The following is a 144,179-nucleotide window of genomic DNA, read 5'->3' on the forward strand; positions in this document are numbered from 1 at the left end:
TTTTTTGCCACTCGGCTCCTTTTTTGTATCCCTCTGCTACTTTGCTTGTATCGCTAGACTAGACGCCGCTTTTCTTTCTGGTATGAGCCATTGCAACGAGCCACTTCAGGCTTTCGCTTTAATAAACCAAATATGGTGTGTCAATGTAGCCGTGCTGTTTGTGGCTGCATCCACCGCGGACATTAGGTCGGAGCTGCTATTTCACTTCACTGTATACGTATAACAGCATTAATTTTCGCAACCACATGGTATTTTCTTTTTTTTGTGTTAACAATACAGAGCCACAATATATGCCGCAAAGCACTCATCCCAGTGCTTCTGTACTTTTCGTTCTAACGCAGATGTCGGATCCGCTCCATGTGTTACAATGCATTAAAATAAATATCAAATGCTTTTTTTCCAGGCAGCTGTCACAATTGCTGATAACGCCGGGGCAACGATCCTGATGCCACGAACGCTCAAACATCTAGACGGGAGCGCGCACTATGGTCTCGCACAACTTGTGTGATGTACTGTAGCGCTGAGATGCTTCTTCTATAATGTAGAATAGTCCATCGCAAAGGCAGAAGTGCATGGTCGGCCACATGTGCCTAAATGTTTGAACTTGAAATGCGCCAAGAAAATCCATCCAAACATTCGTACCTGCTTTATCAGAAGCGCACTGCGCCATGAAGATCCCTCCAGTTGTTTTTAACGGCGGCAAATTTTAAGAAATACCTCAATCTTGCTGATATTATTCCTATCATTCGAGTGTTAAAATTGGTGACATCTAGATTCCGAGTAAGTTGAGCAGCTGTTTGCGGAATAACCAATTCTATAAAATGATTGACTTTTCAATAATTGATCTTAGGCGGCTAACGTAAATGAGTAGCTTGAAGCCAGTCCTCGTGATTAGATAGCTGAACGAATACATATTGAATAACTATGCTTCTGTAAGATCCACGCGAAGAAATGTTTAACTCTGAAAGCATAACTTATGCAGAATAAGAACGTCTGCAAGGGCAACCTGACTGCGCCGAGCCTATTGTGATATTTCTAATAATAGCATATTGCTCCGTGAGCATGTTCCTGCTCCGTGATCATGTTGCTCCATGAGCATGTCACGTTGTTTTTTCGAACGCAAGCAGCTCAAAGGTTAACGTAAATACAGCAGGTAACGTGTACCGCCGAAAGCTTGCTTGGTTGCAGAAAAGATACACCATAGAGGTTATAAAAATATACCCTAGAGGGAAATGTGACGGTAGTGTCTGCGGGGTTCTCCTGAGCGTTGCCTCAACCTACATGGGAATGATGGGAAGCACCGGCTTCGGATTGACTTCGGTTCTTAAGATAGCGCTGTTTGCTTGCAGCGAAACTATACTCAAAAATAATCGCGTAAAATCTAATTTTATTTCGGCAGTGTCTTATATAATGCACAACACGTTACATAAACCTTGTATGGCTTTCAGATTGAAGCACGCTTTACTATGGTTTACACTAGGACCGACCAGGCTATGCATTCTCGCGCAATTCTGTTTCCGATTCACCACAAGAGAATAATTATTTATTTATCTTTCCAACAACAACAACAACCGTGCGTGTACTTATATAATATTACACATCAAGTATTTATGGAAATAAACATTTTGTATTGCGAGAAAGTGTTACGTCCTTGAGAGGAATGCTACAAGTGTCGTCTACTACGACGCGTGCTCGCTGCGAACGCGACATTTTCCTCGCAGATCACAGGCACTTGCGAACTCTCTCGCTCTTTAGAAAGGCTGCGTCAGCTGTCCCGATTGATGAACGTCAAGTACTTTTAAGGACATCTGCTTCACTGCTGGCAGAGATGCTTGAAGCCTCGTACGAGTATGCTTCATTATACATTACTGACGTACCACTTCCGAAGGGTTACGGCGTGGATTTGCACTTACCCATTTCGCGACACTAAACTACAGCCAGGAAGGAGCAATCTTTCTTACGACAAGTAAATTTGTGGTCTCAAAGTCCTAAAACACGAATTTCAATGAGCACATAAATGACCAATGCATAATGAAGCCCTGAACAAAATATGACGGTAAAGCCACTAGAAGTACAACAGTCTTTGTCTTGTATCAGTCATCATTATCACTATCATCATTAGCAGCAGCAGCAGCCTGGTTACGTCCACTGCAGAGCAAAGGCCTCTCCCATACTTCTCCAACTACCCCAATGATGTACGAATTGTGTCCATGTCGTACCAGCAAACTCCTTAGTCTCATCCGCCCACCTAACTTTCTGCCGCCCCCTGCTACGCTTCCCTTCCCTTGGAATCCAGTCCGTAACTCTGAATGACCATCGGTTATCTTCTGTCCTCACTACATGTCCTGCCCATGCGCATTTCTTTTTCTTGATTTCAGCTAAGATGTCATTAACTAGCGTTTCTTCCATCGCCCCATCTGCTCTTTCCTTATACCTTAGCCTTACGCCCATCATTCTTCTTTCCATAGCTTGTTGCGTCATCCTCAATTTAGGTAAAACCCTTTCGCAAGCCTCCAGGTTTCTGCCCCGTACATGAGAACTGGTAAGACACAGCTGTTATGCACTTTTCTGTTGCGGGATAATGGCAACCTGCTGCTCATGATCTGAGAATGCCTTCCAAACGTACCCGAGCCCATTCTTATTCTTCTGATTATTTCGGTCTCATGATCCGGATCCGCGGTCACTACCTGCCCTAAGTAGATGCCCACTACCTGCCCTAAGTAGATGTATAGATGTATTCCCTTACCACTTCCAGTGCCTCGCTACCTATTGTAAACTGCTGTTCTCTTCCGAGACAGTTACACATTACTTTAGTTTTCCGCAGATTAATTTTTAGACCCACACAACTGCTTTGCCTCTCCAGGTCAGTGATCATACATTGCAATTGTTCTCCTGAGTTACTAAGCAAGGCAATATCATCAGCGAATAGCAAGTTACTAAGGTATTCTCCGTAAACTCTTATCCCCAATTATTCCCAGTCCAGTTCTCCGAATACCTCCAGTAAAAATGCTGTGAATAGCATTGGAGAGATCGAATCTCCCTGCCTGACGCCTTTCTTCATTGGGATTTTGTTGCTTTCTTTATGGAGGACTATGGCGGCTGTGGAGCCGCTATAGATATGTTTCAATATTTTTACATACGGTTTATCCACACCCTGAGTCCGTAATGCCTCCATGATTGCTGAGGTTGCGTCTGAATCAAACGCTTTCTCGTAATCAATGAAAGCTATATATAAGGGTTGGTCATATTCCGCACATTTCTGTATCACCTGATTGATAGTGTGAATATTTTATATTGTTGATTAGCCTTTACGGAATCCTGCCTGGTCTTTTGGTTGACAGAAGTCTAAGGTGTTCCTGATTCTATTTACGATTACCTTAGTAAATATTTTGTAGGCAACGGACAGTAAGCTGATCGGTCTATAATTTTTCAAGTCTTTGGCGTCCCCTTTCTTATGGATTAGCATTATGTTAGCGTTCTTCCAAGACTGCGGTACGCTCGAGGTCATGAGGCATTGCGTATGCAGGTTGGCCACTTTTTCTAGAACAATCTGCCCACCATCCTTCAACAAATCTGCTATTACCTGATCCTCCCCAGCTGCCTTGCCCCTTTGAATAGCTTCGAAGGCTTTCTTTACTTCTTCCGGCGTTAGTTGTATCAGTAGTGCCTCCTTTTTTCGATTCTCAAGTTTCATAAAGCACGTAATGCTACAGCGCCAATCTAACACACTTAACAAACCAAGGTCTAAACGATCAAAACATATCTTTTTTTTTCAACGTTTACCATGCCGTCGCTTTTTCGTCAGGGCTTCGACACCACACCGCGACTCAAACATCATCCCAGCCGCCGGCCCAGCGCACTATCGCCACTTCGAGCAGCAGAACAAAGGCAGAGAGCTTTCCGTTGCACTGTCCCACTGCAGGTTGTAGCTATTGCGCTTGGAGCGAAACCAAAACTACCCAAAACTAATTGTAGATTAGTTTGCCAGGCAACAGAGTGCTAATCCGCAGCCTGTACTTCCCATCATTCCCATGATGGTTGAACGATCGCATCGCTAGATTACCCTCTAGCTATACCAATATGAAACTCTATGGGATACGTGATGCAATGATGATGCAGATAGGAGAATTGGCTGCCGCCGATGCAAGGAAAATAACCAAGGCGAACCGCTTAGCAGCTCCTCGCGGGATCATGCTGATGGTGATGGTGCCAACCTAAAAAAAAAAATACAGGGTGGCAATATTGACTGCGAAAGCGCTTTTACAGTGAACCCGTATACCTCTGCCCCGCCATTAATTTTTCATCTCAGTAGGCAAAAATGTGGGCCGATCTCGGAAGTTGTGGAATATGGGAACGCCACGCTTCGGAGGTAGAGCAGGCTTCAAGTGCACTGCCGCTAATAATAATAATAATAATAATAATAATAATAATAATAATAATAATAATAATAATAATAATAATAATAATAATAATAATAATAATAATAATAAATGAACCAAGATGCATTGTTTCAAGTCAATGGGTATGCTGGAATCGTTTGTGAACATTGAATGGACTTACGAGCCGAAGGCCTTGCCTCGTACGAAGAGGGGGACATGTGTGCACAACCATAGAACTCTGACTCGCAAGAGGAAAGGGCCACCGACTGAGGGGATGTCTGTACCGTACAAACGAAAGACGGAAATAAAATCTCTATTGTATGTATATATACAGGCGCAGCCATGTGTGATATCGAGACGTTCATACCCACGCACTATGCACGGATTAGGCGCGATGGCACTACCCCTGTGACAACCATTGGAGACTTCAATGTGCGCACATCAAAACCAGAGAAGAAATGGTTCACTGAGTTTGTGGAGGAATAAGTTGGTCTGAAGTGTGTCGTCACACCAATACAAGTCACTCAACCATGCAACAATGGTCCTGTGCAGAATAAACTTTGACCAAGGTCCTGTCCAAGATTGTAACCCAACCAACCGTATATCGTCACTACCATTACCAAACGGTGGACCTAAATAGATGTGCCCTTGTCTAATCCTGTGCGATGTGCTACAGCTTAACTGGGCGTCCACCTTCAGAGTGTGGAATGACTCCTAAATTTACTTTTATTTTTGAGTTGGTTTTCCTTTGAGAAAGTGATATTGCGTTAATGTCAGTGCCATCGTTCTTGTCTCCCTGGATATATGTAATGGTTGAATAAACTCTCTAACCGCGCCGTGGTTGCTTAGTGGCTGTGATGTTGGGCTGCTAAGCAGAAGGCCGAGGTATGATGTCCCAGCCATGGCGGCCGCATATAGATTTGAGCGGGTTGCGAAAATACCCATGTACTTAGATTTAAGTACAACTTAATGAGCTCCAGGTTGTTTAAATTATTACGGAGTCCCCCAATACGGGGTGCCTAATAATCAGATTATGATTTTGACAGGTGAAACCCCCATAATTTTAAAATCTATATGCCATTTGCCTCTGAGAGTAGGCGCAAGCAAGGAAATGCTCGCTCGCTCATACACACACCCACACATACACAAAAAGAGATATGCACCACTCGCTATCTCTCTCTGACGCATAGAGAAGCACAGATATACACACGCGTTTGCCTCCATGCACATTTACAAGCGCCCACGCATATGCACACGCAGAAAAAATGTACGTACAGACGAGCACGGAAATGCACGCATAAACAAGGGCGCGCATGTTCGCAGACGCATAAACGCGCTCATGCGCATGCACATTAAATTACGGAGACGCAAGCACGGACGCACACACAAACTGAAGTACACAGGCACGCACTCTCATGACGTGCATACGCATATACACTCCCTTCCTCTCCCTGCTGCTTCTCAATACCGTGCGCGTGCAAACCGAGGGAATCACACTCGCTCTGCAATTATCATTTCAACGTTAGCTATGTTAATTCTCCTTAAGGTTTAGATTTGATGCTTCTTCCAGTCAATATGGCTATTATTTTTTTTTATCTACCCTGGCTACAGGAGTGTAGTTAGTGTAGGGAGGCGCCATTTTTTTACTTCGCGTAGAAGAGTTTACCTCCGCCTACCTACACGAAGCCATTTTTAAAGCTGTCATGTATCATGAAAGCTACTTTCTAATAAAAACATAGAGCGCAAAAAACAAAAAGCTGTAGAAAAGGAAGCTATGCGTCTTTATGCCGGGAGAGAGAGAGTGGTGTATATTTGTTGGTGTGTATGTGTGTGTGGGTGAGCGAGCAAGGCGTCTATGTTTTAAGCACTCTAGTTTTTATTATAGTGCATTATGAACTATCCAACCTATCTATCCTTCAACACTTTCTGCACTGCGGTTTCGATGAGTGCAGACAGCGGACGTCAAACAAGCAGGCTGCCACTGCAAACGTGTGGCGCCCTTTTGTCTGATGCTGTCAGCGCTAATACAGCGACGATAGTGAATATTCGCTGCAAAGACGGTAGGGAACTGCTTGCGTGACCATGCGTTACACAAGGAGGTGAGGTCATCTTCCGAGAAGGTGAAACTCCTTCAAAATTACCCAACGCATTGCTGGTACGCTGCAAAAATCATTATTTCAGCTGATGATTTCTAGGTCTTTCTCGTTACTCGCGCACTAACTGCCTGTCTGGCTCTTCTCTAGACGCAACAACATGCCGACAACGACACCCCGGAATGTTCCATAAACCTCTCGCTTCTCTAACACCCTCCCATGCCCTTCTTTTTTCTTTTCTTGTTCTTTTTCTCCCTCTTGATGTCTTTCTTTCTCTTTCGCTTCTTTTCTCCCCGCCTTCCCACTCTCCCGCTCTTGTCCCCTCGTATTAGGAACCACGCTTGCAGACGTCAGGCGACAGCGCTCATTCCCTTTGTTTCTCTCCCTTCACAAACAGCCACCACCGACAACAAGCGCAGGTCACGTCACTCTCTGGCCCTTGAAAACTAACACGCCGAGGATGACGAGGCCGCCTTTGACGAAGATAGGTCCTGCTATTGAAACGTTGGCCAGGCTTTCCGAGGGATCGTATCCGTGTTTATAACCTTTACACCGCTGTGTGTTATTCCATTTGTCAGCCCCTTCCTTGACTGTGTTCAAAATGATGTGTCACCTCCCTGTCATGTGCCAAACAACTTTTCTAGTCCACCACCTTTAGAGTGAAATGGCTGATGACCTTGTGAATTGCTGTGAAAGACCACAGAATGCGTCCAGAATTCCTGGGTATGTGAAGCAGCGTATAAGACATGTGTTTTGCCAGTTTTGTAGTATACTTGCCCTTTGTGGGATCCGTCTCGTGGTGTCCATAATATTTTCATTAGAAAAATCTAATCCGTCACGACAAGTTATTTCCTTGGGAGTTACGGTTGCTTTGTAAGTGTAACAGCAATGAAAAAAGAACTTAGTGTTATGCGTTTGTTTGAAAGACAAAGCTGGTTACGACCGAAGCTGGTTATTCTACCTTGCTTAATCATACAGATGTATACTCATCAGAAGGCCTCGCATTATGTTTCCTTTCATTAGGTCCAGTCACTTTAACTTAGACTCTACATTTCCAGGTCTCATCCCTTTGAATATTATTTCTCAAAATTATGGTTGCTTGGAATTCACTTCTTGCAGATGTAGCGTACGGCAACGATGTTCGTGTTTGCCGCAGCAATAATGCCTTAATGGCGCTGTGGTTCATGTATGAATAAAGAATAAGTTTTCTGTGAGACGTGCAAAAATTTACATTGGTTAGCGTTTATTCCCATGAGGAATCCGTTACATATATTATGTAAGGCGTCAAGATCAGGGAGGACTCTAATACTATATTGGCCATTCTTTGATTTCTCTATGGATAACTCAATCATCAGTGAACAGCTAAACGCTGAATAAATATTGCCTAATCACACTGTGCTTTCCTGCTTACAAAATGCAAGCCTACCTTGCCTGAGTCGTCGTTAAACAAATGAAAATCGAAGGATTCGTAAGAATTCAAAACGCGTCAGAATTAGCACTTACCACCATTCATATTTGCTATATTTATAGCCATGATCTCTTGTTCTTTAAACAAAAGATTGATAACAGTTACTTCAAATATTGAATAATTATACGTTTAAAAGAACGCACTCATTTGATGGTGGTACAAATGATACATTCTGATGACACCAGGATAACGAAAGAAATTGCAAGTTGCTTCACTGCAGCACCAACTCAGCAATCTCGGGCTTAATTATGAGCTCTGCAGGTAACTAGTGAATAATACTTTTCCCTATGTTCATACGTAATACAGCGCCCATTGAAGACATCTCAATCGTCCTTGGCCAGGTGAACTAGGAAACTGCATCATATCGTTCAGAAATGGTGCAGATTACATCTGATGTGCGTGCGAAGTTTAATTCGGTTTGGTTATTTATTGTTTTACGTGAGCGTTATATTGATAGTTTTGTGCGCCTTTGCGGAACGAGACGTCACACTGGCTTTTGTTGTGGAGGAAATGGGAGTCAAGCATGAATCACATGAGCGCCAAGGTTTAAATGTGTGTTATTATTACAGGCAATAAAATTCCTACTGCCAGGGCTCGATAGTCACTTTCACTGGAAATTTGGCTGGATTCTGTAATAACGCACAAAGGCAGTGTGTATTTGAAATTGTCAAGGTACATGTTGATAATATTTCGGCTTGATATCAGTACTAACTATAGAAGAACAGGACTTCTGTAAGACACCTTGTAGCGTACCCCTTTGAATGTTCCTGGTAACTATAAATTAACAAATATAATCATTACAAAATTGCAGAAGTAAGTATTTAGGGATTTTTAGCCAACGAGGCACCCTTCAGAGTATCATTCCTGCCTTCTTCCTTTCCTTACTCGCTTCCTTCTCAAGCTGTCTTACAAACATATGCTACCAACAAATATCTTGTTAAACTGTCCTGCACAGCGCTTAGGTAGCTGAGCACGAGCTTGCGGCTTAAGAAGACGCTTCAGTGATTACCCTGCTCTAGACTTGCCGTTGTCTGTTACTCACAACTCTATTGTACTGTACTCTACAGTTTACTGTACTGTACTCTTCAGTTTACTGTACTGTACTATACTGTATTACTGTACGTACTGCGAATAGAGTTCTCGTCTTGTTTCGTCCCACCGCAACACATTTTGTGGAAGTGCTGGGTATTGCTGTGCATGACGGAGCTCCAAAGCGAACGTAGGATGGCCACTTATAACACGAACAACCGTCCATCATGCACCAAAACCGAGGGGTGCAGCCCCGAGAGGTGACACTGCTAGAACGAGTAGGGCTGCAATTGCTCAACTGATCTTACCGACAGAAAGGAATTTACTGGATGGGATTTAGGTGCTTTTCCGGTCACCACGCTGCTTGATACAGCCGCGCACTTCTTTATGATGAGTGACCAGCTTCCTGGACGGCTCACAGAAGTCATGACACCTGTGACTTCTGGTCTTGCGCGATTTCGTAAGGGAAGAACACTGGCCACAGTAGGAATGCGTGCCGCTTGCCATGGGGTCGGTGGCCGCAAAACATTAGTTTTATTGACTGTTCTTTAAAAGTGTCTCCATGACGTTATTCTAGACCTCGATTTCCTTTCCGCTCACTCTGCCCTTATCGACCTCGGCCGGACGTGTTGCACCTGATTTAATTTGCCCTAACCCTTCTGAAGAAGTTACCAGTAGACTCTGCTTCACTGAGCACATTCGACTCACCCCACAAGCCAGGACCAGCGTCTTGAATTATCCAGCTACACCTGTGCCTGACGATGGCTGTGTTGTGTCTCATCTCGCGGACATCCTCCTTGTCCATCGCATTGCTCTTCGGGACACCATCGTCAGTATCACCAAGCACTCTACCAGCCTTCACTTGTCAACTTCGGAATTGGTGAGCACGTCCTACTGAAAGTTATAGCCTTGACAACGCTGTCGTCCTCCCAAACTTGCCATTTTCCCCCCTTGACTTCTTATATTCCATTTTCTCCCCTAGACTCTTCTTTGCCGCCTGTCCTTCCTCAGCTCACAAACGCAACTGCTCCCGAACTTCCGCCTCGCCATGCCGACCAGAATTCACTAAGGACCATACCGCCTGTCCCTGCACGAAAAAGGTATTTAAACGGAGGTCGAGAAGAATCTGTCTAAAGGTATCGTTGAGCCATCGTCCACTCCTTGGCAGTCTCCTGTCGTTCTAGCCAAAGAGGACGCCAGCTTGTACTTGGCAGCTGGTGCTGCATTGATTACCGGCTCCTCAACAAGATCATCAAAAAATACGCTTATCCTCTATGAAGCGTTCATGACGCCTTCGACTGCATCCACGGTGCGAATTACTTTTCTTCCATAGACTTTGTTTCCGGCTATTGGCAGATTGCCGTTATATCAGTTCACATTTATGCCTTTCAGCTGATGTGATTCTCCAATTACTTTTGAATTCATGATGGGCACACTCCTTCATAAGTCCAAGTGGTCCACCTGTATTTGTTAATTAGATGACGTCACAGTTTTTTGCTGATGAATTTGACACGTATCGGGAGCGCCCATCGCTCATTCTTTCTGCTTCGCAACGCTGGCCTTTATTTAATTCGTCTGAATGTCACTTCGAACCCCGAGAAATTACTGTCCTCAGTCTCACTTGACTCATATGGTGTGAAGCCAGGCCTGGACAAAGTTCTTACCGTACAGAAGTTCCTAAAGACCTCCAGAACTTCGTAGGCCTGTCGTACTTCCGCTTCTAAATGTACAATTTAGCGGAGGTTGCCCGCCCTATGCTTTTCTGAACGCAGATGTTTCACTTTCTTGGTGACCTGAACAAGCAACCGCCTTCTTGAAGCTTATCTCTTTCCTAACATATCCACCTATTCTGACGCACTTCGACCCGTCTGCTCCAACAGAAGTCTGCACTGATGCCAATGCTCATGAAATGGGCGCCCTTTTTCGCAACATCAGTGACACATGCAACATTACCATATTCACACCACTGTTCTGTTCAAGCTGCAAAATCTGCCTACATTAGATCACCTCGAGGAAACGGTATGTACGACCGTGTCCGGCTACGATCCTTTTGGCATGGTCTGCACGGATTGGTCAGCCGCTACGTGGCATATCGTGAGTTACGTCAGCACCGCAAGAAGCTTTCTGTGCTCGCTGCTGGTTGAGCGTTGCCTCTTGACGTTCCTACCGAACCTTTCTATCACGTTGGTGTAGACGTCCTCGCACATCGCTCCACATCTGACAGAGGCGACAAGTGTATTGCTGTCGCAACTGATTACAGAACTCGGTTCGCAATGACCACAGCCCTTCCAACAGTCGTCACCCACTTCCTGTTGCACTACATCATTGTTACACACGGCGCTCCTCGTCAACTTTTTACCGATCGGGGTCGCTCCTTCCTCTATAAAGTTGTAGGCGGCTTGCTCTGCTCCTGTTGTACCAAACACAAACTTAGTACTGTATGGCATGCAACGACTAATAATCTTACGATCTTAGTCGAACAATCACTGACAAGCTCTGCATGTGTGTTTCTGGCAAACCATCATGATTAGGATAATACCATCTCTTTTGTCACATTTGCGTGCAATTCATGACGCCACGACATTGCAGGTTACTCGCTATTTTATTACTTGTACGGCTGAGATTCAGTATTGCTTTTTGATACAACACTGCCTAGCGCTGCCTAGTCCATGTCTCAGTATACCCGTGATGTCATTGCTAGAGCCCAAGGAAAACGCCAAATTGCTCACCATCACCTTTGTGCTTCTCAGACAAGTGGAAAAGCATTTCTGACAGTCGTCACCCGGACGCAGATTATATTCCCGGGGACCTTTTCCCTGAGTGATCTCCCAACCGCCGCGTCGGCCTCTCCGAAAAACTAATGTCCCGCATTCCGGTCCCTACAAGGCCCTCCGTCAGGTGACCTGCGTAACCTAAGAGATCTCTGCGGTTGCACCTACTTCTCGCTCCATCCAGGCATTCCATTACATCATTCATGTACGCCGCGTAAAACGCTCGCAGTGCTTTTGTGCCTAAAACCAATGGGACGGCGCTTCCACGACGAGTGGAAATATGTTGCACAGCTCTGCACAACGCCGAGATGAGCCCGAGCTTGGGAATGAAAAAGACAATGCTTCAGTGACTAGCCTGCATGGACTAGTCTTACTGTACATTCTGTAATTAAAAAAATAAATTACATTATGGGTTTTACATGCCGAAACCGCGCTATGATTATGAGGGACGCCGTAGTGGGGGACTCCGAAAAAATTGGAGCACCTGGGGTTCTTTAACGTACACCTAAATCTAAGTATTCGGATGTTTTCACATTTAGCCCGAATCGAAAGGCAGCTGCCATACTGCAAATACGCTGCCCGTCTTACTTTTTCCTCAGCAATAATATTATTTTTAACTGAACCTCATAATAAGCTTTTGCTCCAACAAGGGAAATGAGCTATCCTTCCTTCTGTCAACCACTCCACCTCAATAATGAGTCATGTTGAAATTAAACAGGTAAATCCGATTACAGAAAGCGAATTTACCTTTAGCTTCCAATTTTCTTTACACAACTTTGGAAAAAATGCGAAAATATCAGCCAAGACTACTTGAAGTATACAACCCTGTACCTCAGTAACTAAAAACTATATCGCAATTCTGTAAGCTGCATATTTTTTATTAATTGCGGAAAAAATTATGTATCATATGCCACCCTGAAATTCACCACTACCTCCAGAGTATGGCATTGGCGAAATCTTAACAAGCATTGTAACAACTTAACATAAGCCGTAAATTCATATGTCAAATTGAGTGGGCTTGGCTGTAGCGGCACCGGCAACATTTTTAGTCGCTGCTTGTTCTTCATGCAGTTCTTTGGCTTCCTTGCTGTAACCCCCCCCCCCCCCCCTTTGCGGCATCACATGGCTTGGAACTGCTTCGTCTGACTTGGCTCCCTTTGGGGTCGAGCACATAGATTTCATTGAGTGCTTGCCCAGTAATTGCTCTATCGCTTCCATGTGCTATTGCCTCGGCGCGTCCCTCTTCAAGCTGCAGCATGCCAGTTACCCCGATGTCCTCTCCTCTGAACAGCCAATCATCGACAACTCTCGGTCTGTGACGTCAACAGCCGACGGTATAAATGCCCAGCGCGTGGATGGACTCTTCAGTGGGCTAGGCTGCAGCGGCACTGGCACCATGTTTTATCACTGCTTCTTCTTCATGCAGGCATGTTACTATTCTGACTTAAAGTGTATCCGATCTGATGATAGCTTTCTGCTGCTGCTCCCTTGCCCACAAAATCTTGTATCCTGCTGCTCGCATGCATTGTATTGCGCAAGTTGTCTCCTCTTGAGCGGAGATGGGGAAATCAACCCTGGCCCGGGCCCTCGGTCTAGGTCTAGGCGTGCATCCGTTTCCGCTCTCGATGAGAATGTTGATGCTCGCCCTTCCTTTGATAGCCATGACAACAACGGCGCTTCGGTATCCGAAATGTTCTCTAAATTATTGGAGGGGCAGACTCAGTTGGCACGAGATGTTGCGGAAATTAAGTCATTTCAACAGTCAGTTGCGCGTCGCTTTGATGTCTTAGAGTCACGTTTTCATGCTCTAGAATCCACTCCTATGTCCAAAGACTCTAGTTTACTGTATGATTTACGTGCTGAAATAAATGGACCAAGTCTTAAAAATGAGGCTTGAAAATAATTCTTGTAGAACACTCTGATAATAATACACGGTATTTCCGAAGTCCTGCATGAAAACGCTACCACCCTGATGACTGCACTTTCCTCTGTATTTACTGAGCACTTGAAGACTAGCTGCCCTCATATTGAGTGCTGCCACAGGCTCGGTAGAGCACGCACTGGTTACATTCGTCCCGTCATTCTAAAAGTTTCTAACTTGAACAACAGAACCCAGGTTCTTTGGAACATCTCAAAACTCAGGGGCTCAAATTTCCTCATAAAAGAAGATTTCTCTTCTAGGGTTCGGTTAATTCGGCGAAGAATCTGGGACCCATCAGCCTTTTTTCGGGACAGCGGTTCTGTTGTAAAGTTGAGATGTGATCATACTTTCATTGACAAGGTTCGTTATAACTGGAACGGCAGTTCAAACTCGTTAGTAATGGCACCTGCTGAACGTGTTTCTTCTGAGCTTAGCCATTTGACTTCCGTTCCATCCACTTCCTGAATTCATCCTGGCCGTTTCGAGAACCATGTTGTCTTGAATACAAACGCTCGTATTACTGGTAAATAGTTTCCCGATTTATTGTCCCTTACATCTGTTCACTCCCCCCATGTTGTCGGCATTATAGAGACTTGGCTGCACAATGGTATTGTGCAGACCCGGTTTTGTTGCCGTACGCTTAGACAGAAATTGTGGTACTGGTGGTGGCGTGGCACTGCTTATCCAGTCGGATCTACGATTCTCAGTCTTGCCTTCTCCTCCAGAAACAGAATCCGTGTGGTGTAAAATTTACGTACATAATCAGTGTATTGCGATTAGTGTCTTATATCGTGCCCCCCCCCCCTCGGCTCTACTCTCGGTGTCCTTTATGCTGTCGCAAATTCCATGAACGAGATTATCATGGTTTCGTCGAGTTTTATCTGTAAGTGTGACTTCAACACCCTGGCGTCCACTGGCGATCACTGTCTGCTGTCGGTCACGACACAGCTAATTGTAGGGAACTAACAAACATTTCCTTGCCCTTTGGTCTCACCCAGATTCTTCCTAGTGCAACCAGGTTAAATTCCGTCCTTGACATAATTTTTCTAACCGCTAACCTAGCTGAACGTGACTATTCTTTCGAGGAAATTGATAGTATTTCAGTCCATAAAGGCGTTTTACTGTAACACTCTTGTGCACTTTCTAAATCCCTCTACACCTTTACTAGTTTCCCTCATTTCACTCGTTCTGACGGCAACACAATTACTGATGTCTTATCTGATCATTTCGATACGTTTAGTGCACGTTCAGATACCCAGGACGTCAACTGCCTTGCTAATTACTTTGAGCGTCTTGTCAAGCCATGTATTGTAAGTTTGTGCCCATTAAAACTAAGAAAAGAAATTCTAACATTACATGGATCACTCGTGATATATTGCATTTGTCCCATCGCGTTCGAAGGTCAAGGCGTTCCAGAAGAGGCAGGGATCCCTTGGCGTTGGATAGATTTGTCAAGGCAAAGAAAGAACTCAATCTTAAGTTGCAAAAGGCCAAGGAATTCTTTTTTCACGTTCGCCTGCACAATTTGTTTAGAACTAACCCACGAAAATTTTGGTCTTCCATTTTGCCTGGCAATGCTTCATCCACTTCTTTCAGAATAGATAATGATGTCATCAACGACCCGGCGGTGATATCTGATGCTTTCAACTAGTACTTCCCGTTCGTGTTTGTTTCCGATAAGAACTTTATCCCGACATTTACCAATATAGTTTCTTCTGAAGCAATCAGCGACGTTGAGAAAAAGTGCGAAGGCATCCTCAACCTTATGTTGAAGCTGGATGTTAAGAAATGCACTGGTCCGGATAGGATACACAACGCGTTCCTTGTTCGTTATTCGTTGTGGTCATAGAAATATCTGTCAGTCATACTCAGAAAGTCGTTATCATCCGCTACTGTACCTTCTTACCTTCTTCATGGAAGTTATCCAAATCTGGAGATAAGCAGTGTTTGTCGAACTACATGCCAATTTCACTGACGTCACAGTCATGCAAAATGCTGGAACAAATCATTCATAAGCACATTACGCTCTTTATGGAATCAAATCATTTACTGTCTAACATGCAACATGGGTTTAGGCGCGGTTTTAGCACGTTAATGCAGCTAGGTGAGTTCACGCATGACATTTCATTTAACCTAGATGTAGGCAACCAGGTTGATGCCATTTTTGTAGATTTCTCGAAGGCATTAGACACCGCTTTACATTCTAAACTTATTGCTAAACTTAATGCTGTACTGAATAATTCTCATTTAGTTAAGTGGATTTTAAACTTTCTCTCATTTCGGTCCCAGTTCGTCTCTTACAGTTCGACTGACTCCGCTATTGTTGATGTGACATCAGGTGTGCCCCAAGGCTCCGTCCTTGGGCCGCTTCTTTTTTTATTATATATAAACGATTTGCAACTTCACTTCTCTTCTAACATCCGTCTTTATGCTGATGACTGCGTTCTATATGAAGTGATTAACTCTTCTAATAATCAATATCGACTTCAAGAGTCGTTTTCTAGGTTTTGAGATTGGTATAACTCTTGGCAAATGAACATCAATTTCAATAAAACCGCTCTGATGCCTTCCCCCTCCCTTTTTTGTTACTCGTTCAATGGCCGTGCTGTAGATAAGGTTTGTGAGTATAAGTATCTTGGCGTCATTTTTACGCATAACAGGTCGTGGTCTAAACACATTGATTACATATGCAGTAAAGCACTAAAAAATTAGGTTACTTGAGGCGAACGCTAACCCGATCTCCTAAAGACACAAAGTTACTAATGTATAAATCTCTAATCCGCCCTGTTCTTGATGATGCATCTGCAGTTTGGAGTCCGCATAAGCAGCTAGAGATTAATAAGCTAGAAGCAATACAGAAAAAAGGTGTGTGATTTATATCTCATCGTTACGATCGTGACTTTTCGCCCTCTTCAACACTTTCTTCCTTAAACCTAAACATGCTCCCTTCTCGACGCCGTGCCGAATCATTAAAATTCTTCTATTGCATTGTCAATTCAATAGTTATGCTCTCGAACGATAATTACATTAACTTCGTGCCAGCATCAGCAACGAGAAGGCATCATGACCTCAATTTGAGACCCTATTGTGCACGTACTAACATGTTCAAATTCAGCTTTTCTCCCAGCTCAGTTGAAGATTGGAATTCATTACCTGGGTCCATTCGCTCGTGCTCATCCTCAATTTTCGCAACCACCAACCTTGATGCATAATCGTGCTCACCCATGCCCGGCAGCATTTGTATAACTTCTTGTTTATTTTCCTTTCATCTGTGCTCTTTTGTAAAGGTGTTCACTAGTGTTTACAGCTGTATACTCCAATGCATTTTCTGTGCCTTTTCTCAACCCAGTCTTGCTGTAGCGCAAATTGCGCTGCAGTATGTATAAATAAATGAATAAATAAATAAATAAATAAATATATAAATACATAAATAAGTTTGTCCGATTAAGAAGATACAAGGGATGCAGTTTATAGAGATGCCACAATAGTTTTTGGTGCTAACATACAGATTTGTAAACTTCGTACTTCTACACATTTTTACAGATTTGCAGAATTCCGGCAATTCCTATCAATTATGCCATGGCTTAAGTAGAAATTGTAATTGCAGCAAACACGGTGATTTACCATTCTCTCTTAAATGTAAAATTCTCATTCAGATCAACTGAGCGGTTTTCTCGTAAAAATCATTTATGGGTTTTACATGTATTGGAGCCGCCGGCATCGAAGATAGGCCGCAGCTTAAGCTTCCTCCTAATGCGTCCCACCGGTTCTATAGCAAACCCACGATACATAACGCTGACGATACGTAAGCCGGAAGTCGGTGTGGTGCACAAATTTCAAGAAAAAAACAATAAAGAAAGGAAATACAACAGGAAGCTTTGAGGGAGCCGTTATCTCGGCCTGACATCTCATCCGTAATGCTGACGAGCTGTCTCGCAATGTGTCAAGCAAGATCGTCGATTCACTGCCAGTCGAGCAAGTAGCAGGACGTCTTCAAGATAAGGCTGGCACATAAGCGTGCTCGTTTCCAAGTGCGCAGATGACGCGGCAGTCTCAGGACGCACTTCTTCTTAATGATTTTTCTTTAGTTGTGTGTCATGGCATCCGTCCTGACATGAATTCCAAAACATTAAGGTCAATAGGTTACGTGGTGGCGAAAAAGAAAACTGAACGTGTGGCCATGATTCCTGGTTATGCTTCTTAGAAAGTTATTCATGGCATTCATTCGTTGATGCACAACAAGGCTTAAATGTGTGCTTGTGAGAGTATAAGGTTAACATATTCGGTGTACTCTAAACAAAGCACTTATTTTACCAAGAGAAAGTTGAGTTCTCTGATTTGCCTGTTTTATTTTCTGCAATTTCAGCTAAGCAAAAGTGCTCTGTCAATATTTGGCTCAAGTCTCACCTTTGTAACTGGTGAGTAGGATCGGTACGCATGCATAGGCTAGGTTTGGTAGATATAAGTGATTTACACATCTGCACTGCTACATTTTGAACCAGTGAATAACTGAGAGCCAACTTGAGAAACACATTTTTGCTGAAAAGTTCATGCCCCGCTTGACTTTGGAGACCAAATTTTGTATACCACTTGTGTTAACGTTATCATTACCGTAAAAATCTGCAATGTATCTGCCTGCCATGTAAGTTCGTATGAACAATCTGTGCCCTGCTTTTTGTGGATATTAACTATACTGCGTAGATTTCTCTGTTTGCGTCTGTGTTCGGCGCAAATTGTCGCATCTGGTCGACATGACATCGACTGACGCCATCCTCAGTCTCCACAGTCACGAGGCGGGCTCCACTCGTCGATTTAAGCTTGCCGGGGTCCATTTTTCTCCTACGCCGTAGTTGCGCACGTAGACCTGGCCATGGGCGAAGCACCAACTGACGGAATACGCCGCTGGGTTGGTCGGCATTTCCTGGCTCTTGGGAGGAAAACCCATATCCCGTCTAGTACCTAGCCGGTAGCCTAGAACAAGTTCGTATGGCGACAACACGAAAGTCTATGGTGAATTTGTGTAGTTACAAAGAATTCTGACCGCAGCAGTTTCTAGCTCTACTCGAGACTTTCTCTTCAATCCATCGTTGATAGATCTCAGGGCACGTTTTGCCAGCCCGTTCCTTTGATTGTGGTAAGGTGGTGTATGCACATGCTCAATTCCGTTTTTCTGTGCAAATTGAGAAACTACAGCCCCGTAAAGGGCAGCGCAATTTCCGTATCTATTATGGGGACTAATTAAAACCGGCTGAAGAAGGTTCGCAGAGATTCTGCAGTGACATTAGGTGTCGCACGAGATAATGGAATTGCTTCTATTCAGTTGCTGTGTGCATCAACAATTAATAACAGCAGCTTGTTTCCGATAGAGTCTCCTTAATCTGCAAGCAAGCGTGCCCATTTCTCACGCAAAATCGGGAAACTCACAGGGTTCCGTGAAGGAGGCTTGGGCAAAGCTTGCGATTAGTGTAGACGGTCTGAAGCGATTCCATGAATCTGAAGTCTTGATCTCAATCGAGCCACCAAAAACTAGCCCTCGCCTTCATTGTGGATGCCTCCTTGTGAGACCCGTGTAGCATCTTCACCACACCTCAGCATGTTCAGCACCTGACGCACCGCCCTTGTTATCAACACACGATGGCCCCAGAACAACAACCTCTTCTCCGCGGACAACTCATTTCGCCCTTTTCATTGTTCCACCAATCCTAGGCTGTCCTTTTAACGAGAGAGGACATTCTTCAGTCAGGTACCTGCATATCCCTTGCAAACTACCATCAGCTGCTGTGAGTGCTTGTAAGTCTTCGCAGGAAACCGCTGGCTGTTCCCATTGGTCCATGAGAAGCACCCTTTCTGACACATCTGTTTCTGATTCCTGCTGCTCCAACCAAGAAAGCAAGCGGCTTAAAGCATGCCAGATTAACAAGAGTACGGCAGGTAGGTTTACAGATAAGCTTGTATTTGTACGCCCCGAGCAAAAGCGCCCATCAATGAATTCGGGCAGCAACATGACCCAAACTTGACTGTCCGATCTGAGAAGACCCAACCGCGGACGTTGATCCGTCACGGACGTTTTTTCAGGTCCCAAGAGGTAGTCACCGAATCATGCCACTCCAAACACTAGGGCTAATGCGTCTCGCTGAAATGGGGAACACATTATTTCAGCTGAGGTGAACGTTCGCGACCTGAAACCAATGGGCCTGTCTTCACCGTTTATATTGTGAGAAACGGTGGGAACGGCGCCATAAGGCGAATCGTTGCATACCGACAGTAACTCTAGTTGAGGATCGAAGTGCACTAGCATGGTAGCCGAGCAGAAAATAGTTTCTTTTTACATTCTTTAATTCCGCGTCTTCTTTTGCTCGCCAAGTCCATTTCGCACCTTCTTCACGAAGTCTTTAAAAAGGTGGAAGCATATTGTATAGATTCGGCAAAAATGTATTGTAGCAAGTAACTTTTCCCAAAAAGGATTCCAGCATGGTAACATTTTTGGCAAAGAAGCCAGTCTTTTTGTGTAAACGTTACTTCTCTAGTGGGTGCAGTCCTTCGACATCAGTGCGATGGCCAAGATCCGTCACTCATGATTCACAAAACTTGTTTTTCTCAGAACAAAGATTGATGTCGTTTTCACGGAAACGCTGTTACACAGCTTGCAGATGTACATTTTGAGCGTTGCTTCTCTCAGCTATCCGTACATCAAAAAATGTCTGGGTTTCTTTGAGGTATTGCAGCATCGAATGAGTTTTCCGTTGGAGTATTCCCGGAGCTCACGCGATGCTAAATGGCAATCGGTTGTAGCAGAACAACCCTTTTTGCATTGTTATCACTGCTAATTTCTGCGAGTCTTAAGCCAATTTTACCTGATTGTAAGCTTCGCGAAGGTCTAAACTGATGAATTTCTTTCCTCCGCATAAGTTTGCGAAATATAGTCTATGACAGTCAAGGGGTACTGTTCGACATCATACACTGGCTTTAGTGTGACCTTGAAGTCACCACAACTGTGGACCATTCCGTTCTTTTTAAAAATTGCAACAATGGGCGTTGCCCATTCGGGATGAGACACCGGAGATATTATGCCTGCCAAGACTAATCTGTCAAGCTCCTTTGTCACTTTTTCGCGAAGTGCAAAATACATTTTTCTTGGCTTGAAGAACTTAACACTTGATCCGGCCTTGATGTGCAGTCGGCTGGCGGACCTTTGATGATTCTAGTACCCTGAATAAGGTCCGGCTTTTGTTAAAGTAGTTTCGGTACCTCCGTCATGGCTTGGCTTGCCACTTAACACTGCAGGTACACGTTCAGCACCTGAATACGTTCGTCTGCTAATTTTAGCAGCAGGTCTGGACCGCACAAACTAGGGTCACTGCAGGCCGACATGGTCTGACTACATTGTACTGTTGTACCATCGTATGAAACCGGCATTATCAGTACAGTGAGGACCAGAAAGCTTCCGAGATAGCATTAAAACTGCAACTACGACCTTTGTGGCTGCGGCCATTGACGGCAGCATGTCTCGTAAGTGCTATTAGGATTGACGCAAGCAGGGGACCCAGTATCGGCATCCACCATCACTTCGATGCCATCCCACGCGAATGATTTTCTGATAAGTGGCATGCGGGTGCGCTTGATTGCCAATGACTAGAGTTGGGATGCGCTGCTAACACTATCTTCGGTTTCTACTGCTTGTGCCGTTACTGTAAGCATTCTGCTTGTTTTATGTTTTTTTTCGTTTACTGCATACATCCTGGCCAAATGCCCTAGCAGTGCACATTTGAAGCACCTACTTATGATTAGTCGAAAAAGCTCTTTCGTGAGACCAGGTTTCCAACAACATTTGTATTGTGGCACGCTAGGCGACTTCGCGCGCTACTGATGTTGATATGTCAATTGAAGTAATCTCGACTGTTCCGTGTTCGCAGCGATTCCTAGCGAGTTGCGCTCAACGCTCTCGGCGGCAAGCACAAGAGCCTTGACTTCTTGTAAATTAAGATCTTTCTTTGCTAGCAGCTGCTTCGTCATATTGTTAGACCTGACACCGCACACAACACGGTCTCTACTCATTCTCTCCAGTATTGAAATTCTGCGCCATCTGCCGCATAGTCACAACAAATACAAGTACCGATTTTCCTTCTTGCTGGCAGAAATGAAAGAACTTGTAGCTTCCAGAAATATTATTTGGCATGGGGTCGTAGTAGCTGTTAAAAGTCTGCACAACTTCTTCGTAGGTCAGGACGTTACGCTTCTGCGGCATTACTTTACCGCTCCAAATTTCTATTTGTTCCGACCACAACTACCAACAGGGCTCCTTTTTACATCATCCTTTATAGCATTCACTTCAAGATAAGCCTCAATTTTGATCAAGAACGCCTGCCACAATTTAGTCTTCGAATTCCGGTAGCCTGTGGGCCATAGCGGCGGTGGGTTCAAGTTGTGCCGGGCAGTCCTGCGTGGACATTTTCTTGTGTTCAACAGCAGCATCTTCGCCGCCACTGTTACGTCCTACTGGACTAAGCTGGCAGCTACGAGATGAAGCTGAGACCGGTATCGCAGGCATCAAAAGAACGGCGTGTATTTCCAACTCGGAAATATATGTAAAAGAAAGGAGAGAAGAAAGCAAAGTGAGAGACAAAGGACGCATGCGTGAAGAGCGTACTGCGGCCCAGACTTGTTATTGGCAGCAAACACTGAGATGTCAGTATGAGAAAAGGTGGTCTTCTCTTGAGAGGGAATGCATGGGCATTACTTCGCTTCAGCCAGCGATGCGGCGGTACTTTTCAACCGTAGAGGCTGAAATCTTCACCATTCTATTTTTTTGGTCGCCAGTACGTTTAACAACTTGATGCAATTAGTATTTCACCAGCATGGTTGGTTGAGGGCGCGAATTAAATCAGCAAATTCTACAGAAAATACATGGCAAAAGGCAACAACCGATTATAACGTCGTAAATTTAATTTTCTAATTTACAAAACGAGACATCGTGCTGCCGTCTTTTGCAGAATTATCTTTGGCTTTATTTGTAACAGTTCACAACCAGCGAGAAAAACTATGCAATTATAAACATATACCGTAAAACAAATCAAGAGGTCTTTAATTACAGCTATTAGGGTGTTTCAGCCGAATTCCTAGTCGTAAGCAATCATTCGTGGAGGATGCTCTAGTGCCACGATGCAGGGAAGTTACATCACCAAAAATGAGACCTATGGGCAAGGTACTGTTATATGGTTGCTGGCAGTGCAAAGCCTGATGCACTGCTTACGCAAGTGTTTTTCCCACCTCCATGAGTACCGCTCGCTTTCGCCTGCCCACATGACCTGCGAAATAGACTGCAGGTGCCTGCAAATGTTGGGAAATAGACTTGTTTTCTTTCTTTTCATGCAATGAGATATATTTTCTGGTGTCTAACAGCTGTAATCGAAAACGCGCACTGTGAGTTGGACTAGATTCTTTATTTTCATGAACGCTAGCGGAAGCTTGAAAATATGGTTCACCACATGTTAATCTGCAGCATTTGTTTTGTTGAAAGAAGAGCTGCGCTAAAAACAGCCATATTCACTGGTTGGACAAATATCCCCCGACGTTCATTTTTGACGCAAAGCAGATTTCACGCAGCAGTTTAAGTTCTCTAAAGCTTACCTCTATTGCAACGTTCTCTTCTAAAGAACGTCATACTCAGTGCTAGCCATTCGCAGACTACGTGTGCCACATGATATAAAACTAATATTAGAGGCAACAAGGCAGCTTTTGCTTCATTTACCGTACAAAAGACAACCTCTGCGATGTTTCACTTTGAAAGAACCCTGTGCGATTGCGCACATTAGTCACAAAGGAAGCGAGGCATCGAGAGTGTAACAGCTACCTCTAGAAGTCATGGCACTTCTGGCCGAGTACATCGTTTTCGGAATATTAATGGCACTCAACCTTTATCTGGGTGCCTACATTTCACTGCGTGGCAAGACAAGTAGGGCGCAGACAACGGCGGAAGTTTTCCTCGGAAGCCGCTCCTTACGTGTTTTTCCGCTCGCTGCATCTGTCGCGGCAAGCCTGATATCTTCGACATCTTTAGTCGCTTTGACGGGTCATTTCTATGCCTACGGCTTTCACTTCATATGGTCTCGTCTGCTGACGATACCGGCTGCACCTGTGGCCTCGCATATGTTCCTGCCAGTGTTGTATGGACTACGCGTAACCTCTGTTTTTCAGGTAAGTCGACTCGCAACTTTTGCATAACTGATGTGTTCGATGCTCGTATCCAGCGCCTTGGTTATGCAGTCATCATGTGAGGTACAACTACCGTTTCTGTCAATTTTTCAGCTTACATTCACGTGGCTGATTATTCAGCGCTGTATTAAATTGCGACTCACTAGAGGAGCTCTCCTCATTACAAAATCAAGAGGACATTTTTTGAGGATTACATAAATCGCTATTTTTAGTGAATTGTGTGGAATCTTATGCCCGATAGTGGCACCTCAAACTACCATGGCTAATTTTACTTTATTCTACTAACATGAATGGATCATTAATTAGTTAATTTGTGGGTCCTTGCTAAATAAAAAAATTGCTTCAATCAAAGGACTCACACTGCGGAAGTGGTTTTATATGTCTTTTAAGTTCATATATTTGTTTCTATCGTTTTTTAAACAGCCAAAACATATTTCTCGCTGATTGCTTGTAACTTAGAAATTGCTTGTAATTCACTGCAATAACTTGCAATTAGAAATAAATACCAAATATTTAGGCACATCCGGGACGTTTCCGCGAGCAAGTGCTTGTCAGTCAACCAGTAAGGAGAGGTATCGTCTTGCAGTTCTATAGCTCGTGGGGAAATAAAAGAGCCAGGAAGCGTATTTAGAGATATCATCGCTAAATTTAAAACTTCATGGACCTTCCTCACTCGATAATATTGACATATGTGTGTTGACGTATGACATTGGCATACATAGACATATGGCAGTTTTAACTATGGGACCTCCTTCTGGGTAACTCTATCTGTATATTTTACATAACAATAAAAATTGATTGATTGATTGATTGATTGATTGATTGATTGATTGATTGATTGATTGATTGATTGATTGATTGATTGATAGGTGGTTGAGACTAATCACATAGGACATATATAGATCATCCTGTCTGTTGTCATGCTTTTGCTGTTCGGAGAAGCCAAAATTCATTTTTTGTGGCGTAGTATGGAGCAATAAATATATACACCCTTGTTGATAGAGAGGCAGTGCTTGTTCCTCTCAAGGCGAGGCACGATATATCCTTCAGCAGGTACTATGCTACAAAGGTTGTCTGTCTCCTAAACAGCAGAGGTCACTGAACTCAATGAACTGAAATCACAATATTCTGATATACATAAACGTTTCCTTCTACTCCTACTGATGCTAGTAAGTTAAAAACACGAGCACTGACTTAGTTTCTACATTTATTTACACCAGGTAATACTTGAGATAACTCACAGTTTTTACGCCAGTTCACGCGATATACAGGTATTCATTGTTCCTTTTGATCAACTTTCCCAAATCTAGTGCTTTAGAATACATGTACAATATTGCAAATATTGCTGAAAATATTGTTCTGTGTAAACAACCTAATTACACAACTGCACTGCACACGCGCTTTTTTATTAACTTCGGCATTATTTTATTATTTTTCAGTATATTCGGATGCGGTTTCATTTAGCCATTTCGCTTACCGCCTGCGTAGTGTACATTCTTGTCACGGTAAGTATTACCAGCTTTTTATTCAGAATCTTTGTTGGAATGCTGTTGGTTGTGACCACCTTCTTGGCAGAGTTAGCCTGCCGGACTTTTATAGCATTTGCTTTGCTCGAGTGGCATTATCTCTGTTATGAATAGCACATGTCGCTATAATAAAGCGGTAAATTTGTTATGTCGTAGAAAGGGAAATTTGATGTGTGGCACTTCCTTCCCCGCTATCCGAGGTGTTTCTTTGAAAAGAAAAATGGTCCTGCATTCTTACGAGAAAACTCACTTAGCCTCTTCCAATCCAGAAGCGCCTCACTTGCAAAAGAAACGTTCAAACATAAATCAGGATGCCCTACCGGGTTTTGCGCATAGCTTAAACGAACCTTTCACATATGGCACAGCTTAAAATGGCATATTGTTCAATCGTATGTTAAATTGCTGGTATAATTTTAAGCGCCATTAGGTAGGTAAATAAATATGACTCAGCATAAGTGTAATTGCAAATGCAATAGAGGGCGCACAAAAACAGCCAATGAAGTTATTTCCGATAGGTTCTCGTTTACGTGGTTCTCTTGTGGAGGCTTTGAAAAAGAAACCTAGGCAATAATATATATGGTGGTATAATAATACGAGTGCAAGAGTCCTTGCTATTCAATTCTAATTTATTTCCATAATTCAATTTTCCAAGTTGATAAATATACGCTTTATTCAAATGTACAATAGATAAAAACGCTTCTTTCAGTTTCTAGGGAGAGAGAATGACAGGTGTAAGGACTGTTCCCAATGATTCTTCCTTAGAATAGGTGCAGTTGTGGTTCGGGGACAGACTTTTCTGAAAGAATACAGGAATACTCTCCAAATCCTAAGGAAAGCTGGTCGACAGCACTTCGATAGTACCGCGATCGTGTGATTGCCCGCGCACGTTGCCACCCCCACCGACCAGGGCCCCCTAAGTTGAACGAGGTAGCACACCGCTCTACGCGACAACGGACCCGCCGCGCAAAATCGGAGACTGCTTCTTCGAGTCTGGAACTCCTGGTTCAAATCACGAGAGAACGCTTGGTCAGATACAATGGCATCACGAAACGCTACCAGCTAGGCAAATGGTTATTGCAACCCCCCCTTCCACCCCAAACTGAAACGTCCCCAGGCAGTCGTCTGGCGACAACTGCAGATAGTCCCCAACTTCCCGAGTCCGGTGCGATTGCGGCACATTTTCCCCGCACAATACCCGAATGCTCTTTGCAAATAATGTCTGGAAACTAGAGCGACGCTCTCACACATGTTGTTGGAGTGTCGTGTTATATCAACTACAATGGCAGTAGCTCCGGAGGCTCTTACATCGAAGTGGGCTATCGCTCTGCGCAGCTCCAACTTCGAGACGCAAGAGTGAGCTGTCCAGCAGGCCCGAGAGGCGGTGACGAGGCAAGGTCTCGAAGCCCCCTCAAGGGATACCTGGTCCCGTGTCGTTAAACATTGCCTGATTTAAAATAAAGTTGTTTTCATCCATCTATGTGGTAAGGTCTGTGCAATTATATATAGTCTTTCATTAGGGACGGCAAACTTTAGGCAACGTATATCTGAACTGGTTTCACTTATCTATTTCGCCAGCCTGACCTTGTTTGTATCTGTTTAATGCAATCTACGATGCTCGACTGTAACACTTCTATCCTTCTGCAAAAGCAACACTATGCGTGCATCTGGTGACAAGCTGTTCTGTTCCTTAGTTTCTGTTCCTTAGTTCATTTATTTATTGTTTAAATCTCCTCACTTCGCAGAACGTCTCATTATGAATAGGAATACATGCAAGTGTCAATAAACAGGATATAAAAATGCAAACTAGTTTTGAAAGAACATCGTTAAACTGGATGAGAAATGTTTTCTTCCACCGATTACAGTCAAGAAATGCATGTTGCTACATCGTTCTTGCAATACATTTATATTTCAAAAGCTATGACTTTGTTATTTAAAGACACTTTAACCTTTATTCTGCCTGAGTTCTTTGTGTTCAGAAATATTCATCAACAATTTAATACGCCTTTAACTAATTACGCATTCAGGATTGCCGATCTCCACACAATGCCAATCGGTAAAAGAACGTGAAAAGAATGGAAGAAAGAAAAAATCCAGTGGAAATTTAGCACTAATTGCCAGAGAAATGTGTTAACATTTCGTCGCACCTCAGCGAGCTGCTGAATTAGCCGGACAATTGATTTAAACTTTAAAAACGTTCATGGCAATGCAATATTGTCACGTGGTCGTGACGTCAAAGAATACAGCAGCAATACTGTGAAAGGCAAAACTAGATTTATTGGGCTAACCTGTGCCCACAAAACAGGCTACCCTTAAAGCACAACGAGAGCGGTGAACACAGTCGTTGATCGTCGAAAATCTGATCAACGGGTCATGCGTGTCGGCTTTTATACATCAATCGTCGAACTTTCCAGACTAATCGCTAAGACCCGTGTGTCTTCCACAAAGTTCTACATTATTCGCGTCGCGCACGCATGCAATCAGTTTTCACAAGTTTCGGTCAGAGACAGCGGATGGAACCATCGATAACATTCCAGAAACTTCCGATACATGCAGGCGCGTCCTGCATCATGCGACAACATTTGTTAGGCGGTGAAACGCGTCGCCCGGTAAAGACAAGTACACGTGTTCATATATTCTGTAGCTCACCGGAAACAGCATGCGTCTTCTATAAGTGAAGTACTACTAATGGCAGCAGCGGTAGTCCGTAGCAGACCGCCATCAATTGTTATACTTATTGATTTATTTATATAAAATTTTATTTATATAGAAGCCGGCAAGTAATTAGGCCAAGAATAGCATCGAGTAAACTAGCTGTAGTTGAGACTGAAATGCAGAACATAATAAAGAAAGGGAAATGAAAGTGAACAGCGGAACTCATAGCAATCCATGAAAGGCGAGTTCTAGTTTTGGTTTCAAGGAACATGAGCGCTCCAAGCGGTTGCTGGACATCCTAACTTATGTTTTTATTTCCTTTTTTGTAAACAGTAAATCGGTCGAAGCACGGGAAGTGATTGTCTTCGTGCGTCCGTCGAGCTTACCTCCGCTGACCCTTGCCACTCACTCGCCAATATCACAAGTCGAATCGCGGTTGGTCATCGGCTTCGGTTGTCGTCCCTAGTACGAAAATCACAAATGTAAGACAGGGAAACTTGATGAGCTTGTTTTGCCGGCAAAATGTATTTGATAATACCAATAACATAAGTATACAGAAGTTAATGATAATTAAAAAGAAATTGTAATCCCCCTTGCGATGAAGAGTGCTATTTAGTTTTTTTTTACAGCGAAGCTATTAACCTCTGGTTGGTAGAAATTTTCGTGTCCATCAGAAAAAAAATTTAACCGAAGAAAAGTCCCTATCTCCTTTGGAATCAGGCATACAACACACAGCTCAGTATTCATTTCTATAAAAAAGCACAAAACAAGCGTCGAAACCACATAATGGATTATAAGGCGCCTGTGGGCAAAGCGAGGCATGTTCCTTCTCTCCAGCGTGCGTGCCGGCAAAGATTATGGTTGCTGAAGCTTCTGCTATGGGAAAGGGGCAACAGCAGCATACAAATCAGTTAGTGACCTCACCTAACTTCATATATGAAAGAAAAGTGCTGAGCAACTCATTTAGTTCATTGCAAGACTGCTATTAGTAGACCACGCAAAATTTAGACTCCGGAAGAGAAGCATGATTACGATGAGCATTTGAAGAGTTCAAATCGTAATCTCAACAAAAGTGACGCGCTAAGACTACGCAGAAGAATAAAAGGTTTCATATCCCCATTGAGGTCATGTGAGCAGTTTTCGAACCGCTTCGCTGGCCACGCACTTTCTCACGATCGGGGTGGCGAGTCAATTTTTTTAAGAATGGTGGTTGCTTGCGTTTCAGCTGTATCAAAATATTCGCCGTGCTTTTCTCTCTATATATAGATATTACGGGAAGTATGACCACAGGCAGATTATATGCGCTTGAAAGCGCTATTGAAGTAACATGCTCCCTCATTCGGCAGGTAGTTCAAATATCAGAGCAAGTAAATTCTACTTCCTCTTCATGCAGATGCATGTAGCCAGTTTAAAATTCTGTGGATCCTTACTTCTCATACTGTCAATGAAATACATTTATTGCACTATTTCTTCTTTCTGTAAGCCACAAAATCTGTCACCGTCGTAACATGCGTGGTAGTAAAGCTGCTTGTAACCAGCCCCTGACGGTTAATTGTCGCTTTGCTTTGGATCTTCAGGAATGTATGCTCACTCATTATGTGCAAGTTTGACGGGTCAATAAAAATTTCTTCTGCAGATTGACAATTTCGCACTGCGTGGAGGTCTGTCTTTTTCAGTACGGAATATGTGAATAAAAACAAAAATGTTCGATTTTAATAGTGTTGAGTTTTGGCTGACTGAGAAATGGGCAGCTTTTGTTGATCCACTTCACAAGACACGAACAACATTAACGATTTATGGCCCCAGGAACTTATTTTCATTATACTACCCCCCACTATATCTGTGGGCTGGTTCAACTGCAGCCGCATACTTAACCACAAGTCAGGAATTTCAAAGTTACTACTTACATGAAATCAAGGAATGTATTATATTACCTGCGAACAATGGTAGTTAAAAACGATTTGCTATTTAAATACTTTTCATCATAACTGCTTGGCATTGATGTGCACAAGCGCTGCCCCAGCGCTTTAAAAAGAAATAAAAGCTTCCAACTCATACGCAGCTGAAAAAAAGCGCTTCGCAAACACCTGCAGAATTGAGCAGGTTCTACTCGGTGAGTTGGCCAATGTCAGCGTAAGGCCAACGGACCAACAAGAGAGCACGAACACAGCCCGCTTGCTTGCGGAGTGGAAAAGTTTCGCGGCAGGCCTCCTCCTCGCGCGGCGCGCCTCTCCCACTAGCCTCTGACCTCCCCATTGACTTCATGGGGGCGTTGTTTTGTATGTGAATTATTTTCAGTTTAATATCCGGCATCCTCCAGTGATGGAAGCGGCATTGCTGCCGCGTATCGGCGTGGGACCGAATGTCCCAAGGGAGGAATAGTGAGTTTCCACACCCTGCCAATAGCCGCCGGATTACGTGCGCGTTGCCCTACCAATTGCGCTACGTCGACGGCTGCCAAACCGTCCACCAAACGGGGTATCTATGTTTTCTAAATATAGCGCTATAAGTGCTATAGCATCCTTTCTTTTGCCCGATGGCGTGACGAAACGCTGGCTAGACTGGAAGGCATGTGAACTTGAAAATAATTGTGGTGATGACACTATTTACGAGAATGCTGACATAGCATGTGTAGGTGGGTGAGTCAAGTCGGGGCTGGTCAGCGGAGCGCCCTGCATATTATTTATCGTGATCTCGTTCGTTACACGGTGAATACGTGAGCCAGCTAGGGATATCAATGTGATACACTGAGCGCCAGTGCTTGAATATAGAAAGCGCGAAAATACAGAATTTTCCACAGAAATAATCGAATGGGTGTTTCAACGAATGCTTTAAAAAAAATTTAAAGGTTGCCTGTGGCAGATACCACCATTCTAGCTAATGTGCGGGTCTAGTCTAAGAGGGCGACATTACTTGCGCAAAAGAAACTTCAATGCGTAACAAATATCAATATTCACTAATTAGGTTTTTACTGCTTACCTTATATCCCACATGCAATTTGCAAACTCTCGCCCTGGAGTTTGCAAGGCAGATCTACTTCGAACAAATTCTCATTATGACAGCAATGCCGACATATTAACTCACCGAACTTTGCGGAGAAATGCATTGGCATTCCAGTTACTTTTTTAACAAAACGTTTTGTTATGGATTAAAGCATTGAACCATTTGTTTTCCAGTTAGTTTCGTTCTTCAATGAATAAAACAGTTGTTTCGTTAAAAAGTACCATCACTGCATTTCATTGGAGACTTTGAAAATTAATACCTCGCAACTGGTGCGGTGCAAAGAAATCTTTCCAAATGATACGTCGTGCGAAATCAGCGGCTATAATTCTCAGATTGAAATATGTGGCGTAAAGTAATAAATAAAGACGTTAATTAGACTAATTACGTTGAGTATTCAATTGAAGATGTTGATTTCTCGTAGAAGTAATGGCCGCCTCATAGGGTTACAATCATCATCATGGGTTAGAATCAAGGGTTTGACTTGTGCTACCTGCCCTAGGCAACCTTTAAAAATTTCGGTGCAGCACAAAAAAAAAGAACACCCTGTACATAAGAAAGTGCACTTGGCACAGCAAGTTGGCTTTCATGCGGTTATTGTTTGTTCTAACTCCTGTTGGACAAATACTGAGAGGGCGAAATTGTGTGGCGACGGCGGCTATCAACGTGGCCTGCGCTTCTGTGCTTATCGTGTTAAGTGCGTCGTAGGGTGCCTCCAATGGACATGACGTTATAACCGCAGCGGGTTACACCATCTGCCAGAGCCATATGCCACAGCGCGGCTGCCGTCGCAGTTGCGGCAGATGCATGCGATGTGCGGCCACTGCAGCGGCGCCTGTGTCGGCATAATGTGGTGCCGTATAAAAAATGGATGATTTCATAATGTGTGCAGCCCATGTATGTAGTCAAACATCTTCGCTAGTAATCCGTCCCATATGAAAGTTGGGGTGCCACGAATGTTTTTAAATGTGCAAGAGGCTTTTTTCATAGTCTAGATAAAACGAAACAAAATAAGTACAGCGTCACAAAACGCTATGTTAGGTATTATCAAGGCGCTCAATCTTTTACAACGCCAATTATTCCATAGGATGGATGGATGGGTAAAACTTTATTGGATCTATTTAAAGGTGGTTGGGCCCCTAGACATCAGGGAGCCCCCTGGCCGACATCTCTAGGCAAGGACGGTCCGCCAGCCAGAGCTGGTCATCCGAGCAAGTGGCCCGAAGAGCGGCCTCCCACGAGGAAAGGGAAGGGTTGGGAATAGGCTCTAGCGCCATGGCATGCCATAGAATATATATTCTATCGATCGCTAAAAGTAATGTAGCCTATTATGTAACTGATGCTATATACCGAAAGAATTAGGATTAAGAATCTACGAATACTATCTCAACCGCCTTCGGTTTGCATATGAGGTTGTCCTTTTCAACAACACTCGGCACGAATTGCAATAAATGATACGTGACCTTAACCGAGAAAGATTAAGAGTAGTTTTGAATGTGAATATTGTTGTGGAAGGATGATTGAAGAGAGGAAGAAGAAGATCGAGAGACACTGGCTGCTGCGTGCTGTTACTTATCAGCCATTTTAACCCCATTGACTCTGCTTGTGTATAAATTGTATATACAGTCTTATACTCTCAACGTCCCCGTACCATATTGGTGATAGGTACGGGGTACCACGGCTGGAAACGGAGCTCCGCAAATGACGTCGCATCACTGTCCGCACCATGACTGACGGTGAGCACGCGGGATCAACGTCGTTGCCACCTCCAACGTCACCGTGGCCAGCTACGTCACTGTCGCCTTCGGTTGTGGTTGTGCAACCTAAGGATCCCGGAACGTTTTGAGAAACCGATGGCGCCGACGTTGAAGAGTGGGTGGCTATGTATGAATGCGCGACTGGAATAAACAGATGGGACCCTACGCTTATGCTAGCTATCCTGTTGTTCTACCTACGAGGCACGGCAGAGGTGTGATACGAAAACCACGAAGAGTAGCGAACCAGTTGGGACCAATGAAAACAGAAGTTGACAGATTTGTTTGGCAAACCAGCCGGCCGTAAAATTGCCGCAAAGCAGTAGCTGGCCTCCCGCGCCCAATCCCCAACGGTGTCCTACGTCTCGTACATCCCAGAAGTGCTGGCACTTTGTCGTAAAGCCGATCGCGACTTGACATAAGCTGAAAAGGTCGGTCGCACGCTCGAGGGCATTGCTGACGACGCCTTTAATCTGCTCATGTGCAAAAGCTGTTGTAGAGTTGATGCCATCATAGGAGTGCCGACAATTCGAGCAGACTGACGCGTCTTGCAACCATTCGCCAGACTTCCCAATACTGCCGCAACGTCGATGTGCGAAGATGAACCCGCACAGCAGCATGCATCACCATCAGAGGACATGGCGCGAGTCGTTTGACCTGAACTGGATGCGATGGTGCCCACAGCTTTCTGTTTGCGTAGCCCTTATGCTACCACTTTTTCGGTTCCCCTCGTACAAGTCGTCGTTCGCCAGGAACTTGAAAACATTGGATTACATTCTCTCTGTGCTGTCGCCAATCCCATAGCTAACGAACGCCATTGTACTATTTTCGCTCCACCCTGACGTTTCTTTCCGCGCTATCGCCATCCGACTGAATGGAGGACTGCGGGCGACCAGCCGATATGCTTCACCTGCCGCACCGTTGGTCATGTCGCCCGATACTGTCGCAACTCGTGGCCATCAACACCTCGCACGTCGACCAACCTGAGCCGTTTTAATGGAAATACTCGCAGTGTTCCGCCCACCGCCTAGTCTCACAGTTCCGACATCTCTGCTAGGAAGACGTGGTACAGTCACTTGTCATCGTCGCGCGGACCCAAGTCTCGCTCACCGCAGCCACGTCGCCCACCTTCCTGTTAGCCGCAGCCACGTCGCCTTTCGCGTCCTTTACCCTACCGCGTCCTTTTGGCGTCCTTTTGGCCGCACCCTACCGGAAAACTAAGAAATGCAGCCCTCAGAGGTGGTGCTGCATTGCCTACAACTGCAGCAAATCCTGTGACCACAAGGAGAAGCGTAATTGATGTTAAAATAGACGGCGTACCTGTCCAAGCACACTTCGACAGTGGAGCCCGCGTTTCTGTGATTAGTGCTAGCTTACGTAGAAGCTTAAAGAAGGTCCTCACCCCAGCAACTACCCGAGTGCTTCGCGAGGCCGACGCCGGCGTGCTGGTTGTTCCTGGAATGTGTACTGCACATTAATGTACAGCCGGCCACCCTATTTCTGTTCTATTTGCTGTGATCGAAAACTGCCCTGACGGCGTTATCATTTGATTTGACTTTTTATCCACTCTTTCTGCTCTAGTCGAATGTGCGACCGGCGTCCTTCAGTTAGAGCTGCCTCAACTCGATGATGTTCAGAGCACCGCTCCACCGCACTTATGTTCGCTTCAAGATGTGCGTCTGTCACCCGAGGCGGTTACTTACGTCACTTTGACCGCTCAGCCACAGGTTTCCGACTGTGAATATGTGCTTCGCCCCATCATCGAAGTGCTTTTGAACTGCAACGTTGCTGTTCGGCATACGCCAGTGCCTATTACTAATAACAACGTCGTTCTCCCGCTTCTGAATTTCAGCCTGTGCCCTCGAGTGCTTGTAGTCGGCATGTTCTTGGCCTGCGTTTCTAATACTTCCGAAATTGACAATTAAAGTCTGAATGGCGAGAGCGGTTTCGTAGCCACAATTGCACCTCACAGCTCGGGTTCCCCAATGGATGAACTCGCGAAAATGATTGCACCTGACCTCACCTCAGCACAGGCCACGGACATACGTCTTCCACTTGAATTGTACAGTGACATCTTTGATTTCGGCGACGGGCCTTTAGGCTAAACATCTGTTGTTCACCACCGTATAAACACTGGAGATACGATTCCTAATCTTCAGCGTCCCTATCGTGTATCGCATGCTGAACGTCGAGTCATCCAATCAGAATTGAAGGAAATGCTCCTCAAAGGGGTCATCGCCCCATCAGGCAGCCCTGGGGCATCGCCTTTCGTGGTTGTGAAAAAGAAAGATGGTACCTGGCGTTTTTGCGCCGACTATTGCCACTTTATCAAACTCACACGAAAAGACGTCTACCCACTACGACGCATCCATGCCGCCTTAGACAGCTTCCACGGAGCCAACTACTTCTCGTCCAGCTATCTTCGATCCGGCTACTGGCAGATTTCAGTTGATGAAATTGACCGCGAGAAGACGGCCTTCATCACGCCGGATGGCCTATATCAGTTCAAAGTCATGCCCTTTGGCCAATGAAATGCTCCTGCGACATTTGAACGTATGATGGACTCTCTTCTGCATAGCTACAAATGGACCACCTTTTTTCGGTTATCTTGATGGCGTAATTGTTTTTCTTCCCGCGTTCGGCAACCACCTTACCCGAATCGGCGTCATTCTTGCTGTCTTCCGAAAATCTGGCCTCCAACTGCACCCCACGAAGTGTATATTCGGGTGCCATCAGATTACCGTGTTAGGACACCTCATTGATGCATCCTGTGTCCAGAAAAAGTTCGCGCCGTACGCAGTTTCCCTGTGCCACGTTCTGCTTCTGGCGTGCACTGCTTCGTCGGCCTGTGTTCTTATTTTCGCCGTTTCGACAAACACTTCACTGACCTTGCTCGCCTTTGACGGATCTTCTCATGAAGAACACGCCGTTCACATTGTGCCCGGAGCAGGCTCCCGCGTTCGCCGCTCTCTGTGGGTTTCTGACCACCCCTCCCATACTTGCCCACTTTGATCCAACTCCACCGACTCAAGTCCAGACTGACACCAGATCGGCCCTGTCCTCATCCAACAACAGAATTGTACCGAGTGCGCTATAGCTTACGCCAGCCGCCTGCTGTCACTTTCCGAGACAAATTACTTCATCACCGAGCGGGAGTGCTTTGCTCTAGTTTGGGCTGTTGCCAAGTTCCGGCCTTATTTGTACGGCCGCACATTTTCAGTCGTTACAGACCACCACGCACTCTGCTGGCTGTCTTCTCTCCGGGAGCCGGCAGGACGACTTGGTCGCTGTGCTTTGCAGACGCAGGAATTTTCATTTATTGTCAGTTACAAGACTGGACACCTCACAAGGACGCTGACAGCCTCCCGCGTCACCACGGGCATCCTCCCGATCATGTTGCGCAGGATCCGGTGACTTGCGTGATGGCTTTGACCGACATGACCGACATGCGCTCTGAAGAACACTATGACGCATCCTTAAAGTCCATCATCGCCGCAGTGCAATCTGGCAGCACCGACGGCACGAGCCGCATGTTCTTGCTGCACTACGGCATCCTCTACCACCGCAATATCAACCCTGACGACCCTGAGTTGCTGCTTGTCCTTCCTCGCCATCTGCGATCCGTCGTTCTGCAACAACTTCACGATTCACCGACGGTGGGACACCATGGAGTTTTGCGTACACACTACCGTGTACGACACCGGTTCTTCTGGCCAGGTTTCTACGGCTGCGTGCGTTGCTACGTCGCAACTTGCGAATTGTGTCAGCACCGGAAGAAACCTCCCCTGCTACCTGTCTGACGACTCCATCCAATTGAACTTCCCTATAAACGGTTCGTTCGCGTAGGCTGCTTGGCCCTTTTCCGACGAAGACCAGATGGAATGAGAGGATCACCGTCGCCACTGATTACGCGACACTCTACGCGATAACAAAGGCGTTGCCCACTAGTTGCGCAATTGACGTCGCCGATTTTATCCTTCACGACATCATTCTCTATCACGGTGCACTTCGACAGTTACTTACAGATCACGGCTGCTCGTTCTTGTCTCGAGTTGTGGACGACCTCCTCCGCTCTTGTTCCATTGAGCGCAAGCTGTCCAAAGCCCACTACCCACAAATCAACGGTCTTACGGAAAATCTCAACCGAACACTCACAGAGATGCTGTCGATATACGTTCCCAACGATCATCGCGACTGGGATGCCACACTTGCCTACGTGACATTCGCGTATAACTCGTCCCGACTTGACACCGCAGGATATTCACCCTTTTATCTTTTGTATGGTCGTGACCCCACTTTGCCCTTTGACACCATTCTACCTTCTGGGCCCCGCGTTCCCACTAAGTACGCTCGTGAAGTCATCGATCGCGCTCACATGGCGCGTCAAGTCGCCCGATCTCTCTTATTAGCCTCGCAGCATCTGGAAAAAGATTGTTACGACCGGTGCCATCGCGATGGTAAGTTCGGCCCTGGTGCTTGGGTGCTGCTTTGGTCACCATATCAAAAGGTCGCAACGGCTACCCCTTTCTTCCCAGAGGATGACGTTTGAAAGGGGCCGAGGAAGCTAATCTAACACAAAAGAACGGTTCTACAGGGACGGCGATTGGCTGGAGATGACTAGCTGGTGGCACCTGGGGTGTTTTCCTACACTGGCAGGAATCACAGGCACCAACATTGCGTCGGACGGAGCCAGTGAGACCAGGTCAATAGAAGTGGCGGCGGAAGCGCTCGTATGTCTGAGTAACCACAAGGTACCCTGCAGTGGGTGCGCCATGGAGCTCAAGCAGCACAGTCTGTCGTAGCTGTTTAAGCACGACAAGAAGGTGAGATCCACCAGGGAGAAAGTTCCTTCGGTACGGAATGCCGCCTTAGAGGACATATCATCGAACGGAGGTGTTGTGTTTTGTGTGCAGACGCTCAGTGAGTGCTCGCAGCGATAGGTCTCAGTAATGATCATCGACGATATTAGAGACGGCGCACGCAGAGAAAATGTCATTGACAGTAAACTGTCCGCGTGTTCAGGCTCCTCAAACGGGTCAATATGGTCCTTCGAAACGTACATGGACAGTATATCGGTGAGTGTGTGGTTTAACAGCTCCGTCAGTCCACTTGTTTGAGAATGGTATGAGGTGGTCAGCTTGTCTTGAGTGGAGCAGTAGCGCGTAATGTCAGCAATAACGTTCGTCAATATGTTACGACCATGGTAATAAGCAGCCCCCCCTCTTTCGGGCGCCATGAAACAATATAATATCATGCAAGAGAATGTCTGCGACGTTATAGGTGCAGTTGGTCGGGAGAGCCCGCGTAATGGCGTATCGCGAAGCGTAATCAGTCGCAACGGCTACCCATTTCTTCCCTAGGCATGACGTTTGAAAGGGACCGAGGTGGTCTAATCCAACACGAACGGAGGGTCGCACAGGGAAGACGATCTGCTGGATGGGACCAGCTGGTGGCCCCTGAGGCGTTTTCCGACGTTGGCAGGAATCGCAGTTAGCAAAATTGTGTCGGACGGAGGGAGCAAGGCCGCGCCAATAGAAGCGGGGGCGTTCACAATCGTACGCCTGAGTTACCCCAAGGTACCCTGTAAGCGGGCGCGTCATGGAGCTCAAAGAGCACAGTCCGCCGTAAGTGTTTGAGTACGATAGTAAGATCGGATCCGCCATGTAGAAGGTTCTTTCGGTACCGAATGCCGCCCTGGAGGTCATACCACCTAACGGAGGCGTCTGTAGGCTTCGAGTGCAATCAGCGTCTTTTTGGAGATGGCCGGATCTGTAGACAAGACGATACGAATATTGGTGGAGGTGTAACGGCCAGGAACCGTTTTCCTGTACGATCTTTCAGTGAGCACGAAGAGCAAAGCCTGTGATGGTCCGTGATGACTGAAAAGGGTCGGCTATATAAGTATGGGCGGAATGTCGCAACCACCCTAACTAGGGTCAGACACTGGCGCTCAGTGATTGAACAGCTGCGCTCACTGGCTCAAAGGAGTCTTCTGGCATAGGCGATAACACGGTTGCTGCTGCCCTCGAGTTGTGCTAGTAATGCGCCAATTCCGTGGACACTGGCATCAGCACGGACTTTGAAAGGCGTAGAATGATCTAAATGGGTCAGAACTGGTGGCGTTGTTAGAAGGTCGTTGTCGTTATCGCTCGTTATTGGCCCACTTGAAGTGGGCGTCTTTCTTCAAAATCTCAGTTAGCGGTCGTGCTATGGCCGCGCAGTTTTTCACCAAGTGGCGTAAGAGCAAAGGTCGATGAAGCTGTGCACATCCTTGACGTATTTCGGAACAGAGAAGTGCGTAACAGCACGGTGTTTTCCTGCGCGCGGCTGCACTCCATTCGCATCAATGAAATGTCCATGCAATTTTATCTGGCGATGTTTAAATTGCCACTTTGATGCGTGCAATTGTGGACCGGCTCGGCGAAAAACATCTAGGGCTGTTTAGAGGCGTCCGAGCTGTGTAGGTAATGTTGGGGACAATACTATAACGTCATCAAAGCAACACCGGAACGTCGACCATTTGAAACCGCGAAGAAGGGAGTACATCATGCGTTCAAATGTGCCAGGAGCCTTGCATAGACCGAACGGCATCATTTTGAATTGATAAAGACCGTTGGCTGCTACAAACGCTCTCTTCTGCTGGTGTAGCTCGTCCACGGCAATCTGCCAGTATCCGGAGCGAAGGTTAACAGACGGGAAATGTCGTGCACCGTAGAGACAGTCAAGGAATTCATCACTGCGACGTAGGGGATACACGTCCTTTTTTTAACTCTGTTAAGGTGGCGATAATCCACGCAAAATAGCCATGGGCCACGTTTCCTTTTCACCAGTACAACAGGTGACGCACATGGACTACAGGGCGGTTAAATAATGTTCTTTGCAAGCAATTTGCGAAGTCATGCGTGAATAGATCGGCTCTCAGCCGGCGACGCTCAATACGGGGGGTGAATATTAGAAGGAACATCGCCGGTATTTATGCCATGTTTAACAGCTGTAGTTTGAGCCAAAGGCCGATCAGTAAAGTAAAAAAATGTTGTGGTATGAAAACAGAACGCGGGAGAACTCATGAGCGTATTACCTCGGCAAGTCAAGCGCAATAATTTTCTGTAAATCGGCGATGGTACCAGTTGCCGACTGCGGCGGTATAAGAGGGTCGATTGAATTGTCGTCTACTGCAATAGATGCTACTTAGTGATCGTCGAATGATCAAAGCTGGGCTAGATACATCCCGCGTACAGCACTTGCATCGTCAAGTCAATATTGCCAGGCAGGCGCTATTCGCCGTAATAGATAAAATTGTATGAGCTACTGTGATACCCTTTGTTAGGAGAACGTCGTGCATGAGAGCCGCGATGTAGTTGTCGCCGGGCACTGGTGATGACGACACAAAGTCAACATAAGGGCCTAAGGTGGCAGGCGAACTAACGTTAAGGAACTGAGGCGACTGTGGGATAGTTCAGCAGGATCCAGAACAGGCCGCTCAAGGCGGAGAGTACTGGCTAAAAAGTCTATGAGAGCACAACGGGTGGAGACGAAGTCCCGGCCGAGGATAATGTCGTGGAAGCAGTTGCCGATTACTGTGAAGAGAACAAAAGTGGAGCGATTCACGACGGAGATGCTTGAAGGCACACATACCAATTGTGTAGAGCCTCAGTGGAGGATCTGGTGGTGTAGTGAGCAATGCAGCGTCAAGTTGAGGCGCAGTATTGTCTAGATTTCCAGCTGGGTTCGTCCGTAAGGAATCATCGAATGTGAGCGACGGGGCTTGGGCAAGCGAGATCGTCGGCGTTTTTGTGAAGGTGGCGGTGAATATGGGTGGTTCTGTGCAAGGGGGTTCAGTGGTGGCATTGTTGGACCGTGTGGTATAGGGACGAGAAGGGCTACTTGGGTTAGAGTAGCCACTATAAATGGTGTGGGTCGGGGAACTCCAGCGACTGCAGCGAGAAAAGTGCCCAATCCGACGGCGGTGAAAAGAAGTGGGCTTCTCGTCAGTAGTGGGCCCTTCAGATAGTTTCCGCAAACATGGTGAATAGTGTGATGCGGGACGGAATGGAATCGAAGAATCCGGGAGGCATAAGGGTGATCGGCTGAGCACATGGTGTGCAGAATTATGTTGGCGAACTCTTGGCGGACAACTGCCTGGGTCAAGGAAACCATGACTGCAGGTGAGTTGGAGGAGCTGGAGTCAAAGATAGCGGGGTAATTGGCCTCAATCTCTCTTCGGACGATCCTTGCAAAAGCGCCAGTGTTCTTGGGACGAGGAGTGTCGGCAAAGGACGATGACGCCGCGGTATTTGCTAAATGAGCGAACTGTTCGTGGGCACGTCCGCTTTTTGCGAGTTGCAGGTGGCGCCACTTTTTGATGACTGCGTTCACCATCACCACATTGTTGAAGACGAGCATGTTGAAGGCGTCATCGACAGTGCCTCTGAAATGTGGGAAACCTTCTCTCGCTGAGTCATGGGTGCGTCGACTTTTGGCATAGAGACAAGACGCCTTGAATGTACGTGAAATAGGGCTCTTTTGACGTCCGCACGCGACTTGATAACGCCTCTCTCGCGGCAAGTTGGCCACCGCAGGGTTACCGAACAAGTCTCGGAGCTTTTGACTAAGTGTATACCAATTGGTGGGAAGGATGGTGGGCAGATTGTTCTAGAAAAACTGGCCACCCCGTATACGCAATGCCTCATGACATCGAGCGTAGATAAATCCTGGAAGAAAGCTAAGATAATCCTAATTGATAAGAAAGAGAACGCCAAAGCCTTAAAAAGTATAGAGCGATCAATTTAGTCTCCGTTTCCTAGAAACAATTTACTAAGGAACTTGCAAATAGAATCAGGAACACCTTAGACTTCCATCAACCAAAGGACCAGACAGGATCCCGTAAAGGCTACTCAACTATAGACCATATTCACGCGATCAATCAGGTGATTGAGAAATATGCGGAATATAACAAACCTTTATATATAGCTTTCAGTGATTACGAGAAAGCATGTTATTCAGTCGAAACATCAGCAGGTGTCAGGCAGAGAGATACGATCTCTCCGATGCTATTCACAGCGTTTTACAGGAGGTAATCAGAGACCTGGATTAGGAAGAATTGGGGATAAAAGTTAATGGAGATTACCTTAGTAACTTGCGATTCGCTGATGATATCATAGTAAATCAGGGGACCAATTGCAATGCATGCTCACTGACCTGGAGATGAAAAGCAGGAGAGTGGGTCTAAAAATTATTCTGCAGAAAACTAAATTAATGTTTAACAGTCTCGGAAGAGAATAGCAATTTGCGATAGATAGTGAGGCACTGGAAGTGCTAAGGGAATACATCTACTTAGGGCAGTTAGTGATGGCGGATCGTGATCATGAGACAGAAATAATCAGAAGAATAAGAATGGGCTGGTGTGTGTTTGGAAGGCATTCTCAGATCATGCACAGCAGGTTGCCATTATCCCTCAAGAAAAAAGTTTATTACAGCTGTGTCTCACCAGTACTCACGTGCGGGGCAGAGACCTGGAGGCTTACGAAAAGGGTTCTACTTAAATTGAGGACGACGCAACGATCTATGGAAATAAGAATGCTAGGTGTAACATTAAGGGATAAGAAAATAGCAGATTGGGTGAGGGAACAAACGCGATTAATGACACCTTAGTTGAAATCAAGAAAATGAATGGGCATAGGCAGGACATGTAATGAGGAGGGAAGATAACCGTTGGTCATTAAAGGTTACGGACTGGATTCCAAGGGAAGGGAAGCGTAGCAGTGGGCGGCAGAAAGTTAGATTGGCGGACGAGATTAAGAAGTTTGCAGGGATAATATGGCCACAATTAGTACACGACCGGAGTAGGTGGAGAAGAATGGCAGAGGCCTTTGCCCTGCAGTGGGCGTAACCAGGCTGATGATGATGATGATGATGATGATGATGATGATTATTAATGGTGATGTTCCCAACTGGTGAGCTCGTTTTCGTGTGTTCAAAACGAAACTCGAGGTTAGCCACCGAGGTAAAAGGCTACGCTGGCGAGTATGATAGCATGGTCCCATCGGTTATTGGTGCTGGCGCGTTCGTACAAGCTGATCCAATCCTCTATGTCTTCCCGATCTTTTCCCGAGACTACCCCAGAATTACACCGAGCCGAGAGTGCGATGGAGATCGTCCAAGTGCAAACAGCTGTCGGAGCCGGTCGAGTCGAGCGGTCGTCGTAGGCAGTCATCTAGGAATGCTTCACGGCGAAGCTCCGCCACTAGGTACAGGGAAAGTGCGCGTCCACCAAATATGTTACCTGAAAATACACAGGCGAGAAGCTATTTACAGATATATTTACAAACACGCGGCACGTTTCCAAGAGGCCACAGCCCGCGCTTGCGTCTAACAGTCCTAGTCGTCTCCACACTACTGGCCTCTTCGTAATGGTAAATACTGATCCGTAGCAATGTGCCGAAAACGAAGGTAAGGTTCTATAGTCAGGCAAAGAAAGAAGAGTTCAGGATTGGCAGCCAGCCTGTAGAGTCTGTGCACGAGTACGTGTTTCGAGGTCAATTACTCAAAGGTGACCCTGATTATCATAATGAAATTTGCAGAATAATGAAAACAGGCTGCTGTGGATAAAGGACATATCGCCAGATGCTGACTGGAAGCTTACCACTGCCATTGAAAAGAAAGATGTACATAAATGCATTCTACCAGTGCTAACATATGGGGCAGAAACTTGGAGTTTGATAAAGAAGCCCGTGAACAAGTTATGGGATGCGCAAAGAGTGGTGGAGCGAAAACAGTTAGGCATACAGTCATAACGACAGGAATAAAGCGGTGTAGACCAGAAAGTAAACGGGAATAGCCGAAATTCTACATAACGTTGGGAGAAAGAAATGGAGCTGGTCAGGCCATATAATATATAGGATAGATAACAGCGGAATATCAGAGTTACAGAATGGGTACTAAGAGAAGGGAAGTGCAATTGGGGATGACAGAAAACTTCGTTTTATGTAAGAATTTCCCAGGCGCAAGTTGGAATTTGATGGCGCAGAACAAGGGCATTTGGAGATGTATCGTATCTCCCTGGTCATGTTAAAATAATTTCTAAACCAATATCATTTATACTGTCTTAAATTACTAACCTCATGTTTAAAGCAGCACATTTCCTCGCGAGCTTAAACGTGGTAGAGTTATACCTGTTTTATGAGAAAGGCGATCGCTCATTACTGTCAAACTACAGGTCAATCTGTGTTTTGCACTTTTTTAGCAAGGTCATCGGGAAAATAATCGAAAAACGATTGACCAAATACAGAACCAAATTTAATATTCTTGCAAATGACCAATTTGGATTTCGACCCGGTTACTCTACTGACCTAGCGCTTGCATCTCTTACTGATCAAATAAAGAAAGCCATTGATAACGGTAAATTCGCAGCATCCTTATCTGTAGACTTTTCAAACGCATTGAGCAAGAGATTGTTTATCTTAAACTAGGTTCGATTGGTATCACAGGTCCTGCTTTACAACTATTACGCAGCTATTTACGAGACAGATACAAGGTTGTTAGTGTTTCCGATGTTCATTCTAAAGCTAAAATGACTAATTTAGGCAAGGATCCATATTGCGCCCGTTATTCTTTTTACTTGATATTGATGATCTACCTAACTGCCTCACATCTTCTAAATGTATACTATATGCCCATGATACATCAATTATTAATTCTGGCGAATGTCTGTCTACGGTAATAACCAAGCTTAATAGTGATCGTTATATCTTGTTAGAATGGAGCAAAATGAATAGACTTGCCATTATTCCTAGTAAAACTAAATTTATTTTATTCTTATCTCAAAATAAATCATCACTATGCATTCCGCCCATTTCCATTGGTGATAATTTATTAACAGCAAGTGAACAATGCACGTACTTAGGTGTTATTATAGACTGTAACGTAAGATTTCATCGCCATATCATCATCTTCTTCATCATCATCATCACCACCACCACCACCATCATCATCATCATCGTCGTCGTCGTCGTCGTCATCATCATCATCAGCCTGGTTACACCCATAGCAGGGCAAAAGCCTCTCCCATACTTCTCCAACAAACCCGGTCGTGTAATAAATGTGGCCATGTCGTCCTTGCAAACTTTCTGCCGCCCCCTGCTACGCTTCCCTTCCCTTGGGATCCAGTCCGTAACACTTAATGACCATCGGTTATCTTCCCTCCTCATTACACGTCCTGACCATGCCCATTTATTTTTCTAGATTTTCACTAAGATGTCATTACCTTGCGCTTGTTCCATCACCCAATCTGCTCTTTTATCCCTTAACGTTACACCCTTCACTCGTTGCGTCGTACTCAATTTAAGTAGAACCCGTTTCGTTAGCCTCCAGGTTTCTGCCCCGTCCGTGAGTAGTGGTCAGGCAGAGCTGTTATACGCTTATCTCTTTAGGGATAATGGCAACCTGCTGTTCATGATCTGAGAATGCCTGCCAAACGCACCCCAGCCCATTCTTATTGTTCTGATTATTTCCGTCTTATGATCCCGATCCGCCATCACTAACTGCCCTAAGTAGATGTATTCCCTTACCACTTCCAGTGTCTCGCTATCTATTGTAAATTGCTATTTTCTTCCGAGACTGTTAAACATTAATTTAGTTTACTGCAGAATAATTTATAGACCCACTATCCTGATTTGCCTCTCCAGGTCAGTGGGCACGCATTTCAATTGGTCCCCTGACTTACTAAGCAGTCAATATCATCAGCGAATCGCAAGTTACTAAGGTATTCTCCATTAACTTTTATCCCCAATTCTTCCTAATCCAGGTCTATGAATACCTCCTGTAAACAAGCTGTGAATAGCATTGGAGAGATCGTATCTCCCTGCCTGGCACCTTTCTTTGTTGGGATTTTGTTGCTTTCATTATGGAGGACAACGATGGCTGTGGAACCGCTATAGAGATCTTTCAGTATTTTTACATACGGCTCGTCTTCACCCTGATTCCACAATGCCTCCATGACTGCTGAGGTTTCGACCGAATCAAACGCTTTCTCGTAATCAATGAAAGCTATATATAAGGGTTCATTATATTCCGCACATTTCTCTATCACATGATTGATAGTGTGAATATGGTCTATTGTTGAGTAGCCTTAATGGAATCCTGCCTGGTCCTTTGCTTGAAAGAAGTCTAAGGTGTTCCTGATTATATTTGCGATTACCTAAGTAAAATAGTTTGTAGGCAACTGACAGTAGCCTGATCGGTCTATAATTTTTCAAGTCTTTGGCGTACCCTTTTTATGGATTAGGATCATGTTAGCGCTTTTCCAAGATTGCGGTACGCTCGAGGTGATGAGGCATTGCGTATACAGGGTGGCCACTTTTTCTAGAACAATCTGCCCACCATCCTTCAAAAAATCTGCTGTTACCTGATCCACCCGAGCTGCCTTCCCCCTTTTCTAGCTCCCAAGGCTTTCTTTACTTCTTCCGGCGTTACCTGTGGGATTTCGAATTCCTCTAGACTATTCTCTCTTCCATTATCGTCGTGGGTGCCACTGGTACTGTATAAATCTCCATAGAACTCCTCAGCCACTTTAACTATCTCCATATAACGCCAGATAATGCATATTAAAAAGAAGTTATCACATGTTATGCGCATTCTCATCAGTGCGCGTCCATTTTTGACCTGTGTTGCTCTGACCCTATTTCGCGGTTGTACACTCTCACATTAAAAACTGCAAAACATCCTGGGGTAACACGTGCACTACTTACCTAAAGGCGATACAAACCATCCAAAACGAGGCAATTAGGATAATCACGTCGAATCCACACACGGCCAATGCTAAACAGTTACTACAAGCAAATACCATTCTAGACTTTGCAGCCCTTGTCAAGTAAAACCTTGCCACTTTTCTTTTCAAAGTAATAAATGACAAAATATATTCGTCGCTAATTCCTATATCATCTCTAACAAACACTAACTCAACTCGTCTTGCGCTGCATAATAATTTCATTCTGCCCAAAGTGCGCACTAATTATGGGAAACAGACCGTTTACTTTGCAGCCATATCAAAATGGAATACATTACCATTTGTCATAAAACTCCTGAAACCCCATCGATTTTGTGATGAACTGAAAAACTTCCTGTTATTTCATATGTAAAGGGCACTATGCACTGTATTATCCGATTCTGATTTAAGACCTGCGATCCTTATGTACTCCAACATATTAATTTTTATTTCTTAGGTTATCTTTTGTTTGTCTTTCTTCCTCTTTTACTTTAGTTTCATCGAGCTTCGAAATATCGCTTACTGCTCTTATATTGTCTCTTAATTACTTCATCTGCTTAGATTTATATCTCATTATTTATTATTACTAGATTTGTACCAATTGAGATTTGTTGCTTGCCAAATGAACTTTTATGGTAAACTTTAACAGGGGGTCCCAATTCAGTTTTAACTATAGGACCTCCTCCTGTATACCTCTATCTGTATATTATTTTTATGTAAGAATAAAAATAGATTGATTGATTGAATAATTGATTGATTGATTGATTGATTGATTGATTGATTGATTGATTGATTGATTGATTGATTGATTGATTGATTGATTGATTGAGAGGGGCCTTAGTCCTGCAGTGGATGTAAAGAAATTGGCTTATGACGACGATGATGGCGGCAACTGATCGCACTTGAAAAAAACTCTGAGTAGCGAGGAACAGCTACGAAGTATATCACTCTTATATAAGTCAATTTACTCTACCACTTTCTTTAAAGCTTGGCTCAAATGCCGTTGTATGTCACGCACTTCTCTGTCGTCAATGAAACGAGGAAAAGAAGAAGCACCGGCAAGAAAGCACTTCCTCTATTTAAGCCGTTCTTCTAGTACGAATAAACAGTTAAACTAGAAAGTGAGCGCAGAAACAGGCGCCGCCGCAGATCAAATAATGGAGAACCTTCCGCTTTAGGCAGACGTGACAGATTTGAATACGAGCGGTGGGGCAAGTTGTTTTTATTGAAATTTCTTCTCCTCATTCCTCCTTATTTGTAAATTTCACATAAAGCAAACGTATTTTCTCTTCGCTTTTCTCGGCTTCCTTTCTATATGATTTAGATTTTTCGTGAATAAGGAAATAGTGAGCCTTCACATCCTGTACGTTTTCCTCGTGCATGTATCTTCTACTGCTGTTATGTAAGTTAACCTAGCTGACCTTCTCTAACTTTGATGGATGAAGCTATCGAAATTTATCACCAAACAGAGGACTCGCGTTCTTCTTTCACAGGTATGTTATGTCATTAGTAGCCACTGGTCTTCCTTGCCAGGCATACTGCTACTAGATATCGATCTTTAGATTTCTGAGAATGTGTAAGTTGAAAGTTGACGCTTCTAATGCCTAATTTACTTGCGCCCTCCGAGTGTAGCTTTTTTTCCGTGGAGTGCTAGCTAGTTCTCGAGTGAGTGAGGAGGCCACCCAGAAACGCTCTGACGTCTCTCTTTCTCTCTGTTTATATATATATATATATATATATATATATATATATATATATATATATATATATATATATATATATATATATATATATTAGAAAAGTCCCAGCTGCGCCCGTACGGCGAAGCCTCGATTTCGATAGCCAATGTGTAGACAGCCATAATAAATAATGGTAGTAATCTTATCGGCCACATCAACTTTCAAACACTCGTGTGCTACCTAAATTAACAAGGATGCCCTCAGCGCGCACAGGCAAACATGCACCCATCACACTCGATCTCCGCTGACACCCGCTGTAAAAACCCTCGCGTGTGGAAATGCGGCAGCAGCAGTGATATCTCTATCGCTTCAACGCCAACTGAGCGGCGAGAACGCAGCACATGCAAAGTTGCAAGCAATCGGTCCGCCTATGCGTGCAGTAACGGCGGATGGTGGGGCCACGCGCGGTTGCGTGCGCTTAACTTGAAAGTGATCTGCGTTGGGGCAGAAAGTACAATGCCTCCCCCTTCCTCCGCTCCCCCGGTTCTTTGCGTGCGACGGAAGACGGCGCACGTTTTCCCCTGTTTCCTCCCTTGCGCACCGAGACACAGCCGCGATTATCGGCTGAGCCTCGCACGTTCGATATTACACAGAGCATACATTGAATACTTCAAAACGTTGCCGCTATATATATATATATATATTGATATGGCTGTTGCGTTTGAGAATTTGGCCGCATGTAATGTTCTGACGCACCTCGTTTGGGATTTTTTTTTGAAAGCCAGTGATTCATCAACGCACATGTTACTTCGCCATGACATTTACTACGGTGAAGGGATTTAGATCGGCTGTAGTTGGTTGATACTTTCATTATTTACCATGGCGCCCTCCCTCTCTCCTCCCCCCTCCCCCCACTCAATTGCTCTACATTTGATATCGGTTGCGTTACCAGTTCTCCCAAGCCAGCGGGATAAGTTCGTTGTTCGCGAAACAAATTAGTAAACTTCCGTAATGCTTGCATGCGTTATTTACTGCAAATGTCACAATTAAACCCCTGTCTTTGAAGTTTACCTACGTATTGTCCATAACATGCCGTTTATTTTCACCAAATATTAACAAACGGCCTCATTTATTTCAACAATGACATCGCTAAATCCAAGTCAAAGCGTGTTATAACGCCTGAAAATCTTGAATTATTAAGCGATTATTTGCAGCGCTTCTAACTGGAGCAGAAACGTAAAATTATTGCCGCGTATTACCGTTACTATGTGCCCACGCCACTTAGCATGAAATGTAAACATGTTGTAACATGCAGGTATGTCTGGACTGCTTAGATTTAGGCGCACGTTAAAGAACCCCAGGTGGTCGAAATTTCCGGAGTCCTCCACTACGGCGTGCCTCATAATCATAAAGTGGTTTTGGCACGTAAAACCCCATAATTTAACAGCTATATCTGGGCACTGGGAAGCATAGCTGATAGAAGCCATACCACACGCTCTAACACCGTAATACGAAGTTTTTACAATGGCTGTGTTTAATTGCACCGCATTTAACTTCACAACAGCAATTTCTGCTGAATGTAGTCTTCTTGGCTTTTATAGCTCTGCCAGGATGGCGGACACAATTCTGCTGCGCTCGTTAGAAAAAGAAATCATGAGGTTTTTTGTACGAAAACCACGGCCTGATTAACAGGCACGTCGTACTGCGGTAATTTGGACCACCTAGGTTTCTTTAACGTGCACGCAAATCTGAGTGAACGGATGTTTTCGCATTTCGTCTCCATTTAAATCAGGCCGCCATGGCCGGGATTTGATCCTGCTACCGCGTGCTTAGTAGCCCAACACCATAGCCACGAAGCAACCGCGGCGGGTATCCGCTTGTTATCAGGCTCGGAACACTCTAGAGTGATTGCATACGTTTTTCCGAAAGCCGCAATTACTTGTCTATTTTAAACGTCCCCTACGCATCATCCATTAACTTTTCTTTACAGTAACCAGATGCCAAAGGTTCCTCCTTTAGTTCAATGAGGACACCAGGCGAAACTAAAACATCACGCATGTAGTCATTGATTTATTTATTGGCATACCCTCAGTCATTACGTTGGGGAGTGGTTACAAGCGCAACGGGTCAATTCAAGAAACTGTAGTTAATAAAACACACACACACACACACACACACACACACACACTTATATATATATATATATATATATATATATATGACAACAAACGGTGACAGCAAGGGCAACATAGGGTAAATTACTTGTGCTTAATAAATGCAACAAAGAAACGATGAATTAATGGAAGTGAAAGTGCATGAAAAGACAACTTGGCGCTGGTGGAGAACGGTCCCAGAACCTTGCACGAGTAGAAAGAAATTTACTTGCAACTGTACTTTATCTGGTCTTTCCAGCGTGCCACCGAAAGTGGCCCCTTCACAAAAGCGGTGCAGGCGGGTCAAATGACATTCTTTGCCCCAACTTTCAACAGTAGGCGGGCAATTAATGGTGTTGCCCCCCCCCCCACACACACACACTCCTGGGCAAATACCCCTATGACTTTTTTTTAACCAAACATGAACCATGAACCAACTTTAGGTACCTGACTCCCTTGACCAATAATTACAGAAACTGTAGAATTCCATCAATTGTGCGATTTATGAATGGAGCGCTCCTAACAAGAACGGCAGAAGAAATTACATAAGCTCAGTGAGACGTGTGTCCTCCGCCATTTTATTCCAACTTCGTTCTCACTTCTCCCCTAGCCCATTTCTTTCACGCGTCCAGCGCAGACCGCTTCACTCTTCCGGACTTCTTTTAATTACATCTGCTGGAGTAATACTCAATAGAGGCGCACTCCGTTTGACCCGAGGCTCCGGTTTACCAGACATTCTTCAATATTCCATGCTGGTGTGCCGTCTTAATCACTTGAAATGGTCCGCAAAATTTAGAATTTGAAGGCACAGCTCGTTTCTCAGAGATTATGTCTCGGAGACCGCCTCAATGAGATTATGTTATTTCTGCTGCCGTTAAAGTTAGGAACGCTACAATGATATCAGGAAATAAAGCGCCAATACATAGTGAAAATCATAGCAGTCACGGATATATGAAAACATCCCCAATCCCTTAAGAGCCGCTGAGGTACACATAACAAACAATCGTAGAAACGCAGCCATGTTTCTTGCGGTACGCTAAGGTACATGTGATGTGCAAGTATTTGTTATGTACTTAAATGCCCGAATCTCTTTCCTGAAGCTCAGCAGTATCAACCTCAACATATCAACCATCAATGAGCCCAAGTTCGTCGTGCCAGCGCAGGTTTACAATTATGGTTACGCTCAGCCTTTCCTGGCACAGCTGCGTTCATGCCTATGAAATGGATTTGCGCGTTGCTTCAGTTGATTCATTCTGCTTTACCACCTGACACACGATACGCAAAGCAAAGAATGACAATTGATGGTCAAAGACCTACTAGCTCTATAGGCATGCTTCCGATGACATCAGCAATGTTCGTAGAACTAGAGTTAAGAGGAAGCTTTAGCTCGAGTGCTCCTATCTAAATACATGTAAAAGGAGAATTCGTTTTTCTCGGCAACCACTGCACCGAATTTGACGAGGTTTGTTGCATTTAAAAGAAAAACTTAATATCTAGTGACTGTTGGTTTCGAATTTTTGAGTTAGGTCGTCCATCTTTTATTAAAAATTGGCGAAAATCAAAAATTTTCAAAAAACGAAACTATCAAGTTTACAACTCTGTAACTCAACCACCAAAGAATGTAATACAATTATGTGAATTGCATCTAAAAGTACATCCATAGCGGACAAAATTGATGTGTTACGCATGAATATAAAAAAATTTAATCATAGGGAAATACAACTTTTGTAAAACCGTTGTAACCAACGTAACAAATTCATGTAAGATGTAAAATGACATATTGAATTTGTCCGCTTTGAATGATCTAATGGATGCCGTTTACAGAACCGCGATATCAGTTCTTGATGCATAGCTATCAATTTGTAAACTTCGTGTTTCTACTTTTTTCAAACGGTCAAATATTTGAAAATCGTTTTAGGAAAATTCAAGCCCTAAATCGAAATTCCGCTTCCAACAGTCACTAGAATTTAACTTTCTCTTTCAAATGCAACAAATTTCATCAAAATCGGTCCAGGAGTTATCTCATAGAAACGTTTTTGCGTTTTACATGTATTTGAATAGGCCGCGTCGGAATTGGGCCCGAGCTAAAGCTTCCTCTTAAGCCTACACAAAGCTACAGGTTTTCAAAACAAGCAACCCATGCTTCCTTCAATACCGATACAGGATAATTTGCCTTGTGGTGGTATGACACTAATTGTCATCTTGGCATTACTCACTCTCATTTACTGCCGTATGAAGCAGGTGTTTTCTAGCTTGCGCCAAACCGATGGCCCTATCTCTTTCTGCATACGGCCCCAGAAATGCGTGATAATCGATGACACAAATACGTAGCATTCTCGCTGGAAGTACAATATCGATAATTCAGCCAGAGAATAATGAACGATATTTTGTAAAAACTCTGTAATTTAAAGAGGCCTACGTGGCCTTCCCCCAATAGCTCATAGATATTTTACGTTGATTATATTGGTCGGGGGTGAGTATAAAATACCACTAGATTCTCAGAAATGCCGCGTTCCATGGTAGCTCTCAGAGTTGCGCACACATTTTACACGTGCATGTTAATATTGTGAAAATACTACAATAGGCCTAAGAGCTCGCTCATGACTGATGAAATTATATGAAAGCATAGCAGTGGCGACATCAAAATTCGATATTGATTTACACGCGTCCTCAACGCCCGTTTTCGTGTTTCCATACGCGCCGGTTGTTTCATATCTTTTACAACTGCCACAACGCGGCTTGAGCAATTGCTTGCGCATCTCTTGCGATAGCTTTCCTTGCCCATTGGTCGTCTTCCCAAATGCAGTCTCTTGGTTAGAGTTTGCCGAGCCGGCGTGGTGGTGCAATTATTGGTGCCAAATATTTTTACACAGTTTTAAAACAGATGAAAATATATTGCCCACAAGGGATCCTAATGACGGGCATTTCTAGTTATGCGAAAATTTCTTTATATTGCATGAATATTGGTTGCTTCAGCGCTCCTGTTGGTACTGCGTCACTTTTAGTACAGCTCGTACTAACTGATTAGCGAATATTGTAGGTTGATCGAGTGCGTTTTTTGTGGATTTTCTTGATAACACGATAGAAAAATGAAAAAAAGGAAACCTTCTACAACTACAATATTTGACTTAATACCTCGAGGATAGAGACTACTGTCGAGTTTGTATTCATGTTGTGGCCTGCGTATCAAGAGAGGATGATGCCTCTATTCAGGTGTACAATTACGATGTATCTTTAAAATAGAAATTTGGTTCACTGGCTTTGTTAAAGACACACAAACTTAAAAGCATTGTAGCTTTCAATATCAAGGTAAATATGACAGCTAGCAGGCGTGAACGCTCCACGAAATCACAATACGGAATACTCACCGGACATTCCTTGACTTCCCTTGATCCCCTGGCTTGTTCTGCTGTATGTAAGTACTGCATACATTACAAGCAGTCGGTGTCGTGCGAGGTGATTCAAAAAAAAAGTTCGGCAGCATGTTACATTCCTGTAACGCGTAAAGTCCAAAGCCTGCAGCTCACTTGGCAATGTATCAGTTTCTACGATCGGAGGGATGATAAATCTCGCAAGATATAACGAGCCGCAGTCTGAAGCACACGTGTCGCAAGCCGTTGTTTACGAGCTTCGGCCTCCTCTATACGTTGCCATCTCACGTGGTCACGTTGCTGCTTTCGCTGTTCGGCTTCTTCGGCTCATTTTCAACGCTGAGATGCGGGTTCGTGCGCTCGTATGGCGCGGTCAGATTTGCGCCAACGATGTTTATTTTTGGTTTCACGGTGCATCCTCTCAGCAGGGGCAAGCAGCCCTCGCGTCGAACGTCTTCATCCCCGCGTTTCGCACGTCGCACCTCGCTTCTCGCTTTACGAGCATCTTTGGCTGAAGCGTATTTCAGAGAAGGATGTGTAATAATTTATTGACGGTTCGGATCCTTGTTTTGATCCTGCTTTTTTTTTTCTTGGACTGTATTGACGCGTGGACTTGTTTATCTTTTACGGGTTAGCGACTTTCACCATCTGAGGAATGTTATCGCTCGGCGCGGGACACGCCCGCATGTATCGGAAGTTTCTCGAATGTTATCGATGGTTCTATTGTCATTGAAGCTTGGGTAACCTGATTGTATGTGTGACGCGACTTGTGTGGAACTTTCTGGAAGCCACGTGGGTACCAGGAATTACACTCGAACCTGGGATGATTCGCCTATAAAAGCCGAGGCGCGTAACATGCAGATCCGATTTCGCAAATCGCCGACCGTGTCCCCCGCTGTCGCTGTGCTTTGAATGTAACTTGCTTTTGTTGGCACAAATTCGCCTAATAAACGTAAATTTCGTCATTCGCAGTTTCACCGCCGTATTATTTACCGTCACTATATTACAGTATGCGTTGTTTGGTTGACTGAAGTCAATGTATTCATTTTTCGCTTCAATTTGCGGCTGCTTGAAACCTCTGCCTTACATAGGTACGAGCCACTGCTTGTGCCCGACAAAGCCCTCTTGATCGGCGCACATTTCCTCTAATGGACGCGGACACGAAAAACAGAGACCAGCAAGAGGTTAACAGCTTCACTGTAATATTTGACCACACCCCAAATCATGCCTTTCCAAGAAATTCATTCGTTGATACACCACAATGAGTAAATATGTGCCTCTGACAGTGTACGGTACACATATTTAGCGTGCTCTAAACAAAGCACTTATTCTACAAAAAGAAAGTTATTTGAGTTCTCACAGTTGCGTGTTTCGTTTTGTGCAATTTCAGCTAAGTATTGGCGCTGTGTCAATTTTTGCCGCAAGTCTCACCCTTGTGACCGGTGAGTATGCTCGGTACGGGTGCATAGAGTAGGTTTTGTCGATGTAAGTGTAACATCTGTACTTTTTAATTTTGAGGCAGTGAATAAGAGGGAGCCTGTTTCAGAAACACATTTTTGCTGAAATGTTTAATTCCCCCGCTTGACTTCGGAGACCAAATTTTGTATATCAATTTTGGTAACGTTATCATCATTATAATAATACTCTGTGATGTATCTGCCTACGATGTGTGTTTGTATGAGAAATCTGTGCCGTACTTTTTCCCGATATTTAAAAAAACTGCGTATTATTTTGTCACTCACTCGTTTGACAAAAATGGCACCGTCATATTCTTCAGAGGTTGTGAATTCAATCGCAATTAACTTTTCCAGTATTTGGCCTTCCACTTGTGTGGTGCAACATCGTCATCGGGCTGAGTTCGACAATTTACACTGCTCTGGTGAGACTTCTGAAATACATTTTCAACTAGTATGAATTTGTAGCGGCAACGTATGCTCCGTGGCTACAGGAACTGCTAATGCATGCTTAATTCATTTTCAATAATATTCATCTCGATAGATGTGTGACGAAGCTGCATTTATTAAATATTATTTTCGACCTCACTCATTAAGCCAATGTCATATTGGAAATTTAGATTATTAAGTATTGCGGGCAACTTTCAAATTATAGTTTGCGGAGCATTTGGATGTGTTATTCAAAAAATTATCAGTCCTGAAGGACCCCTACTGGCGAAAGGTTCCATAGAGGTTAAGAAAACAGATATTATCAACATATTATTGGCAGTGTTCAATGGTTGTCGAAAAACCGCCAAGGAATATTTCAAAAAAAAGCTATAGGAACAAATGCTAGTACCTTAAAGTTCAATACCCATTTAGCATATTCAGTTTACCACAATAATGGGAAAACAATAAACATTCAGAATAGCGCAAGGTTAACATGTTGCCTGAATAAAATAGCAATCGATAAATTTGCTGTGACGATATGCTTCACAAGTACAAACCGTTACTTCAATTTACAAACATCATCTCAGCCTCCTGTAGTACAAGTCACTGCCATTAAGAATCAGGTGATACCTTGAAAGAAGCTGTCGATGTACGGCAAAGTGCCTCCTTCAAAAGAACAGCAAAAGTCATAGTGATGTAGGTCATATCCGCACCCCAACGCCACGGGCAGCTAAAGCATTACCATTGAAGGTGTGCATTCGACTGTCGGTGTGTGTGTGATACAGTGGCTAATATCACAGTCGCACGGAGTAACTGCATCTCTGGACTCATTTTCGGACGTCCCCGCGTCACAACTTTACACCTTTGTCGGTTTCAAAGCACCATCTCGGCTGCCCACAAAAATTACTTGCATTCAGAAAATTAATTTTTTTGTGGACAACCAAGTTAAAGGATTCGAATCGAGCCCAAGTGTGAAAGTTGCGACTTGAACATATAAAATAATGAACTACATTTAGGGCAACGCGCCACGGAATCCCAGAGCCCATTACGCTGTTAAGCTGCTGAGCACTAGGTCGCGAGATCGATACCGGCGATATCGTGCGCATTTGGATCCAGGTGAAATGCAAAAATGATTGAGCAGGATACTTTGTTCAGCTGGTTGGTGTCCTGGCGTTCTGTCCGTCTTTCTTCCTCGCTCTCTATCGCTTTTTTTTCGATCCCAGTGAAATTACTCGAGTACATAATTTAGATGCACCCAGAAGAACCTCACATCATTGAAATGAATCCTGATTGCCCCACGACGGTGGGCCTATGATAAAATTGCGGTTCTCGCACGCCAAACCACACCTTATTTTAAATTTGTGCAATGGGCAACCGTCTCTTCACACCATGCCAAGTACCGACGAGAATTCACAACAAATAATAGGTCGCTGAAGCTCTGAGCGGTTGACTAGCGCAACATGGACTTTTAGGTATGTGGTGGGAACCAAAGCTTTTCAAGGTAGCCCGAGGAAAGGTAGGAACCGGCGAATCACTACAACGTGGAAGCTTGTGTCCAAAGAATAACAGGAAGGGCCAGTAATGACTTGCGTGGTGGTGTTAAAGCCGTAGGTGACAAATGGGCGGACTAGCTCCCAGTGCGTGTGCTTTGTGCCGACGTGTATGGTCAGTATGTCGTCCAGAGGCCTAGTAAAGAGTAAGCTGCTTCATTTGTTTGCGGATGATAAATTGAGTATGCGTGGTAAACAAGGTTGCCCTGCGTCAGCAGGGCATTGATTTCGGCAGCGCGTCTCTTCTCGCGATGCTCCGTTTTGCTTTCCTAGCTCATTAAAGATTCGCGTGCGCCGGTTTCCGCAGATTCTGGGATAAACATTATTCTTGTATACGAAATAACTAAATATAGTAGGCGGACCCCGCGAAGATTGAGAATGTAGGGACGCGAATCTTATTTGATGTAGGTGCCTGGGTTGGTGCTTCAAGCAATAGCTTACGGGATGTCTCTAGCGTAGTTGGCATCTACCGTTATGTCACTGCTACTTTAACATCATGTATCCGGCATGAATCTTTGATTAGTTGTTTTCACAATATGAATAACAAAGCTGCGCGAAAGTGATGGAAAAAAGACACCTATAAGAGCAGCGTCTTCGCGTGCTACATCTTCCGTTCGTCCATTTGCCTGCTCTGATTTATCAATTCGATTATGTTATGTAGGCGCTGTGTTGTCATACTGCTTTTGTTGAAGCAATACAAAAGAATCACTTTGGAAGCGCTTTGGAACCAAGACAAGTTACGAGACCAAGGAGCTTCTGCATTTTGGATTTTTCAAATCAGTTCAGCAGGCCCTGAAGCTAGCGTTATAGCAAAGTGGGGTGAATCCGAAAATAGCGCAGTAAAATTTGGGCCTGTCTAGAATGCAGTGGAGTCCTCGGCCGCGTTGAATACGTGGGTCACGTTGTGCTGGCTCCTCGTGTGGCTGATATTCCGGGCCGGCCCGTATTTACTATGTTATAACACGCTGCGGAGTATGATTAGTCCCAGCATTTATTTAAACGCTCCACAAAAGCTTAATTTATTATTCGCTCGAAACTGCACGTTGGATGCGTACATAATTTAAATAACAAGAAATTATTGTAGACACCACTAATGGCAACAAAGTACACAAGTGTAAGACATTTCACCGATGTACGTTCACAAAACCAAGCCTTTACAAATCAAAGATGAAGCATGACAACGGCCAATGAATGAAAACGTGGCAGTTTAATTTTATATAGTTAGAGGCATGCAATTTTATCACCAGGATAATGAATCGTCGCGTTTATGGCCTTCCCTGCCAAGTAATGCTGTTGAGAAAATGGTACATGTCTGAATTAGACATTCAATTTTTCTACAAGGCCACGAATTGGGTTGAATTAATTATTTCACAAAACGTGTAAACGATTATCACTGCTTCAGGTTCAGGTGTATACACATATACTTACGACTACTTCCATCGCACTCGCCAGCGCGAGACGCTGTTAGACTTGCGCTACGGGCCGAAGTGCATGATGGCTTATGTGTACTGGGTAATGGAAAGCATTGCGGTTGAACCTAATATATATTTGCAGCCAATGCGAAGGGGGTTATAATACACCTAAAATTCGAAATGCTGCAAGAAGTACTAAAGGGTAACATTAAACTTTTTATCAGAAATTTCACCATGCCAACGCCACAACATTTATAGGCGCTCCACCTCTACTCGCCACAAGTGTATTTTGGACACTACGCAACAACTACTCCGTGAGAAACCAGCACTCAACCACGAGACAGAGGCAATGACGACGTGAACGAGCGCAAAGCGATGGCTACCGGGGTTTTCCATCTCTCGCCCTTGATAGCGCTTTCATTATGATTTCCTCGCATTAACATTCACCATTTAACAATTGCGAGGCAGGCTATCCGGAATTAAGGGCAAGGATCGGCCCACAAACCCGCCATGTTTGCTTACATAGCCCTCTTTATCCGCTGAATTGATGCTACACCTTGTTGGATATCGGCCTGATTTTTGTTATTGATTATCAACCCATCGAATGAAAGGGTTTATGTGAGGGGCGGATGCGAGAACCGTTTAAACTAAATTAACAAAATTTTTCATATTCAGCACACATCATGGAATCCATCTGAAGTGAAGCTTTCGTGAAAAAATATATTACGGTGTTTTATGTGCGAAAACCACTTTCTGATTACGAGACGCGCCGTAGTGTAGGACTCCGGAAGTCTCGACCGCCTGGGGTTCTTTAACGTGCACCTAAATTAGGTACACGGTATTTTCGCATTTCGCCCCATCGAAAAGCGGCCGCGATCACCGGGGTTCGACCCGCGACCTCGTGTTCAGCAGCCTAACACCATAGCCCCTGAGCAACCATGGTGGCTGAGCTTTCGTGAAGCGGGTAATCAAATGATATACCTTCGCACATATCAACGCTATTCCGCATGTTTTCTCACACACCCATGGTACGACATATGATAAACGTGGTGTTCATATAAAGCAGGGCATGACACAAACGTGGTACTCGTGTAAAAACGTCAGCGGCCGTCGGCAAGATTGAATTACACATGGTATTTTGGTTTAAACGTCATACCATCGGGCTTCTGTGCTGGAGCACCGATGTTCAACCTTGTCGACTGGCACCTAATTCAATTTCGTTTATTTTCAACTACGAGCTATTTGGCACAATAGCAACAACATCCATGGTCAGGAGACTCTGAGTGCGTTATCTTGTTTTATTCATACTGCAAGACTTCTCAGAATCATACAGTGTCTCTGAAGAAAGCGTTCGCATAAAATGTGACTAAGTGATTGCTTTCAAATGATGAGGGTTCATATGAAGGATTGCGCTTTTGGGCTGAATGTTCCACTTGATGCCTGTGTTGATGAAAAATATATGCAAATAGAACGCGCATGTTGGAATGTATCTGGAGAGGGCGTAAATATATTAGAAGTAAGCACGAGGCATGCAATTTTGTTTACATGCATCCGTAGCAAAAGAAAAGTGTTCTCATGAAATTTTAGGATTTTCCAACACAAACGTGAAAACTTTATAGTCGCGCAATTTTTACCTATCCTTGACATTTTTCACAAGCGATCCGTAAAAGCAAACACCAAATCAGGCTCACCCGCAGTGTGAGGCACAACTAGAGATGTCAAAAAGACAAAGGCAATCGATTGTGCTGGTCGCACGAAGAATAGTACTGACAGGCGTATACAAAGCACGACACGTATCAAGCAACGTCTAGGGGTTGAAAATTATAAGGTTATGCGTGCCAAAACCACTTTATGGTTATGAGGCACGCCGTAGGCGAGGACACCGGAAATTTTGATCACCTGGGGTTTTTTAACGTGCACATAAATCTAAGTACAGGGGTATTTTCGCATTTTCCCCCATAGAAATGAGGGTGCCGAGGCCAGTATTCGATCCCGCCACTTCGTGCTTAGCAGCCCAACTCCCTAGCTACTCAGCAACGACGGCGGGTAACGTTTTGGAATTGTGTAGCTCTTCTACCAGTCTGATAACCACTCTGGAGGGTGGCCAATAACGGGCAACGCCCAGTGGCTCATGCAGAATGTCGGAATGCAATAAAGAAAATCAAACAATTTGTGAAATTTATTGTTGTATCTTTTAAACATACTCGTCTGTTTTAGAGATATCTTTGAGCTGACATTATATTTGGTGTCTTATCTCAAAATCGCCCATAGTATGACATGCCCAATCTGTAGTAATGGCAACAACCACAAACTGTACGAAGTGGTTAAAACAATGAATACTAAATATTTTGCGATTCTATTAAGAGTCCGGCACGCCTTACAGATACTTGTGAGCTGGCCATATTGGTTCTAATTTTTCTTTCAAGTGATTTTTTTAAACGGGACAAACCTCGACGTTCCCGATCAGCGTAGAAGGTTTATATGCAATATCTCCGTGTTGCATGCCGGAACTGGGCGTAGTGGGACATTGCCATTCTATAAAATGAACCCAGAACCGAATGGCTAAGATGCAGTGGGTAAATCAAAGCAAATATGAATGAAAGCATTTGGTATATATAATTTACAATTCTAATAAAAGTTTGGTGTGCTTTAGTGATACCTGTAAGGCAACGTTATGCGTGCAGGGTTTATTTAGGCTGTTATTTTTTGTTATGACGAACACGAAATGCTTGGAAACGTTCGAGAGAACGCTTGGGTGGTAGCACTACACTGATTTGTAAGTAAACACGCAACATAAAATTAATAAAGAAAACAACACAGAGAAATGGAGCAATCGGCAACCTCATGTGATCTTTTACCTTCTCTGAATCCTTACGACTGACGTAAGATGAGTTGGAGGCGACATAATATAGCTGAATCGCTTTTCTTAATGTGTTAGAAATAGTTCTTGCGGTCTTTTGTACGTGTGTGTTAGCAATCAGTATATCTACTTCTTACTTTATGCGAACCAACGTTTGTTGAAGGACGCATGGTAATTGCCCGCGCGTAATAAACCTTGTGTGACTGCGTAGCCGTTGCTGCAAGAAAATTTCTGTCAAATCATCACGTCTGTATATGATTCAATGCAGCTTAAACTTTAGTAATTAATACGTCTATATTCCCTGTATCTCATTGCAACATTTAGCAACCTTGACAGCATCACTGTTTCCCGAATTCTCCAGGGTGGACTCAGAGCGGTCGTGTGGACTGACTGCGTGCAGCTTCTCTTCATTCTACTGGGCCCTGCAACTATTATTACGAAAGTCTTTATTGACTGGCGCAGTCCAGGGACATCTGTCCAGCCAATAGAAGAATTTGACACGTGGTCGTACATCGGGAAGTAAGAATTTATCTTGATTTCTGTCAAATTTAGGGAAACCCTATATCATACCACCTTATATATTCATACATTCCAAGTTAGAAATACTGTCATTGTTATTTTTAAGCATTCATTTCATTCTTCTAAGAACAAAGACGGGAAGTACTTATCGATAATACTGAAGTGACAGCGTGTGCGACATCTACGACTACGAAACTTTTGTTGAAGTGAATTGGGGTCCAGAAAAGCAGATTTTCCTGCGTTCACTTCCGGTTTTACACTGTTACATTATTGCAGAAATGAGCCATATTCCAACAGTTTTATTTATGTGTTGCAAACTTTGATTCTGTTTGCAAATAGATACTGAGGCAATGCGTGGGACGAATGAAAGGGGATCAATATACTCACGGGACTGTTACGAGTGCGTTGCGCGAATGTGCGTTGTGGGCAAGGCCTTTCTGCTCCAGATCTCTAGGGTCCTCAGCCTTAAGGGGTTCTGCAGGTTCTGGTTCTTGCAGGACACCTAGGTGTAAAGAAGGTAGTATAGCATCTTTGTTTGAATTACTACGCTCTCTCGAATGATGCACTACTCAAACACTTTCGCAGCGTACACTGTCACCAGGAGCGAAGCAGTCTGCCGAGCACGGAACTGCCGCTGGCGCTTCCAATGCCGTAGTAAGCAGTGTTAGTTTTACGTATGCAGAAGTTTTGCGCACGCTAAAGGGAGAGTTCTGTGTTGACTGCTCACCGAATGCTTGGTACACTGACGCTTTCACCTACAGATCAGTCAATGAGTGAAGGCCTAGCAAGAGTAGAGATGTTGATTCGTGTGTATACTTAGACATCTACGGGTAGAAATGAACGCTACTCTCGCCAAGCTCGTTCAAGAAGAGCCCCAACCAGAGCGAATGCACAATTCTCGCACGTCGCGAATTGGGCGTCCGTGCAAGATTGTGCTGTGTTCCCTGGCCGCTTCCAAACTGCGAAATGTCTTGCAGCCTTCTGGCTGTTTGCCAGTCCCGTCATGGGTGAAGCCATCGGTTCTTCCCGGCTCCCTTCAGAGGTGAACTCTTCCGGACCTGAATAAATTCTTGACATGCCATGTCTCGGTGCTCATGCGACAGTACGCGCCACTCTATGTCATTTTAGAACTGCTCTTGGCTGTTGTGAGACCAGGTGCACTAAGCTTGCAAAGTACGTCACGTACGTGGCGTGACGTGAAGGAAGGGCGCAGATTTCACGCGTACCTGAGACGTGACAGGGCCCCCTATGTTCGGCGCATGCGCACTTTGATCCCGCATGATGTCCACGTAAAGAGCGAGTCTGTCTTCTGTTTAACTGTCTAAAGTTAACCACCACCTGGTTAATGGGACGCGGCGGCTAGTGTTTGCGGCCCTTCCGGCTCAAGAAAAAAAAAAGGCGCGGCATCACACTGATGGGGCTAAACCATAGCCATAGTGCGATGCACAGTCGCTGGGTTTTGTCACCCAAGATGCAGCCAGGATGCTACCCACAGCGTCAAATGCCTGCGCTGCCACCAGCACACAGGCAAAATAGTCGAGGCTCGATGACGACGCACCGCAACAGCCAGAATACTGCGGTGCAATCGATCGGCTTCGCCATCCACGTTAAGCGCGTAGGTGGTGCTATATGTAACCAAAGTTTGTGTCGCGTCCCTGTTCTGTCATTATCCAAAGCTCACGGGGCGTTAACCAAAGAGCTTCATCGGACGCCTTTCCGAGCTCTCTCGTTTTCCTTTCTGGTCGTGCTAAAGCGTCAACAGAGAGAATTAGCAACGAGATAAGGGAACATAACGCTTCAAAACACAAGGAAAGTAACCTGCTTCTTCTTCAATTTCCTTCATTGAGTAGGAACGTTAGTGCGGGTGGTGGCTGCGGCGCGAAACTGAGAGAAAACCTAAGAAAATCTAAATCTTTTTTTTTCAAAATAGGCAGGCTTAATTGACCCATCGAATTTGATGTCGACCCAAGATGTACCAACGATATCACCCACGGCGTGATACGCGTGCGCTGCCACCAGCTCACAAGCAAAATGTCCGAGGCGCAATCACGGTGCACCATAACTGTAAGGACGCTGCAGCGCAATCGATGCGCTTCGCCCTTGTTCCACTTCAACTACGACAGAACATTTTTTTAGCAGACCTTAAAACCTTTTGCAGTCAAAGCAGGTGTTACCTTACCCGCCCTGGTCGTTTTCATGTACACCACTGTCGTCATCTCAATCAGAAAATTATGGTAGAGACAATTACAAGAAAGAAAGAAAGTGATTCTGATGCGAGGACTTGATCTTAGTGCGAACAAACTCACAGTCCAGTATTGACCTGTCAGCCACTCAACTGATCCTGAATAGCGCAACCTGAAACTCATCCTGAATAGCGCAATCATGCCAGGCACTGATACGATAGGTGAAATCCCGCTCAACTTCAGTGTACTCGAGAAGAATATCGTACGCCCCTCCCTCCACGTGCTTCGTATGCAACAACTTATCTTCGCCACTTGAGCAGGCAGTCCATTCTCTTTTTTCACTCGTAAGGAAATAGACGCAGAGGGTCCAAGTTATCTTCAGATTTTTTTTCTTCCTGACGTCGTCTTGTTACCTTCATGGATAGCGTGAAATGTAATAGGATAGCCAAATATGAATTTGAGAAAAGCAAACAAATTGAGCAGTCAGAAACTAAACATTTAATTAGAGAACGGTAGCTAAGTGAAGACATGCAAGATAAATACAAAGAAAAAGACAGGTATTTAAGAATATACAGGAACGGTATGCGGGGCCTTTTTGTGCTTCTAGCATATGGAGGCAGAGGTGAAGGAATAGTGGGTGAGGCGGTGAAGCAGAGGCTTGGATTAAGATTTACCCCTCTAGGCATTTGAGAAGTCGACAAAAGTGCAAGGATAATTTTGCAATGGTCGGGCTATTTGCGGGCGATAATCATGCATTGATGAGAATCTGCGGGAGCCAGCACTGCCAGTGCGAAGAGTGTGCTCAAGGCGCCCTTCTACGTGGCTTGCAAATGGTGCTTGCGAAGTCTGTATTGTAGCTTTGCCGGTGCCCTCGTTGCAGATAACACACAAAAGGCAAGTAACTCAGTCGAGAGGGCTGCAGGCATCGTGTATTCCTGTAACTGTCTGATTCTGGTGCGAGGAACACACCCTGAGAGCTTCCCGAGAGTCCGCGTACATTGTATGGCACTATTGAAGTGGTTACCAATATTGTTCGATGTCTTGCCAGTAACCATGAAGGAGACTGAAACTTTGAGATTATTACTGGTAGCTATGATCGACATCAGCAGAAGTATAGCCACCAGTTGCGCTTCACCTGCTCTAAGGTGACCGACGTGGGTACCGGGCACATTATCGCTTGTTCTGTGCAATGCAGTGACGATTATTTCTTCCTCGTCGACTGCATTATTAGTGTGTATATTCACCTACATTTATCGCCAGCTTCTTGATCTCTTCGCCGCCGTGCGTTGTGTCTTGGTAAAACAGCTGCTCTTCGCTGGTATTGCATCCTGCCTGCGTTTTTCGTTTTAAGTTGGTGGTCGATGAGCATAGGCCAGTCCCAAGGAGATGCAAGAAGGGAAAAAGAGTCTGCTATATAAAATCTGCATCCCAATCTCGCACGAATGCATCTTCGGGTCTTTCTTTTATGGATGCAGAGTATTTGCGCCACCTCTAGTGCCAAATCTTTGTTGGAGATTGTGTTTATATGGGTCTGCTCTAGCAAATATGCTACATTAGCGCAGTATGGTAAGCCCATCACTATTCACAAGGTTTTTCAATTCATTCAATGTATTGTGACTTCCTCCTAATTTTTGAGAAATTTGAAGCTTTAGCTATAGACTACTTTGGAAGCCATAAGCACACCTGTGAATAACGTGAGCGATGGCTCTCCTGGCACCCTGCCTTCGTAGTAGTACGGGAAGTCATGCAGGACGTAATTTGCCGTAGTTGTGATATTTCTGGGAGCTAAGTCGTTGGTTTTCAATCTCGGTGGATTGGAGCACCGCGAACTTTAAGAAAAGTGTGCCAATGAATTTCCAGCCCTCCATGGATAAGTTCATCAATTCCATGGGCATGTTGACCAGTCTTGTAATATTCCAGTGTGAAATCTGCGTTTTTCGATGGAAGCGGTGAAAGCCCTGCTTCTTGGATGCTATCAGAAACGTCATTCTTGGCGATAACTAAGGTTAGCATTTGTCGAAATTGTTACATCATCAGCATAGATGGCCAAATGGAGGAAAAAAAGAATTAGCGAACGTATCTCGCGATGGCTGCCTACAAAAATTCTATTAGCACTCTAGGAATGTAGCGACACAGAGTATAGCTGCAGTGGCGTTGAATTAAGCTCCGTAGTGGTCATTCAGAAACTTCCTTTCTTTCGGCTCTATGCGACTACTCCGGTATCATTCTAATTTGGTATGCCAGTCGCTTGCCACGATTGTCCATGTGCATGGCTCAATGAAGATTACTGTGTGACGACAATGCAGTGGCGAGGTTAGAATGACAGAGAAGGAATTATGTAGGTAGAGCGCCAAAAGCTGTGTAACGATGACGGCATAGCGAGAATGAAATAATGATTCCTAAATGACGACAACGGCGTAACGATGACAACCTGGTTTAGACGACCCAAGTAGAAAGGAAAAACAACCAGAGAATCACGAAAACGGCGTGATGGTAACACTATGACGGCAACCAGATGAGGAAGCTGCACTGAAGACGAAGGGCTGACCACGACGGCATGAAAACGACGGTATGACAACAAATCCCTGATACGAACTGTCTAAAGACGACACAAGGATAACGATGACGTGGTAACGGTGGTATAATCGCGATTGAATGATTACAGCATGATTAACGTAGTATGACTAAGGAGTGAGGCCAGTGCGTCAACGAATGTGACTTGACGACCATGGCATGACGACGATAATATTACGTTATTGAAGTGATGGCTATGCTGAAATGACAGTGCCAGCGACATCATTGCGAGAAGAGTAGGTCGACGACTGTGTAGAGACGATGGCAGGCAACGACAGCATGACGAGTCAGATATCAAAGTTACAACGATGACGATGAAACGCCCGCGACCACACCCTGGCCGCGGCACAACAATAAATGCCAGCGACGACGTAATGACGTTAATAGCTAGACAATGTTATGATGACAATGCATTGGCGAATATATGACAGCAATTTTATAACGACGACTGTATACGAATGAGGTATGAGGAAGATGGTTTGGTGGCAATGGCGTGAACTGGTGTGACTACCATGGCGCGAACACGATGGCATGACGACGATGGTCTCAAGGCGGATGCATGATAGCGACTGTCTTATGACGACACCATGACAAGGATGGCATAACCACAATAGTATGCTGGCAGCACACCGGCCACGGAGACTCGCTGGACGGAGGTTGGAAGCCGCCCTCAGTGAGTTCTAACACATGCTTCACCTCGGCGTTATTCTGCCCTGCTCCAGCATTGGTCTTCAACCCTCCATCTGGTTCCCAAGCAGGACAGTGGCCACTGGTTGCCTTGTGGTCATTACCAAGCTTTCAATGCCTTCACTACTCCGGAATACTATCCCTTTCCCCACATAGATCACTTCGGCACCCGTCTCGGAGGAGGCAAAATATACAGCAAGATCGATTTGACGAGCGCGTACCACGAAATTCCTGTCGAACCCAGCGACACTCCGAAGACAGCAAGCACTGCCTCATTTGGCCTAGTTGGTTGTTTTCGCATTTTTATGGTTTAAAGAATGCGGCGCAAATGTTTCAAATGTTCAAGGACGAAGTTATGCGCGCACTCCAGCATATTTTTATCAGCATTGACAAGATTCTCGTTGCAATATGCAAATACGAAAAGCACAAAGAGCACCTTTGTCCTCCATTTTAGCGACTGTATGAACACGGTGGGGTGCTATACCCCAGAAATGAATTTTGGTGTTGAAGCTATCGATTTTCTCGGCCATTGTATTCCACTTCAAGGAATCCAGCCACTAGAAGCAGCGGTGGGGGCTGTCGAGGTCTTCGCCTCTAGTACGTCTTTCCGAATGTTGCCGTTCTTTCCGGGGCTCATAAATTTTGCAGGCGCTTCATACAATCCTGTGCACAAATTTTTCAGTCGCTTACCGACCTGCTGCGTCTTGACTTCAAAAAAAAAAATGCCCAAATTTCACGGGTCATCGGAGTACGAACACTCGTTTTAGGAAGCCAAAACACGGTGATTCATCCACTGATTCATCCGTTGCCCGAAGCGCGAACTCGTATTAAGGTAGAAGCATCGACCACGCCAGTGGGCGCAGTACTGCCGCAGCACGAGGACACAGACTGGAGGCCGCTGGTATTCTTCTGAAAGCGCCTCAAACCTACAAAAAGTTCGCTACTGCACCTTCAGGAGGGAAATGTTGGTAATCTATTGCGCTGTCAAGCATTTCCGTTTTTGTTTCTGCCAGGTTGTACCTTTTCCATTATGACCGAAGACAAGCCATTAACCTTCGTTTTCAAAAACAACCGTTCTATATACTCTTAACGTGAGCTTCGGCACCTTTCCTTTACCTCTGAATTTTATAAGGACATCCGCCATATCTCTGGGACCAAAAATCAGGCAGCTGACGCACTATCACGGATCGGTGTCGTGCCTGCTGGCCCTGTATATTTCCAAGCTCTAGCCTCCGCTCAGCACAACCCGTATATGCACTAATTACAGGAAGAAGGCTCGTCGCTGCGGCTTGCAGAGGTGCCGCCTCCGTACACAACTTTGTTCACGTGCGACACGTTAGTTTGGGTGGCCAATATTCGATTCACTGCATGAACAAAGGAATTACGGCATCAGAGCGACACAGATGCTTATCATAGACTACTTTGCCTGGCCGGGGTTCCACAAGATGTTCGAAGCTGGTCAACAAGCTGCCAAGCCTGTTGAGCCGCAAAAGTGATTCAGCACACGTGTTCAGCGGCGATGCAGTTTCGCTCGCGTAGATTTGGATTTTATGGGGCCTCGTCCGCCGTGCCAAGGCTTCAGCAACCCCCTTACCTGTGTCAACCTGTACTCAAGGTGGCCTGAGTTGAGGCCTCTACAAAAAATCCAGCACAAAACAGCGGCAAGAGCATTTGTTGCTACGTGGGTGTCGAATTGCGGTTGCGCTTTTCGCATAACTACTGATCGAGTCCGACAATTCGAAAGCTCGCTTTTTTTCAGCCCAGGCGAGACTGCTGTGGCATGCGCCTTGAGAATATCACGGCCTACTACTATCCACTAGCTACTGCTATCATGGCCTAATTTGTGCCTCTTACTAAGTTTTACAACAAGACCTGTCTCCCTCTCGTGGATGCTATAAAATTTGTGTATGTTAGCAACTATAACCTTATTAATCAGGAATCCGACTCCTAGTTCTCGTCTCTCCGCTAAGCCCCGGAAACACAGGACGTGCCAGCTTTTTAGCAAAATGTATGCTTCTTTCGTCCTCCTAACTTCACTGAGCCCTATTATATCCCATTAACTGCCCTCTAATTCCAGGTTGCCAGGTTCAGATTCCAATGGCAGCCTGTTCGGACCCAGGTATTTTAGCACCATGTGCTGCGTCACAGGTTTGACCACCGCCGTGGTCAGTTGCTTCGCAGCCGCTGGGGACTGAGGGCCGGGGTTGGATTGTTGTATTCATATAGGAGGTTGCGCCCAAGTACTGCAACAGGATGGCCAATCCTACTCTAGCGAGGGAGTGCGTTACTGGTTCTAGTCACCGGGATGAGGCTGCACTCCTGCCTGGTAATGCAATTTTTATGAAGATGCGGATTTCTTTTTAATCCGGTGGAAAATTGCGCCGCACCGGGATTCGAACCATGGTCCTCTTGCACATGAGGCGGATACTCTACCTCTATGTCACCGCTGCACCGCATTTTCGATAAGCAGAAGCTAACGCTGTATAATAGCAAACATCTGTACGAACAACCGCTGCTTGTTTTCTTTTTAAGGCTGCCTATATATGTTATGTTCTATCACTGTGTTTATCTTATTTTCAGCTAACATTGTATAATAAAAAAATATTATGTATGAGCTCGTAATATATTTCCTCATTATTTCTTGCATACCCCCTCCCCTCTCTAATGCCGAAAGACCCTGAGCGTAAAAAATTGATGCTGCGTTCAGATCGTAGTGGCAGTTTTAGGTCGAGGAATTGCGATTGTTTGTGTTCTGCAACCTTGTTGGTAAATTTGAGGCCCAATACTTATTCTCTGAACACTGTTAAAATAAAAATAACACAGCAAGCACGTTCTCCATTGTGATTTAATGCTAAATATAAAGTATATTGCCTAGTAACGAAAGCAGAGGATACCACGTCAAATAAACTACATTAAAAGCAGCGCCTATTTGGACTGAAGAGGTTTTGCGAAACTTAAAGGCAAACGTTAGGTAGAACTCCGCCGAGTCGACTGATTGCTAAGGCATTAAAGATGCACTTTTCTTGAGCCAAATTATTTCAATAAAGTGAAATTTCCTCGGATAGGAAAATGTTCCCAATGAATGTCGCATTTATAAAATAACATAAATGCATAATAAGAATACTGTTACGGTGAAGGGAAAGAAGAAAGTGACATGGACTAGAGGAAGACGAAGTCTGGCAGTTGCCTGAACGCTATATACACCAGTTGTAAATACACACTATTTTACACTCGTAGGCCTGCTTTATTACTGCAACATTTTTGGTGCGAGGTGCGGAGTACAATCACGGAACTTCACAGTGGACATCGTCTACCTCCCGCGACAACGGCAAATCAACCGACACAAGCGACTATGCCTCAGAAGCCCGTGCCAACGGTGATCCTCACTCATCCGTGGGACCTGGGAGCATATTGTGGCACGGACAATGCCGACGTCGAAGACTGGCTTACGATGTACGAGCGAGTGTGCGACAACAGGTGGAATCCAACAATGATGCTAGCAAAGCTGATATTTTATCTGAAAGGAACTGCGAAGCAATGGTACGATACACATGAAGATGACCTAACGAGTTGGGCTGTCGGCAAAGAAAGAAAGAAACGCCAGACCTGTTTGGCAGACCTGTCGGTCGTCAGCTGGTAGCAAAAAAATAACTTGCGGGCCGCGCTCAGACGTCCACAGAATCTTATGTCGTGTACGTACAGGATGCGCTGGCCCTCTGTCGCAAGACTGATTACAGTATGACCGAGGCTGACACGATTGGTCACATACTAAAAGGTATTGCAGACAATGCCTTCAATCTCCTGATGAGTAAGGATTGTGTCACTGTGGATGTAATTATAAAGGAGCGCCAGCGCTTCGAACAAGCGAAGGTCTGCCACGTCGCTCAAGCATTCGACAGGTTGCCCAATACCACCGCGACATCTACTTGCGAAGACCCACCGCGGTTCGTTCAGCCGACAGGACCGGAAGAAATAACGCGCATCGTCAGCCGTGAGCATGAGGCCATGGCTGAGGCTCCAGTTCGTTCAGACTGTAGGGAAAGCGTCGCCGCTATCTCTCTTATACAAGCGGTCGTTCGGGAAGAAATAGCAAGTTTGGGCATTCCATTTCTCTGTTCGATCCGCCATACAAACACCTACCAAATTACTCGGGCCGCTCGCTCCCATACGCAAAGCTTACCGCCACTCCGTCGCAACCCAGCTTTCTGGCGCACAGCGGATGATAAACCCATCTGTTTTAATTGTTCCGGTATTGGACACATCGGCAGTCATTACCACTGGTCGTCGCCTCCTCGGTGGTCGTCTCCGAGTCACTACCGCCAAGCGCCAGACAATCGTACTTTCTCGCCCTATACGCCGACAAGGAACATCAAGGCTCACGGTACTCCATCAAGATCCAGCCGCTCCCCGTCTTCGCAAGGCCGTAGGTCCCGTTCGCCTCTCGTTCACCGCTCTTCGTCCCCTTCTGCAACCCGTCGTTTCACTTCGGGGAAGTAGGTGGTGCAGCTGCCAGAGGTTGATGGCGTTTCTTTTATATCTCTCGTTGACAGAGGAGCACAGCTTTCAGTTATGAGCGCTGCTATCCGCCGAAGGCTCAAAAAGGTTCTGACGCCCGCAGTACTGGGCACTGTGCGAGTCGCCGATGGGAGTACTTCACCTTCTCTACCCTTCTGTACCCTGATTGAGCAGCTTTCAAGTTCCCCGATACTGTCACACTTCGACCGTTCTGCGCCCACTGAAGTACAAACTGGCGCGAGTGGTCATAGCGTCGGCGCTGTCCTTGCTTTGCGTCAACAGGGCCCAGACCGCGTAATCGCTTACGCCAGCCGCCTTCTTTCCAAGCCCGATCGAAATTACTCCATTACTGAGAGAGAATGTCTCGCGCTCGTATGGGCGGTCGCAAAATTTCGAGCGTACCTTTTCGGTCGGAGCTTCTGCACCATAACTGATCATCACGCCCTCCTGGCTCTCTTCTTTGAAGGACCCAACTGGACAACTTGCACGTTGGGCATTGCGTCTACAAGAATAATACATAATAGAAAATGTAAAGTCAGGGCGCCTGCATAAAGATGCTGACAGCCTGTCCCGAAATCCCGTGGATCAATCTGTCGATACCGATGCAGGCCCGCACATCAATGTTTTATCCCTTTCCGGCTTCCTGCGTACTAGTGACGAGCTACGCCAAGATCCTGTTCTTCCAACACTTATGGAACGCCTGAGCTTCTCGCCCAATGAGCCGTCCCTCCGAATGTTAACCTTGCGTGATGGAACTTTATACCTTCGTAGTGGTCGTAGTGGCCCCGAGCTCCTCCTAGTCGTTCCCAAGAACTATCGGCTTCTCGTGCTCCAGCAACTTCACGACGCTCCTACTGCTGGACATCTTGGCATCACTCGTACTTATGACCGCCTGATGTGCTTCTTCTTCTGGCCCGGCATTTATTGCTTCGTGCGCCGTTATGTCGCTTCATGCGGCCTGCGTCAGCGCCGGAAGATGCCTGCTATGGCTCCTGCTGGTTTGATTCAACCAATTGATATCCCTACAGAACCCTTCTTCCATGTGTGCCTCGAACTACTTGGTCACTATTCCAATTCCCATCAAAGGAAACAAATGAATTGCTGTAGCAACCGATTATGCCACGAGATATGTCATCGCACGAGCGCTGCCAACCAGCTGCGCTACAGATGTCGCCGACTTCTTAATATACGACGTAATCCTGCACCACGGCACCCCTCGCCAGTTACTCGCGGATCGCCGCCGCTACTTTCTATCGCAGGTCGTCGAAGGTCGTCGAAGCTCGGCTCAGCTCCTGTTCTACAGAACACTAGCTTGCTACCGCGTTCCACCCTGAAACGAGCGGCCTCGCCGAGCGACTCAACCGCGCACTAGCCTAAATGCTGGCCATGTACGTTTCCGACGATCACCGTGACTGGGACGTCGCTTTACCATACATCACTTTCGCATAAAACTCGTCCCGTGATGACACTGCCGGACTTTCACTATTTTACCTATTGTATGGCCACGACCTCACTATGCCTTTCGACACGTTGATACCTTCCGCAGTACAATCATCCAGCACTGGTTACGCTCGCGATGGTATTGCCTTAGCCGCTCAGGCTCCAGATGGCGCCCGTTATCGCCTCACAGTCTCGGAAGCTTCTCAACAGCGCCGCTATGACCTTCGGCACCGATACCACCATTTTTCACCTGGTTCCCTTGCCCTTCTCTGGACGCCTTCACATCGCGTCGGCTTGTCGAAAAAACTACTTTCTCGCTATTCTGGTCCGTATCAGATCTTACGTCAACTGTCCAACGTGACATACAAGATCGCCCCAGTTGTTCAGCCGTCAGTGCTTCGCAACCTCACCAGCGATGTTGTTCACGTCGCCAGGCTCCCCCTTTAAGTGAGGCTATATAACTTGCGCCGGGACACAGCTAACCCGGCCGGGAGGGTGATGTTACGGGGATGGAAAATAAGGTGACATGGCAATAGAGGGAGACGAAATCTGGCAGTTGCCTGAACGCCATATACACCAGTTGTAAATATACACTGTTTTACGCCCCTGGGCCTGCTTTCTTGCTTTCTTCCTGCAACAACATTGTTACAGGGATGTTAGAAGTATAGAAGGTTGTATTTACAATATATATATATATATATATATATATATATATATATATATATATATATTTATTTATTTATATGTGTGTGTGTGTGTACATACAAAATGAGTCTGAGCAGCGGCGATGGCTGACCACTAACAACATGCAGCAGCCAGCGTCCCGCAATCTTCTTCGTCCTCTCTTCTTTCATCCTTCCATAACAGTATCAATATATTATTGAAAATGCATAAAATAACAAAGCTCTCAATCTCAACCTCGCGTGTAGCGATTGCTCTCTGATAACAAAAAACGAGCCAAAAACTGAGTAACCAGCGCGATCTTGCTCTGTACTTCTTGAAAAGTACGCAGTTTGACTTAACCGACGACGAGAACGTGTGGCCCCTTGTTTCATCGTTGCCATCAGCGTTTTATCGAGTGACCATGGATCAAATTGTCGTCCAGAGGTGCCTGGCGTCGAGAACACTTGCTAGTGCACAAAGGTACGAAGCGTCATTCTATACAATGATATTTCTTGTTTTCGCAATGGTGGTCTGACTTTGAAGTCATCATCGTCATCATCACAATCATCATCAGCCTGGTAAGGCCCATTGCAGGGCAAATGCCTCTGCCATACTTCTCCAACTACCCTGTTCATGTGCTAATTGGGACCACGTCATCCCTGCAAACTTCTTAACCTCATCCACCCACCTAACTTTCTGCCGCCCCCTGCTACGCTTTCCTTTCCTTGGAATCCAGTCCGTAACCCTTAAAGACCATCGGTTATCTTCCCTCCTCATTACATGTCCTGCACATGCCCCCCCCCCCCCATTTCTTTTTCTTGATTTCAACTAAGATGTCATTAACTAGCGTTTGTTCCCTCAGCCAATCTGCTCTTTTCTTACCCCTTAACGTTACATCCATCATTCTTCTTTCCATAGCCCGCTGCGTCGTCCTCAACTTAAGTAGAACCCTTTTCGTAGGCCTACATGTTTCTGCCCCGTACGTGAGTACTGGTAATACGCAGCTGTTATACATTTTTCTCTTTAGGGATAATGGCAACCTGCTCTTAATGATCTGAGCATGCCTGCCAAACGCACCTCAGCCTATTCTTATTCTTCTGATTATTTCAGTCTCGTGATCCGGATGCGCGATCACTACCTGCCTTAAGAAGATGCATTCCCTTACCACTTCTAGTGCTACGCTGCCTATCATAAACTGCCGTCGAGACTGTTAAATATTACTTTAGTTTTCTGAAGGTTAATTTTTAGACCCACCCTTCTGCTGTGCCTCTCCAGATCAGTGAGCATGCATTGCAATTGCTCCCCTGAGTTACTAAGAAAGGCAATATCATCAGCGAATCGCAAGTTACTAAGGTATTCTCCATTAACTCTTATCCCCAATTCTTCCCAATCCAGGTATCTGAATACCTCCTGTAAACATGCTGTGAATAGCATTGGAGAGATCGTATCTCTTTACCTAACTCCTTTCTTTATTTGGATTTTGTTGCTTTCTTTATGGAGGACTACGGTGGCTGTGGAGCCGCTATAGATATATTTCAGTAGTTTATTTTGTTATTTTTACTTTGTAGTAGAAGTTTGTAGTAGTAGTAGTAGTTACTTTGTAGACTTTGTAGTAATGGCAAAGAAATCAACCACTGTAAAACGGCAGGTAATTCTAATTTTTATAGTAAGAAATTCCGGCCCGAGCGTCAAGCAACACTCAATGCACATCGGGAGCACCAAAAACGGTCGTTGATAGTTGAAGTCTGTACTATGAGTCAAGTGCGTCCACAATTTATTGACGTACCACGGTATATTGAAACAAAAACGTTCAAGCTCGCCTATGCTTCAAAATGTACAACAGCATTCCCATTGCTATCAATTTTTTAGACAAGACTCTCTCGCTGAAAATTCTCAGATGACATTGCGCAATGTATTAGTCGTGCCTTTCGCTGAGTGACCAATCGATATAAGTGATGATCCATTAAAAAATTGTCACCAATAAAACGCGAATCAATGTACGCATGGTAATATCACCAGGTGGTTTTGAGAAGTTTATGCTTCTGGTAAGCACGTGCTTTAGCTTATAGAACTCGGCACACATTTTTGCACAGTTACTTTAGCATTAAGGCCGCGTTTAAGCACCCATGCACTAAGGTGTATTTGTTGCGTTAGCAATATATATATATATATATATATATATATATATATATATATATATATATATATATATATATATATATATATTCAGTAACACCCTACAATGCGGTGACCGCGCTTAAAACCACGGATGTTGGCTTTCAAAGGGGTGTAACGTAATTTTGACCCGTTTTTCTCGCACTTATTGCTTTAGCATCGCTCTCTTTCTCCTTGAAACGACTAAACAACATGCTGGCGTGAAGAGAGGATATGAGACACATTTCACATAGGAACTATGAGAAATGTACAACGAGTTTCAAAACCTTAGCAATGTCCAAGAAAACACATTAAAACAGGACATAGCAAATGACATTGCACCATGAAGCGTCTCGAGGGAAAGGTCCGGCGGATCCCACATAGAAGTGGGAATCACTGATACGCAAAACTTTCATTGATATTTTTTTTATTTGTCTTCATTTGTATCTCAACATTCCGTGCTCAATGCACGCCCTAGTTCCATTTTTTTGCTCGTCTTGTTCTTTACAAGCTTCTCTTGCCGACTGCTGCACTTCTTGTCTACTTCTTGCCCAAGTCAATATCACATGGACAAACAAATAATGACACGTAATGCATGCCTGCATTGTACATATGTTCGGTACAGACTTGCCGACTGCTGCACTTCTTGCCTAGTTGTCTTTTCAAGTGCCTAATCACTGTCCAAGAATGTTCAAGCAGCCAGTAGCAGGTACGAAGTCACACATAGCCGATAACATATGCCTGGTGGCTCGTATGCGGTGGTACATGTTGTCGATTAAGCAGCATACAAATTGACAAGTATCAAGTAGCCCAGGTTGTAATGTAATTGATAAGACAGTACTATCGAGCACGCATAGTGGGCAGCAGAGGCAAGGGAACATTCGCTTCAAAGTTATTACATATCACTGTTTTAGAGCAAAAAATTATAATATGTCATGCATGCGTGCCTTGAACACACATTCAGTGCCATTTTCACCGACACTATCAAACTCTCCCTATGACAGATCTGCAGCACATTATTTAAGAGCAACAACTGCACGTGTTTGCAGAGTATCCGCTACCCATGATTGTATAAGGATTGGCTCAAATCATTGACCTCCGATATTCTGATCAGTGTAGACACCAGTCGTTTTGTACTTTTCAACTTATATTTTTAAGTGCTTTTAATGTCGATGCTGTCATGAGAACCACTCCATTCTAAACGTGCATCAATGGCGTTGTCTACCCAATCTGGGCGGCAATTAGAGATGTTGCGAGAATGCGCAATAGGCTATGTGACTTCGTCTTATCAGATGTGGACAATTAGACGCTCTTTTGGATGCGTGGTTTCGAAGACATGAAAGCAAAGCTAAAAAAAATAAACAGCGAGCGTTGAAATAACAAAAGTGCGTTTTGGTAGAGGCTCCGCACAATTGAATACTCAATCGCGGAACTCACCTGTGTTTGGTGCATTATGGGGTTTGAGACGTCTTTAAAGCAAGCGCTAACAGCACCGCTGGGTGACATCTTTAACATGAAAGTGTTTTCTGCCCGGCTTCTTCGTCCCATGTACGAAGGTCACGAGATCCACAAGATGAAAATACCTTGTCGTCTTTTGGTTATATAATAGTTAGAGATGTATGCATAGAAATGTTTGAAAGGTTTGCGTTATTACAGAAATACCGATCCTAATAAGTATATTTGTCGCAATGATGAGAGTTAAGCATCGTTTGTTTAAAGCTGAACAATTCCGAATTAAGCCATGCTGGTCGCCTGGACACACTTATAACGGTACTTAACACGGTAGCGCTAGTAACTATGTGGCGGTGCAACTTAGTTGGCTTCTTTTAAGGACAGAGCTTCTCGCGCCTCTTTATGTGATGCCTCACAACCAACCTGGCTCGGTTTCACCACAGTGGTTGACGCCGTTTTTTCACTGTGGCTTACCTTAAAGCAGGCGTATGGCATTGCGGCAGTGATGCCGCCGGATCTCTAACGAAGTAGTTTCGCCACATGCACTGTCACCCTGCTTTTGGAGATACTTATTACGGCTGCTTTTCATAGCAATACTGCTTACGCTGTGCAGCAGCACAACCATCACGTGGTGGCTATTAATGTCATTGCTCCACCTTTGAAACCAAACTGCACTTAATGAAAGAGTGTTCATATTTGTGGGTTTGCATTTGTAAAGGTTCAAGAAACTTCCTAGTGTTTCTTAGAATGCACGATTCACTTTCGTATGATACCCAACTCCTCTGAAAGAGGGATCAGCCGTTTTGTTATATACGCAGGACTGTGCTCACGGGGTCCGTCCTGCTTGTTGCGGCATATACCGTCGAACTCCTGATGGCATTGTCCTTGGTACTCTGGTTTCGAGGCTGCGACCCCCAACTGTCAGGAGCTATCAAGAATACTGATCAGGCAAGGACGCACTATCGTCATATGATGCGCTGTAAGATGACTCTAACTACATCTTATTTCACAAAGCGCAATTTCTTCGTTACGTTTGGACGATCTATTCGCTAAACTCGGTTTTTAACAAAAAGACACGCCTATCAGATTGGATGTCATGTTATGCTGTAAGCGACATCAAATTTTTAGTTCAGAAAATTTCAAAATAGGTAAATACGTAGTAACTTCACATACAGTTTACGAACGATTTCCTAGCCCCTCCTTAGGTAAGAGAGAAAGAATGCGTGACCAATTGTCTACCAGTAAAATTACTACAGAAGGGCAATACACGTTAAGCCGCACTGTTGTTGTCACTTTCTAACACAGCCTTGTCTGTCGAACAGGTACTGCCTTTCTATATTAAGACGCACCTGATGCAGTTCCCAGGATTTACCGGACTTTTTCTCGCTGCAGTTGTAAGCGCCGGAGCCAGGTAACGACAATTAGTGTTTTATCGTTCAGTTCAGATTACGTTACGCGAAGCCTATACATTTGTGGTGATTAAGCTCATCGTGAATGCCTGGCTTCCTTTGCAGCACAATATCATCATCAATCAACTCCATGACAGCTTTGCTGCATGTGGACGTGCTTCCTTATTTCTTCAAGAGTGCCAGTTCTGACGTCCAATTTAGAACACAGGGACTAGGTGAGTGAAGCTATCACGCCTTGCTTTAGTCTACATTATGTGATATGGAGGTTCGCATAGAATAAAATTATCAACTAGACAAGCCTGAAAACTATTGCTTCTCTACGCAATTTTATCGGAATACGAGCGTGCAGCATTGCATTTTAACGTTATATTCCTTGTTTTTTAGCGTTCCTTCTCGGTGCCGTCATGACAATTTACAGTTGCATTTGTGTTTACGTGGGATCCGTCACCAGGGTGAGTTCTTCTTTGTACAATTTTACCAGCCTCATAAATGTATTTGAGTGAGCGAAGTCGTCATGAAAAGTCATCAATGCCGCTGTGTGCCGGTGGCATGTTGTTTCTCATCGTTATCATAGGCTGCAACAATTCCAGCAGAAGAAACGGAATGTACAAGGAGGACTATTAACGTTTCTTTCAAGGTGCACAGTTCGCAGTTTTGGATGACGCAGGTGTAGCTTATTCACAAGAGTTACCATGACGCTGGATTTGCTGTAAATTACAGTTCATTAGGCTCATATAGTACTACAAAAAGCAAGGTATCTTTAGTGGGTGTGCACTTATAGGACAGCACTTTCCAGCAAGGATATCCTGTACACCTATACAAAATTCGAAAGTACAAGTTCTCTTTACTGACAGTCTACCATAAAATTTTTAAGGATGCTTTATCTTCTGTGCCACCGTGACGCATACAAATTCTGGAGGACTGGTCAAGAGAGAGAGAGAGAGGAATATAGGAAGGCTGGGATGTTAACCATTCATGTGTCTGGTTGGCTATCCTACTCTGGGGGAAAGGAGAAGGCGAAGACAGAGAAGGGAGAGAGAAGGTGTAGATACGTGTGCGGACAGTACTTGAGTTAAAGCCACTCTCGCAAACCAAAGGTTCTGAGAAAGCACACAAGTGCGTTCACTGCCTTCTGAGCCGCTGATCGGTGGGGACGGGGGTCTAGTACTGTCTGTTCACTCAGAGGACGATCATCGAATTTCCTGAATGCGTTGGACAAAGATTCCGTTTGTGTTTGAAATTGAGGACACTGGCACAATAAGTGCTCAATGTTCTACTCGCATCCGCAAACATCACACGTTGGACTATCAGCCATTGCTATTAGTGCTGAGTAGGCACTCGTGAAGGCAACTCCAAGCCACAACCGACACAGATGAGACGCTTCGCGTCGGTGCAGACCGGCCCGAGGTCTGAGCTGAAGTGACGGATTTAGTCTGTGCACTCTTGTGCGCCTTGTATATGCGGTATTCCACTCTGCTAAGGAGATCTTGCGAGTTAGATTGCGAAGTTGTCTCGTGGCGTCGGTCTTTGAGAGAGGAATCGGGACGCAGAGGTCTTCTTGGTTTGACATCCGAGCTGCCTTATCTGCCTTATCATTTCCTATGATACCACAATGACCTTGTATCCACTGAAAATATATATCATAGCCTTTTTCCCCCAAATGATGGACAAGTTCCACGATTTCGCACATGAGTTGATCGTGAGTTCTATGTCGGAGAAACGACTGCACACATTGCAAGGCCGGCCTTGAATTGCAGAAGACTGCCCATTTCCTAGCACTTTCAGCACTTATCACATAAAGCGCGTCGCGCAGAGCTGTTAGCTCTGCAGCTGTAGACGTAGCGACAAGTGTTGAGCCGCTGGGTTATTCTCATTGCTTGTATAGCTACAGCGCCACCGGAACAGGTTGATGTAGTTGATCCATCAGTATAAATGTTTGTGCAGTCACTGTAATTAATTAGTTCCTTGAGTGCTGATGACGGCAAGTCCGACTTTTCTGAGTCCTCGGATTGTAAGGTTTACTTGAGTACGGCGCACACACCATGTGGGAATGGAAGGTCTTGCCGCAGGTGTGTTAGCTGACCTGAGAGAAGCACGGTGTGCGAAGACAGTTGCACTGAATGTCGTGTGGGGCCTGTCTACTGGGAGACATGCGAGGTAGGGGGTTGGGGTCCGAGCGAAGTGTCTTATGTGCACACGCATTGTTTCAATGCTAATGTGCGTTCTAAGAGAGGAGACTTGAGCGATTGCAATAACTTCAGTGGCTGACGCACTCCGTGGTAGGCCAAGGCATATCTTGAGGGCTTGGCCTTGGATGCTTTGGATTATATTCACGTTAGTTCTGCAAGTGTTGGACATGGCCGGTAGGCTGTACCGTAGGAATCCAATAAAGAGTACCCTGTACAGTTGCAGCATAGATTGCATTGGCACTCCTCAGGTCTTTCCTGCTAGGAACATAAACATATGGCGAATTCCTGCCAGGCGTTTTCTCACGTAATGCACATGAGGGGTCCAGGAGAGGTTTCTGTCAATGACCACCCCGAAAAACCTGTGACTCGTGCTGTGCGAGATCAATTGTCCGTCAATGGATATCACATATGGAGACATTGGTTTCCTGGTAAACGCCACCACTGCACACTTTTCATATGATATATGAAGTCCTTGTTCTCGAAGGTAGGATGATGCTAAAGTGGCTGCCTTATGAAGTCGCGCGCGAAGCTGCGGTCGCGTCATAGCCGACGTCCAAATGCACATTTCGTCGGCATAGATGGAGTGCCTAACGGTGCATGGCGCAGGGCTGGTCAAGGAACCGCACATACCGCGAGGGCCAAGAATCTGACAGCTAAAATACAATATTAGTAAAATTAAAGAAGTGATTGAATATTATACCTTATAGAGAACCCTATAAACCTACAATATATAAACGGATGTTAAGTCGAGATTTCTTGATTACGCAAATCAGTAATGGCCCCATTGACATTACAGTGTCTGTCAACTTTAGCAGTTATGTGGGTCGATTCCCCGCGAGCCTTATTTGAGTGCGTCAGGCAAGAAACCAAGGACCAACGACAAATGCCCTCAAGATCTAGATCAATTATTTGCAACACCGCAACTGAAATTACTGCAGCGGAAACAAAGATGATCCATACTGCAGTTGCACACACTGTCAGAACTTTACTCGCGCGGTACTGGGGCCACTAAGAAACGCCTCCACGCGGCATAGGATCTGGGGGCACAATTAAAGACGAAAGCGTGTCACCTGTTTCCAGACACCGCTTTTGTAGCGTTCAATGCTGACTTATACTCTCGAACCATCGAGCAAGAGAATTAGTAAAACAATTCCAGTGGAAAGTTGACAAAATTATCTGTGTGAGTAAGGCGTAGGCGAGGTCTTTAAACCTATTTACGTTTGTTACCCGTAGGCCTTCAGCATGAAAAACATCCTTACATGACGAACAACTAGAAAGACAAAACTGTTCGTTGGGGCAAAGGGCGGGAAATGCAGTCCTGAGATGCGCGTACCTGGCGTGCATGAATAACAAAGTCAGCTAATAACGCACAAGGAACAGCAACTGGGCGACTTGTCACGTGATGTTTGGAAGGAGGCAGGCGATATTGAGCACTGCATGTATTCGCATGGGCCCTTCAGTCTGTAAACGTAGGCGTTTCTGGAGAGTATAAGAGAATATTCTCATGGGCATGCTAACGTTTATGTCACCCGGAAGGACCACAGATGGTAGAAAAACAGGCATCTGGCATTCTACATGTGACTTGGGGAGAGACTTAATTGATTGATTTATAGTCCATATGCAATGATGGCATGGAAACAGACGCTGAGGCGGAGCAATTACTAGCCGGATTTCTACGCCTAGGAGAAGTTTAACCGCCTGTTGGGCTAGTTGGTCGAACACAGTTACCGGTTCTGTAGCACGTGTCCTCGAGTCTATGTATACTTTTTGCGCAATATCAGGAAGTTCTCTGAATACGCAAACCTGTAGAAACATCATGATCAACACCAACGCGATCATTACTGAAGATATAACTCCTCGTCTTTGATGACTAGCACTGTACAAGCATTGTGGTTTGAGGATCGATTCCTTAAAAAAAATACAAGCATAAACGCATTGTGTTTACTGCCGTCGTGCATTAGTCGGATGCGCAATAGCAGCTTCGAGTGACGACGGGCAATACGCAAACATGCGGAGTGCAGCTGACTTTTTTTAGAATTGCTTTAGAAAATTTTCGGCAGTACATATCGTATACTGATTGTCCAACTTAATGTGATTAGCATTCAAACATTGTAACGACACACAATAATACTGAAAAAAGAATTATTTGGAATCTCTTGTAGTTACTCTGTGATTACCATTGCCTATGTGATATGTGGCATACACTGGATTTGTTATTGGTCCTTTCGTTTATGACGCAACATTGCTAGCTACGGTCAGCCATGATTACGACAGTTTGAAGATGGCTGTATAACAACGATGCTGGGATGAAGAAACAATAATGTTCTGTGTAATGACGAAGGTGATATGAAGACGATGGCATAATGACAATAGAATGGCATTTTTAAGATTAACACGAAGGCATAAGGGCGGCAACACGATGATGACAGCATCAGAATCATGGTATGACTACGCGTGTAAGACAACAATGGCATGGCGATGACTGTATGACGTCGACGGTATAACGACGTTGGCGTGACACCAATCAGATGACTAAGGTGTAATTGTTAGAAAATACAGTGATGAAGAAAATACAGTGAGGAAAATACAGTGATGTGATGTGACAAGGAAATGACCATGGCGGCATGAGGACGAATCTATGACAACGAATGTAACGAATGCGATCGCGGCGATGACATCGTAACGGCTGCGTAATCACGATAGAATGTCAGCGGCCTGGCTACGAAAGAAAGCAGATGGAAAGAGGTTGACAGAACGAGAAGCCGTTATGACGACACCAGCATGATAGCAATGGTACGGCGTTTGTGAAATCATGCCGATGAGATAGTAATAACAGCCTGACTGCGGCATGACTTCGATAGGATGACGACGGGCTTTACGACAACATTGACATGATGATGATGGCATGGCGAGAATCGGATGACCAAGTTGGCATGACGACAACGAAACGACCAGGATGGTACCACGAAGATATTGTGAAAACAAATGCATGTCCACGGGTGTTAGACGATGACACAATGACGACGATGGCATGCCAATAGTAGGAGAACAATGACACTTCTGCAATGGGACGACGACGACTCAATGGCACGCCGTTATGAATCAATTATCAAATACGCCGTTATAACAAGGATCCTCTAATGAAGTTCGTATGCGGACGATGGAACAACACGACAGTAACACGATACCAATATGACAAAGAATGAATGACGATGATTTTAGGACGGCGATGAGGTGACGCCTAGGTTATGGCGAAGGTTGCATGACAAAGATGGGATGATCACAATGCAACTACTTCGATGGCATCACGAGGAGGATTACGTATGTAGTGGTACAAGCTTTTAGACAGCTTAAGCCACGTGGTCGGTGTGGGAACCTAGATGGGTAGACAGATAAACTAAAATGCACGAAGTAGGCAAAGAATGCTAATTACAATACACCCACTCTGAGCAGACTGCGCTCAAGTTCTCGTCCCGTTGGGTACGTATATCATGATGTACTGGTGCAGTCATATAAAAATTACGGCCCCACAATACCGCCACGCATCATCGCCACGAAAATGCATACGTGTTGCGCATTGTGATAAAACAAAGCACATTTCGCCTCTCAAGCAGAATTGTGTTGTCGAGTCACGACGTTGCTATGGCGGTTACAATAGTGCGCACTTGTGCACGCTCTTGGTATGATGCCTTTACTCTTGAGAATAGAGCAAGGCCTTTGCAAACAACCAGTTCTTGAAGAAAAACTTGTCGCTTTCTCAGCCGTTCTCCCTGTAAAACTACGGAAAGCTTCACCCGAAGGCGGATCATCGGAAGCCATAGCAAAGTTTTAGCGTTTTGTGCTGTAGGTTAGAGAGCTGCTGCAGTGGGAGTAGGCACGGAACCTTGGAAGATGAGAAGGTGGGTCGCAATACCGGAGCGATTAATGATGTCCGCGGCCGCGTGACACGTGCCGCACTTCGATGGTGCACGAGATTAGAACAATGGCCAATCGGTAGCGGTTTTCAGCATCCAATGAAACGACTTGATTGATTTTACGACGTTTAATATGCAGTCCGCTCAAGCTAGTGTACGCACCTTGTAACGCTATCTGCGCAACGTCTTCGCACAAAGAGCAATAATAAATGCGCCTGAAAGACTAATGCCAGCTCCTGAAGCCAATACGTTACCCAAGCTCCGGCAGCGCCGGTGCGACAGAGCTTGACGGTGCAACCAGGTGGTTTCCCTTTCCTTTTCGATTCTTGCTCACTCAATGCGTGTCTCTGGAGCCCTTCAATTCCACTGCCAGGCGGCCATGCAAGGACTGCCGATAGCAAGGCAGCCCGACGGGGCCGATGCCGACGGCAGGAATGATCTCGAGTGTACGTTTATTTGTTAACCTGAAATTATGTCTTACGCATTCGCAATACAAAGATAGTTAGCGCTTCTATTTTCTCCACTTAATAGAAATTACATTTTAAGAGTTCGTGTTTCTGTCTGTTTTCAAGGCTATGATCCTCGTATACTCTGCAGCTGCTGGCCCATGTATAGGTTTGCTGCTTCTGGCAATAGGATTTCCATTTGTGCATTCAAAGGTACGTTTTGTTTTTCTAAATTGATAGCATTATACACGAGTCCTACATATTTTGTAGGTTTGCATCTGATGAAAATGTTGGCGGAAACCAAAGCACGCACAGGCTTTTCGGGATTCCAAGAAAATGCTCGCCCTCTAGCGACCGTGCCGATAACCAGCCGATCAAGACTCAGCCTTGGGTTGTCACATTACAGCGTGCGCTGCAATGTTGCCTCGTAGGTCTCAAAGCGTCGTAATGGTGCCACGCACAACCCGAACAAAAATTGATTCCGAAAAAAAGAATTGCTGTATATTACTATGCGGGTCATCCAGTTGGAACGACAGCAATTCACAGTTTTATCGTTTTCCGAAAATAGCAGTGGAAGAGCGATATGGATCTTCGATTTCCGACAGCGCGTACACAACAAAATTCCATTACGACTAGTTCGTTTCGTCTCCCAGTCATGCATCCACACTAATACAAGTGACATTGCTCAAAGGAAAACCCTCGCTAAATTGTGGAAACCTAGTGGAAGAAACACAACTTTGTCGCACTGGTTGTATTTGCTTTTAATATTTCACCAGTGTTTAGGCATTCATATGGGCGGCGTTTGTTTGCCGTGTTCCAAGCCCGAACGCTGCCTCGAACACTGCGTACTGCAAGAACGAACTAGTAACAGTCATCAGACGCAGATTACCTCATCACACGAATCAGCGAACTTTAAAGCGAAAGGTGAACCCCGACTCAAAAACGGAACTATCATTTCTTTTACCCCCATACACGCAGACCAGGCATCATAACAGTTTTTAGCCTCGTTCTATCAGTCCACAATAACCATATTGACCTTCTGTAAGCACGGAAAATTTTGCTGCCTATGTATTCTGCAATGCTGTATGTATGTTATATAATGTTACGCGAGTCATAGGGTGGCGTTGTTTATGAAGATTGAAAACAGTCGAGGATCCTAACTATAACAGTGGAGCAACGCCGCGAAAAAGTGTTCGCACCTTTCCCATATCCGCTACACACCAACACATCCCCTTTTAACCAACGGCTCACTTGAAAGGCTGTTCGTCTTTAAGAAGAATGATGGGACTACGCAAGCAATCTGAATGTTTGCATGCACATCGTAGTTTTCCGTGGTTTTGTCGCTGAAATATTTCACACCAACCAGCCTAAGGTAATGGGCAGCAAAGGGTTCTTTTTTTCGTCTACGACACATTTCCATTATAAGCCACACACGCGAAATGTAAGCACCACACCACGCAAAAAAGCTGCCGTGAACCTAGACTTCGTACCTATTTTTCTTCATTTGAACAGCGTTGCCAACAGGTGTAGTGTGTTCTTAAGTTGCTAATAAATATGGACTGAACCGGAAGGTAGCGCTGTCTAACAGAGCATCTCAAAACGCTAGCTGTCGCAAGGCTATGATTAAGCAAGAAGCTGAGATGTGACGTACGCGACCGTGGTTTCAATGAGCAACTTTCCCGTGTGCAGCATGTGCGCGATGGCGGTCTAATGTATTCACCACTTGGCTGATGTGCTGGAACACAGAGCTTCCATTCCGCCATCGGTCGCGCCCAATTTCTCACAGTAACATCATCTTCATCATCATCATCATTCTGGTTACGCCCACTGCAGGGCAAAGGCAACTCCCAAACTTCTCCAACTACCCCGGTCAGGTACTAATTCTGGCCATGCTGTCCCTGCAAACTTCTTAATATCATTCGCCAACCTAACTTTATGCCACGCCATGCTACTCTCTCCTTCCCTTGCAATCCAGTCCGTAAGCCTTAATGACCACCGGTTATCTTCCGTCCTCATTACATGTCCTTGTAATGCCCCCCCATTTCTTTTCCTTAATTTCAACTAAGATGTCATTAACTTGCGTTTGTTCCCCCACCAATTCTGCTCTTTTCTGATCAACTAATGTTACATCCATCATTCTCCTTTCTATAGCTCGTTGCGTCGTCCTCAGTTTAAGTAGAGTCCTTTTCGTAAGCCTCCAGGTTTCTGCGCCATACGTGAGTACTGGTAAGACACAGCTGTTACACACTTTTCTCTTGAGGGATAATGGCAAACTGCTGTTCATGATCAGAGAATGCCTGCCAAACGCGCCCCAGCCCATTCTTATTCTTCTGATTATTTCAGTCTCATGATCCCGATCGGCGGTCACTACCTGCCCTAAGTAAATGTATTCCCTTACCACTTCCAGTACCTCGCTACCTATCGTAAACTACTGTTGTCTTCCCGAGGCTGGTAAACAGTACTTTCGTTTTCAGCTGAATAATATTTAGACTCACCCTTCTGCTTTGCCTCTCCAGATCAGGGAGCATGCATTGCATTTGGTCCCCTGAGTTACTAAGCAAGGCAATATCATCAGCGAGTCGCAAGTTACTAAGGTATTCTCTATTAACCTTTATCCCCAATTCTTCCCAATCCAGGTCTCTGAATGCCTCCTGTAAACACGCTGTGAATAGCATTGGAGAGATCGCATCTTTCTGCTTGACGCCTTTCTTTATGCGATATTGTTGCTTTCTTTATGAAGGACTACGGTGGCTATGGATCCGCTGTAGATATCTTTCAGTATTTTTACAAATGGCTCGTCTACACATTAATTATGTAATGCCTCCATGACTGCCTAGGTTTCAACTGAATCAAACGCTTTCTCGTAGTCAATGAAAGCTACATATAAATGTTGGTTATATTCCGCACATTTCTCTGTCACCTGATTGATAGTGTGAATATGGTGTATTGTTGTGTAGCCTTTACAGAATCCTCCCTAGTCCTTTGGTAGACAGAAGTCTAAGGTGTTCCTGATTCTATTTGCGATTATCTTAGTAAATGCTTTGTAGGCAACGGACAGTAAGCTGATCGCTCTACGATTTTTGAAGTCGTTGGGGTCCCCTTTATAATGGATTAGGATTATTTTAGCGTTCTTCCAAGATTCCGGTACGCTCGAGGTCATGAGGCATCGCGTATACAGGGTGGCCAGTCTTAACCAGACTTAACCCATTTTCAGTTACGTATGAGAACACTCGCGGTGGATTGAGCCTACTTGAGCGTGTCACTGTTTAAACAAAATCGACAACCACACATGCGGCCTGGATGTGCCAATCTGACAATGGAAAGTATGTAAGAGCACCCGTGACACGGGAACGCGCAGTTACCGAGGCGTCGCAATCATCGCAAACTAACTATGATGTCTTATACTTGGACAGTGCGCGGCGCCAAGTTTGGGTTTTTTTCTTTTTCTCTCCCGTACGACCACTTAATGAACGACAACGTCACGTGACTGCACCGACCTCCCCGCACCCGTGTTCGTTTATAACAGCACATGTCTTTATTTGCGTAGAATGATGCATATTTTCTTGATAGGCAAGATAAAGAGGTCGACCTGAGTTAGTGCGCTCTAGTCTGCGAGTCTGCACTGGTAAAGAGGGAAGGGAAGGAGAGCACTGGGATGAATGTTAATGATGAGAGAAGTGGCGAATTCTTATGAAGATGCCGAGAATAGTGTCCTCCGACAATGGTTGCCTGCCGATGCCGGCTAGAGAATTATCCACGGTTCTTCAATCCAGGGGGAAATATGCTGGGCTATCGCACGACATGTCTAGCTTTCTTCATAACTGTACGGTGAAATTCCGCAGCAAGATATTTCGTTTTTCTCATACAAGATATAAAAGAATCGTGTAGCGTCATTCAAAAATCTGTGTAATGATATTTGGTGTTTTTAGTCACAGGTCCTTATTATTATTTCCGGTGTTCGCGCGGAATGAAGCTCGTGGCTGCATTCCTTGTGCTAATTGAATAGTTATCATCCTAACTGTACACAAAACTGGCAGGCATTGAGGCTTGTTCCTCTGTCGAGAGAAGACGCATTGCTGTTGGTGCAAGAGTTCTCTATCACGCTTCCTACTTTCTTTATACAAGGGAGATAAGGAATAGCATCGCAATAATAAAGAAAGATGTGTACAAGAGCAACCATGTTGACATGCATCTGAGAGGTTATACAGATTGGTGCTACGCGCTACTGTCGCATACGCGTAAATGGGGCTAGTGATAAAGGGCAAAAGGCATCCGCTGCATGTCTGCTCTCGTTAAATTTTTTGTGCTAGTGAGCGGTTTTAACGCGGACCAATAAATGATATCGACGATATAGGAAGCAGGCAAAAATGCATTTGCAGGACTACAGTTTATTTAGATCCTGCAAAATTGTGCTCAATAGTGTGGTTAGTCTACGTAAACGAAATAAAATGCAACAAATAGGCCCAAACAATGAAACGTTCCTTTCCTTCGAGCGCTTCCTAACCTTACGCGCGGCCTCCTTACAACCAAGGACCGATGGAGGAAGCAAGCGTACTCTGAAAGCTCTCTTCATCCGTCCTCGCGTAAGGAGCGGTTGCCGCATGCCTGGGTTCACGATTATCTCTTAAAAGCTTTACGCTAACACCATTATTCAATAAAAAATGTTGTATCGTCGCATAATCTTCAAATTGAAGAGCTAATATAGAGAAGCATGGGCGCTTCCTTCTAGTTTTGTTAACTAAACTTTAAAAAAGTAGCGCATTACAGTGCAAAACTTGATGTGCTCCAACAGCGCTGGCACGCCGGCGTCGTGCAACGCCTAGCAACGCCTAGCAACGCTTCCATGCCGCACGCGTGACTGAAACGAATATGCCTGGCAAGACGTACCGTGCTCGCGCTTCTCTGCAGGTGGGCGACAGCGCGCATGCGCAAGCAAACGTCACGTAGTTAAGCAGTGAGGTGAAGCGCTCGTTCAGGACCAGGACCGGCGTAAGGACGCATGAAGGTAGCTTTGGAGCTACCTTATGCTGAGGCAGCACCAAGGAAGCCTTCACCGAGGGCCCCTCAGTAAGGAAGCTTTGAGAGTGACATAAAGTAGCCTCACCGCAATGAAGTCTTCCTTACTGAGATAAGGAAGCTTTCATTGTTTGGCTCATAGGCTTCGGACGCACTGACATTCCTTATATTATTCTTATATGAAAAATGTTATACCAATCCAGCGTCATAGTTAAGATATACATAAATTAAATATATTACAGCCTCTAAAAATACACTCTATTGCTGTGATAATACGTAGGACTGCAATTGTTTTGAGAGTGTGCTTAGGACATTGGTGCTTTAGTAACTCACTTCTAAACTACCTTTAAGCTGGTGGTAATACGTGTGGAACTGATATCTATTTTGCGTCGGCTCGCAGACGTTTTACGGGAAATAGGCTACGACCAAATCTCAAAAGTGGACATTCCTACTGTCAGTACTATATGCAGCCAAAGCAAATATGAAAGCTAGTAGGACAAAAAGCAAAGGCCAGTATCTATTGACCCTTTTTTTGTATATTTTTTGCGTTCAACAGCCTTTTGTGTTTAGCATCTGAGGGCGCTATGACATCGTGAAAACATTCAGAGGCAGCAACCATAGCACTTTTCCGAGTGTCACTTCCTCCTCCCACTTCATTCCACATTACTCTTTTTTTTCTTGCGGCGCTTCAGTTCATCGTCAGGCCCATCACGCTATGAGCAGCCTGAGACAGAGTTGGTGACGCCACCACTCATACACGCGTCGCATGCGATAGGTCAGGTGATAAGGTGATAACTCGAGGCGAGGGAGCGGGGTAGGGTGGCGGAGATTGCAGGCACCGTTTGCAAGTGCGCTGGAAGCCGAGTTCACGCTAGCAGCTTTCTGCCGCGCGATTAAGCGAAATTCGCAACGACCACCACAAAGGCTCGTTTAGATTGGAGCTACTATCACGGACGACGAAGTTTTCAGTGCAGCCCGCCAAATCCCAATACATGTGCTATGGAAGCATTGAATCTCACAGGGCCAGTTCTCGCTGCTTTGCTACAAATTCATGGTATGTAAACAAATATTTAAAAAAAACAGCAATCACACACGCATTTTGTATCGCTCCATGCTCCGATAGAACTGCCAACACTTGTGCTGTAGTTATAAGAAGGAAACGCCGAATGACATCATCGTGTCGATTCCGCTCTCAGGTACAGCGTGTGGATGACTGTGCAGCTGGTATCATCTACACAATCCGTCTTCATAACGTAGGACGCACTCACATGTTGCATGGTGCCATAGTTGGGGCTTACACACTGCGGCGGCGCTATTCTGTCACGCAATGTAGATTTTTTAGTGTATCCTGTAGTCTACCTGAAATCACCAAGTGTGTTCGCACCTGCAGTGCACTTACATTGCATTTATTTTTGTAGCAACATAAATTGGCAGAAGCGTTATACTGAGGAGCAGGTAACCAAGTGTGTATTTGAAATGAGTTCTTGGAAACACTGCAGTAATTTTCCGTTTTTCCCGTATGCTTCCTAAATATGCCTATCTTTTTAGTATTTAAGGAACGGGTCCGTGCTTTTTTTTGCGTTGACATCTTTTTTGAATTTACTCAGTGCCAAGAAGGTGGAGTTCAGTGGCGACGACCTTTTTTACGGCGTGAAGCATTCCATTTCGTCACGTATGTCTCTATCTCCTAAGATGCGATTAGCTAAATTGTGTTATATATACATAAAGAAAGCAACGCAATACAATCGTTCCATCGTTGGTGCTCAGCCCAGGAGCACAGAAAATTAAAACTAGTACAAAAGGGCCGTGCTCGGCAACAACTACAACAAAACACTTCATTCAGCGACTACATTCACAAAAACGATACAAAAGAAATAGAAGCATATGATATTACATGAACCCCTACACGAACACTACAGTTTTAAGGAAGGCGTTTTATGGTCTCTCTCAGGTGTCACATAATGGAGACATGGACTCTGTGCTACTACAAAGATAATGAACGCTTTCGCTAACTGAATGACTGGTAAACTGTTTTATTACAGGGTGCCGGAATTTCAACACTCCTCTTCTTCACCATTCAGCTGTACTTCCTGTGGCAAAGAATAGAGAAGAAAATATTGCCGCAACGTATGCCAGTAACGCTTCAGTACTGCCCACGGAACACTACCTACGTCCAGAAGAGATTAAATGATACGTACATTTGGAGCCCACATAGGTGTGTAGACAGAGCTAAGAATGGTATAGAACATGAGCTGCTACTGCCATGTTAGCGTAGTAGCTGGATCAGGAACTCGACCTTGCGTCAACGTAATATGAACTAGGTACAAATAGGTAATTTATATGAAAGCTGCTGCCCAGGAAGAAATATTGTCAGCGTGGCACGATAGGATACCATGAAGAATTATGCGTTGGGCTACTTGTTTTCTAAGAGGAACTGGAGCATTCTTCAAGTAATTGTGAGTCACGCTGACATAACTACAATTGCAGGTAATTCTTTTTACTTGATCTTTATTTTCATATATCAATTACATTAACTGGTTAGAAATACATGACATTTAGCAATAGAAGAGTCATTTATTGGTGCGACATTGGTGCGACATAGATTACACTTTGTATTAGGGACAGTACATGGGTAGCTCAATTTCACATTGCCTAAAAAGGACAAGTTAGAAAAGCTGAAGAGTAAGATGAATAAACAGATGCCTACTACAAAATGCCGTATACTAAGGGAAGAGAAACGCATTACAGAGCAGCGAATCATTAGAGAGAGAAAGAACGGTGTATGAAGGTACTTAAACTTAAAGTTGAAGTCGACGAATGACACTCTCCATGAGCTACTTCGCGATGACAGAGGCAACATCACTGTCCACGACACTCTATTGCATCCTTTCTCACGTGGGGAAATTAGACAGACCGTCACTGCGGAATTTCGGGAAATCACAGCGCGGAGGACGCTGCGCGGTCGGCTAACGATGGTGCCCAGATTATACCCATACCGCTGTCAAGAACCGATGCAGCAACAAGTATTCGCTCCCTCGCACGTAAGCTTACACAAACTCTGTGGAACACCAGCGAATTCAGGAAGGCACGTCTTCACAGATTGGATCCAAGTTTGCAGCTCCGGCTTCCACCAGGGTGGCCACGAGCGGGAGCAACATTTTTGTGCCGCCTATGGCTCGGCGTGGCATTCCAAACTCCGATTCCTTCCACATTGCAATGGCCGACAGCCCTGCTTGCGACACCTGCGGCTGCGAGGAGACGATCGGCCACCTCCTCTGTGTCTGTCTACGTTACAATTTGCCAAGAAAATTGCTCGTGACCGCACCGGAAAAACTGGACAATCACCCCTTCACAGAAGAGAAAGTTCTAAGACACTGGTCTAGACGGCTTTCGGCACTGAAGGCCTTAAGGGCTTCGCTGAAGTTTTTAAGGGCATGTGAAGTGGACGACCGCCTTTGACTGTTGTTGCGCGTGACATCGCGTTCCTGCGTGAATTTTTCTCGTTTCTTTTTTTCTCTCTTCTCTGTCCTTTAATTCCCTTTACCACTTTCTCCAGCACAGGGTAGCCAGCCGGTATTTACACTGGTTAGCCTCCCTGTCTTTCCTTCCCTTTTGTCTCTCTCCCTAGACAAAACGTCGGGCTGGGTAATTTTTACATCCCTATCTTTGGGAATGGCACACTATACAGAGTGTACTATCTTCAGGATTGTTCCTAAATGTTGAAGTATAATGGTGTGTTAACTTTAATATATTTCCCTGATTTTCCATTTCAAAACTGCGATTTGATTGTTAGGAATGCCGTGATCAGGAAAAGGCGTCTCTGTCCTAATGGTTACAGTATCGTGCTTCTGCGCTAGAGGTCCTGTCACCAGATCCTGCCTTCAGGCCGCGTTTCTTATAAAAGATATCCTGGTACTTCCGCCAAAGAAAGTCATTCATTACGTTCGCAACGTTTAGGTTTATCCTGGGACTCCTCGATCAGTGTTCAAAAGATATGTGGCTGCGACATCTTGTCGCGACGAAGCACATGAGGTGATTCCTTCTGTGTAGAGGAAAAAGCGCCCTGTCAAGTTACTAAACGTCTGACAAGGCTGTCTTGATGAGCGGTGTTGCACGCATTACACATCGACGTTGCACAAGCAGAGACCGACGGGTAAGAGTTAGCATTTTCAAAACGCGCCAAGCGTCTCCACTTGCTTGCTTGCCATCGGGAAAGTATTAAGAACCTTCCATTCTCTCTCTTGAGGCATCTCTGTGTGGCATTATGCTTAGAGTAGTGATAATTTATATATATATATATATATATATATATATATATATATATATATATATATATATATATATATATATCCCTTTCGTCTAGTGATACCGAATATTCTCATAGTCTAAGAACAGCCTTTATAAGTTACGTCCACAGCTCTGCTTTGAATGGTCGCAGTTCTGCCTGCGAGAATTAAAGGGAAGCTGAAGAGTCTGTCGAATTCAATAAGATGCTCATATACGGATGCGGGAACCTTATAAACCATGTAGGTAAAATTAGGTTTTTTTTTCAATTAGGAGTGACGTAATTGTCGGTTAAGATTGCGCTATAGCTCCGCCCCCCGTCGAATGCCGCGCGCTGCTGCTGACGCTGACTATGCGAGCGGAGACCGGAAACCGCGGTGTTGTGACGTCAACTCTAGTGTTTTGTTCCTTCGCAGCCTGCGCGACCGTGCCTGACCGTGCTTGTTTCTGCATGCGTGCCATCGCAATCTGCTTCGATCGACCCTGCATTCCTTTGTTGGTGCGTCTGCGTGTATGTAGAGTGGTAGTCAACGTGCGTTTGCATGTGCTGGAAAGCCGGCGCACGCGAGGACGCTACGCTCCCCCCTTCTCTCGCGCACAGCGAGAAACCAACCGTCTCACGTAGCCGACGGAATTCGCCGCCTTTACGACTTCGGTTACCAGTAGTATGCGGATGGCACCCAGATGAAGGTCACTACACGTACTGCATGAACCGGCAAGCTTTTCATGCGTTTAAACCGTCTTTGTAGATTGCCGACAGCTTTGGACAGCGCACAAATGCTGACGATCTCATCCCCGCTTACGTTCCACGAGGAGGCATGCAGGAACACAACACTACAGTTGTTTGACCGGCAACGAGGTCACTAGATCGGCGAAAGATCGGCGAGATCACTAGATCGCTTTGCAAAAAACATACTCACCCTAGAGCATTTCCAACACGAGGAGATCCCAAGGCTTCGCTTTCGTTCGCGTCGAAAGCACTGCTCGCACCAGCATCGTTTGCTTCTCCGAGAGGCCGGCTCTTCGTAATCGGCTCGTACATGTAGGGAGTAACGCCGAACTCCTCAGAAAAACGCAGTATCTCTAAATTTTCCATTACCGTTTCAGAAAAACAGCACCAAACTACCTGGCACCGCGCTTCATGTGTAGCGGCAGCGGTTGGCAGCGGCAGAGTTGACGTCACGAGGCGCACCGACCAATCACAGACGGAAACGAGACGCGCGCGCTGGGCGTGTCCGCTGCTGCACTTTTCGTCGAAATAAAATATATTTGCGCTTTCTTTCGCTCAATTTCGATACGATATTCGAATTCGGAGGGTTGAAAACCATTATTCACACATGTTCACTAATTTTTTCTGGAAAACCTTTCTGCTTCCCTTTAAGACAAGTTAGGCCACACTGCTACTTGGCCAGGCATGTGGCAGGACGTCTTACAATACGCACGAAGCTGTTCAATTTGTCAACGAGTAAAACCACGTGGCGCTCTTCCACCAAGGTTGATGCAGCCAGGTGCAGTCCCTCTCAAGTCGTCGAGTGTGACGTAATGGGACATTTCCTCCATACTCCGTGCGTCAGCTGCTATTTATTGGTATTAACCGAGCTCTTTAAGAAGTGGGTAGGCTTATACCCAATGCCTCCACTTACTTCACAGAACATTTGACATTCTCTCCTCGATGTCTTCTCGCGTTTGGTTTAACATCACAACTAATAACCGAAAACGCCACTTCTTTCACGAGTCGCGTATTTTCCAACGCCTGTTCTGTTTCCGCGTCAAACACTATATAACAACGCCATACCATTCACAGGCCATCTATTGCACTCAACGTTGGTAATTTACTTTACCGCTTGCAAGGCACGACAACCGACACCTTAGCTGGGCCAGTACATGTCTCGCATCTCAAGCGCTATAACGTTACGCTTTCCTCTTTAGCCTTGTAGTGTTCTTGTGACCTCAGTTGCTCGCTTATTCAACACTGAAGCTTCAAAATGTCAAGCTTTATTTATGAAGTTTTCCAATAGCATGGACATGCCTGCAATTTCATTCACTGCACTATGCATATACCAGTTGCGCCACTGTCAACGCGAGTACCGCCAGGGTCCACGAATCCAGAATCGGTGCCCCTTACTACCCTATCCTTTTCGACGTTCACTTCCCGGTGGTTGGCGCTACGTCGCAACCTGGACGGCCCTTGATCACACGATCAGCTCCGTTGGTTGGATGTCACGGCTGTCTTGGGGGCTGCAGCCTCGGCCATTCGTTGGGTACTAGCGAGGGCTGGATCCCGAGCCGTTCCGGGCCCTTCTAGTCACAGAGAAATAACCCTCAGAGCAGCCTCCCATATACAAGCCAGATAAAGACCGCATTTTCTGCCCTTTATATAGCATTCCGAACATATCCGGGCACGCCCATAGAGCGGGATCTATCCGCAGGGCCAGGATCGCCGCCGCTTCGCTTTGCAATCCTGGCATTTAGCCGTCAGTTACAGACACCGTGGAAGTCGCTGTTCCACTCCTCCAGTATTTGCCAGCACACGTGCTTCAAGAGGAGGTCTTTCCTAAAACAGGAGCATCGGCAAGGTGCGGATGCAATAGCTCCACCTCAGCCACAAGCACCCACAGAGGACCTCATAACCTCGACATGGATCCGTGATCTGCACGGGAGGGGGCAGTGTGGGAACGCCGGCCGCATGGCTGCACCACTGTGCCTCCGTAATCTGGGCCTGGCTCATGCTCCCTTGCCACGCGCTACCAACCTGGGGCCGCCGCACGAGGAAGTGCGACCAGGAAGCTGTCCAGATCGTTTGGGGCCTCTGGCAGTAAAGTTTCCCCTTTGCATGGCTCTTGCCCTGTGTCGTCTACGAGAGCCTCAGCTGGCCACAAGCATTGAAGGCATAGCCCTGACCCCATCATATATATATATATATATATATATATATATATATATATATATATATATATATATATATATATATATATATATATATATATATTTATATATATATATATATATTTTTTTTTTCAGGAGATATTCAAGTGCAGAGCCGCCGCGAGAACGACGGTGAAGTTGGTGTCTGCCTTGCTGCGCGCGAGTGTCGGCCTGGCTATCTGATTCCAGTGTAAACAGCCTGTAAATAGCCTCTTTCGTCTGTGTCTTTCTACACACGTAACATTCTGGTGAAGGTTAGCGATCCCCGTCCTCACCACGGAACTCCAAAGTGGTCGGTCCATCGAGCTTGTCACCATGCCTCCCGGAGACGCAACCGCCTCTGCAACGGTTTCGGCTTGTCCAACTGCTCCAATCGTCACGGTTGCCCAACATCGCGACCCTGGTGTGTTCTCTGGCCTAAAGGGACAGGACGTTGACCATTGGATAAAGCTCTATGAACACGCCAGTGCTAATACAAGTTGGGACCAAACAATTATGCTCGCCAATGTCATTTGTTATCTTGGGGGCACCACACGCGTGTGGTACGAGACGCATGACGACAAGATAACCAGTTGGGACAGTTTCAAAGAAAAGCTACGGGATCTGTTCGGCGACCCCATTGGCCGCAAGGTTGCCGCGAGTAAGGCTCTTGCGTCTCGTGTTCAGACATCTACAGAGCTGTACGTTTCATACATCCTCGATGCCTTGGTTCTATGACAAAAAGCTGACGATGCTATTTCTGAAGCTGATAAAGTGTCACATGGGCTAAAAGGCATCGCCGACCATGCTTTCAATGTGCTTGTTTTCGGCCATGTCTCGACTATCGACGCCATCATCAAAGAATGCCGCCGCCTTGAACAACCTAAGAGCCGCCGTATCACAACACATCACACAGCTACCCAATACTGCTGCTACGTCAACATGTGAGGGTCGACTGCGTCAGGTCACCACCTGTGGCGACGTCACCCGTATTGTTCGCCGTGCGCTCGAGGCCGCCTGTTCACCAGCTTTCTGCGCGACGCCTCCCGATGCGCCAGCAACCACGATTGCGCTGATTCAGGCCGTTGTCAGACAGGAATTTGAGAACATGGGTCTCAACTCCGTGTGTTCATCGTCTCCACGCACGGTTCCCTAGTTCTCTAGCAGCCCTCCTCATCCCCGGCAGTCCTTTTCTGCCTCATCTCGCCGCAAACCGTCCGAATGGCATACCCCTGATGACAGGCCGATCTGCTTCCACTGCTGTCGCATCGGCCACGTCACTCGTCACTGCCGCAACCGATGGCACCCACCTCCTCAGATATACACTGCCGCTCATTCCCGCCCCTTTGGACTTCTTTTCCTTATGCCACCCGCCATGAACCCGTTGCCGCTGATACTCCTGCGCCGAACCTTCACTACAGCCGCTCGCCTTCACATCGACGCCATCAGTCTCGTTCGCCCCAACCCGGTCGCTTCGCTCCGTCGCCTATCGCCTCCCGGATCCAGCCGGAAAACTAGGCACTGCTGCTTCTGGAGTTGAAGCTGCGTTGTCCACCATGCCCTCAAATCCTCTGCTCACGTTACGCACGAACCAAAACCTTCTTGACGTTGACGTTGACAGCTATCCTGTCATGGCACTCATCGATACATGTGCAGATCTTTCTGAGTGCTGCCTTCGGACGACGATTGAACAAGCTCCTCCCCCCAGCATCGGCACGCGTCGTCCGCGTTGCGGATGGCAGTACTGTGCCTATCATCAGCATGTGTACCGCACGTGTTAGCATCGCCAGCCGCCACACTCCCGTCCTCTTCACCGTGATTGCTCATTGCCCCCACGACATCACTCTCGGCCTCGATTTTCTCTCCGCGCATTCTGCTCTTATTGACTGCTCTGCTAGTGCCCTTTGCCTCGAGTTACCGATTGTCGCAGAACCTTCTGACGCACCCCAGTGCCGCTTATGCCCCACCGGCTTTCTTCTCCTGCCGCCAAAGTGAATAGCCTTTAGTGAACTGTTGGCTTCCGCACCAGTTCCTGATGGCGAGTACCTCGTCACTCCTCTGCCCGACATTCCACTACAATATGACGTTACCGTGCCTCACACTATACTTACTATTACTGCGAACAGCACTCGCATCCGTATATTTAAATTTGGATTGGCAAAGCAAGTTCAACCGCAAGGTATTTATCGTGCCAACTTTGATCGTCTCGGCCACCATAATGTCGCAGCTTTATCAACCGATGGTTCTTGCGAGCTTCACAGCTCCCCTGCCGCCCCCCTCCCCGCCAGCTTCGGGCGCCGATCCCTACATAAAAAAATGGTTGCGACGGACCTGGTCTTTGTCAAGTACTATTGTCCTACCGAGATATTTCCGACTTCGACGATCGCCCTTTAGACCGAACGCTCGCGGTCAAGCATCGGATTCTTCCTGACTATGCTACGCCTATTCACCGACGAGCGTATCGAGTTTCTGCGTCGGAACGCCCAGTAATTCAAGCTGAAGTGCAAAAATGCAAGATAAAAACATTATTGAGCCTTCTTCGAGTCCGTGGGAGTCACCTGTAGTGTTGGTTAAGAAGAAGGACGGCACATGGCGCTTCTGTGTAGACTACCGTCATCTGAACAACAACAATAAGAAGGATGTCTACGCGTCCCCACGTATAGACGATGCCGTTGACGGCCTCCACGTTTCCAGCTATTTCTCTTCTATTGACCGTTGTTCAGGATACTAGCGAATTCCTGTTGACGATATGGACACAGAAAAAACCGCGTTCATCCCACCTGATGGCCTATACCAATTTAAAATAATGCCGTTTGGATTACGCAACGCCCCTGCTACCTTTGAGCGTATGATGGACTCTTTGCTCCAAGGTTTCAAATGGTCCATATGTATCTGCTACCTCGACGACGTCATCGTCTTCTCGCCCACGTTCGACACTCACTTTGAGCGTCTAACAGCTATACTTGATGTATTTTGAAGGCGAAGCTGCAAGTTAACTCGTCCAAATGTCGTTTTGGCCACCGTTTAATTACTCTTCTGGGCCATCTTGTTGACGCTTCCGGAGTACAGCCTGATCCAGACAACACTCGCGCTGTCCGAGCCTTTCCGGTTTCGAAGACAGCCGCAGACGTCCGAAGTTTTGTAGGATTATGCTCGTACTTGCGTCGTTTTGTTCCGCATCTTGCAACAATTCCTAGACCCCTCACTAATCTTTTGAAGAAAGGCGTACAATTCTCGTGGGGCACTTCAGAAGCCGCTGCCTTCTCTCGTCTCGTCACTCTTCTAACCTCACCACCCATTCTCGCCCACTTCGACCTTGAAGCCTCTAGAGAATTGCGTACAGATGCCAGCGCTCATGGCGTAGGTGCCGTCTTAGCCAAGCGTCAGCGTGGCCAGAATCGCGTCTTTGCTTATGCGAGCCGCCTCGAAACCCCATCGGAGTACAACTATTCCATTATGGAGCGAGAATGCCTTGCTGTTGTTTGGGCGGTTGCGAAGTTCCGTCCTTACCTATACGGTCGGCCTTTTTCCGTAGTCACTGACCATCATGCCCTCTGCTGGCTCTCATCGCTAAAAGATCCTACAGGCCGGCTTGGTCGATGAGCTTTCAGGCTACAAGAATAATCATATTCCGTGGGGTTCAAGTCTGGCGACCTGCACCAAGACGCTGACAGCTTGTCGCGTTACCGTGTTGACGACCCTGACTCCTCCAATATTACCAGTGCTGCTTGCGTATTCTCTGTATCACAGCTGCTTCATTTCGCCGACGAGCAAAGTCGTGACGCCTATGTAAGAGCACTCATCGACCGTTTTGAACACTCTCCTGCCGATGCCACTCTACGCCTCTTCGGCCTTCGCGACGGAACTCTATACCGTCGTAACCTTCAACCGGACGGCTCTGAGTTCCTACTTGTCGTACCTAAACACCTCCGCTCAACCGTTCTAGAAGAGTTTCACGACCCACCAACGACAGGACACCTCGGCGTATCTCGAACCTATGACCGTGTGCGTCACTGTTTTTTCTGGCCGTGCCTTGCCCGTTCCGTACGACGTTACGTCGCTGCTTGTGAACATTAACAACGACGCAAGAAAGCTTCCCAGCTCCCCTCTGGTTACCTGCAGCCGCTCGACATCCCTGCCACGCCCTTCCATCGTGTTGGTTTAGACCTTCTCGGCCCATTTCTAGAATCTACATCAGTAAACAAGTGGGTTGCCATCGCGGCTGACTACGCGACCCACTAGGCCGTAACCAGCGCTCTACCGACCAGTTGCGCAACTGATGTTGCTTACTTCCTTCTACATGATATCATTGTGATGCATGATGCTCCGCGTCAATTGCTAACAGACCATGGCCATACGTTTCTGGCCAAAGTCATTGACGACATCATGCGGGTCTGCTCCATACAGCATAAATTTACCCCTTCCTACCACCCTCAAACGAAGGGCCCCACTGAGCGTTTGAACCGCGCCCTTAGAGACATTCTATCTAAATAAGTTGCAGATGCCCCCCGTGACTGGGACCTAGCTGTCCCTTACGTTACCTTTGCGTACAGCTCTTCCCGTTTCAAAATTCCTTGCTTTTCCCCGTGAACCGACGCCACTATTAGGCAATGTGCTTCCGTACAACACACCTTCATCTAGCGCTTATGCCCGTGATGCAATCGCCCGTGCTGACCATGCTCGCCAACTGGCGCGCGTTGGTCTACAAGTGTCTCAAGGCAAATGGAAGCAACGCTATCACCTTCGTTACCGTGATGTCCATTTTGTGCCCGACACGCTCGTGTTGGTTTGGTCACGGTCGCGTAAAGTTGGCTTTTGTGGGAAACTGCTTTCCAGATATACAGGCCCATATTGCGTGCTCCACCAAGTGACCTATGTCACCAATGAAATTGTTCCAGCCACGCCCACTACGTCCTCCGCTGTGACAACCAGTGACATTGTCCACGTCACCCGGCTGAATCCCTGCAATTCTCCACGCGCCTTGGATAATTAACAGCGTCGTGACGGCGCTTGTGCCGCCGGGGGGGGGGTAATATTACGATGTTATCGGGAGATGTTCAAGAGACGAGCCACCGCGAGAACGACGATGAAGTTGGTCTGTGCCTTGGCGCGGTCGAGTGTCTATCTGGCTGTCTGGTTCCAGTGTAAATAGCCTGTAAATGGCCTCTTTCGTCCGCGTCTTTCTACACGTAACATTACACACACACACACACACACACACACACACACACACATATATATATATATATATATATCGTAGGCGATGACTGGAGAAACGGACGACGAAGAAGCGCGCATGCTTTAGAGAGAATGAGAACAGAGTTGATTATTAGCCAGATAGCGCCTCCTACTTCAACTTTTGTGCAAACATGCAAAGTAAGACAGTTACAGAAGCACGTACCATTTCCAACGTACGCGATCGGAACCATGAGTGAAGCAATAAAACATCTGTGATGAAAACACTGAAATGGTAAGCGGTTACGCTCGAGTGTTGATTAAATAAATATGAAGGTATCTTCTCGAAAGGACCGACGGATATTGGATGAACCTATACTGAGTTCCTAGGATTGCACTTACCAACACTGTTCCAATTCATAGAGCACCGTAGAGATGTTTGCAAACAGACAACGAAGAAATAGTAAACAAGCTGACATCCTGTTAAGCAATCCGCTGCGAGGCCTTCATTGTCCTCAACGCCGCATCGGTCATAGGAGCGGGGAAGAATGACGAGGGAAGCACTAGTTAATATATCGACTACCGCAAGTTGAACTGCATAACGGTGCCCGGCTATCACCAAATCCACCGGTTAATGAAGTGCTTTAACACTTGGAAGTTGTTTACTACGCTAGATGTAACTTCCAGATACCAGCATGCCCGACTGCATCGTTTCAACGTCCAGAAAACTACATTGGTTTAATAGTGGCCGTTATACATGGCTGGTGACTCGATTCGGGTTCAAGAGCACTCCTGATACATTTAAAACGGTCATGAAAACAATAATAGCGAAACACTGACTGCATAATGTAATCGACTATTTTGACAATGTTCTCTTATATTCCGATACTGTTGACGACCATATGTAACTTCTAGAGGGATTAGTGAAAGCCCATTCGGCCTATAATGTAGAATTGAAGTGCGAAAAGTTTCTATTTTCCATGTCGAGTATCGCGTGTTTGGGCGTCGAGATTTCGCCAGGAACTTTGTCACCCAACCATAGCAACGTTGTTGCGATACTCAATTGTCCAACACCAAAACAAAGGACATCCAGCGTTTTCTTGGCACCGTAAAGAATCACCGTCAGTGCTTCCCTCATCTCAGCGATATCGCTTTTCATCGCGCAGTACTACTCCGCAAATGAACTAAATGGACGTGGACTGAAGTATGCGAGCGAGCTTCTCTAGAACTCAAGAAGCGCATAACTGAAGAACCAATGCTTCGCATATACGACGCTTCAAGACCGTTTACTGTATACTCCATTCCATCTGGCAAAGGAATTGGTGCTGCGCTGAATCCGCCAGATGACAAAGGCAATGAACATCTCCTTACCGATAATTCCTGTAAATATACTCAAGAACGAAGATAACTACACCATCGCACATAGAGAACGCTTTCACATCATAGATGCGATTGATAAGTGGCATTGCTATCTACAAGGGACGCCGTTCAGTGTTACAACGAAACATTCTGCGCTACAGAGGCTGAGGAATTTCAAGAGTCATCAAGACCAGCTCCTTCCGTTGTCGTTAACGTTTTTAATGTATAAGGTGAACATCAAACATCAGAAAGGCATAAGCAATGTTCAAGCTGACGCACTTTCGAAAGGTCCGATTGTAGATTCTAGAGGATTTTCTAGATATGGTTATTCAAAGCGACTTATCCACTTGGCCACTGAACATGCTACTCGCTATGTATAGGCGTTCGCTCACGAAAATGAAAAAAGCGACGCGTACATTTTATGCTCAAAAAGCATTTTTGCTGCCGAAAAACCACGGAAGTTTCTTTCAGATCACGAAAGAGCGTTCAAAGCATGCAATTAATCAGCAGTTTCTGAGGCATAACCAAAGGCCTGAACTCTTCACGCCGTCCCATCACGCACACTGAAACGCTATGAAGGAGTGGACAACTCATACTCCGCACATTTGACGATGAACCACAGAAGTCTTGGACTAAGCTGCTAACGGAAATCTAATCGCCGAATACAAAAGAATGCTTCAGGAAGTTAAAGGTTACGTACCATCGTTCCTGATGTTTGGAATTATATATTATCCAGCCATATTGAAGCAACCAGATTAAATTTCTGAAAAAGGTAAACTGCTGCTGTTAAATCGCTCGCTTACCACACAGAACAAAGTAATTTATGACAGGAAGTTTCTCCCGATTGACCTTGCACTCACTGATTCAGTACTTTAAGAGACAGGATAGCGTCCCAATGATGGCAAGAGGAGTTCCCTTATGTGAGGTCCTTACAAAATTTTACGTAAGGTACCACCAGTGAACTATTAGATCAACCGTTCAGTACCGCCTTTAGGTAGAGGCATATATATATATATATATATATATATATATATATATATATATATATATACAGTACGGGAAATCAAGAAGACCAGTCGTTCTATGGTCACATGCCCTGTAGCACTCGGAGACTTAGATCGACTAGTTGTTTGCTGGCTTCCTGTAACATGGTTGTAACCGCGCGTTTCAGAACGGGATACAGAAAGAATAGTAGCAGTAGCCCATATTCGCCCATATTTTGGGCTGCTCTCTCTTGGGAATGGGCCCAACAAACAGGCTCAATGCACTATCTGTACGGAAAATCTATGGTAATTCGACAATAAAGACATCGGCTACAGAACATATGGCAGAACATTGCATCTTCGTTCCGAATCTGCAAGAGACGAAGCGTTCTTTCTTCTTTTCACCTAATTGTTTCGCAAAGGTACAAATGATGCGGGAAATTGCCGTTGTATTTCGATGGCCTTTTCCGCACTATCTGATTGAAGGCTAACTGCAAGGAAACTTTTCTGTGTCTAACTTTATGATAGATAGACAGTGCATACTACTGAAGCACACATTATTGAGCTGCGATATCGGTAGCTGTCCAATTTTCTTATTACCAGCGTTTAATTTGCACCTAAGCAGACGACGCGTGTACTTAGGGTGCATCTGATGTTGGTGTATGATCATTTGTCCCACAAAAGTTTTCGGCAATGATGCATTAAAAGGCAGCGTGCTAGTTACTACGTTCTTTAATATTTTTTTTCTCTTGCAGATCAGTTAATCATGACGCGCCATATGTCATTTCACCCTTTTGGAGCTCTTTATTTTCCACTGCAGGGACGCTCCTCTTGGGAATAATGATTAGTATTGCCACTGGTAAGTATGATATCTGTGGTAGTGTTAGTTTGTGTTTTTCCTGATGAATGCTTACTACGACAGATTAGCTTCATCTTTAATAAATACTTAAATACTTCGTTGTATTCCATGAATCTTGGTACTCCAGTGATCCCACGTTTTTGCAACTTTCATTCTTCAAGAAAAAAACTTCGTTTTGCGAACAATTCACAATCAACGGAAAGGCGACAGGACTTTCTTATGTCTTATGCGCTAAAAAATTTTTTCTTTTTCCTTGAAAATTAGTGTTTCAGCAACCGGATTAAACATCTACTCTTATTTCACCTCAGCTTTTCACTCTTTCCTAGTGAATAAGGCAATATTGCTGAAATCCCTGAAAAATAAAACAGAAATGGGAAATATTCAAGCGGTATGTGAACGGAAACAATGAAAGATTACCAACATGGATGCGAGCTCATACTAGGCAGAACCTGTGTGTCACAACCCCGTCTTTTCATTGACAGCATGGCCATAAACGAGCTCTGCTGTATCATCGGCGTGTCACGGAACGTTTATCCGTCTGGGTAAAAGCAAAACTAGCGCGTGAATCAGGTGACGCTGACAAAGATGTTCTCAATGCTCTCATCGGATTAATGTAAAACATAGAATGCTTCAATGTTCAACACCATTATCCTACAAGCTTTCCTTCCTCATTGCAATTACGAACAAAGCGCCATAACGTTTATATTGATGTGCACTATAATTTACCAAAAATACACCCCTGTTGATCAATAGAACTAACCTCCTTACTTTCTTCCCCGCCGCGGTGCATGTTTTTCATAATAATTGTCGCAAGCTTGTCAAAGATCCGCTGATATATAACTACACTATTTCTTAAAACGCTTCAACGACGATCGATTCAGCAGATGAAATGAAAAACACTGCCTACTGAGGGCTGCAGTAATAATATAGAATTTGGGAAGGCGAAAGCGAAAATCAATTTTGACAAAACAATATTATTCTTTATTATTCTTTGGAACTTCTTTCGCTACGGGACCACCCCCACACAAGTCGAGTGCCATTATTTTCGTAACTGAGAGGCTCTCATCGCCATAGCGCTTGTATGGGCGGCCGAGTTCTGTGGCTGATCACCGGCGTGTGGAAAAGCTATCTCTAGAAGAAAGAGAATTATTGAGATGCACGCGATAAAGATTGAGCGCTAGCGCTTATGTGCGTGTACTCATTAGCACTGAATGCAATGGTTTGCGAGTACTCGAAGTTTTTGACGAAAAGATGAAGTACTGCGATCTGCGGTTCAATGCTGCAGATAAATCGTCACTATCAGCAAAGTGGAACGTCCTTAAAACCATGTTTGCAATACTTCACACCATCAACTTGAGCAATCAAAACACGGGCACACCAGATATTACACTGGCGCCTTCGACGAGTCATGTATACAAATGACAGGCCTAACCCTCAGGCCAGGTTTTCGACGATCACCGACTGTGCTCTCCCCTATCGTAGCGCTTCGAATGCTACTAGCTTTTAGGAGCAACAGTTTGCCCAAGAAGAAGTTCTGATTCATAGTTTTCACAATGTTTTCTTCAGCATCACTGCAAAGTGGTGTCTGGTAGAGGTGCTTTTGAGTTCTTGAATGGTATGGCCCTTAAAATCCACATCCCCTAGACAACACCAGCGTCGGAAGCCAGCGACGTCGAGAAGACGCTTGAAATGCTGTAGTTGCAAATAAGAAAAGTTCTGCACTGAACTACGTACCCTTGAATTCGCACGCATTTTCAGAACGACGTCGTTTTATTTACCAGATGAAAAGTTTCGAGCACCTCGTATTTTCTTTTGTTCCTAAAAAGACCAACCCGACGCTCCCTTTCAGTTGACTGCAGTTCAATTCCCAAATTGGTTGTACAGTTGCCCATAACTAAGACTGAACTGCTCTGACGTTGGAGAGCTTATGTGGCCATTCGTTGTATGAAGCTTGGAGTTTATTACAACCATCTTAGCATCATGATTAGTTATCGTGCTGTTAATTTTATCTAGGTTAGACATGACAGTATACTGAGATTTTATCAAATGAATAATTTCTGCTGCATCGAAAGGCCCAGAATGAATTGTGTTTAATGTCACCGGAAAGTAGCAAGAGCCCAGCGAGGTAGAGCACTCGGTTCACACACACACAAAAACAGAGGTTTCTTGACAAGTCTGGTGCACACTCACGCTGCAGATGCAACACATGCGTTTGTGGAGCAGTTGGCAATGCTATAACTGATTTATATATATCAATAAGACGAACACCACTAACCTGCGGAAATACCAGTGGCCTGAGCTGTATGTCGGCAAGTCTGTCGGCTCCATATCCCACGCAGTCACGGTGCCGTACAGTTATGTGTGCCAGCACCGGGTCACTTGGCTCACAACGCTCGAAGAGACTGCCCCGGACGTCGTCGTCGAACAAACTGTCCAAGCGAGCCACGCAGTATTCGTGGTCCAGTGATGAATCTTCGACGGTTGTCGACAAGTGGTACGATGTGTCCGAAAATCAGCCACTGAAGCCCGGATGAACCATACTTTTACCAAGGGGCTGATGAACAATCATCGTCCAAGACGATTCAAAAACCTGCAGAAACAACAGCAGTCTTAGCTGCATGTCGGCTAGCGCGCCTGTGTCTCCCAATGCCCACTGTGGGGTACTAATGAAAATATTCAATATGTTCAATTTCTGCTTGCTGATGACATCCCTGTATTCATAGTTTTTTTCTTGCTGAATAATTATTGACGGTACACTTCTAACGGGAAATTGTTTTATTGGCGTAATGAGACAACTTGTGCAGCATAAAAACCGGAGGTTGCTGTTCAAAACGTTGGCCTATCACTTTGTTTTATATTTTCAGGCGAGCACAGGCGTCTTCCTGCAGACTTAAGGTATCTGAACCCTTCTCTGGCAAAGATGTGGCTGAAGCTTCATGTTATACGGGACAGTGACGTAAAAGAGGTCAGTTTTGAAGTCAGGGCCGAGATATAACCGGCAATTGGGGCAGTTGTTGAGGAAATGTCTGCTTCTAATGTTTCAAAAAGAGACGTAACCAAATATTGAATTTGTCATGCACTGCACGAACGCGTTGCAGGCCAAAAAAGTAAAAAAAAAAGCGTAAGCGGGCTGTGAATAAATTCCAATAATAAGGGTGACCAGTTGGAGCATACGGAGAAAGAACATGTAAGCAAGTGCTACACATTCTCCAAAGGAAAGCAGAGCTGGCGAGAATTTCATAATGACCGTGAAATATATATGATAAATATTTCTGACAATGTAGCAATAACATTCTTATGCACATAAATGAATGTAGGAAGACACAAAGATAAGCAAAACATATTTAAGGCGAGAGCGTGGAAAAAGAATTCTGTAATTTACGTTCTGAATTGACACTACATAGGTTTTCCTTCAGCAACATATTTACATGTTTGTTCATAGACCAAGCGATACAATACAAACACCACGCTATTTAAGCTAAGATTATAAAAGAATAACTTATTACATGCTTTATACTCAATAAAAGAGACTGAATGCTCTAACCAATATTTACTTTAGGAACCCGGCGTTTCAGAGTCCGATCGGCTCCTTCTTCATTGCTGGGATGGCGCGAGGCGTAAAAGGCTTATATCGCGTTTGGGGCTTTGACAGATGCTTTGACAGTCTTTAGTAGATCTCAAGAGTGAACGGCGGGAACTGTCTTTGATGAATGATTCATGTTACCCGGCATCTTCTGGTAAAGCCAAGCTTCCGAGAAGAGCCGCCGCCGGTGGTTCTCTTCTCTCTCAAGACTAGAGCGCCGTCAAAGTGACGCTTGTGAGTGAAAATCTCGCAGTGCTTGGCCACTACACTGTATTCTCTGTTTAGGTGGCGAACGTAGTTCTTGTGTTGATGAATTCTTTCCGGGAAGCCTTTGGTCTCGCGAGTATTCGACGCTGGGCATTCGGTGCAGGTAATCATGTACACAACGCCCTGCGCTTTTTCGGCAGCAGCGTGGTCTTTTAGGCGAATGCGGAGGCTGCCCACCAAAGAGAGAGCCTTGTAACCGACGTCTACGTCTGCCCCTCGCCACACACAGGTAATGGTCTCGCCGAGGCACCCTAATGTGACTGAGGCAACGATGCCTTTTACGGATACAGCTTGTTTGGGGCTTCAGTAAGACATAGCCCTGTGCGGCCAGGCGCAGGGTTTCAAGTAGCCAACACGGCTCTTTCTGCCCTCGGTGGCGTCCTCCCTCGTCTAAAAGACAGCGTTCATGTCGAAAAGGCGCAGAGCATGGCGTATATAATTACCTGCACCGAATACCCGTCGTCGTATAATAGCGAGACTAAAGACTTCCCGGAAATAATTCGTCAAAAGAAGAATAACCTTCGCCACCTAAACACAGAATTCACTGTTGTGGCAGAGCCCTGCCAGCTTGCCAGTTCTTTGCTCACCAGATTCGCCTCGATGGCGCTGTAGTCTCAGAGAGAAAATAACCACCGGCGGCGGCTCCTTTCCGAATCCTGGAACTTTCAGGAGCGGTCATGTGACAGCGATCTTTCGTTAGGAATACTTCGCACCATTTAATGTCAACGTCTACAAAAAGTGTCTGCGCTCCCTTCAAAGGGCCTGTCAAATGATAAAAACGCGCATAGAACTGGTACTTGTCACGCCATCTCACCCATGAAGGAGAAGCCGGTCATTCTCCGCAAAGTCTGAGTTCCTATATAAATTCCCCGCTTGAAGTTCTCCTTCTCTTTAATTCTATTTTGCCAAGCAGAGAACTGTAAGCCAAGTGTTTGCCTTTGGTGCGTTATACTCATTTTTGAGCCAAAGCAATTGATGTGGTCACGAACGCGATCCTCACATAAAAAGCATGCCGCTTGCTTGGTCTATCAAAAAAAGCCGCACAATATTGCTTTCAGTTTAGGTTTCACGGCAATGGAAATTGAATACTTTACTTACTTTTAGGTCTTAAGATTAGTAGTGAGAAGTTTAATTTCTTGAACATAGCACTGAATGCAATAGTAACTTTCTTTGAGTCAAAGAAATTCTTAAGTAGCTGGGTTTGCGGAGAATAATGTAAAACAGCTTTATTTTAAGAGCTGCTCAGCACGTTTTAGAGGAAGTTTGACTTGTTTCTTTGTATAACTGCTGTTAATTTGTGTCCTAACACAGCTCCTTGCATCAAATATTTCAACATTTTGATTTCCTGATAAAAACATCACCAAGAAGGGATTAATACAATAATCAAATTGTTTTTTCCAGTGATGTCATTCAGCCTAATTTGGCAATAGTATTCATACTAGAGGTCCACAACCTTTTTTCCAATGTTTACTACGTGTGGCAAAAACACAGACGTGGGACGGCGTTAAGAACACGAAATCACTATTCGTTGCTTAACGGGCTGATTTCTTTGTCTGCAAGTGAGGTTAGAAATAGCAACTTCCTGTTAACGAGCAAGCTAATCTAGCAATTGCGCCACATCAGCTAAGCTTATGTGTGAAATTGTGGCAGTATGTCGTGCCGCATGGCCGCTAAAGTGATTACATGGCGTCATTTTGCGTGAGCTTAGCAGGGAGTTTTGCCTGCAAATAATTTTTTTGTGTTAAATATTTAATTTAAGGCTATCTTATTTCTGTTCTACTTTTGTTGACAATTGAATAATTTAGAAACAAGAATGACGTAATGAACACGTAAAGTACACCAGCAAGAATCGCTTGCGAGGAATCTTGATTTAGAACAAACATTTTCATCTTCACGTTTCAGGCACAGCCGGAGAATGAGCAAGAAACAACGAATACCGCCCTTGTCTCTAATGAAGAGGAAATGGGGCGTGCTTCCACGAATGTATAATTAAAAGTACTGGAAAAACTAAACTCACTGAGAAGTAATGAGCTAAAAAAATAATCTCTGTGACAGTGCACTACAAAGTCTTCGATGTGGAAAAATTAACGCAGATTCCAATACCTTGTTTTATTGCAATACAGATCAACAGCAATATTTTGTATAATGCTGAAAAAGACTGTGGAAAAAGGACAACAGTAATGTGGTCAGGTATATCAAATTCTAAACTGCAACAAGCAAGTGACTGAATGTTTCGCCTCAGAAATGCAGGTTCGTAAATGAGTGTGGAAGAAGAACAAACGTGTTAGCACGTAAATGAAAGTGGTAGTGTCATACTCTGTATTACGTCTACTATCTCCATCTTTCTCGCATTATATATGTCGGATTGCAACCACGGTGGATGAGCCCCCAAGTATGTCAGTGGCACTGTCTGCGGAGCGATGTGAGTACACCAATGTCCGCCATAGCATCCTACGCCACCAGGGGTGCGACCATTTAGGATCGAGCTTTTTAATCATCTGCTAGTGACGTGGGGCGCTGCGTTAACTTTCTTCGTTTAGCAATTTGTCTTAAGTACGCCTACATGTATTACGTGCCCTACAAGCTCTTACCATTTTTGCAGTATTGCTCGTTCTATTTGAGCAGCAAAACTGCAGGTGCAGCTAAACATTTCCTACCGAAATTTATATTGTACCTTGATTTGCAGTGCGGCCACTAAGCATCAGAAAACGTCTTACATGGCGCTCTTGAAAAAAGTTTTTCAGACGCTTCTATATATCAAGCTGCGCTTCTATTTCGTGAATTGGAAATGATTATTACTTACGCATCCCTTATGTGTAAGCATGCCGGATATAATAGTGAGTAAGGTGTAGTCGAAGACGTAGACTGACATTTATTTTCGGATTCACCAGCAGCATCGGCTAACATAATTTGCAAGTATGGCTCAGCACAGCCGTATCTTGTGCGCATATACAAGCATTGATGGGCTCACATGCCATTGCCCTAGTGTTATTCAAGCTGTGGCGTGTATCACACGTGAGTATGAGAATATAGTGTCGTTTCGGAATATGTCTGTAGTTGTACAACTGTATTTTCTTTATTTTCACCGCAGTGGCTTATGATACGACTTGCTGTTAGCTGTATCATCTTTTTTTTCTAACCAGAATTGACAACTGTTACCCCCTTCACTGCCTTGAAAAAGTGCAAAAAAGTTTTAGAACTGCAAAATTCTTTTACGCAAGCGCTTCTGTGCCACCTTTACTAAAAAAAATGTGACACCAGAACTGCACCATTGGCAAATATTTTCAAAAATTTGTTATTGAATCTGTTATTGAATTATTGAAAGTTGAATTATGGTCATTGTAAGCTTGGGTTGCTTCTAGCACGATCGAGTAGAGTTAGCGATGCCATCGGTGTGGAGATGGTCAGCTCGGTTGGCGATAAGTTCTTGTAGATCTCCACATTGAAGGTCGCCGCCGTCACGATGAGAGCACTCTTGTGACATTATTAGTCCAGTGGGCTGGGAAGGCTCTATTGGTAGCTCACCTTGAGGGATATTAGCTAAGAATTATTAACATACGTACTTTGCAATGATTGTTGGTCTGCTGAGCACGAGGTCGCGGGATCGAATCCCGGCCACGGCGGCCGCATTTCGATGGGGGCGAAATGCGAAAACACCCGTGTGCTTAGATTTAGGTGCACGTTAAAGAAGCCCAGGTGGTCAAAATTTCCGGAGTCCTCCACTACGCCGTGCCTCATAATCAGAAAGTGGTTTTGGCACGTAAAACCCCAAATATTAATATTACTTTGCAATGATGAAAAGGATGCAGAGACACCACTGGTGTTGTCTAACTATTCGTAAACAGGCCCCAAAATTTCAATACCCCCCAAACATTAAGTAGACCCTCCTCCAAAATTGAAGTTGGCACTCCAAGAATTATGTTATTCATTTCTCAAAAGTACAAGAAACTTCACATATGCGAAAATTTAAGAAAGTTCGCGACGAGTTAATTTGACATGGCACCAGAGGACGCTCCTTGTGATCTGGTCATCAGCACTCAATGGGTATTGCTGCGTTTCTCCTCCGACGCGCGGTATTAGCGGCGAGAATTAGTAGTGGCGCCCTCTTGCGTGTGACGTCACGGTCAGGACGCCGCTCGCTCGGTCTCGCTCGGCGGCCGCGCGCGCTTGTTTCCTTCGTGTATGCTTGGGGTATGGGTGGCTCGAGCCGCACTTATGGAAGGGCATGTCGGCTTCTTTCTGCTGCCATGCCTGAACCACAGTTCCTTCTCCTAAAGCACGTGAGTCAATAAAATTTGGGGCTTGGATATCGCAAGCTATGTAGCGTTGAACGGGGCTACTGGTTTTACAATGCATATATGCGCCGTCTCTGTCCATAAATTTTGCGCAGAAACAATGTCTGGAAATTCAATATGCGAAGTTGTGTACGATGTTGGCTGAACACTTAACATTCCGTTAGTATTTAGCTATGAGAGACGTTGCATTTTACATGAAAGAAACTTCTTGGTAATTGGCGTCAGCATGTTATCCGTGTTAGAAAGACATTGCCCAGCGAAGCTGTCATCATGATTCTTATTACTCTGGTGAGTGGTTCTAGCCAAATATGGCCATTTATTAATGCGTAAAAGAAAGAGTTATGCGCCCATTTTTTATGAAAAAGTTTGCTGCTTGTTTCACCCCTCTCTGAAACAGGCCTCCAAAAAACGAAACGCTCATGGCTGCTAACACGACGGCATGTCACGTAGAGTATTTACATAGTTAATTCACAAATACCATAGTAGCAATCACCTGAGAGAAAAGTTTCGTTGTTAAGATCGAGAGCCAATCAATTTCAAGCGATGGAATGTTTATTAGTGGCCCTCAGTAGCGTTCATCGACAATATGGCACACCCATCACGCAACGGTAGCACGAAACGGTAGCAAGCGACTGTCGGTATGGCGAGGCACGCTTTTTTCGTGAAACCCATCAGTTCACTACAATTTCGAATTGAAACCATAAAACTTTTTTTACAGCTCCAACTGGAACAGATAAAATATTGTCGAGCTACCGCAGCGCAGCTTCGATTGCCTAGAAAAGGAAAATTCAAGCACTTTCTGCCTCACCATGTCTCGATCCAGCGTTGTTTAATTATGCAAACGGAGGACTATTCGCTTCGTCGGTACATAAAAGAGGACCTCGCCCAACTGCAGGCAAAATAAAGTTTCCTACAATCCAATCGCAAACATTCATAAAGAAAACACCACAAGACTTACAGATATATTCACTTGATTTTTGACCCATCACAGGGGAATTATATCTTTAATATGTCCCATACTACTTATGATTGACGCTTCGACTTTTTCTGGCTGCAGCCATACGGCCCAAAAGGCGAATTTCTCTAAAAAATTTGGGCCGAGCAGCCGGTGTCAGTTCGCCAAACAAATTCGTCGTGTATATTCCTCAAGGAACAAGCACCAGTAAATTTCTCAAGCGAGTTGAACGTGTAGCACGTAAAAGGGAATATTTATTGGTACATTCCATCTTGTATTCTTGAAATAGACGTAAGCCTTCATTAGCTTTACTTCAAAAAACCGCCGCTTAAAATAACCACTTGAAGAAGCGCCTAATTTTAAGAAGCAGTCAAAGAAGCAAGTTGTCATTGTAGAACCTAACTGCAGTATTGGTTAAGTCCTCGTGTTACTGCAGAGCGTTTCTCTGAAGAAAAGCAAAAATTCGATATTGCACCATGAACTACTCGTCGTGAAAAAACCAGTTTTAGCGGATTGTAACTGTTGTAGAAGTCGTGTATACCCAGCGTCTGTGACGTACTTGTTGCACCGCGGCAGGTATGGTATCATAACAGAATTCTTATTTTCTATAGTTTTGCGGTTGTCGATTGAAAAACCCGCAATGCGCAGGTCTGCGCTTCTTCGGCTGGCACTGTAGCGTTGCCTTCGAGAGCTGCATTGTCGTCTAAGAAACAAGCTCTTTGAATAAATTTTCGCAAATGAAGACGTCGTAAAAATATATTTGAGACGACCGCCATAAGTACACAAGCAGAGAGAACGAGGGCGAGCAAACGAAAACACCGCAGAATGCTCCCGGACACCGCCCGAACTGTAGCAGACGACAGGCACGAGTCCTTGCCCTGACGTCACGCGAGCGGCGCTCGCAGCGCCCCTATAGTTCGTTCTCCGGGCTAATGGCCGGCGCGGATGCAGCGGACGCCGGGGCTTTGTTCAAAGCGGCGGATATTTTGGCCCGTTCAGCGCTGCCGCAACGCTTCCTGCCAAGCGCGTCCAGGCAAGTTTCAATGCCACGTGTTTTCGTGTGTGTGTGTGTGTGTGTACATGTTGGTGCCCACGCTTGTGAAAACGCGGCAGCCGGGAATAGGAGTTCCCCAACTGTGAAGCGAGGAGGTCTGACCGGCGCCGGCCCGGCGGATGCGTCACTTCTCGTCTCAACGTGTCCGTGCGCCGCCGTCACCTACGCCTCATCCCGAGCCGTTCCTTCTTGCCCTCGACTCCGAGAGTATAAAAGCAGCTGCCCCCGGACGCCAATAGAGGCTTCGATTTCTTCCGTCGAGTAACGTGGTCTCCCGTCTCTCCACTTCGGTCGACCTGACCGGCCGCTCTTTTGCGATGCTATAATAAACAAGTTGTTCTGTTAGCAGTCGACTCATCCTTTACCGGGACCTTCAGATGCTTCCAGCTGTGCCGCAGGCCGCCAGGCCGACGCTACCCTTGGGGCTTGCGACCCAGATGCAACAGTATGCGATTAATGACACATTTTGCATAAAACTTTGAAATGTGTATTTTTTTTTAAACCTACACATCATGCCGAGACATATAAAAAACATTGTGCCAAAATGCTGATTAAATTTTGGCTGGGCTGGTTAAAATATAGCACAAGTCATTGTGTATTATTTATTAGTTAGAATTAGAAGAAACAGCATATTCACGATGTCCCAGCTATGATGCATCTATTTCTTAATAAAGACAGATATTATACGCGAAGATAAGGAAGAGTATAGTGTTCACAGTCTAGCAGAGCAGCCATCAGCGTGAATATACTGGCCAAAACTGTTGAGAGATACTATGCCTGTATCGGACAAATTCACCCCTTTTAACAACACCGAGCGCCGAGTGTCAGCGCTCTGCTAGCATCGCCACCAGCACGTTGCAACCGCTCCCCTTCGCCATCTTGGCCCTTGCCCCGCTCACCTTCCATTTCATACTCCCGCCGCTCATCGGAAAACTGACCGGCCCCGCTCGAAGAGGTGAGCCTGACAAGAAGACAATGCTCCGAAATTCCTCTGCACATACTAACTGGACATCATAACCACATCAAGGTAGACGTGGAGGTATACCTGTCATCGCGCTCATTGATACCGTCGCCCACATATGAGTCAGGAACACAAACCTCCGCATTCGTCTGAAGAAAGTTCTTACCCCTGCTCCAATCGCTGTAGTCCGCGTAGCCGATGGTGCGACTCCGGCAGTTGCTGGTTTGTGTACCACCCGTGTCACTGTTGCCGGACGCCAAAGTTCAGGTTTGCTTGACTTCTTCCATTAGTGTTCACATGTCATCATCTTAGGACTTGACTTTCCCTCGGCACATGCGGCTCTTATTGACGGCTCTGCAGGGGTTATCATGCTTGCTTTGCCTCATACCGGTGAATCTTCTGATCCCGCTGCGAGTCGGCTGTGTTCCGCCGATTACATTTGTCTACCATATCTAGCCGTGACGTACATCAACGTCTCTCCAAATTCGCTTGTGGACGAGGCGATTACGTCGCGTCGCGCAACGCTACCTTCATCCTTTCACAGAATGTCATGTTCCCACACTCAATCATCAGTATAAAGGACAATGCCTCATGCCTCCACATTGTAAATTTTGGACTATGCCCTTAAGTGATACCCCTGGTATTTTTCTAGCAACCTTAGCTCCAGCCTGCGACTATCATGTTTCCGTCTTAACTTAGCCTGCTGCACCGCCTACCGCTGCTATTGAATCGAAGCCTGTGAAGTTAGATAACATAGCGAAGATGATCGCCACCGACATTCAGGCCGAACACGTACACCAACTTCGGGGCCTGCTGATGTCGTACCAGGACATTTTTGATCTCAATGAAAAACCGCTGGCCCAAACAGTTCTAAAGCATCGTATTCGCACCGGGGGTGCCAAACCCATACATCGACGTCCCTATTATGCCTCCTCCGCTCAGCGCCGAGTTATACAAAATGAAATTGACGAAATGCTTCCCATTATATCATCAAACTTTCTTCAAGTTCCTGGGCATCTCCTGCCGTGCTGGTTAGAAAGAACAACAACAGCTGGCATTTCTGCATGGACTACTAGTACTTTAAACAAGTAACAAAAAATACGTGCACCCCTTATCTCGGAGAGATGACGCCCTCGACTGACTCAGTGGTTCGAAGTATTTTTTTTCAATAGACCTTCGTTCCAGGTATTGGCAGATTGCAGTTGACGGCATGGATCGTGAAAAGATGGCGTTTATTACACCTATTCGACTTTATCAGTTTAAGGTGATGCCATTCGGACTATGCAATACTCCCGCCACATTCAAACGAATGATGAACGCCCCCTCCTTTACAGCTTAATGTGGTCAATCTGCTTGTGCTACGTCGATGATGTCATTGTCTTTTCCCCGACTTTTGACACACACGTCGAACGCCTCTCGACAGTTCTTTTAGTGTACGGCAAGGCGACACTTCAGCTGAACTCGACGAAATGTTACTTCGACCGCGGGCAATACACTGTGCTTAGACACCTCGTGGCTCTTTCGGTGCGCGTTCCGATCCGGAGAAAGTTCGCCCAAACAACGATTTTTCTGTGCCAACCTGCGCAACCGACGTTCGAAGCTTTGAACGCCTCTGCTCCAACTTCCGCAGATTCCTGCGAAATTTACTGGTATTGCAAGCCCTCTAACGGAACTTATAAAAGACACGACTTTTGTCAGGGGTCCAGACCAAGCTAGTGCATTTACTGAGCTGACGATGCGACTGCCGTCGCCATCGATTCTCGGCCACTTTGACGGGTCCGCCCTAACGAAGGTTCGCACCGACGCCACTGGCCACGGTATTGTCATGTGGTGGTGACGTTAAGAACACAGTCGCGATACAGTGAAAGACAAAACTAGATTTTATTGGGCCAACCTGTGCCCACAAAACAGGCTACACTTATAGCACAACGAAAGCGGCGAACAGAGTCGGCGATCGTCGGAAATCTGATCAGCGGGTCAAGCGCGTCGCCTTTTATAGAGCAGTCGTTGAATTTTCCAGACTAATCGTTTGGACTCGCGTGCCTTCCACAAAGTTCTACACCATTCGCCTTACGCGACGAAATCAGATAACACAAGGTTCGGCGAAAACAGACAGCGGGGTAGAACCATCGATAACTTTCCAGAAACGTCAGATACATGCAGGCGCGTCCGTCGCTGTGCAATTGCAGATTTAAAGCGGCGAAACGTGGTCGCCCGATAAAGATAAGCACACGTGTCAATACCCTCCTCTTAAAAAGCATCGACCCGATGCTGCATACAAACGAAAGTAATAAAGAAAAACACCCATAGCAAGGAAAACAATAAAATAAGGAAGTTCGTCAGCGTCCGTAAAAGGGTTTCAGACGCACCACGTGGACCACTTCAGATCGTGCGCGGCGCCGCTGTGAATGCGATATTCCGTCTGGCACGACCTCATAGTCCAGTGCGCCAATACGTCGAATGACCTTGTAAGGTCCGAAATAGCGGCGCAATTGTTTCTCACTCAGACCTCGTCGGCGTATCGGTGTCCAAACCCAAACACGGTCGCCGGGCAGGTACTCGACGAAGCGTCGTCGGAGGTTGTAGTGTCGGCTGTCGGTCCTCTATTGGTTCTTGATCCGTGGGCGGGCGAGCTGTCGGGCTTCTTCGGCGCGCTGCAGATAGCTAGCGACGTCAACATTCTCTTCGTCAGCGACGTGGGGCAGCATGGCGTCGAGCGTCGTTGTCGGGATCCTGCCGTAAACCAGCTTAAGCGGCGTGATCTGTGTTGTTTTTGCACTGCCGTGTTGTAAGTGAAGGTTACATACGGCAGGACCGCGTCCCACGTCTTGTGCTCGACGTCGACGTACATTGCTAGCATGTCGGCGAGGGTCTTGTTCAGGCGCTCCGTGAGACCATTCGTCTGCGGATGGTAGGCAGTTGTCCTCCTGTGGCTTGTCTGGCTATACTGCAGAATGGCCTGGGTGAGCTCTGCTGTAAAAGCCGTTCCTCTGTCGGTGATGAGGACTTCTGGAGCACCATGTCGCAGCAGGATGTTCTCGACGAAAAATTTCGCCACTTCGGCTGCGCTGCCTTTTGGTAGAGCTTTAGTTTCAGCAAAGCGGGTGAGATAGTCCGTCGCCACGACGATCCACTTATTCCCGTAGGTTGACATCGGAAACGGCCCCAACAAATCCATCCCAATCTGCTGGAATGGCCAGCGAGGAGGTTCGATCGGCTGTAGTAATCCTGCTGGCCTTGTCGGTGGTGTCTTGCATCGTTGACAGTCTCGGCATGTCTTGACGTAACGGGCGACGTCGGCGTTCAGACGCGGCCAGTAATACCTTTCCTGTATTCTCGACAGCGTCCGGGAGAACCCCAGGTGCCCAGCGGTTGGATCGTCGTGTAGGGCGTGCAGTATTTCTGGATGCAGCGCTGAGGGTACAACAAGAAGGTAGCTGGCGCGGACTGGTGAGAAGTTCTTCTTCACGAGCAGGTTGTTTTGTAGCGTGAACGAAGAAAACCCGCGCTTAAATGCCCTAGGGACACCGTCGGTGTTCCCTTCCAAATACTCGACGAGGCCTTTTAGCTCCGGGTCTGCTCGTTGCTGTTTAGTGAAGTCTTCCGCGCTTAATATCCCAAGGAAGGCGTCGTCGTCCTCGTCGTCTTGCGGCGGGGGATCGATGGGGGTGCGTGATAAGAAGTCGGCGTCGGAGTGTTTTCTTCCGGACTTGTATATTACCGCGACGTCATATTCTTGTAGTCTGAGGCTCCACCGTGCCAGCCGTCCTGAAGGGCCCTTTAAGTTAGCTAGCCAACGCCGCGCGCGATGGTCGCTGACGACATTGAATGGCTTGCCATACAGGTAAGGGTGGAATTTAGCTATAGCCCAAATGATGGCGAGGCATTCCTTTTCAGTCGTAGAATAATTGCTTTCCGCTTTTGACAGCGACCGGCTAGCATACGATATCACCCGTTCAAGTCCTTCTTTCCGCTGAACTAGGACGGCACCGAGGCCTAGGCTACTGGCGTCAGTGTGGATTTCGGTATCGGCGTCCTCGTCGAAGTGTGCAAGTACCGGCGGCGACTGCATGCGTCGTTTGAGTTCTTGAAATGCCTTGGCCTGCGGCGTTTCCCACTTGAACTCGACATCACATTTGGTTAGATGTGTTAGCGGCTCTGCGATGCGTGAAAAGTCCTTGACGAAGCGCTTATAGTAGGCACACATGCCAAGGAATCTGCGCATTGCCTTCTTGTTGGTTGGCTGCGGGAACTTTGCGATGGCAGCTGTCTTCTGTGGGTCGGGGCGTACTCCTGATTTGCTCATGACGTGGCCTAGCAAGAAAAGCTCATCGTAAGCGAATCGGCACTTTTCCGCCTTCAGAGTGAGCCCTGATGACTTGATGGCCTCTAGTACTGTCGCAAGCCGCCTCAGGTGATCGTCGAAATTTCCGGCGAAGACGACGACGTCATCCAAGTAAACGAGACAGGTCTGCCACTTCAATCCTGCTAAAACCGTGTCCATCACGCGCTGGAATGTTGCAGGCGCCGAACACAGTCCAAATGGCATAACCTTGAACTCGTAGAGGCCGTCTGGGGTGATGAAGGCCGTCTTTTATTCGACTTCTATTGGCCAATAGCCAGACTTGAGGTCCATTGACGAGAAGTATCTAGCGTTGCAGAGCCGATCCAGTGCGTCGTCTATCCGTGGGAGGGGGTATACGTCCTTCTTCGTGATCTTGTTCAGACGACGATAATCGACGCAGAAACGCAGGGTTCCATCCTTTTTTTTCACCAAGACTACAGGAGATGCCCACGGGCTTTTGGACGGCTGGATGATGTCGTCGCGCAGCATTTCGTCGACTTGGTGCCTTATAGCTTCGCGTTCTCGCGTCGAAACTCGGTATGGGCTCTGGTGCAGAGGTCGAGCACCCTCTTCGGTTATTATGCGATGCTTTGCGACTGGGGTTCGTCGAATCCTTGATGATGTCGAAAAGCACTCTTTGTACCGTCGAAGTAGACTTCTGAGCTGTTGTTGCTTAATCGCGGGGAGATTTGGATTTATGTCGAAGTCTCGTTCTGGAACTAAGGTCGTCGGGATAGATGCGGCGGAATCCGAGAGGACAAACGCATTGCTGTTTTCCAGAATTTCCTCGATGTATGCGATCGCCGTGCCCTTGTTGATGTGCTTGAACTCCTGGCTGAAGTTTGTCAGCAACACTTTCGTCTTTCCTCCGTGCGGTCGAGCGATCCCTCTTGCGACGAAAATTTCACGGTTTAGCAGTTGACGATGGTCACCTTCGATGACGCCTTCTACGTCAGCGAGTGTTTCGGTGCCGACCGAAATAATGCTGGAGCGAGGCGGCATGCTCACTTGATGTTCGAGCACACTCAAGGCGTGGTGACTACGAGGGCTCTCCGGCGGTATCGCATGATCTTCCGACAGCGTTATGGACTTCTACTTCAGGTCGATGACTGCGCCGTATTGTTTGGGGAAGTCCATGCCGAGAATGACGTCTCGTTAACACTGTTGGAGGATAACGAATGTGACAGGGTAAGTGCGGGCGTGAATGGTAATTCTTGCCGTGCACATTCCTGTCGGCGTAATCAGGTGTTCTCCAGCGGTCCAAATTTGAGGGCCTTCCCATGCAGTCTTAACCTTCTTTAACTGGACGGCGATGTGTCCACTCATGACTGAGTAATCGGCGCCTGTGTCGACTAAGGCGGTGACTGCGTGGCCGTCTAGAAGCACGTCGAGGTCGGTGGTACTTTGTCTTGCATTGCAGTTGGGTCTTGGCGTCGGATCACGGCTGCGTCGTGCTGAACTGAAGCTGGTACGTCGCATCGTCAAGTCGTCTTTCGTCGGTGTAGTCTTGGCTTCCTGACTTCCTCGGGACGGCGGCGTGTCGTTATTATGTCGTCGAGATCGTTTCTTCGGCGTCTTCGTCGGCAGCGGAGGATCTTCGTCAGTTCAACGAACAGCAACCGCACCTCCATCGGTTGCTGCCTTTAGTTTTCCGGATATGGACTCGCTGACCGGCCCCGGGCTGGGCCAGTGTATGGTCGGCGCTGCGGCGACAGGCAGCGGCCTGGTGATGGCGAACGCGACGGTCGTCGAGAGCTCCACTGAGTAACGGTGAGGTAGTCGGCGATATCACCGGGGTGTTCACCTTGCTGCGGGCGCGAAGCGTTCACGGCGAAACCTCGCAGTCCCATCTCCCGGAATGGACATCGTCGGTAGATGTGACCCGCTTCTCCGCAGTGGTAGCAGAGCGAGCGATGGTCAGGAGAACGCCAAATGTCCGTCTTCCTCGCGTAGGTGCGCTGGACGACGGGTGGTCGTGCTGGCTGCGGTGGCGGCAGACGACGGAACTGCTGCATGACAGGGCCCAGGCGCGGTCGCGGAGGGGGACCTTGACTGCACGCGACGGCGGCGTAGGTCATCGCTTGCGGCTCAGGCTGCGGCGATTCAGGGGCTACTCCAAGCTGTTGTTGGAGCTCCTTACGCACGGCGTCGGCAATCGAAGCCACTTAAGGCTGTCATGATGGGAACAGCTTTTGTAGCTCCTCCCGCACGACAGCTCGGATAGCCTCGCGTCGGTCGTCGGTGGCCAGTGATTGATCCCCGGCGTAGTTTGTATAGTTCGTGCGGCTATCGAATTGCCGGTTCCGGATCTCGAGTGTCTTCTCAATGTTCGTCGCCTCACGAAGAAACTCTTCGACGGTCTTCGGTGGGCTTCTTACCATCCCGGCGAAAAGTTCCTCCTTTACACCACGCACCAGTAAGCGGACTTTCTTCTCCTCGGCCATATCCGGGTCGGCGTGGCGGAACAAACGGCTCATTTCTTCCGTAAAGATGGCGACGTTCTCGTTTGGCAGCTGCACTCGGGCGTCCAGCATAGCTTCAGCCCTTTCTTTGCGCACGACGCTTGTAAATGTGCGTAGGAAGACGGTACGGAACAGGTCCCACTTTGTCAAGGTCGATTCCCTGTTCTCAAACCAAGTTCTGGCGGTGTCTTCTAAGGCGAAGTAGACATGCCGCAGCTTCTCGTCGGAGTCCCAGTTGTTGAATGTTGCCATTCGTTCGTAGGTCTCCAGCCATGATTCCGGGTCTTCATTCGCTGCTCCATGGAAGGTTGGTGGGTCCCGAGGTTGTTGTAGGATAACGGGGGACGCTGGGGCAGCCATTGGGGTTGTCTTGACCACGATATTCTTTGTCGTCTCAGGTAGAAGTCCGTGCTCTGGGGGCAGTCCTTGCAGTCTGCGGCTAGCACGCTGGTCTTGAGCGATGTTGGTTCTTTCCTCGGGTTTCAGGCTTGGATCGCGGCTTTGCGGGGGCGTTCGGTACATGAACGCACAAGCACCTCAACCAGATGTCACGTGGTGGTGACGTTAAGAACACAATCGCAATACTGTGAAAGACAAAACTAGATTTTATTGGGCGAACCTGTGCCCACAAAACAGGCTACACTTATAGCACAACGAAAGCGGCGAGCAGAGTCGGCGATCGTCGGAAATCTGATCAGCGGGTCAAGCGCATCGGCTTTTATAGAGCAGTCGTCGAATGTTCCAGACTAATCGTTTGGACCCGCGTGCCTTCCACAAAGTTCTACACCATTCGCGTTACGCGATGAAATCAGATAACACAAGGTTCGGCGAAAACAGACAGCCGGGTAGAACCATCGATACCTTTCCAGAAACGTCGGATACATGCAGGCGCGTCCGTCGCTGTGCGATTACAGTTGTTAAGCGGCGAAACGTGGTCGCCCGATAAAGATAAGCACACGTGTCAGTATCGACAGTTTTAGCCCAACGACAGAACCGTTGCGACCATGTCATTGCGTATGCTAGCCATCTTCTGTCAGCAGCCGAATGCAATTACTCGATTACCGAACGTGAATTCCTCAACCTGGTTTCGCGAGCAGATAAATTTCGCCCCAACCCTAACGGACGGACTTTCATGGTTATCACCGATCACGATGCCCTGTGCTGCCATTCGTCTTTCAACCAACCAGCCGGAGGTCTCGGTCGGTGGGCTCTACGGCTGAAAGAGTACCCTTAAATCGTGGTGTGTAAGAGTAAGTGTGTGTAACTGTAGGCCGACTCCCCGAGGACGCTGATTGCGTGTCACGTCATTCAGTAGACACATCAGACCAGCCTGAGACCGGCGAGTAACTTGCGTCCTCGCGCTTACCGCGTTTAGTGACATCGCCGATGAGGAACAACGTGACCCTTAACTGAGAGACATCATTCTCAGCCTGACGGAGGTGTCAACTTCACGCTCTTCGCCTATGTTTGTGTTGCAAGATGGCATATTGTACCGTTAACGGTACAACATGAACCCTGATGGCCCTGAACTGCTACTGGTCGTTCCCAAGCATGCGCGTGAGACTGCGTTCGCGCAGTTGAATGATATCCCAAGCACTGGTCATCTGGGTGTCCCAAAGACATATGACCAAGTTCGGGGTCGTTTCTTCTGGCCCGGCTTTTACCGTTCCGTGTGCCGTTACGTCGTCTCCCGTAGATCTTGATAGCACCGCAAAAAACCAGCGAACCCTACCAGCTGGCCGTCTTCAGCACATTCATGTTCCATCTTCGACATTTTTCTTTAGTTGGCCCTCCTTGGCCCTTTTCCTCTATCGCTTACTGGCAACAACTGGATATCAATTGCTACGAACAACACCACCCGGTACGCTATCACGAGGGCTCTCCCTAGCAGTTGTGCAACCGACGTCGCTGACTTCTTTCTCGACGCAGTGATACTTCACCATGGCGGTCCCCGACAACACGTCACCGATCGGGGCCGCTACTTCCTATCACAGGTTGTTCAGGAGATCTTGCACTCCTGCGCTACAAAGCACAAGGTTACACCGGCTTACCACCCTCAGACCAACTGCCTCACAGATAGGCTCAATAGAATTACCACAGAAGTACTCGTTGTGTAAACATCCGCCCACCACCGTGACTAGGATGCTGCTCTGCCGTTCATCACATTCGCCTGCAATATGTCCCGCCATGATTCTGTCGGTTCCTCGCTATTTCTCTTCTTTTATGGATGAGACCATATACTACTGTTTGACACCATCGTTCCAGCCGTTATCGATACAACGTCAGAATATGCCCACGATGCCATATATAGAGTGACCGAGGCACGTTCGATTCCACGCCTGCGTCTGACGACTTCCGAAGAAAAGCAACGACGCATATATGACACTCATGACCGCGATGCCCAGTTTACCACTGCTGACATCGTGCTTCTTTGGAAACCAGCACGGCGAGTTGGTCCTTGTGATAAGCTGATTTCAGCCTACTCAGGCCCATACCGTGTCTTCCGTCTAGTGACCTACGAGTTACAACGTCTCGATACGTCCACACTGCGATTCTTCTCTGATTTCGTTCACGTCGCTCGATGCAGCGATATCACTGAAACCTACCAAGCGCCGGAACAGCGCCTTCGCATCCGGGGGCCATGCTACAAGGCGCTGCAGGAGCGAATGAGGAAGGGAGGACTGACGAAGACGACGATCGACGATAGTAGTGAGCTGGGGCTCGATCTTATATGCCTCTCTTCTGCCCGTATCCTGTATATATATTTTGCAACCGTCTTTTGCCCTCTAACAATATTTTGTGAAAGTAAAACCAGGCAAAAGCTATAGAAACGGCGATCCCACCCCCACTACGGCGACTAGCGATTCACTTCACGTATACCAGGCATCGGAAGTCAATATGCAATCGTACTACATTTACTGGAGAGTGGAATTTCATTAAATATTTTTAGAAAAGTAATATTACAACCGCTACCTGACTCATGGAAGTCTTCAGAAGGTTTAAAATTCCTAACATTGTATTTTTATCGGTGTGTTTGTGCTGACACTGCCTTTTACAATTTTGTTTATTGCCTGCACTTCTTCCATGCTAAAACCTATGATATGTATTTGCTATCAAGTTACTTTTGCGCTTTGATTGTTTATAACCTGTAAAGCATAAGTGTGGGCCTGTTATCTGTTTTCTTTCTGTCTGTTATTGCACTGTACCTTGTAGCTGCTTCTCTGCCAAGTGTCGCGTCCAAACCGTACATTTATTTAGCCTTTAGCCGTGTATTCCAAGGCAATTTAGTAAATTTTGGAAATAATTTATTACAGGAGTTTTTCGAAACGCAATCGCTCAGTGATTATTGTGCAGGGTGCAAAATGTCGAATGGCGGAGCGATTCGGAATTTTAGGCTCAGGATACAGTCTAGTAGAACACTCAAATATGACAACGCATCCGAAATGCGCTTTGCGCTGAGGTGAGCTCCCTGGTAAACTGCCTTATGAAGGTTATGCTTCTTTCTTGACGACGAATGTGCTTATATAGAGTCCGTCCTGCAAATTTCCAAACAGCTGGACGATTCATCACAGGATGAAGTGTAATATATGATTTGCCAACCAGAAAAAATTGATAAGAAGTCCAAGTGACATATTGAGCCTTTGTAGAAACTGTCCTTTACACATAAGTTGGTGTTTCAGACAAATGCCTAGGCTCAGCAGTGGTGCAAGTTGTTAACACCAAGCCCGTTGGCGGAATGTGTTCTTTTCTGGGGCTCCATCACTGATGGAGGCACAAATAATAAAATCAAAACCTCACGAAGGCAATAGTATACCTATACTTCAGTGCAAGCACTTACAGATCAGGTGACTCATAAGATGTGGCGTCCTCTGTACATAACCCCAACCTTCGAAGAAGACATCGAATTGTGATATATACAATGATCCAGTTTTACTGCTGGGAAAGAGGACCTGTTTTGATGGCCTCCAGCAAAAGTGACTTCTAGACTCTTAATGCATCTTGACCCTAACTGTGTCTGACTGAAAAGCAATGTAAACTTTAGATATGAGAACAGAACTATTTCAGAAAATATTTAGGTTCTCGTTTAATCAAATTCCTTCTTACTGATAAAATATTCTTCTCTGCATGAAGGAAATGCAATCAACGCCAGTGCTGGGAAAATCGGTAAGTACGCAATAAAGGCTATGTGGCGAAACAAGAGGGCGCCGCTTCTGCCTCAGCACGCCGCCTCCACGCTTCTGGAAATGAGCGCCGCTGACGATAAGAACACACTCGCCACCAAAAACTAGAAAAACCATGTCTGCACCCCGAAAGTAATTACTTGCTGCAATCTGTCTCGAGTGGAAGCAATAATGTCATGCTTTCCCACATCTGGTTGCCCGGAAACCGGACTTACCGCACCACCATGGCCAACAAGGAAGCTCTCCCCGATCTTCGGCAACAAGAGCACCAACTTCAGGAACAGCAGCAGAGCATACAAACCGATTCCGCAGAGACCCGCTCGGGCCACGCCCCGCAAAGGTCCGCTCCAGCAGTCGCCGTGAAAGCAGGCGCTGCTACTGTTGCGACCGTCACCGGCCCGGACGTCTGTCGTGTCGTCGTAAAGTTTCCAACCTTTTGGGCAGACTCACCAGAAGTGTGGTTCGCATAAATGAAGGCGCAGTTCTTCCTGGCACATATCAACCAGGATAAGACGCGCAACGACTACGTGCTCCCGCATCTGGACTCTCGCTACGCTACTTAGCTTCGCAAAGACTCGCCTGTCTTCCGGCTGGCGACTGTTACCTGCACCTGAAGACGGAACTAAACCGACGGCTTTCAGCCTCAGAAGACCAGGAATTGCGTCAACTACATCAGCACGGAGAGCTCGGTGACCACACGCTATCACAGTTCCAGCGACATATGCGTGCCCTCGCGGGCAACATGCGGGCTCACGACTGACTCTTTTAAGCCCCTACCCTCTGATATGAAACCATCTGATTTAAACGCCTACCGTCACAGGCACACGCCATCCTCCGGGTTCAGTCGAATCTACCGCTCTACCAGCTCACCCAGACCGCGGACCCAGTTGTCAAAGTCTCTCTACCATCGCCACAACTCACGGTAAATGCCATCGGCGTCCCGTGCCCACCCCCGAGCACGCACGCCGTATCGACATCACCCGTCAGCTGAACTCTATCAGCTGAACACCTGGACCAACGCCGGCAGTCACGTCCCCGCAACCACTTCCTAAGCCACAACTGCAACTCCGACTCATCACATCGTAACGATAACGGCCGCTGCTACTACGATCGTCGCTTCGGCGACCGGCACCGGAAATGTCAACTACACTGTTCATCCGGATGAAAAGGAAACTTGAACGGCAAGCCGTAGAGACGGCCGCGACCTGCCAACTTGGAGGTCGTCGCATTTTTGTCACCGAGCAAGTCACTAATCGACGGTTCCTCATCGACTGTGGTTCTGACATCTGCTGCTTTCCACGAGCCTTACTGCACGGCAAACGCCCTTGCACGCCCTTTGAGCTAAGTGCGGCGAATCACCCAAGCATTAAGCCCTACGGCTCGCTCTAATTAACATTCAACTCAAAAACATATGCCACAAATTTCTATGAAATTTTGTCATCGCCGACATTGCAGAGCCAATCATCGGGTCCGAGCTCTTGGCCTCCTAGGAGGTTGTACTACAAACTCCTACCAGACTGCCGACGTGACTGGCTCGTTGATGCCACAACATGTATCTACGCGTCGGGCTAACATACGACCCCCCGCAGCCCTCTATCAAGGTGCTTGCAGTCCAAAATGCATCGGCATGCCATGCCGTCCTCGCAGAATTTCGCGACTTGACTTGACCTAGCGGGCGTCCTCGAGAGGCGCGCCACACAGCCGACCACTACATGTGTAATAATCCCGGCCCGTCAAATTCCTGCCATGCCCGTAACCAAGCTACTGACCGCCTGCAAATCGCCAAGCTGAGCTTGAAGCCATGCTCCGGGAAGGAATTACCCGCCGATTAGAGGAACGTTACGTCTCACCACTTCATCTGGTGCCAAAGACCACTGGCGACCCTGGGCAAACTATCGCGCCCTCAACGCCCGCACGATCCCCAACAGGTACGCGTCCATCATGTTCAGGGTTTTTCCCACCGCTTAAATGGCAGAACCATCCCCTCAGTTGATCACCTCGTAAAGGCCTACACAGAAATTCCTGTCAACCAGGATGACTTACCAAAGACCGCAATCATCACGCTGTTTGCCTCACTTCCCTTTCATGATTCCCGGCCTCCGCAATGAGGGACAAGCCTTCCAATGCTTCATCGACGACGTCGACTACCTAGACGACCTTCTGGACTTCCGTCGCCACGAAAGGGACCACCGTCAGCCCCTTAACCTGCTTTTCCAGCGTCTCAACGACCACTGCTTATTCATCAACCTTCAGAACAGCATACTCAGCGCCCCCATCGTCACCTTCCTTGACCATCAAATATCTTCAGATGGCACTAGAGCCTTACCTGACGGCGTTCTCGCCCTTAAAAACTACGCTCGGCCTCCCACAGCACCAGGACTCCGAAGTTTCCTTAGCATGCTCCAATTTTACAGGCACTTCGTGCTTAAGCGCCATATATCAGGTCCCTCTCGACGACGCGGTGGTTGGCCTACCAAGCAACGAAACTGTCACTTGGACACCACCTATAACAAAAGCGTTCGAAGACTGCAAACTGCCCTGTGTAATGCCACTCTGCTGTCTCATCGCAACACAGAGGTCTCCTTGGGGCTCTTCATCGATGCCTCTAGCGCCGCCGTTGGAGCCTCCCTACGCAGGCAGCACGTGGACAAAACTAGTGCTCGTTGGCGTACTTCCCCAAGAAACTTTCCATGCAAAACACGCCCTCCTCCTCTGGTAGCATCGCCTATACAACTTCGGCCCCTGCAGACACGACCTGGCCAGCCTACTATAAAGTGCTTCTTGCAATCTACGAAGCGGTCTAGCACTTTCATCACATCCTCGACGCACAGCATGGCGCCATCGACATCGACCACAAACCAATTACTTACTCCATCTCACAACGCCACAAAAAACTTCCACCGGTAGAGCCGAACAAACTGTCCTTTATCGCCCAGTTTACCACAGATATCCAACAGAACAGCCGGAAAGATAATGTGGCTACCGACGAACTCTCCGGCGTCTCCATTGTCGAGTTCATAGCCGTGACTACTGACGCGCTCGCCGACGGTCAGAAAACGGGCGCCGAACTCCAGCCCCTTCTCGAGAATAGTTCTTCGACTTCAACAAGCTGCCGTACCTGGGGCGACGGACACTATATACTGTGACACATTCACGGGGCGAGTAAGGCCATATGTGTCTTCTCTGCATCGACGCAGCCTTTTCAACCAGTTACACAACCTCAGACAGCCCGCGATCCGCGCTTCTACAGGTCTTGTGACTGGCCGTTACGTTTGGTCCTCAATGCATTGTGACTACTGCCCCTGCGCACGCATGTGCATTCAATGCCAATGTGCCAAAATCACCCGTTACGTCACTTCGCCGCTCGGGACATTTCCCCTGCTGTGGTAACTCTTTCAACACATTCACATCGACATTATTGCCCTCCTTCTACCCGCCAGACCTTACGGCTATTGTCTCACCACCGTTCATCGTTACACTCCATGGCCGGAGTTATGGCCTCTCGAAACAATTACCGCTGAAGAAGCCTTCTTCTCCGGCTGGATTTCCTGCTTCCGCACTCCTCGTCGCGTCACAACAGATCAAGGACGGTAATTCGAATCTCAACTCGTCAAGCTCTTCGGGCTCTCCAACGGGTACTAGCGTTTAAAGACCACCACTTACGGGATGATTAAGTGCTTCCACAGACAGCTCAAGGCAGCCATCATGTGCCACGCTAACTCAAACTGGCTCCAGACCCTGATAGCAGTTACTATTACTCTGCGCGCCAATTTCAAACCAGACATTCAGGCCACGCCCGCAGAAACTGTCTACCAGAAACCGCTTCGCCTACCAGAAAAAGTTCTTTCCTATTCAACTTCCGACATCGCCAGCTCAGACTCCCGACAATGCCCGGTTTCGTCGCACAATGTGTGTCATCCGCCAATCACCAACGGCACATCGCACCAATCCGACTCCATTCTTCTGTAAGGACTCGGCAACATGCTCGCATGCCTTCCTCCACAACGAAACTATATGCGCGCCCTTCCAACCACTTTATTCCGGACCATACCAAGAAATTCGTCGTGACGGCAATACATTTACCTAGCAAATCATCGAGAAGGGCGTTCGCGTCTCCATTAGCCGACTTAAGCCGCCATGCGTCCTCTCTGAGTAGACTCCAAACCCTGTGCCCCACCCGTAATCTGCGCACAACAGCCTCCGACCCCTCGACCCGTGTTCTGCACCACCAGCTTTACTCGCCGGGTTCACCAATCTTCATCAACCGTGAGATCTCCTCTCTGCGCGGGGGGGGGGGATGAGGGCGCGAAACGGTAAGGCCCATTTCTGCGCCTGCGCGCCTCGTCGGCACTTCTCAACGTGAGCGCCGGTGCAGATAACTTTATCTCCAACAGAAGCTAGAAAAACTATTCGTGCACTCCGAAGGGGATCAGTTCCTGTAAGGTGTCTCGAATTGAATCATTAATGCCGTGATTTCGTACACTATTTAAAATATGTAGCAAGAACGTTTTCTACTGCAAGAGAAAACTCGTTAGCGAGCCTGTACACATTGGAGAAAAATAGAAAGTAGTTACAATAACATTCACCGGATTCAAAAATGTAATTCAACAGATACCAATAAACGTCTTATGAAAGAAGATGAAACATTATCGATTACTGCTACGTTACATTCCGGCGAAATATACACAATATAGATATACTAAACACAACCAGCTGCTGCCCTGCCACTTACGGTGCCCCTTATGTAGCCTTGAGTAAAACTTGAAGCAGCGCGAAACAGACGAAGACGCGCTGCTTCTTCGCGCTGCTTCAAGTTTTACTGAAGATGAACCAACTCGCTCCGTTATTCAAGTTATTGCTACTTATGTAGCCCTTCACTCATTGCTTATCTTTATTAACAAATACATTCCGGAAATCCTATCGCTTTTCTCTTGTTTTTGTTGTGAACACATGAGCAGCGACACTGAAACCTCGCTCGATGTGCACGCTGGGTGCAGGACGGTGTTGCAAACTGCGGACATCTTGTAGATATGATTTTCCTTACGCAGTGCCTGGTTATTAAACTAAGCGAACCCCTTCATTGTTGCTGGCACTTGGAGAAAGCGCACCACGGTGGTCCTTCGGAAAGCGGTAAAAGATGTCCGTAGGTGAACACTTGGGATTACCGGCTTAAAGACGGTTGCCCTAAGCAATTTTTTCCCTACATCCAATTACCTTTTTGTCTGTTTAGCGACGAGCGATTTTTATGGCGACAGAATGAAAAAAAAAATGGCGACATTTGTGCTACATTAAGGTTAAGTTGCTTGCAAACTCGCTTTTCAAATTTCGTTTCAATACTTAGAAGCTGCAAGTAGGCGGCCGAATGTGGCTGTGCGGCACATGGGATCTTTGATTATGAAGAAGTATATGTGCTCCGCAGCAACGGAATCTGTTCAGTTTGGGAAATTCCTCCTAGAAAGTTAGACTTATCGTTGTGGTTACAGTATGCACCTTTTTTGTAGTCTTTACAAAACCAAATTGAACGGCTCTTTTATTTATACAGTTTTTCCAGTTTGACCATTTACGTCTGATTGCTGATCGTTAGTAGACTTAGCGGTAGATAACTTATAACTTCCAATAAATTTTATGATGAGTTATAGAATGCATCAGGTGATTCATACGACATAATAGCTGTAGAACGTAGTAGACGTAGAAGCCGGGCTCGCTCACGTGAATCGGCCTACACTGGTTCTATTTCACACGAATTTAGGAAGAGTGCGGTAAACAGCTCTCGTGGGGAACAAGAAGCCGCAGCACCTCTTGTTTGACCAATAAAAGGTAACTTGATTGTTCTTCGCCGTTATAACAACCTCAACAAGCGCGTGTAATGTCAGTTATCGCACACATATTGTCAGGAGGTGTGGTTAGTTTCTAAACCGTCTTTAATTCAAAGCATTACTGCGCCACGGTTAACGGAGATTTTACCTGCCATCACGCATTCAGAAGAACTTATTTTAATTTTAGAAAGTACTCTAATTGTAAACCCTTCTGTATCCTCCTGAATAATTTATTGTTTATTCTATTGATTTTCCGAACGAATACTGAACAACATTAGAACGTTTCGATAGAAGTGGTACGCCAAATTAGCTTAAGTGAAGCTGCTTCGACTCGCCTACATAATTTAAAGTGCACACGATGCTGTAGCGCCAATTTTGGTGATACTGCCGGAAGATTTAGCAAAAATTTACCGACTTCTTTGCCTCAATTAGGCGACGAGCTCGGAAAAAAATGTTGCAACACTGGTCCTAAGGGCGGCCATCGTTGTCAGGACATACGAGCAGTGGCAGAATTTGTTGGCCAACGTGTGCTGGAGCATCGCCGTTAAGGTGAGGAAAGGAATATAAAGCTCCCAGCTTCGCCTCTCGGAACATGCGTCTGCGCAAAGTTGCTGTGTGGCCAGATCTCGGTCATTCTAGAGTAGTTCCCACCAAATTCAGGTTCTCAATGCTTCTTCGCCTGTTACAACATGTCCCAGCAAGAAAGTAACTGGTTATTCGTAATTGGTTACTAAAAAAGTAATGAATTATAATGAGCATTATCGCAGTAAACGAAAGTTTCCTTAACTACATAATAACTAAAAATGTAGTTGATCCCAAAAAATTATGTAACTAGAACTTGCTACGCACAAGTCTGCTCGTTACTAGGCATAAAACGTCATTCATGGTGAAACACTTGAACTTGAGGCTTCTTAGCACCACTATTAATTTTCCAGCACTTCCGTGGATTTATTCTTGGGAAGTAGGAGGGAGGAGGAGATATTAGAAAGGAAAAAAAAACACTGCAGCTTTCTATGGAGGCTGCGCTTGCTTCTATATTAAGATGGTGACGCAATAAGTGTGCCACCTTTCCCAGCTATCATACAATTTGGACTTCGATACAGATGCTTCTTTGCTGATTCGAAGTCGGTTAAGCTAAAACGAGAAGCGTGGAGAATGTACACCAAAAATACTGCGCAAAGGCGCTTGCCTCTCAACGAGGGAAAGCAGTAAGCCGTTCAGCGCTAGCCAGTTGCCCAGCCGCACAATGTGCAAGCATGAGGGTGCACCTTGTGTATTCTTACTATGTGGCCGGGCCAATGGCGCCATAACGTAAAACTATTTCAAACGCTTTCTATGCCGAATCTGCAGTAAGCCCTCCGCGATTGGTCAACAAGTTTTTTGCACCATCCCCACTTCACCTGTCTGTCACGCGACGTTACGAAAACCGCGATGATCTAATATGACGCGCACACACTGATTATGCATGATTTGACCGAACCAAAGAAAAGTAGTTGTTTATGGTTGGACGCCTTTTCGCCATTAGCCCTCGGCTATTAGTCAAAAGTTTTCGGGCTGCACCCACTTCACATGCTTGTCACGCAATGTCAAAAAACCGCAAGAACTCAGCGCGTCAAAGTGACGTCTGCGCGTTAAAGATGCATTAATATGGCGAACAAAATTCAATTTTCTTCTAAATGGCCGCAGGCTGCCGCGTTCCGTAAGGAATGAAAGATGACTGCCATCGATGGCTCAGGCACTGGCTACTCGCCCCTGCCAGAGATGATGAGTTTATTTGCGTATAATAAAACTTTTTGCGTGGCCGTGTAACGTTTTCTAGCCCTTTTGCCACGCTTACGACCTGGGTCTGCCAACTATTCTCTGCCGACAATCCGCTTTAGCTTCATTCTTAAGCGTCCATCGCATGCCGCCGCGATTTTCGACCAGCCACCGCAAGCTAAGTAAGGGGAAGCCGTTCGATCGCAGACGCCGACACCACTCACTTCATTCGCTTATCGATTTTCAGTGCAGTGGGTGGGCTCCATCAAATCGCCATCCACTTGAGCGTGCTCATGGCCTCTTTTCAACCAATTTGATAAGACAAACCACTCAGTGTCGGCAATTTTATTCGTTTTTCAAAAAAGCAAGTGGCCTCCAATGAACGAGGAGAGCGTTCGATTGGTCTGCTCAGACAATCTTGCGGATGACCGCCCGATGCGGTTACGCATCGGGCGGTCATCAGCGGTTACGCAAATTTGACGCCAGGAGATTGTAGGCAAAACATATTGTGATAGTTTTACGTTATGGGCCCCCAGTTGTGTTGAAAAAGCTGAAGTGAAAAAGTCTATATGCTATTACACGTAATTACACTTGTTAATGCGATAAGTCAAGAGATGCAACGACGCACCACGTCACTGAAGACACACTTATTTAAAATCTGTTACGGTCGTTTGGAGGCTTCCTTGCTTCGGTTACATCCCACAGACACTATTTCGATATCGGCCCACTTTGGATGACAAGGTCGCCTATGAGCATGACGGCAGCAAATAACTGCATGAAGACGGAGTGACAACGGCGGATTGGCGAAGGAAGAATGACCTCAATGTAACCAACAGGGCGCTGTAACGATAACGGCGTCACAATGAGACGGCAGTATTGAAACAATATGGTGACAACCGGTTATGGCGACAACCGGTTGGTGGATATGGATATGGGGATATGGCGACAACCGGTTGGTGAAGCTGGAATGACGATCACGGAACGACCAGGACGGCATAACGACGGTGATATGACACCCAATACATGAGGAAGATCTTCCAATGACCATGCAATGGCGACGATGACATGGCTATGTTGCCATGATTACGATTCATTCATGGCAACATTAATAAGATAGAATGACGGAGAAAATATCCTTCTACACCTACACACGTCTTAGGAGTTGTGAATGCCAAAGCATTAATGCCTCATTGAGCGGCGTTCAGAGGTCGTTTCAGTGTCGTTTCAGAGGTCCTTTGAGTTAGCAACTCCTCCAGTGAATGCGTTGAGACAAATGGCGTGCTTTGTCTTGGCTTTACAGATGTGCACTTCAAAAACTGAGAACCTGCCTTGCGCGAACAAAGAACGCGCGGATAATACAGGCTTCTGAAAACGATGGTGACGGGGTGCCGCGGCGATTACCTATCCCCTCATGGCTGGTCTACTGGAAGAGGCGCATATTACTTGTGCAAAAACTGAAATCCATGTAAATTTGTAAATGGTGTTATCGAGGCTACGCTTTTCAAGTGGATAGGCCTTGCACGCATTCGCCAGAATTTGTAAAGTGTAATATGCGCTATACATAGTTAGTTTAAACATTAATTAACATTTTTTTGTTAATTTGGCGAATATGCATTTCATTTCTTGCGCAAGTTATGTCCTCCCCCAATTTTTTAGTTTACCACCACAAGAACTAGAATTGGGCTATCTGCAGCAGGCAATAACAAAGAAATTTGAAAGCGTTGGCTGAGGCACCCTGTATGCGCGTTGCTTTTTTTTACGTGACAATTTGAAAGGTGTAAACATTTTTCTTAGTCACTCATGTATTTTTCTGTCTCTTGTTTTTGCGGAACAATGGAGCAAGCATCCAGTAAAGCTTCAGCTTGGCAGCTCTTTGTCTTTGTCTTTGCATTGTTCTAGTCCTCTACAAAAGAAAGGCTGAAATAAACTGGCTCGACTGAATGACTTACTTGACTTAAAAGATCTGAATATTTGCGATGCAGAGGGGAATAAAACCCACATAGCAAGGGTTCGACAATGACAGTTTTGTAAGCTGCGCTATAGATGCATTGGCTATGGTCGGTTTCACAGAATGCGTTTCAGATCATATCAGCTTTAACGAGCTGCGCCGTGAATGCACTGGGTGTATGCCACTCTTAAATGATCGTCTCGCCTTCTGCTAGAGCGCTACATTGTGAATTCAGGAGGCAGCGTAATCACCAGCGCGTGTTGGCGATAATGGGCTAGAACGGTAATGGGCTGGAATTAAATGAATAAAGCAACGCGAGGTATTACAACCGTCGAAATTGTTATCTATAAGGCGTGTACGGCAGTGGGACTCCTCTTTCGCGCTTCCTTAAATACAATCGCGTGTCTGCAAGCGTTGAGAATTGTTCCCTCATTTGTGACACATTCAGTGGCACATACTCAATTTGAATCAACGTGTTTGCATGCACCTTAGAATGATTGTTTCCGAGAGCAACGAAGTTAGTTCATGCGTCCGCACGTGCCAGTGCCGCAACAGTTTGTCTGCACATTTACAGAATGGTTGCCTGCATTCATTGAGATGTGGGTTTCACACAGCGCTGACAATGCATTTTGCGGTGAGGCGGAATGTGAGGACTACACATATGTTACCTTGCATGACATCGTTCATCCATTCCACGCCAAGTGGGCAGGTAGAGGGGTGCAGTTCTGCAATGTCTATACTTGCATACTAGAGTTAAAGTGCAATAAACTTCAACACAAGAAACCTGACAGGACGGGCGCTACTTCAAGCTTAAGTTTATTCTCGGTCAAACACGCCTATTTATCAGCGGACACAGAGATAAAAAGCAAAGTACATCATAGCGCAAGCGCGTTGCAAACCTCCGAAAAAGTTTCAAAAAAGTCATAAAAGAGTAATAGTGACACAGCTATGTACATAAAAGAAAACATAAGCTCCGGAAGCGTAAAACTTATAGAAACGAGCTCTGGTTCATGTCTATCACGTGGTCACTGATAGTGGTGGACTTATTTTGAAAATCTACTTATAGAGCAAAAACACTGGGACGTTTAACTATGTGAACAACGCATGGGTATCATTATAATTGTGGAAAATATTATAGGGACATTCCAGGTAGGCATTTCTGCCGTCGTCGTCGCACGATGCTTTCTATAAATTCCAAGAGCAACAACACCGTCTCCGAGCGCCATATGCTGTATGTGCGAGTGAAAGCGTGCGGCTGTGAGCCTAAGAGCGAGACTCAGCGAGACTCAATCTCGCGTGTGCGAAAGCGGAAATAAGGAAGGCGGAACGCTCTCTCGCGTGTCGCGCATGATTTCAGAGAGAGCGGAGGGAGCGGTGGGGGGGGGGGAAGGGCAGCGTTGTACTCCGCCAGCAACTGTGTACGCCGCGGCCGCGCGCGCATTATCTTGAAAGCGATCTGGTGAGCACAGGTGTAACGACAGCGCCGACGGCTCACGGCTGGATGAGCGCTTTCTTCTCGTTCGCTGAACGTGCGTTGAAGCGATGGATAGACAGAAGGTCACTTAGCTCGCTGCTGCTGCTGCGCTTCCTGACAATGGTATCAGTTCACACGGGCATGTTCATCACGGGCCCCCGAATTCCGTATTGCGCGCCATTGTAGAGAAGCCGCCGGATTTGTATTTGCATAAAGAGCATCCGGGAGAATATCAACCGCTCAGCAACATGTTGAGTTTGTGAATATGAGGATGCTGGGGCGCATAGGCGTTCCCGTCGCTAGTGGAGAAAGACGGGAGCTGACCATAATGCAGCGAGCGTTGTCGTCGCGTGTGGCAAACGTTGAAGGCTGTTACGTCAGGCTCAGAAAATTCTTGCTACAGCACGGGAATCCACGCCTCGTGGGCGGTAAGGATATCTCGCTGATACCATGGACGATCACACTCTGCCCACCCAAACGGTTTGTTTACGAAATCACAATTAAAGATCTTGGTGGCTCCCAGGTGATGCTGGGCATTCGGCGTTGCGCTTCCGGGCTTCGCACAAGACACCGCGCTTAGCTTCGAGATGGCTTGATCTTGTCGAGGAGTTTCTAAGCTACGGCGTCTTTCCTGATACACCCGCGGTCTCGCAGCCCGCCTTACGCTTTGCGCGAGAGTCTCCTGAGCACGCGAATCCCTTTGCCGGACTCTTGCAGCATGTGCCCTGGGCTTGAAGAAAATTTTGGGGTCGGTGGATCGCGGTCGGCGTGGTGCCACTCGCGTTGCTACTACGTCCTTTTCACTCGGCGCTCGGCCACTCGATCTCGAGACAAACCCGATACCTCGATAGCGGTCACACAACCTGTAACAACTGCCAGAGGAGACTAACCCAATGCGCGTTCACCTGCTTTCCTTGCCTGATTCTTCGCCTCGTTTCTCCAACCCCCAATCTCTCAACATTACGTGCACTTTTCCCTAGGTGGCGGTATTTTACCGTGTGCTCAGCGCTATTCCTCGTACTTTTCCCGATGAGCGATTGCCTTCACACACAGGGGACTTCCTCATTCGCTTCCTTCGCGGCTTCAAATGGCTTGGAGTAGCATTTTCAAATGAGTACTCCTTGCTTGTCGAAATGGCCAACAGCCCACTTTCTGACTTCTGTGGGTTCAACGAAACAATCGCGTACCTTTGTGAGTGCTCCCGTTTCAACCCGCAAACAGGAGCCCTCTCTGTCGCCCTAGGCCAACTGCAGAAGCGCCCAATAACGGAAAATGAAATTCTTGGAACCTAGCCTACCAGAACATCAGCGTCAGCCGATACGTTGGCACTGCTGCGTTATTTGAAAGACACCGTACTTTGTGGAAAATTGTGACTGCACTGCGTGATGTAGGATGCTACGGTGACCTGAACACTATGTAACACTCATAGTGTTACATGGTGACTTGTGTAACACTATGAATGCCTTCGGAGTGACTGTGCCCACAAAAGCAGTTGTGTGTTGTGTTTGCGTGTGTGTGATCTTTCTTTCGTGGTTTTTTTGTTTCATCTTCATTTTCTCCCTCTCACCAATCGCAACCCTTTGCCCCTTCCCCGGTATAGGGCAGCAGGCGGAGATAATTTCTGGTTGACGCCCCTGTCTTGGGAAACCATGACAACCGACAAGGGCAATGTCTAGGAGTACTAAGGGTAGGGCGCAGCCGGAACGTGAGTCAAATCCTCGAATATTGGCGAAAGATCAGAAAATCGCAAATTAAGGCAAGAACTGTATGAGCTCAGGGAGGCTTTCAAATCCTTTAAAAAAGGGTCTGAAACACGCCGTAGTAGGATGGAGACAACGGCTCCAAAACCCTTGGCCGCCAAACCTAAACGTGAAGCCCCCCCCCCCCCCCTGTTCCCATTAGCGAAGCAGAGCAGGAAGATTTAGAAACCTCTGAGGCAGAGGAGATGGGAGAGAGTGAGGCACCCCCCAAACACAGAAAGGTCAGAATAGCCGCAAGGTTAGCAACAATAGACAGGACTCTGGCGAAAATCATTGAGCTCATCACTGATCTAGATGATCGAGTGGGTCAACTAGAAAGACATAAAGTTAACGCAAAGGCAAGCGCAGCGGCTGCATCGGAAGTCCACGAAGGTACGAAGCCTGAGCTCGGACTCTAAGAATTCGGGTAGTCCACCAATGGTATGATAATGGCTGCAAACGACAGCAATAACATTAAAATATGGTAGTGGAATTGTGCGAGTTTCCAAAGGCGCAAGGCTTCCCTTAAGCAACTCATTAGATCAGCCAATGTTAAGCCGCACGTTATTCTCTTACAGGAAGCACTAGCTAAGGAGGATGTCTCTCTACGAGGTTACAACTCCGAAACCCTAATCATTTCAGGAGATCGGGGAATAGCGACTTTGGTTCGAAAGGGTACCTGCCATGAAACTCATGAGCTTCCGAAGTACAAGGTTGGTCTAGAAGCAGAAATGATCGAACTCATCCTGAAGAACAAAATAGCAGCTAACGTGTATATAGCTAACGTTTACAGCTCTTTGTCAGATAGGAAAAGGGATTTTAACACCCTCTCGGGCCGCATTTCCAGTACGGCAGATACAGCCATACTCGTAGTGGCTGGGGACTTCAACGCTCCCAACAAAGAATGGGGCTATGGTCGTCAGAGCGTCAGGGGTACTAATTTAGCAACCATGGTCAGTGAGCTAAAATTTGCTCTTATAACAGATGCTAACTTCCCCACGAGAACTGGTACCTCCAATACCAGAGATACAACCCCGCATCTAACATTCCTTCGGGGAATTGAAGCCTCGTGGGACAATCTGCTGAAGAATTTAGGAAGTGATCGTTGCATTATTGAGGCCCTCTTGCACACGCAAACACCACCTATAAGGAAATATGAGTACGTGGACTGGGATCTCTTTCGTATGTTACGTAGGGAAACTAGCACAGATGGCGAATATTATGAGGAGCTTCTAGATCAGATAAAGGCAACGATTAAGAAAGCTACTAAAGCAGTCTCAACAGAAATCGAAGTCCCAAAAATGGACTCCTAGCTTGCTCACCTACTGGAAGCGAAGAATTCCCTTCTAACCAGCTGGAAGAGTCACAGACTTAATAGAAGACTTAGAGCCAAGATCGCCCCAGTTACTCGTGATATCAAAACCTACGCGGCTAAACTGTCACGTCAACAATGGGACGAAGCTTGCTCAGAAACAGACAGCAGATTACGCAGAGAAGGCAAATAGAATCTATTGAAGAGCCTACTTAATGACAAGCTCTCCAGAGGCACTACAAACCTCGCCATAAACAGACTAGTCAATAAACAGATAACTATAGGGCTGACAGCAAGAGAGGTCGCAAACCACCGCGCGCACATGTACCTGCCACTAAAAATGAATATTCGAACGAAGAACAAATCAGCGAACCTTATTCTGAATATCGCAACCGGACTTCGGCAGTGACTTTACTGCAGCTGAGATAAGGCATGTACTCTTTGATTTAAATGGGAGAGCTGCCCCGGGTCCGGATGGCATCTCAAATAAACTTTTGCAAAACCTGGACGATGATGCCATAGACATAATCACGGTCGAGATTAATAGTCACTGGAGATCCGGCACCGCTCCACCTGAATGTAGGGAGGCCAAGGTGACGTTTATAACGAAACCCGGCAAACCACTAACAAAGGAGAACCTCGGGCCCATATCCCTTACATCCTGTATTGGCAAGGTAGCCGAACATACTATTCATAACAGGATAATACAACACATAGAAAACCAAGTGCCTTTCAGGCACAATCTCATAGGCTTTCGAAAGGCATTATCCACACAGGATTCCATGCTCATGATCAAACGCGCGATTACTGACGACCCTAGCTGGGACGCAAAGGGCCTCCTGGGTCTGGATCTTATCGAAGCATTTGATACGGTGGCACATAAACATATCCTACATGAAATCTGAACCTTGAATTTGGGAAGCAGTTTCTACAATTATGTGAGGTCCTTTCTAGCTAATCGGACAGCTCGGGGTCAAAGTCGGGATAGTCACTGGCGGTCCTAACAATTTAGGCAACAACGGCACACCACAAGGTTCAGTATTGTCCCCACTCCTCTTTAACATTGTCATGCACATACTCTCGCAGGAGTTGTCCAAAATTCCAAGCTTGGAACACATCATATATGCTGACGTTATCACAGTGTGGGCCCCAAGAGGGTCACTTGGAGCACTAGAGCAGACACTACAGGCAGCCGTATACACCACAGAACCCTTCCTTAAGGGCACCGGACTCAGGCTATCACCCGGTAAATCTGAGCTGCTGCTCTTTAGACGGGGGAGACAAGGTGTTAGAAACCTTGTACCTTTAGAAACTCTGCCAATTAAAATCCCAGACCACACAAGACGGGCCATACCCAGAGTAGAGACAAATAAAATTCTGGGTCTTCTCATTGATGCAAAGAGCTGTAATGCTACGGCCCTGAACGGTCTCACAGGTCAGGCCTACAATAAGGCTCCTGGGCAGGGTCTCAAATCGAAATGCAGGCCTCAAAGAGGACAATCTCATCAGAGCATATCAGGCATTTTTCATCACTCATGTGACGTGCATTATATCATACCTGAACTGGGGGAAAGGAGATAAGACTAAGATGAACACACTTGTACGCTCAGGACTCAAAAGGGCTCTGGGACTCCCGCATGAAACGAGTACCGAACTCCTCAACAAGTTAGCATTTCATAACATTATAAATGAACTTATTGAGGCACATTCGATGTCACAAATTGCAAGACTCTCCAACACTAAGCCAGGATGCAAAATTCTAGATGAAATAGCAATACTGCCTCGAGGAGGAGACGTCCCTAAGTTCAAAATACCCAAGGAGATGGAGA

The 144,179-nt window shown here is 46.0% G+C and overlaps 2 protein-coding genes across 2 annotated transcripts; both read left to right on the forward strand.

Moving 5' to 3' along the window:
- Window positions 1-23,242: 23,242 nt before the first annotated feature.
- LOC142586132 (putative sodium-dependent multivitamin transporter) lies at window positions 23,243-78,772 on the forward strand. The gene is made up of 8 exons (XM_075697384.1): window positions 23,243-23,855; window positions 25,313-25,378; window positions 55,161-55,212; window positions 55,582-55,649; window positions 61,837-61,994; window positions 74,399-74,536; window positions 78,481-78,610; window positions 78,749-78,772. The coding sequence occupies exons 1-8, from the start codon at window positions 23,523-23,525 to the stop codon at window positions 78,770-78,772; spliced, it is 969 nt and encodes a 322-aa protein (XP_075553499.1). The 5' UTR covers window positions 23,243-23,522.
- Window positions 78,773-78,984: 212 nt separating this feature from the next.
- LOC142584165 (sodium-coupled monocarboxylate transporter 1-like) lies at window positions 78,985-112,046 on the forward strand. Its single transcript, XM_075694334.1, has 8 exons — window positions 78,985-79,073; window positions 79,177-79,286; window positions 79,456-79,523; window positions 85,747-85,833; window positions 92,679-92,851; window positions 106,097-106,200; window positions 109,065-109,165; window positions 111,953-112,046. The coding sequence occupies exons 1-8, from the start codon at window positions 79,015-79,017 to the stop codon at window positions 112,037-112,039; spliced, it is 789 nt and encodes a 262-aa protein (XP_075550449.1). The 5' UTR covers window positions 78,985-79,014; the 3' UTR covers window positions 112,040-112,046.
- The last annotated feature ends 32,133 nt before the right edge of the window (window positions 112,047-144,179 follow it).

The sequence above is a fragment of the Dermacentor variabilis genome, chromosome 6, assembly GCF_050947875.1.
Source record: "Dermacentor variabilis isolate Ectoservices chromosome 6, ASM5094787v1, whole genome shotgun sequence".
Lineage (NCBI taxonomy): Eukaryota > Metazoa > Arthropoda > Arachnida > Ixodida > Ixodidae > Dermacentor > Dermacentor variabilis.

Bases quoted from the DNA above. Each gene is read 5' to 3' on its own strand.
- LOC142584165 (XM_075694334.1), top strand. From the start codon at position 79,015: ATGCAGTTCCCAGGATTTACCGGACTTTTTCTCGCTGCAGTTGTAAGC. The intron at 79,287-79,455 runs GTGAGTGAAGCT...CTTGTTTTTTAG, and splicing joins ATTTAGAACACAGGGACTAG to CGTTCCTTCTCGGTGCCGTC. The intron at 92,852-106,096 runs GTGTGTAGACAG...TTTCTCTTGCAG, and splicing joins TACATTTGGAGCCCACATAG to ATCAGTTAATCATGACGCGC.
- LOC142586132 (XM_075697384.1), top strand. From the start codon at position 23,523: ATGGCACTTCTGGCCGAGTACATCGTTTTCGGAATATTAATGGCACTC. The intron at 25,379-55,160 runs GTAAGTATTACC...GTGCAATTTCAG, and splicing joins TAGTGTACATTCTTGTCACG to CTAAGTATTGGCGCTGTGTC. The intron at 55,650-61,836 runs GTGAGACTTCTG...CGAATTCTCCAG, and splicing joins CGACAATTTACACTGCTCTG to GGTGGACTCAGAGCGGTCGT.